General features: G+C 43.9%; 5 protein-coding genes across 15 annotated transcripts; all 5 read right to left on the bottom strand.

The window, feature by feature from the left end:
- Positions 1-3,943: 3,943 nt before the first annotated feature.
- On the bottom strand, positions 3,944-10,182 carry LOC120315495 (thioredoxin interacting protein). The gene is made up of 8 exons (XM_039359902.1): positions 9,745-10,182; positions 8,580-8,652; positions 8,328-8,475; positions 7,835-7,937; positions 6,976-7,232; positions 6,583-6,739; positions 6,174-6,325; positions 3,944-5,491 (listed from the first exon to the last, which is right to left on the bottom strand). Exons 1-8 carry the CDS (start codon positions 9,992-9,994, stop codon positions 5,453-5,455), a joined length of 1,179 nt encoding a protein of 392 aa, XP_039215836.1. The 5' UTR covers positions 9,995-10,182; the 3' UTR covers positions 3,944-5,452.
- An 8,070-nt stretch (positions 10,183-18,252) lies between these two features.
- LOC120315513 (intelectin-like protein) lies at positions 18,253-31,254 on the bottom strand. The gene is made up of 8 exons (XM_039359959.1): positions 31,095-31,254; positions 29,224-29,295; positions 25,541-25,696; positions 22,999-23,246; positions 21,717-21,875; positions 20,761-20,881; positions 19,949-20,052; positions 18,253-18,500 (listed from the first exon to the last, which is right to left on the bottom strand). Exons 2-8 carry the CDS (start codon positions 29,282-29,284, stop codon positions 18,348-18,350), a joined length of 1,002 nt encoding a protein of 333 aa, XP_039215893.1. The 5' UTR covers positions 29,285-29,295; positions 31,095-31,254; the 3' UTR covers positions 18,253-18,347.
- Positions 31,255-33,090: 1,836 nt separating this feature from the next.
- Positions 33,091-38,197, bottom strand: LOC120315515 (interferon-inducible GTPase 5-like). Of its 3 annotated transcripts, XM_039359961.1 has the most exons (3): positions 38,140-38,197; positions 37,242-37,606; positions 33,091-34,515 (listed from the first exon to the last, which is right to left on the bottom strand). In XM_039359961.1, exon 3 carries the CDS (start codon positions 34,469-34,471, stop codon positions 33,233-33,235), a length of 1,239 nt encoding a protein of 412 aa, XP_039215895.1. In that variant the 5' UTR covers positions 34,472-34,515; positions 37,242-37,606; positions 38,140-38,197; the 3' UTR covers positions 33,091-33,232. The 3 variants fall into 3 exon arrangements, with proteins under 3 accessions (XP_039215895.1, XP_039215897.1, XP_039215896.1); XM_039359963.1 differs by lacking the exon at positions 37,242-37,606 and having other exon boundaries at positions 38,140-38,168; XM_039359962.1 differs by lacking the exon at positions 38,140-38,197 and having other exon boundaries at positions 37,304-37,742.
- A 3,842-nt stretch (positions 38,198-42,039) lies between these two features.
- On the bottom strand, positions 42,040-73,247 carry F11R (F11 receptor). Of its 6 annotated transcripts, none has more exons than XR_005558702.1 (10): positions 73,134-73,246; positions 59,561-59,608; positions 54,836-54,949; positions 52,978-53,115; positions 51,705-51,907; positions 50,183-50,285; positions 46,781-46,888; positions 45,714-45,793; positions 44,630-44,678; positions 42,040-42,339 (listed from the first exon to the last, which is right to left on the bottom strand). XR_005558702.1 is itself a non-coding variant. In XM_039359888.1 (10 exons), the coding sequence occupies exons 1-10, from the start codon at positions 73,180-73,182 to the stop codon at positions 42,304-42,306; spliced, it is 855 nt and encodes a 284-aa protein (XP_039215822.1). In that variant the 5' UTR covers positions 73,183-73,247; the 3' UTR covers positions 42,040-42,303. The 6 variants fall into 6 exon arrangements, 5 of the variants coding, with proteins under 5 accessions (XP_039215822.1, XP_039215821.1, XP_039215824.1 ...); XM_039359888.1 differs by having other exon boundaries at positions 44,630-44,675; positions 45,784-45,793; positions 73,134-73,247; XM_039359887.1 differs by having other exon boundaries at positions 45,784-45,793.
- A 5,510-nt stretch (positions 73,248-78,757) lies between these two features.
- Positions 78,758-110,914, bottom strand: LOC120315507 (upstream stimulatory factor 1). Of its 4 annotated transcripts, none has more exons than XM_039359944.1 (11): positions 110,766-110,914; positions 103,038-103,132; positions 98,810-98,859; positions 96,996-97,108; positions 95,840-95,941; positions 95,012-95,204; positions 86,432-86,519; positions 84,711-84,769; positions 83,299-83,393; positions 80,897-81,025; positions 78,758-79,637 (listed from the first exon to the last, which is right to left on the bottom strand). In XM_039359944.1, exons 2-11 carry the CDS (start codon positions 103,043-103,045, stop codon positions 79,551-79,553), a joined length of 924 nt encoding a protein of 307 aa, XP_039215878.1. In that variant the 5' UTR covers positions 103,046-103,132; positions 110,766-110,914; the 3' UTR covers positions 78,758-79,550. The 4 variants fall into 4 exon arrangements, with proteins under 4 accessions (XP_039215878.1, XP_039215876.1, XP_039215877.1 ...); XM_039359942.1 differs by having other exon boundaries at positions 96,996-97,114; XM_039359943.1 differs by having other exon boundaries at positions 98,810-98,862.
- Positions 110,915-111,785: the final 871 nt, after the last annotated feature.

Raw genomic sequence — 111,785 nt, forward strand, 5'->3', positions numbered from 1 at the left:
AGCAATTTGAGATAATTTGGGAAATTGGACGTAATACAACTAATTATCTGACTAATTACATTTAACCCAGTCTAAACCGAGGAGTCAAATAAATTGCGTCCTACTGAGCTGAGACTAAGTCAAGGTGGCGCAGCCGTTAGAGTGCAGTACTGCAGGCCACTTTAGCTGACTGTGTTCAGCAGGTCAGCGTTTCAAATCTCACCGGCTCAAGGTTGACTCAGCCTTCCATCCTTCTGGGGTAGGTAAAATGAGGACCCAGCTTGTTGGGGGCAATGTAATATATATATATATACATTGCTTACTGGTGTACACCGCTTAGAGAGTGCTTGCACTTAAAGCGGTATATAAGTCTCATAAATAAATAAATAAAAACTGGGAAGGTACAGCCCAGAAGGAGGCGTGGCTAAATTTCTGACAACGGTCAATAAGAAAGACAAAAAGAATCTGGATAGTGGAAGAAGTAGTACCTGGAGAGAGCAGAAGAGAAAGAACTGGAGAAAATCACAAAATGCAAAGACCTGGAAATAGAAATAGAATGACTGTGGCAAAAGGTAGTAGCCAAAAGGTAGGCGCCTTGGGTGCAATACCAAAACATCTGGAGCACCACCCAACTCTGTTATTCTATTATTTATCCAGAATGGCATGAAGTTTCATGTTCAAACGGGTCAGACTAGAAGACCTCCAAGGTCCTTTCCAACTCTGTTGTTCTATTATTCTCTCTCTGGACAGCTGTTGGGAGCTGGATATGGCTGGGAAAAAAAAAACCCTGCACAACTATCTCACAGCTTCCTCTGGCCCACTCAAGAGCTGATCTTAACAAAGGAAGTCCCAAAACAGGCAGAGCGAGGGGGAACATTTCCACAAATTCTCTCCTACATCTTTGCCAGAGCATTCAACTCTCCAGGGATCTGTTGATTAATGCTTTATTTCAAGGCCAGGGCACGGGAGAGCAAAGTTTCTCAAGACCAGGGGGTCTTCAAGCCCTTTGATGACTTGTGGACTTCAACTCCCAGCGTACCTGGCTGAGGAATTCTGGGAGTTGAAGTCCACAACTCATCAAAGGGCCAAGTTTGAAGACCCCTGCTCAAGACAGACCAGGATGGAGGCTTCACTGCACGCACCCGGGTTACCAGAATTGTAGTACTCTTGGCTCAAAATCTACTTACAGAATTAGGTTTGTTGAGATCACCACCTGACTGCAGGGATGCTGCAATGGCTATCGGTTTGACCACTAAGCCACTTCGTTCAGTGCACCATAATTTGGGTCGCTGAATGAATGGTCATTAAGTGAGGACTACCTCTGTTGGTTGGCATGTTGAAACCGCGTCAAGGGGAGAAAAGAAACTGGCTGTTCAAGAGTAGAGAACAAGGAAGAAAGCTAGGACTTAGGAAAAGGGTTCACACAACATGCTAGATCCAGGAGGACGAAACAGAAATGCAATGTAGTAGACTAGCGGCGTCCAATCTTGTCAGCTTTTAAGATGTGTGGACTTCCCAAAGCTGCTTCTTAAAAAGGGAACTGGACTTTGTTTTTCCTTGAAGACATTTCCCTTCTCACCCAAGAAGCTTCTTCAGAACTTCAGAACGGAAGAAGGTTCTTGGATCAGGAGCGAAATTTGTTGTGCACCTTTGGGACAACTATGGCCTGGATGACTGAGGATGTCCATAGACACTTGTGGACTTCAACTCCCAGAATTCCCCAGCCAGCCTACTTCAAGGTCTGGAATTCTGGGAATTGAAGTCCGCCACATCTTCAAGCTGCCAGGGTTGAGCAACAATATCCTAGTGTGTCGTGGGAATTTGGTGGTCCCTGCAGCAAACGTTGGAGGTCCTTTGACTTGCTTCCCACCCATCTTAAAGCATGTTGGCTGAGGAATTCTGGGAGATGAAGTCCACAAGTCTTAAAAGTTGCCAAGGTGGACACCCCTGCCGTAGACCCAAAGCAGATTGTGTCTTCCTGTGATGGGATGACCTGCTCCACGCAAGATGCTGAACCACAAACAACTCATCCTGGCTTGTTGTGCAAATGCCACCATTTTGTGCAGGAAACTCTAGACAGCTGAAAGTAGAGTAACTACCTGGTGTAACCCAAAGTTCTTCCTAGGCAGAGTAGCCACATTGAGACTCCCAAAAGGTTACACAACTAACCTCAGCAGTAGTACCAACACCCAGGTTTAAATTTAGACTTAAGATTCCTCCCTCCCAAACTCAAGCCTTTTTGGGACTTAATTGTGGGGAGGTTTTACATTTTTACTTCACCCAAGCCTTGCTGCCAGAGGTTCTCAGTGGAGGTTTTCAAAACTGGACAGCCATTTGTTGAGCAAGGGGTTGGACTAGAAGACCTCTGAAGTCCCTTCCAACTCTTATTATTGTTATTCTGTTTTTCCTGCCTCCTTGCTCAAGGAAAATTTTGGAAGAAAACATTTCTTGAAAGACCGATGCATAGAATCTAATATACGTTGAACAAGTGAGATTTTAACTTTTGGGGGGCAGGTCTATCTTCCACTTACGACGATACTCATTCACCAGTATCAGGGTGTTGACTGCGGTAGAATTGCTCACTTAGTGACCTTTCAAATTATGGCAATCCCCCCCCCAAGGGGTACTTATAACCCAGTTTCAGACCCCCCCCATGAACTTATGAACTGGTTTCAAAGTTTCAGCTGCTGCAGGAACCCCACAGGTCGCACACCATTACAACTGACAGCAGGTAGTGGCCACCCCCATCTTGCTGGGTGGCTGGAGTGGGAAACCCAAGGCGACCCCGTGGGGGTGAGAAGCAGGCCCAAGGCTTGCAGGGACTCAAGGAAGAACCCAACCCTATGCGCCTCTTAAAGAGCCGAGGTGGCGCAGCAGTTAAGAGTGCAGTCCTGCAGGCCACTTTAGCTGACTGTGTTCAGGTCAGCGGTTCAAATCTCACCTGCTCAAGGTTGACTCAGCCTTCCATCCTTCCGGGGTAGGTCAAATGAGGACCCAGATTGTTGGGGGCAATGTAAATATATATATTTACATTGCTTAGAGAGTGCTTGCACTTAAAGCGGTATGCAAGTCTCATAAATAAAATAAAATAAATAAACACTCAACCTGTCTAGGGAGATTCAGTCCTCCAGTCACGATTATCCCAAAGGTGTTTTTTCAAAAGGCAACTGGACTTTCCTGTTTTTCTTTGAAGACATTTTGCTTTTCATCCAAGAAGCTTCTTCAGCTCCGACTGGATGGTGGGGATTTATATTGGAAGGATTTAGGTTCTTGCATAAAGCACAGCTCCAACTTCTCAATGACTCAGGTGACCCTGAGGACATAGACAAACCTCCAAGTGGCCTCAATGATTCTTTCAAAGAAGGCAAATGACCAGCTGCCTGCAAGGAGTATAAATCCTTCCGTTCCCCACCATCCGGTCAGAGCTGAAGAAGCATCTTGGAACGAGAAGCAAAAAATCTTCAAAGCAAAACATCTTCAAAGCAAAATAAGAAAGTCCAGTTGCCTTTTAAAAAAGCACCCTTGGGGCTCACTTAACGTCCTCAGTCTGGAAGAATAGGGGTTCGGGACATTAAGTGAGGCCACCCCATAGGCCAGTGGTTCTCCACCTGTGGGTCGGGACCCCATTTGGGGTCGAACGACCATTTCACGGGGGTTGCCAAACAAGGCTGCCCGCCATTTTCCCCCCTTTTCTTTGGCCACGCCCCTGGCACCCGGTGATGTATAAGTGGTTGGGGGTCACCACAACATGGGGAACTGTATTATGGGGTCGCGGCATTAGAAAGGTTGAGAACCACTGTCATAGGCCCTATTTGGACTGCAACGGGCAGGCCCCATTATGGACAGAACCTGAGGACTGCCTGTAAATGAAATACTTACAGGAACTTGTACTTGCACATGTAAACATTTTTTGAGGATGACACCAATCTTGCTACAACCCCAGTCAGAACCAACCAAACAGGCATTTTCATGTTTCGATAATTTATTAGGAAAAAGGTTTATACCCATAGTCCAACAGTACAAAATATAATTAAAGTTGCAAATAATACAAAACAAGCAGAACAGTGAAACAAAAACAGTTAAGAAAAAAAAAATCAGTACACCCATTTGTGACACACAAAGGTATTTGTGGCAACAAAATCTGGGATGAATTAACACTTCGGCTATGCAGTGCAGAGTCATTTCAAGTGCATTTTTCTGCTGTGGTGGTGGGGGGGGGGCAAAAACACAAGGTGTTGGAGGTAAACAAGTTGGACGGACACAGGATGGCTTAACTAACCACAAACAAATGCTTCTCCATATGGCTTCTTGAAATATTAAAGCTCTTGCTACAGATACAATCATTTTAAATGCAGATCTTTTGGCACCGTTTGGCAAAAAACACGTTTTGATCTTCTGAGGGCCCCTGGGAGGTTCAAGGGGTGTGTGTGTGCTGAACCCCCCCAACTCAAACCCTCCAACCAATCTACCCCACATTTCTGAACGTGAACGCCCCTCAAAGATCCTAGGCAAAACAGCAATTTCTCCTTTACAAAAAACAAAAACAAAACAAAAAACAGGTTGGTTTGCTTGCTTAACAGATTTAGACAAAAGGGGGAAAAATACAGGATTTAAGTGCTATAAAAAAAAACTGTAACCAACTTGAGGACCCCAAGTTGCTATCTTGCATTGTTCAATAAGCTTTACAGGAAAAGAATCTTTTTCCTTATTTAGGCTCTTTGGATGCTGCAAGTTTTATTGCTATGCAATGTTTCCACTTCTCTTCCTTGCTTCTCACCTCTCCTCCTCTTCCCCTGGAGGCTGGTGAGGAACAGCCCCTCCTCACCACCTCTGCTAATCTCAGATCCCTTTTTTCCTATAGCCCCCTTCCCCTCCACGCTCCTCCCAAGGCTGCCCTGGTTAAGATGGTGGGGTTCAAAGAGTGAAAACCAGCTCCATTCAACCACCACCAATACCAGCGGCTACAAAAAACGTCTATCAAAACCTCCAGCCAATTCCCTTCTGCACCCAAATCGCGAAGGGCCAAATCCCTTTTTGTTCTAAACTACAGAATGTCACACCTACAGAAAGAGCAAGAGGTGTGCATTTTTGTGTCTCAGTAGCAGTGAAGTCCTACCCTCCCCTTTCCTTGTCAAGGAGGGAAAGATGGGACACAGGATTTTTCTTCCAAAAAACTTGCCTCTTTCCCTACAATCTCATTAACACCGGGTCAGTTCGCAGGGGACACGCTTTTGCAAAGGGCAAAAGAGGATAGGAACCCCCAAACCCATAGGTGCCTTTGTTTGTGTCATCTGGAACATGTGCAGCACTAGGAAGGCTGTTTCGCTCCTTGCTGACTGTTTCCCAAGAGGTCACTTGACACCTGGTGGTTTCCTGTCCCTTTTCTGCTATGGGCAGAATGGCTACGAAGGCAATTTTGTGAAAGTCCAGAAAAAGCTGGATTAAAAATCACAGCTGGGCTTTTCTGCAGTGCTCACTGGATGCTGTCGCTATTGACAGCACAAGGATCAACCTGAAAGAGACGTAGAAAGGGAGACGTGTAAAACGGAGGTAAAAATGTGCTTTTCTTTGTGCAAATTAAAAAAAAAAAAACACTGGACGGTCTTTAAGAAGAGGCTGGATGGCCACCTGTCTGGAATGTTATAGGCTCTCCCACTTGAAGCTGGACTAGATGACCTCCAAGGTCCCTCCTAGTCCTATTCTGATTGAACTCACTCAGTGGGAAATCACAGCTTGAAATTAAGGTTACCCCCCCCCCAGTTAATCTAAGTCAGTGGTTCTCAACCTGTGGGTCGGGACCCCATTTGGGGTCGAATGACCATTTCACGGGGTCGCCAAACAAGGCTGTCCGTCATTTTTCCCCCTTTTCTTTGGCCACGCCCCTGGCACCCGGTGATGTATAAGTGGTTGGGGGTCACCACAACATGGGGAACTGTATTATGGGGTCGCGGCATTAGAAAGGTTGAGAACCACTGCTCTAAGTCTATTTTCAAACGGGACGGGAAGCATGTTCCATAAGGTGACCGGCAGTGGCACAATCCAATTTCCCAGATCAGCCCGGTTGGGCAGCACTTGTGGGCCTAGACTCCCCCCCCACCCCCCCAGGGCAAGGCAACCTGGAACAGACCCTGCTTATAACAAGACCTAACTTGCTCTACAAAACTGACTTGTGCGGTAGCCTTAAGAAGCCTCACCTCTGTGTAGGTTGGCGGCGGCATAAATTTGAACTCGGGCGCGTACATGAAGATGGGGCTGTCAAAGGAATTGTCCAGCTCATCCAGGAGGGGAGTGGTCGGGCTTTCGATCCGATGGTCTTCATGAATGATGTCCAGGTAGCATGGAGGTGCTAGGAGGAGAGGAAAGAGACCAGGGTCAGTTCTGGGCAGGTCTGGGGGCAGTTGCAAGACATTGCAAAGTGCATCTAGGAAGGCAAAAGACCTTCGACAGGCCATCTTAAAGTACAAAGCCAGCGAGAAGGCTTGTATGGGTAGGTAGAGGTCCTTCAGAAGACCCCCAAGACAACCACCTCCACAGAGGGAGAGGTGTGGAGACTCTTCCTCCTCTGGATCTTGAAGGGTTGACTAGGACATTGAGACCACTCACCTTCTGGAGCATCAGGGATGTTGAGGTCCACCCAACTCATCTCGGAGCTGGTCTGGCTGGCCATGCTGGAATTGCGACTGCCGAAGCTGGACTTGTTGCCGATGACCAGCGGCAACTCAAGAATGATCTTCTTAGAACCGGGGACGCTGACGTAGATCTGTGGAAGGGCAGAGAAACACGGTGAGGCGTTGGGTGGAAGCGACACCTGGTTAAAGAGGTTCCTTTCCCACATGCAGTTCAACCAGGATCGCTCAAGATAAGGGGAACTCCCTTGAAAAGTGGCTTAGGGTGGGACCGACAGGTTCTGGGGCTACCCCTTGGCTAAGCCAGAGCAGTTCAAACTGGGCCCAGAAGCTGTTGTAGGAGTGGGGCCCTGTCTCCAAGGTGGCTCACCTGGAGGAAATACTCTACGCGCAGGATGTTGCAGCCCAGAATGGATGGCTTGATCTTCTTGACCCGGAGTGTCTTTCCACGCCACGACTCGGACATGCCGGAGGTAATGTGGTTGCCTCGGACGCAGGAGAGTTTCTGGGAGAAGACCTTGGTCTGCCCGTTGGCCAGGTAGGTGTGCTTGGCCACGATGGCCGCCTTGGGCACCACGATCCGAGAGCAGGTGTTCTCAAAGTCAGCATTGATGCAGATGTCATCCCCTGGAGGAAGGCAGAGGAGGGAGGTCAGACCCTCAAGAACACTTAACAGCCTGAGAGGAGACCCTGTTTTGGTCACCCACAAATCCCTCAAATTATTTCAATATTCAGGGTTGCCAGTGAGGCTTGCTAAAAAAAAAAATATTCAAATTCTATCCAAAAACCTACATAACTAAAAGCACTATCAGCTTTAAATTACATTTTTATCTATTTCGTCAGGGTTTTGCACTCAATCCAGATTCTGCAAAAAACAAACAACCTCCCCCCAGGTAATAAGAAAAAAAAATGATCCAAAAAAGGTTTAAACTAAATTTTTACTTAGGGTTTCACACTTAACCCAGATTCTATCCAAAAACCTAGATAAAAACTGAGCCTTAAACAAACTTATTTTTACCTATATAACATATGCAATATAATGTCATGCATAGAAAAGCTTAAGATTTTGAAATAAAAAACCCCAGATCAAAAACCCAGATCTGGGCTTAAAAAATCAGTGCTGGCAACCCTGTTTTTATCTGCTCCACCAGCAACGGCTGAGCTAAACTTGTGACTTTACAAACAGATGGAGGTAAATGCAGGAAAATTGCCACGTTCCAGAATCTCACCTTCACAGAAGCCTTTGCGGTCGATCCTTGCACTAAGCGACACATGCCCATCTGGGATGAACATACAGGAAACTTTCTTCTCCTTTGTGGCAGAGACAGGAGACTGTAGAGAAGCAAACAACAAAGGGGGTTGGACTAGATGACCTCCAAGGTCCCTTCCAACTTTACTACTACTACTATTATTATTAAGTCCACTCCCAACTGAGTTTAACTCATTTTTTGGGGAAATTCTCCCTTAGCTAACTAAAAACGTACTTCAGCCATGCAGCTATATAAGCTAAGAAATATTTTCTTTGACTCCCTTGGACACGACTATTAACTCCAACCCTAAAGGTCATTGCAAAAGCCCCAAACCTCACCAAAAGTTTTAGAGAAGCTTTGGAGAAAGACAGAAAAACATCCAGACATTTAAAGTCGTAATCCTAACTAATTTAACCCCGCGTGACTGATGGACAGCAGACAAGACCTAAGTAAATAAAGCAGGGATAATTACCATCAGATCTGGAGTGTTGACGTCAATTTGATCCATGACTTCAAAGCGCTTCTTCACCTCTTGAGTTGGGAAGGACGGGCGATCCAAGAAAGCTTTGACCCAGTAATCCACACAGCCGTACTTGCCCTTAAAGGTGGTGCCAAGGGGTCTGAAAAGAAACCCAAGCAGCTTAGACAAAGGGGAAGAGGGGCAGATCCATGGCAGATGGTCGGATTTTACACAGATTTATTCATGCCTTTGATCTCTACCTACCCTTGGGGCAGTTCAAATTCAAACTTGTATCGGTATGTGTTTCCCGGTCTGAGTAAGACAGAACCATCTTTATCTAGAAAAATACAAGAAAGAAAGAGATTTATGGATTTTTTTTTAAAGCTGAAAATCAACATTCAGAGCAGTGGCAAGGGTTCGCAGAACTTCCCCCCTTTTAAAATAAGAAATGCAACGGTGTTCATTTCAACTTCTTTAAAATAAACTCAAAAATTACAGAGCCTTTACTTCTCTCTCCAGCTTTCATCTCCAGCCAAGTTTTGACAGCTAAAGCCTCCCTCTAAAGGGAACACCTGCCTGGCCTGGGCATTTGCTTCCGATTTAATAGACTTTAATAGACTGTTAAAATTGCCTCCCGCCAGGGACAGTCTGTACTATCCAGGGTGGCTTTCCAGGGACAGTCTGCACTATCCAGGATGGCTTTCCTTGGAAAACAGCCAACTCGGGCAAATTTTAAAATCTCCAGGATGCCCCTCATCATAACAGAGTTGGAAGGGACCTTAAGAGGTCTTCTAGCAGGATTCAAGCAAGAAACCCTGTATCGTTTCAAACAAATCTCTTCTTAAAAAGGCATCAGGGATTGCTCTTTCCTTGGTCACCCCTCTCCTTGATGCTTCCAATTTATCAAACTTATCTAAACCTTCCTTCACATCAAAGAATGCAGAATCCGAGTCCCTTGGCTGAGTTGGGTGGCTACTGTAACTGAACGTACAAATTGAATATATTCAGGGCACTCTGGGGTGCAAGATGGAATTTATTTAGGACTTGGGACGTCTGGATTTTTGGAAGCCTTGATCTTTAAAGATGCAAGTTTTTAAAATTTGATTTAATTCTAAAATTTAAGATACCTTAAAGACATTTCTACCCCATTCCATCCCCTTGTTTCACCCCAGAACAGGGTCGCTCAACCTCAGCTACTCTAAGAGGGTGGACTACAACTCCCATACTTGGCTGGGGAATACTGGGAGTTGTAGTTCACCCCTCTTAAGAGTGGCTGAGGTGGAGACGCCCTGATCCAGAGGATGCCCGCTTCTCCCCAATAATGCCAAGCGTGGAAAGCCATTGCTAGGCCACCCATAGGGGGGCTCCCCCACCCAGACGCATGGGACCTGGAATCCCCCTCCCCAAGCAGCCACGCCCAGCTGCTCACCGGCGGGCTGGTCCTCCATCTGCAGCACCGATTCGTGGCGCAGGTACTCCATCTCCTGCTTGCACTGGTGGGGGCCCCGGATCCACAGCACGCGGGCCACCCCGCAGGCCAGGAAGCGCACGGCCGAGACCCGCGTGACCTCGGCCACCTCCACCTCCACGCGGCCGGCCACCTTCTCGCCGCTGGAATACACCCGCTCGTTCTCCTCGAAGGCCACCCGGAACACTTTGATCCGCTTGAAGACCACCATGGTTAGGATTGGGAGATTGCAAAAACTTTCCAAGCGATTGCAAAAAGTGCAACGCCTCTCCGCACTTCCCAAGGCTCTCTCTTTCAATAGCGGGAACCGGGGCGAGCGCGGCTCCTGTCACTTTTTTTTTTTGGGACGCGCAACGAGCGAACAGCGCCAACCTCCCTCCTGCTCGGCTGCCTCCCAGCTCTGGCCGGCTCCGTGACGCGGCCGGCCCTTTTATACCCGCTCCCGCCCTCCTCCCCCGCCCCTTCACAGTTGTTGATCTCAGCGCGCGCCATGCGGCCGCCTCGTGGACCCGCGTGCGGCGCTCGTGCACAGCGCTCCCATTGGCTCTCTCGCGCCGTGTTTACCATCCCGCCAGCCAATCGGCAGCCAGCCGGCGGCGCGTGGACACCGTGTGTGTGGAAGCCCTGCCGGCTTGTTGCGGAGCGAGGCGCCGGGAAAGACCCGGCGCTGAGTGACGGCCCAAGCGACCAATCCGAATCCGACAAAAGGAAAAGAAGGCTGCGTTCTTCGCCAATCAGGCGCGGCGTCCCGGGTGGGGCTGTTTTAATTGCAGAAACTTCTGCTTTTTTTTTTTTTTTTTCCCTCCTCCTTGCTTGGAAGTTTCAATTTCAAAGGCAGCTTGCTTTTTTTGCAGCTATTTTTTTTTTTATCCTATCAGTATTAATAGGTCAGCATATTTGATAAAGAAACTCTAAGGTTCGCTGGGGAACATCCACGCTGCAATTTCTGGATTAAGGTTAAGGAGGGGGCAGTAATTTTGAGCCAAATAAATGGCATATATTTGCTATTTTCTTAGCATGCTTTGACTTTTTTTTTTTTTTGCAACCTCCCTGGTTCTAAAAAGATCCTAAGGAAGTGCCTGAAGTTTTCCCAACCGCTTTCCAAACATGGGACGTAGGTGACCCATAAAAACAAATCTCTAAACTTAGGACTGAAAATTGCTCCCCAACATTTAGTCAAATAGAATAAAATTGGAGGTTATTTTACGTCATATAAAGTCATATTTACTTGTCATTGTCTACAGCCTTTATAACAGATCCAAATCTGTCCAAGTGTTTGTGGAGCAAGGAATCCTGTGACTTCTTTTTTTAAAAAAATATACATTTTTTGTAAAATAAAAATACCATATAAACCATGAAAGTAAAATAAAAGTAAACCATGAAAGATAAAAGACAAATAAAACAAAACAGTGAAGTCCAGTTAGTAAAATACAAGTAAGTAAACATGAGGTCCTCTTGAAAACTAGCCAATGTTCCTAGATCAGAGCTTGCTGGGGAGAATTTTTATATTAAAAAGGGCAAAATGTGACTTGAAAGGGCAGCATAGCAATGGGAAATGCTATGAAATACATTGAAAACTTGATATATTCTAGACTGTTTCCCTTAGTTCCATTCTCTACTTTTATTGGTGATTGGAAGCCTATTGAGGACTTTTTTTTAACAAAAAATTAAAAGAATGAATTTGTGATTTATGGCTTTCATATCCAAACAGGATAAATTATAGAAATAGAATATAGAAATAAATAAATAAATATAGACATAAATATAGCAAACTGCTTCTTTATACCTTTTTTCTTCAGCCTTTCTTTCTTTCTTTCTTTCTTTCTTTCTTTCTTTCTTTCTCTCTCTCTCTCTCTCTCTCTCTCTCTCTCTTTCTCTCCCTCCCTTCTTTCTGTTTCTCTTTCTGTGAATTTTTGTCTAGTTTTGAAGACCATCAAATCATGAAATTATTATGTATAAAAATTGTTCTCATCAGCGCACCAACCTATGAAACCAAAAGGAAACACAACCTCAGCTGAGAGTAATACTGTTTGTATTTTTGAAACGGGCTGTACAAATAACAGGAAGCTTCTAAGACACAGAAAAATTTTATTTTTCCTGCCTGCTTCTCCTCCTTCGTTTATGTCTTTGTTTCACTTCCCTGAAAATTTAAGGTTTTTCCACTGCATTGAAATGTCATTTAGGGCAGAGGTCTGCACGGCTGGCTGGGGAATTCTGGGAGTTGAAGTCCATAAGTCTTAAAGCAGCCAAGTTTGGACATCCCTGCTTTGGGGGGGGGGAGAGTTTATGTTCCCCCCATTTCATCTATATCATATCAGTCAAATGGTTGCCCAATCTCTTAAAAACTTCCAGTGTTGGAACGTGCACAACTTCTGAAGACAAGCTGTTCCATTAGTTCAGCGGTTCTCAATGTTTGTGTGACGGCGACCCCCGTCACACAAACGTTATGCGCATGCGCGGCGCGGTGCACATGGGGGTGGGCCCCCCCGTGCACGGCACGCATGCGCGGTGCCGCCCCCATGCAGCGCGCATGCGCGGCGCCACTCCCCGGAGGTGCGGCGCCACCCCCATGCGCGGCGCGCATGTGCAGCGCCGCCCCGGGAGGCGCGCTGCCGCCCCCACGCACGGCGCGCATGCATGGCGCCGCCCCCCAGAGGCGCGCCGCCGCCCCCACGCACGGCGCGCGTGCGCGGCACCGCCTCCCCGGAGGCGCGGCGCGCCCCCGGAGGGGACAAAATGGCAGATCGCCACCTTTGGCGACCCCCAAAAAGAGGTCGATCGACCCCAAATGGGGTCGCGACCCATAGGTTGAGAACTGCTGCATTAGTTGATTGTTCTCAGTGTCAGAAATATTATCCTTATTTCAGGTTGAATCTCTCCTTGATCACCCTCCGTCCGTTATTTCTTGTCTGGCCTTCAGTGCTTTGGGGTATAGGTTGACCCCTCCTCTCTGTGCAGCCCCTCAGATATTGGAAGGCTGCTATCATATCTCCCCTGGTCCTTCTCCTCACTAGACCTGGAGGACTTCTGAACAGGGATGCTTAGATACCTAGAGTGGAGAGTAAGATGGCATCTTCTAGAGCAGTGGTTCTCCACCTGTGGGTTGGGACCCCATTTGGGGTCGAACGACCATTTCACGGGGGTCACCAAACAACGCAGTCCGCCATTTTTCCCCCCTTTTCCTTAGCTGTGCTCCTCCCTTTTCTATTGGCTTTTGAAAGCCAATAGAATAGGCTCTCTTGAATAGAATCTAATTCTATTGGCTTTCCAAAGCCAATAGGAATTGTCCAGGCTGTCTCTGCCCTGCTGAGCCTGCCAAAAGTCCCATTCTGCAAACGGTGCTGCACCCGTTGAGTAGTCCTCGACTTACGACCGGTTGAGTAGTCCTCGACTTACGACCGGTTGGGGGTCGCGGCATTAAAAAGGTTGAGAATCACTGCTCTACGCTTTTGACATTGGATGAAAATGGGTGTAATAATAGACTAGGAAGAAAAATTGGGCTGGGGGTGAGTGAGGGGTAGAAGAAAACAGATAGGGTGGATGGATGCTTTTAAAGAAATGACAGGGACGACCATCCTCAGAAGAGCTGCAAGCTGAACTGGCATTTGTCCCTGCAGTTAGAAAGTCATTCTCTGAATGAGATGAGTGGTCTCTAAATTTAATGTATAAATTATTGGCCCAAAGACAGCTTTCAGGCCTAAGGCGGGACTAGAACTCACCGTCTCCTGGTGATTGGCCCAAAGTCACCCAGCCAGCTTTTGTGCCTAACGCAGTGTTTCTCAACCTTGACCATTTTAAGGCATGTGGACTTCAACTCCCAGAATTCCACAGCCAGCAATGCTGGCTGTGGAATTCTGGGAGTTGAAGTCCACATGCCTTAAAATGGTCAAGGTTGAGAAACACTGGCCCAACGCAAGACACCACGATAGCAATCTGGCTCTCTTAAGAAGTAAATCAAGCCTTTTCTTCCTTCATTCACACATCATACTAAATATGGTTTTCTTAATCATAGTTTCCTGGGAAAAAATCATAATTTGTTGTATTTACATGTTGCAAAACCTGAAACTAAGGAGGAATTTCCTGACAGTGAGCACAATGAATCAGAGGAATGGCCTGCCTTCAGAAGTTGCGGGTGCTCCATCCCTGGAGGTTTTCAAGAAGAGATTGGACAACCATTTATCTGGGATAGTATAAGGACTCCTGCCTTGGGTAGGGGGTTGGACTAGAAGACCTCCAGGGTCCCTTCCAACTAAGGATTCTATGAAACAGAATAATTGAGTTGACTGATCATCCCTTAGACCAGGAGTAGGCAACCTTGGCTCTTTTATGACTCGTGGACTTCAACTCCCAGAATTCCTGAGCCAGAATGGGGGAACTATGCCCCCCCCTCATGACCTGTGGACTTCAACTCCCAGAATTCCTGAGCCAGCCTGGCTCAGCTTGGAAACCTCTCCCTTTCCCCTCAGCGTGGCTGGCTCAGGAATTCTGGGAGTTGAAGTCCACGAGTCATAAAACAGCCAAGGTTGCCTAGCCCTACCTTAGACATTCATGGGGGTGGCGAAGCTAAATGAGAAAATACACGTCACTCCATCATGACACAGAAGCTGGGACTTCACACTTATACCACACCAATTGGATGAGGGTATTGACAGTGATATTGTCAATGTGATAACATTATCTTGATGTGACACAGCACCTTCAAATGCCTGTGGAGCTTCTGAGCCAGAACCAAACAAACTTATCACATTAAGGCTTCACCAAACATATTATTCCCAACTAATATGTTGGCTAGTTAGATTTAAAGCCTCTTTTTCAAGCTTACTCAAAGAATGTCACAGAAGACCTTCTTTTTTATCTCATGCATGGGTAACAAGTCTTCAGTCTGGACTAGCACCTCTTGTTAATACAATTACAGAGTCCTCAAGTTATGACCACAATTGAGTCCAAAAGAGTTGTTAAGTGCGTTTTGTTCCATTTCACAACTTTTCTTGCCACAATTGTTAAGTGAATTACTGCAGTTGTTAAGTGAGTAACAACGTTGTTAAGTGAAATCTGACTTCCCCAGTGACTTTGCTTGCCAGAAGGTCACAAAAGGGGATTGTGTGAGCCCCAGGACGCTGCGACCGTCATAAACATGAGCCAGTTGCCAAGTGTCTGAATTTTGATCACGTGACCCTGGGGGACGCTGCAAAGGTCGTAAGTGTGAAAAACGATCATGAGTCCCTTTTTTCACTGCCATTGTAATTTTGAATGGTCACTAAATGAACTGTTGTAAATTGAGGACTACTTCTACTCCAGTTCTGGCTGTGGCAACTTGGTTCTAATTTCATTTTCAAGGCATAGTAGGATGTAAAACCAGGGTTGTCCAATCTTAGCAACTTTAAGACCTGTGGACTTCAACTCCCAGAATCCCCAGCCACTATAGCTGGGATTGAAGTCCACAAGTCTTCAAGTTGCCAAGATTGGACACATCTGAAGTAAGGCAAAAAAAAAAAAAAAAAAGCTCTTTCCCCTGTATTAACAAACAATCTTCTGACCTGGGTCAGAGGAATCAGCTAAGAAGGAGGCCTCCATTACTGTTTGCAAACCCTCAACTTTGAGTAGACTTCAACTCCCAGAATTCCCTTTGTTGGCTGAGGAATTCTGGGAGTTCAAACTCCAACCATTTGGAAGTTGACAAGGTCGAAAAACAATAATGTAGGCATTTAAATCGTTGATATGGCCACTTATCTCATAAAAATGACTCTGAAAGTCTACAAAGTTGTACATCTAAAGCAGTGGTTCTCCACCTGTGGGTCGGGACCCCATTTGGGGTCGAACGACCATTTCACGGGGGTCACCAAACAACACAGTCTGCCATTTTTTCCCCTTTTCCTTAGCTGTGCTACTCCCTTTTATTCTATTGGCTTTTGAAAGCCAATAGAATAGACTCTCTTGAACAGAGTCTAATTCTATTGGCTTTCCAAAGCCAATAGGAATGGTCCAGGCTGTCTCGGCCCTGCTGAGCCCGCCAAAAGTCCCATTCTGCAAACGGTGCTGCACCAGTTGAGTCGTCCTCGACTTACGACCGGTTGAGTAGTCCTCGACTTACGACCGGTTGGGGGTCGCGGCATTAAAAAGGTTGAGAACCACTGATCTAAAGTCCTTCTTACTTGTGACATTTTTGGTTTCAGTTTTACTTTTGCATTTTAGCAAACCCTCTTAGTCCTCTTTGCGTGACCTGTCTTTCATTTGAGCACAGGTCTTCTCATCAAAGTTCAGCTTTTCTGTTTCTCAGCCTTGGCCCCTTTACGGGAGCCATTCAACTCCCAGAATTCCCCCTGCTCCCACAATTCTTGGCAAACTTAGGGAATTCTGGGGATTGAAGACCACAATCAGTGCCGCAATAAAGCAGAGCAAATCCACGTTCTGCCCGCAAACTCAAAATGTTCTCTATGCCCACAGACACACACACACACACACAACCCATCACACAGAATAATGGATGTTTTCTCCCTAAATCCTATAGCTGCTGAGACACAGGATGACACACTAAGCAAATATCTTTATTTTCTGAAGGACAAATATTTTCTGTGAGATAGGACCATAGTTTTATGGATAAATATTGTCTCCTAGTGGTGATAGTTAGTATTTCTGACGAGAGAATTCCAACCTTGGCTCTTTACAGATTTAGACTTGATGCTTATGAACTGGAATGCCCAATTTATTTATCTTTTTATTTATATTTATTTATATTTATATCCTGCCTTTATTATTTTTAAAATAAGGGAGCAATGTTGCTCTGCATCTACCCCAGCCCACCAGGAAGGCAGTTTTCACTGTTTTTTTTTTCCCCTGCTGGACATCAGAAATAGATTTTTCTGACTGTCTTATTTTTAAATAGTAATAATTTTTTTTATTGAACTTTAAAAATACAAAGATAGCAAAATAATACAAACTAAGAAAAAAGTAAAAAAGTAAAAAGGAAGAAAGAGGAAAAAAGGGGAAGGGAGAAAAATTTGTAAAAGAAAATATGTATTTCTTGATTTTTCTGACTTTCTGATGCAGCTCATTTAATAAAAAATTCTAATCAAAAAATGGCTGGCTGACTTCATAGATGGTACAAAGGATAAAATACATTTTTTCTGCTTCTTTCTTTTACTGTTTTGATATTAGTTTTTTATTGTATTGAAGGGATTTTATTGTGCTTATGATTTTAGTATGTTTAAGTTTGACATTAGCATTTATTTTATATATAGTAACCATTTTATATTGATACTTACAGTGTTATCATGTAATCATTGTTTTGTTATTTTGTAATGATTATTTTGTGGTTAATTGCTTGATCAGATGCTTTATATATATATTGGAAAAGTAAGGACTTCATGCTTTAGGTCAGGGGTAGTCAACTTTGGCTCTTTTATGACTCGTGGACTTCAACTCCCAGAATTCCTGAGTCAGCTGCTGGCTCAGGAATTCTGGGAGTTGAAGTCCACGAGTCATAAAAGAACCAAGGTTGACTACCCCTGCTTTAGGTATAGATGATTGCTTATATGAAAAGAGCAAGGTAAGGGGAGGAGGGAAGGAGTTACGGATGGAGCCTGGGTTGCTGTGTATGAGTCAACATCTAGGAATTGTTTTTTGGTGCCATCTTATGCCTGGTACCAAGACCTGATCTTTTTGTTCTGAAAAGGTATAAAAGGTGGAAGACATTTTTCCTGGTTGTTGACTTCATCTCTCTACCAGCCACAAAGAGGAATAGGGCGGCCCCTCTCTGTTTTGATCAAAATAAAGTTGTAATCTTTGTTGAAACAAGAGTTTCTTTGGCTCTTTTAAATTCCCGAGTAACGCTGGGGCAACTGTGAGGCTAAGTGGAAAACCTTACAGTATTATTATAGAAGTTTTTAAGATAGCGGTACTATCACTTTGGTGATTTTGATGCTATTATTTCTTTATAGAGCTCTTTTCTATTTTTCCTTACTTTTCTTTTTCTTTGCTTTTTTTTTCTTTTTATATTTTTCTTACTTTATTATTGTTTTCTTATCTCCACATTTGTAAACTCTAATGCAGTGATGGCGAACCTTTTAGAGACCGAGTGCCCAAACTGCAGCCCAAAACCCACTTATGCATTGTCGGGTGCCAGGTGGGTGAGGCCCATTGGGTGGGCGTGGCTGCAGTGGTAACGGCAGACTGGGTGGGACTAAAAAGTTCAATCAATCAATTCCAACTTTGCAAGAACTTTTTTTTCCTGCGAGAAGTCGAAATTGACTGATTGATTGAACCTTTTTTTTTTTTTTGCACACGACGGCGGAGGCCTAAAGCGAAAAGGTTTTATAAAACCCAGCGGAAGGCCTAGGACTGGGGCGACAGCGCACATGCCCACAGAGAGGGCTCTAAGTGCCACCTCTGGCACCCGTGCCATAGGTTCGCCACCACTGCTCTAATGCAAAAGATTATTGTGAAAAAAGAAAGACAAAAGAGAGGCCAAGCTTTAATCTGCTGCTTTTATTTTTGTTGCACAGCACTGTCATACGGTGTGCTGTACTCATACATTTCTCTTGCTCTCGGGCTTCCGATTCAGCTGCTCAGCGGTAGAAGATCAGCACGGCGGCATCCACCATGGTTTTGGAAGTGCTCCATCCACGGTGAACCCCGTAGCCGTCCCAGTCAAAGCCTGTAAAGTCACCACATTGACGGGGGTTTGCTTCTGGGAAAAAGCCCCCTCCTCCGATGCAGTGCTAAGGACAGAAAAAGGGAGTTAAACGTCTTATACATGGGGAGAGAGAACCCACTTAAACTAACGAGGAATTTCCTGACAGTGAAAACAACTAGGCAGTGGAAGGGGTTCCCTCCAGAAGTTGTGGGTGCCCCATCACTGGAAGCTTTTAAGAAGAAATTGGACAGCTATTTGTCTGGAATTTGTGTAGGGTCTCCTGCTTGAGCAGGGGGCTGGACTAGAAGACCTCTAGGGTCCCTCAGCCTGAGGATTCAATGTTCTGTGTTCTAAAATGCCACAGTAGGCTGTGTGCATGGATGACAGCGTGCGAAACTATAACACACACACATGCACAAATCTAGCAAAGGCGAACCTGAATTCTAGGAATGAAACGAACAGCCCAAAAGGACGTACAGATAGTCCTCAATTTATGACTGATCGCTTAGCAACTGTTCCAAGTTACCACAGGCTCTCCAAAAGATACTTAAGACGTGGATTTTAAGTTTGGAAAAGTGTCCATTCCTCACCCATGTGGCCACCTTACAGGCAGTCCTTGATCCCAACTGAACCCCCCATTTCTGTTGCTGAACGAGAAATTTGTTAAGTGAGCTTTGCCCCCGTTTTATGACCTTTCTTGAAACAGTTGATAAATGAATCCCAGCAGCTGTGAAGTTAGTAACATGGTTGTTAGATGAATCTGGATTCCCCATAGACTTTGCATGTCAGAAGGTCGCCAAAGGGGGCCACGTGACCCCGGGACACTGCAACCGTCATAAATACGAGTCAGTGGCCAAGCCTCTGAATTTTGATCATGTGACCCTGGGGGATGCGGCAATGGTCGTAAGTGTGAAAAATGATCATAACTCACTATTTTCAGTGCCGTTGTAACTTGGGATGGTCAGTAAATGAATGGTATATAAGTCGAGGACTACCTTTATAAGGTAGTTTGCTTGTGCAGGGGGTTGGACTAGAAGACCTCAAAAGTCCCTTCCAGCCCTAGGATTCTGCCCTGTGTTCTAAAATGCCAATAGAATTCCGTAGTGTGCTGTGTACATGGATGGTGGGATACAAAACTATAGCACACAAATGCGCGCGCGCACACACACACACACACACACACACACACACACACACACCAAAAACCCTCTAGCAAAGGCAAAACTGAATCCGAGGAATGAAAAGCACAGTTCAAGGGGATGTATAGGTAGGCCTCTACTTATAACCGGCTGCTTAGCAACTCCTGAAAGTTACCATGGACACCCCCCCCCCAAAAAAAAAGATATTTAGGACCTGGATTCAAAGTTCTGACGGCTGTCTACCCCCTCTCACCCCTGGGATCATATGATTTCATTTGGCTGGTTCAACGACTGGTATGCATATATTTATTTAATTTTATTATTCAGCTTCTATGCTGAGGTGGTGTTTATGACTGTTTGCGGCAATGTCTGAAGGGAAGGCCTGGATACTCACATGTTCTGAATTGCACTGAGTGACTTTAATGCCAGAGCAGAGAGCCATTGCTGCCTTTTCGTTATTAAACACCCGGAACTGGACAAAACCAGAGACAAATTCACCTGAGGAACAGACAAGAAATACTAAATGCGGTTGGGAGGATTTATTTTCACAATCTTGGTTGAGGACAATCGACAATCTAGGATTTCAACTCTCAGCTTCCCCACAGCATGTTATTGAGCTGAAAGCATGCTGGCTTGGGAATTCTGGGAGCTGAAGTCCACTCATCTTGAAGCAAGCAGGCTGGGGAATTCTGGGAGCTGAAGTCCACTCATCTTGAAGCAAGCAGGCTGGGGAATTCTGGGAGCTGAAGTGCACCCACCTAAAAATGGCCACATTTGCACTGTGCCGGACTCTTCTCATTTCTATTACTATATCCTAGCAGCTGGAGTCTGGATTTTGGGGCATACAAAATGCCCCCCAAGACACATCGTTAGCCTAACTTTTGCAATCTGCTTTCTAGACCATCTTAACTACGGCACCAATTTTGGGCAGCAGCCTTTCCTTTGCCTTCGTCCTTGATCTTAGCTTCAACAGATGAAGTCCCAGCTGAGGAACTACATCGTGGGGCAGCCCTCTAACCATCAGAACAATCAACCAATGGAACAGAAGTTGCCTCCAGAGGTTGTGGGAACTTCATCACTGGAAAATTTCAAGAAGAGATTGGACTGCCATCTATCAGAAATATGGTTTTAAGGTCTTCTGCTGGAGTGGGGGGGGGGTTGGACTAGACTAGATGACCTACAAGATGCCTTCCAACTCATGCTTACCCCGTCCATTGGGAGAGTACAATTCTGAAGTCTTCTGGGCATCACCAGCATCATAAACAATAGGAATAGCCGGGCCGTTATTGTTTGGACAACTGCCAGCACCATATCTCACTGGGTATTTCTGGAAAGCAAACCACAGCTGGATTATTTTCATGCATGACTGGTCCATCAGCAAAGCACACGCAGAAGATGAAGATGTTTTACGGTGTCCTCTTCAACCCAGTTGTAGCACTCTGAGGTGAACCGAGGCCCAGTCATCAAAACTGACCTTGACTCATGGTGACTTCTTGGACTAAGACGACCCAGTGAGGGTCCAACTAGAAGTTTTCTGGGCACCAATATGGAGATAGTTGCTTTGATCCTCTTTTGAGATGTCTTTTTCCCCTTCCAAATTCTAAGACCAGTTCTGGGATTCTGGTGGACTCTCAAACAACCACCAAAGAGATAGATAGAAGATAGATAGATAGATAGATAGATAGATAGATAGAAAGATAGATAGATGATAAATAGATAGATAGATGGATAGATAGATAGATGGTAGATAGATAAATAGATAGATAGTAAGATATATATATAGATAGATGATAGATGATACATAGATACATAGATAGTTTAGATAGATGATAGATAGATAGATAGATAGATAGATAAATATATATTTTAGATATAGAGAGATGATAGATGGATAGATAGATAGATGATATATAGATTTGGATAGGTTTAGATAAAATATAGATTTAGATGATAGATAGGTAGATAGATAGGTAGATAAATAGGTAGATAGATAGGTAGATAGATAGATAGATAGATAGATAGATAGATAGATAGATAGATAGATAGATAGATGCATATTTCATGTTTTAGGATCAGCCCCAAGAGATGGGCGCTTCTAGGTATCCCATATCTGGTGAGTCGTCAAGCAGAAAGGCAGAGAAGTCATGTTGGGTGGGGCTCACCTCATAGAGCCGGAGGAGGTTGCCCCCTTCACCAGCCAAGAAACCTGTCTCGGTGTGATATCTCAAGAAGGAAACGTCCCGCCATCTCTTGATCGGGGAGTTGTTGGGAACGTGCCATATGGAGACATCTCGGGCTGAAAGATCGTAGTAGCCTGGGTTCTGGAAAAGAAGGGAGACCATGGAGGACACCGGAGGGCAGTTCAACAGTCCCTTTCTAAGATCCTTTGAGAAGCTCTGAAACTTGAGGTTCTGCAGAATGCTACGTTGATAGATGCCTGGAGAAGAACTGTCATAAAAGATTACGAGTGAGAGGGTTGACCCTAGCAGCACTCCACAAGGGAGTGGCCACAGGGGTGACCCCTTCTCCCATTGTCTGGAAGTACCTCTTGAAGAAGGAGCAAAAATACTTGCTGCCACAAGGAAGGGGGGGGGGGAAATCAACCTATTCTCCCAAGCACCTGAAGGCAGGACAAGAACCAACAGATGGAAACTAGTCAAGGAGAGAAGCAACCTGGAATTAAGGAGAAACTTCCTGACAGTGAGAACAATTAACCAGTGGAACAACTTGCCTCCAGAAGTTGTGGGTGCTCCCTCACTGGAGATTTTCAAGAAGACTGGACAGTCACTTGTCTGAAATGGTCTAGGGTCTCCTGCTTGAGCAGGGCGTTGGACTAGAACAGTGGTTCTCAACCTTTCTAATGCCGTGACCCCATAATACAGTTCCCCATGTTGTGGTGACCCCCAACCACTTATACATCACCGGGTGCCAGGGGCATGGCCAAAGAACAGGGGAAAAAAATGGCAGACAGCCTTGTTTGGCGACCCCTGTGAAATGGTCGTTCGACCCCAAATGGGGTCCCGACCCACGGGTTGAGAACCACTGGTCTAGAAGATCTCCAAGGTCCCTTCCAACTATGTTATTCTTTTAAACTTACGAAGTAAGGGATACTCCAGTAATACAACATAATTGTTGTTGCGCAAGTCTGCAGCCATGTGTGCTCAACCCAGCATGAGTCAGGACATTCTATGCCCAAACTGGCCTGTCTGGTCATCTTTGGACATACCACATTTAGGTTCAAGGTGGCCACTGACGTTGAGGTCAATGACAGTGGACAAACAACATTGCTATTTTTTTTTTGCACCAAATATTAAACATCACCCAGCACTGCCTGTTACTACCAACTCTTTTAGACTGATTTTGACTTGTGGCTAAAAAAGGCCCTTTTTTTTAAAAAAAAAAAAGTTTGCTTTTTTCCCTTCCCCTCAAATTAGTTATTCCTACCTTGTAGTCATCACTCGTGGCTCCTACGGCTGATCCAAAGATGTTATTGTTGGACCAATTTCTGTCTCCATCGGGGTAGTTGGCATTGCTACCTTGCTGGCTGGACCAACGATCGCCAACGGTGCATTTCCCAAAGATGTTGTTCTCGTGGACGCTGGCCACCAGAGTCCAGCCGCCTCTGTTGGTGGACATGTCGCAGAAGGTCTGGTAGGTCTCACCATTTTCGGTGGTCAGCATATACAGTCCATCTGCCAAACAGATATATTTATGCTCAATTATTGATACTTCAAAATGACCTCATCCTCCTCTCTTCCCCTCTAGCACTGATGATGTTACCTTGTTGGATAATGAAACGTCTGCAAGAAAACAAGCTCAGAGAGCACCAAGGACCCCACAGTCTTCCTCTTCCACCTCTCCTTCTACCCTCCTCCTCTTCTTCCTCCTTCTCTACTCTTTCTTCTCCTCCTCCCCCTCCCCTCCTACTACTTTTCTCCTCCATTTGCCCTCCTCTTTCTTTCTTCCTCCTCCATTTGTCCTCCTTGTTCCTCCTCCTGCTCCTCCATTTGTGCACCTCCTTCTTTCTTCCTCCTCTCCTCTTCCTCCTTCTTTCCTCCCCCTCCTCCCCCTCCTTTCCCTCCTCCATTTGTCCTCCCCTTCCTCCTTTCCTTCTCCTCCCCCTCTCCTTCCACCCTCCTCCTCCATTTGTCCTGCTGTTCCTTCTCCTCATTCTCTCCTTCCTCCTCCATTTATCCTCCTACTTCTTCTTCCTCCTCTCCTCTTCCTCCTTCTTTCCTCCCCCTCCTCCTCCCCCTCCTCCTCCATTTGTCCTCCTCTTCCTCCTTTCCTCCTCCTACCTCTCTCCTTCCACCCTCCTACTCCATTTGTCCTCCTGTTCCTTCTCCTCCTCCTTTCCTCTCCTCCTCATTCTCTCCTTCCTCCTCCATTTATCCGCCTACTTCTTCTTCCTCCTCCTCACATCCTCCTCTCCTTTTTCCTCCATGTCCTCCTTTCTTCTTCCTCCTCCTCACATCCTCCTCCTTTCCTTTCTCCTCCATGTCCTCCACCTCCTTTCTTCCTCCTCCTCCTCCTCCTCCTCCTCCTCCTCCTCCTCCTCCTCCTCCTCCTCACAACCTCCTTCTCCTCTCCTTTCTCCTGCATGTCCTCCACCTTTCTCTTCTTCTTCTTCTTTCTTCTTCTTCTTCTTCTTCTTCTTCTTCTTCTTCTTCTTCTTCTTCTTCTTCTTCTTCTTCTTCTTCTTCTTCTTCTTCTTCTTCTTCTTCTTCTTCTTCTTCTTCTTCTTCTTCTTCTTCTTCTTCTTCTTCTTCTTCTTCTTCTTCTTCTTCTTCTTCTTCTTCTTCTTCTTCTTCTTCTTCTTCTTCTTCTTCTTCTTCTTCCTCCTCCTCTTCCTCCTCCTCACATCTTCCTTTCTCCTCCATGTCCTCCACCTTCTTTCTTCTTCTTCTTCCTCCTCCTCCTCCTCCTCCACATCCTCCTTCTCCTCTCCTTTCTCCTCCATGTCCTCCACTTCCTTTCTTCCTCCTCCTCCTCCTCACCTCCTCCTCCTCCTCCTCCTTTCTTCTTCTCTTCTTCCTCCTCTGTCTGCTTTTCATGACCACAAACCCCATTTCAAAATAGCCAATTTACACAAATGGTAGAAGAGAATGTCCGTGTTGAATTATAATGATAAAAAGAGTTGTAATGATTCCAAGCTATACAATCAAGAACTATGCATATTAGGTTAACAGAAATTAGCTATGGCTGGCCAGGGAATTCTGGGAGTTGAAATCTGCCTATTTTCAAGCTGCCCAGGTTGAGAGAGGCTGCTTAGATGCTCATTGTTGGCATGATAAACGGGGCTGAGAAAGGGCCGGCCTCTGGTATTTAGAAAAAATGACCCATGGATCTGAGCAGAACTTTTCCTTGAATAAAGCAGGTCTCTCCAAACTTGGAAACTTGAAGACTTGTGGACTTCAACCCCCAGAATGGATGGCTGGCTGGGGAATTCTGGGAGTCGAAGTCCACAATTCTTCAAGTTTCCAAGTTTGGAGAGACCCCTGTAATAAAAGATCAGATTGACCGTAGCAGGGATGCCCAATGGTGGGAGGGGGAAGGTGTCATAAAATCAAAGTGCAGGCACAACTCTGAAGTCAAAGCCCCTTCCTCTTTTCCAGGCCTCCCAATGCACAGGGATGGCCTTCCATCCTATACATGTGGCCGCCATTTTGACTCTTTTGCCCCTCTCTTGCTGACACCCTGGACCATGGGGCACGGGGATGGAAACTGGAGGGAGAGACCGATTTGTTGCAAAGGAACTTATGATGAAGAAGGGAAGCGGTGAATGCTCCATCACTGGAAGCTTTTAAGAACAGACTGGACAGCCCTTTGTCTGAAATGGTATAGGGTCTCCTGCCTGAGCAGGGGGCTGGACTAGATGACCTCCAAGGTCCCTTCCAACTTTACTATTATTATTGTTATTGTTATTATTCAGAAGCGGAGAGATTGGAGCAGGCTGAGGAGAACTTTCAGCAGCCCGTTTGCCCACCAGCAGCATCTGGTATTGCCGCCTTGATTTCCTGGCAGCTCCGGTGCGGCTTTTGGGGCTGGCCTGGCTGGGAAGGCTGGCAGGATGACGCCATTTCCCATTTCTTCAAGAGGTCCAGGAGGTCTTGCTTGGGCGTGCTGACGCAGCTGACGCCGCCTGTCGACACAAAAGACAACAAAACGTAACTGAACCACAAAGCCCCAAGAATGTTCTGTGCCTTCGCTACCCATTGGCCCCTTGGCTTTATTGTTTTATTGTATGGGTTGGTTTTTAAAATGGATTGGCCGCCCATCATACCACAGGGTAATTTATTTATTTATTTATTTATTTATTTATTTATGAGACTTATATACCGCTTTAAGTGCAAGCACTCTCTAAGCGGTGTACACCAGTAAGCAATGTATATATATATATATATTTACATTGCCCCCAACAATCTGGGTCCTCATTTTACCTACCCCAGAAGGATGGAAGGCTGAGTCAACCTTGAGCGGGTGAGATTTGAACCGCTGACCTGCTGAACACAGTCAGCTAAAGTGGCCTGCAGGACTGCACTCTAACTGCTGCGCCACCTCGGCTCATGTTAATGAGTAATCAGGGTAATGTTGAGTGGCTTACAATATTAAAAAAAGGTATAAAACTACAGGTAGTCCTCGATTTACGACCACAATGGAACCTAGCATTTCTATTGCTAAGTGAGAAAGTGGTTGTGAATTTTGACACCCCTCCCCTCCTTGTTTTGCGGCCTTTTTTTGCCACTGTTGTTAAGTGAATCACTGCAATTCTTAAGTTAGTCACATGGTTGTTAAATGAATCCGCCTTCCCCCCCCTTGACTTTGCTTGTCAGAAGGTCGCAAAAGGGGGTCACATGACCTGGGACGCTGCAACCGTCGTAAGTACATGCCAGTTGCCAAGCGTCTGAATTTTGATCATGTGACCCTGGGGGGGGAATGCTGCAATGGTCATAAGTGTGAAAAACGGTCACAAGTGCCAATGTAACTTCGAACAGTCACTAAATGAACTGTTGGGTAAGTCGAGGACTCGTAAGACCTTCAGGGCACTATCCCATGGTTTTATTTATATTTCTCTTTTAACGGCTTAATGCAGTGTTTCTCAACCTTGACAATTTTAAGGCATGTGGACTTCAACTCCCAGAATTCCACAGCCAGCAATGCTGGCTGTGGAATTCTGGGAGTTGAAGTCCACATGCCTTAAAATTGTCAAGGTTGAGAAACACTGGCTTAATGGTTTTTAAGATTTTATTTTAAACTTTCCACTGTCTCACTGTGCACCAGCCAAAGTCCCCACTGGTGAGATAGGCAGTAATCCATGAAGGAGGGACAGCCATACATAGATAAATAAATTTGTGTTTTTCTGTTGCATTTCTCCTCATCCCTCTTTGCTTCCCCTTTTGCTGAAGGGAGTGTCTGCCGGCTGTTTGGCCCAGGGTGAGGTTTCCTCCAATGGCAGCTTCTCACTTTGCTGCATTTCCTGCAAAACCTTTCGTCGATGCCAACAAACCCCCCCCTTGGGCGTTTTGTAGGCAAATCACGTCCCTCAGCTGAATCCGTAATCCGCTGCCATTCAAGACGTTGCTACAGGGAATCCTCAACTTACAAGCATTCATTTAGTGACCATTCAAAGTTACAACAGCCCTGAAAAAAGTGACTTATGACCGGTTTTTATCCTTACGACCGTTGCAGCATCCCCCACAGTCACGTTGTAAGGACCCACCCCACTTTGCATCTTAAGAAGGCAGAACTCTTGGAATATTTCTTCCAACAGGCATCTTTATTAAGAGAAGATGGTTGCAGGCATTCTAGACAGGATCTGAAGGGCCAACCCCTACCATTCAAGGTTTTAAGTGTTCCCAAGCAGCCCCCACCCCACTGTCCTTCCAGCGACAATCCCAGGCGTTACATTCCCCCCCCCTTTTCCTCACTGCCGGCAGAAGGGAGACTTCAGAGAGGAGTAGATGAAAGGCGATGGCCATATTGTTATGGTCAGTCCTCTTGGTGAGATCCACGTTCAGTCCCTTTGAAGTTTTAATGAAGGAAATGAGGGCCATAAAGCCCCTTTGTTCACCCCCCTTCCCCTTCATTATATGACAGAATCCAGAGAGGGCAGAAATGGAGTTTTCCATAGTCGATAACTAGAGATGAAATATAATTGGATTCTGATATACGTGATGAAAATTCAGATGCTTGGCAACTGACTCCTATTTATGACGGTCGCAGTGTCCCAGGGTCACGTGATCCCTTCTGACAAGGAAAGCCAGATTTGCTTAATGACCATGTGATTCACTGAACGACTGCAGTGATTCGCTTAACAACTGTGGCCAAAGAAAGATCATAAAATTGGTGCGACTCTCTTGACCATCTTTTTGTTTAGCAAGGGAAATTCTGGGACCAGCATTGTGGTCGTAAGTTAAGGACTACCACTTTTGCAGATCAGGAGACCAGTTTGTGCATTTTTAAAATTATGCATTTTGTATATCAAGATAATATTCTGATCAATTCTCTCCTTATCCTGGCCAGGGACTCTCCGCCTGCCTAGTACAAAATTCATGCTTCCCGTGCTGAATTTGCCCTATGATATAACCCAATGCTGTATTAATGAAAGAAGCATTTCTTTTCATTATTTATTATTTTCATATTGATGAAAGAGTTTCTAAAAAGTGTGCAGAGAATAGCCACAAAGATGATTAGGGAACTGGAGGCTAAAATGTAGGATGAACGGTTGCAGGAATTGGATATGTCTCGTTTAATGAAAACAAGGATCAGGAGTCACATGATAACAGTATTCCAGGATTTGAGAGGCTGCCACAAAGAAGGGCTGGGGTAAACCTATTCTCCAAAGCACCTGAAGGCACAACAAGAAGCAACAGATAGAAACTAATCAGGTTGTTCACCAGAGCAGCAGAGGAAAGGACGAGAAACAGTGGTTGGAAAATGATCCAGGAGAGAAGCAACCTAGAAATAAGGAGAAACTTCCTAACAGTGAGGACAATCAACCAATGGAACAGCTGGCCTCCAGAAATCGTGGGGGCTCCATCACTGGAAGTTTTTAAAAAGAGACTGGACATTCACCTGTCTGAGACAGTATAGGTTCTCCTGCTTGAGCAGGGGGGGGGGTGGACTAGAAGACCTCCAAGGTCCTTATTCTATTCTATTCTATTCTATTCTATTCTATTCTATTCTATTCTATTCTATTCTATTCCATTCCATATTCCTATTCCGTTCCATATTCCTATTCTATTCTATTCTATTCCATTCCATTCCACATTTTCTATTCTATTCTATTCTATTCTATTCTATTCTATTCTATTCTATTCTATTCTATTCTATTCTATTCTATTCTATTCTATTCTATTCTAGTCCATTCCATTCCACATTTTCTATTCTATTCTATTCTATTCTATTCTATTCTATTCTATTCTATTCTAATCAAGGAGAGAAGCCACCTAGAACTAAGGAGAAACTTCCTAACAATTAACCAGTGGAACAGCTTGCCACCAGGAGTTGTGGGTGCTCCATCACTGGAGGTTTTTAAGCCACTCATCTGAAATGGTAGGCTTCAGCAAGCGGGTTGGACTAGAAGACCTCCAAAGTACCTTCCGGTCCCAGAATTCAGTGATCCTTTGAGAGCCCACTTTCCCACAAATCCACCGGTTACTCACTCACATGCAGTTTGTGCTTTTGTGAAGGCAGCCCAGACCAGCAACAGAAGAGCCAACAACTTCATTGTGGATCAGCCTCTAGAGAAAAATGTGAATTAATCTATCTGTGAATTAATAGCAGAGGTATTTAAGAATCTGTGCAGAGGTAAAACTGAAAATGAAGATGCTACTGGCACTGTTTGATTGTCGTGGCGAAACAAGCTTTGTGACTAATCCCTCTTCTTGCCAACTTCCGCGAACAGAGCCCTGTGGTTTTCAAATTCTGCCCAGCAGCAATTGTTTTTAAATGGTTTTAAGTTGGGAAATACATCCTTCAGATTTGATGGAGGGATTGGGCTTGAATGATTTTGCCGCAGGAGTTCTGAGAAAAATATTAAGATCATTTCTGGCAAATTATCAAAACTCTGATTTGATGGGCAATTTAGGGCTGGTTGAAACATGGAATCAGAACGATGGCAGCTCTTACCTACTTTTCTGAAGAACAGAGCCTTTTTTAAAGAATAAATAGGATTTAGATCTCAAAGTACTTGGCCACTCAGCTTTTTAAGGTAGATTTATTCTCCAAGATCTTTTGGGATCATAATCTTGTGAATTTCATTTATAAAAGGAAATTGTATTCTTTTAGATCGGGAGTCTCCAAACGTGGCAACTTAAATACTTGTGCATTTTGGCTGGGGAATTCTGGGAGTTGAAGTCCACAAGTCCTAAAGACTCCTGTCTATGGAGATTCTCAGTCATCCAGGTCATGGTTGTCCAAAGGTGCTTTTTTTTCCCATGCTGGACCTCTGCCTGACCACTACCTATTTTAAATAGAGTGAAGATTTCTAACAGACAAAAACACGGCTGCCCTGTGTCCCCCATTGTGGCCAATCTCTACATCAGCGGTTCTCAACCTATGGGTCGCGACCCTATTTGGGGTCGATCGACCACTTTTCGGGGGTCGCCAAAGGCGGCGATCTGCCATTTTGTCCCCTCCGGGGGCGGCGCTGCGCATGCGCGCCGCGCATGGGGGCGGCGCTGCACCTCTGGGGTGCCGCTGCGCATGCACGCCACGCATGGGGGTGGCGGGCGCCTCCGGGGCGTCGCTGCGCATGCGCGTCGTGCGCTGGGGCCCCGCCCCCATGCACACCGTGCCACGCATGTGCATAACGTTTGTGTGACGGGGGTCGCCATCACACAAACGTTGAGAACCGCTGCTCTACATGGAAGAGGTAGTCCTCGACTTATGACCGGTTGGGGGTTGCGGCATTAAAAAGGTTGAGAACCACTGCTGTAGGGTCTTCTGCTTGTGGACTAGAAGACTTCCAAGGTCTCTTCCAACCCTGTTATGCTATGTTCTTTATTAGAAGTTAATTTTATACGACATACTAGAGAACTTGAAAGAGAAGAAACAAAAGCAAGAGTTTCCTAAACATTTTGACAGAGTGACACAGGGTCCCCTTCACTGGATGGGAATCAGAGGCAAAAGGGTTGGTCTAAGTGGCCTCAAGGATCTTTCCAACTCTGGGGCTGCATTCTTACCACTTGCTTAATCTGATGACTGAAATCAGTTCAGTTCTGGGATTGTACAATGCAACGAGCAACACACTAACCAAACCTCACCGTGTGTTAAATCAGAAAAAAAAAACCTTAATGATGGTTAATATTAAGAAAATTATGAATGCTGGGTGTAAACTGGTCTTTGCCTGTTGGGTTGAGCCTGCTGTGGGAACACAGGCTATAACCCCCATTTAACAAATGTCTCAATTTTTCCACTAAATAAAAAAGCCACTCCAGTCTAGTACTTCGTGTTGCAGAATCCATGCTCGGTTCCTTTTCCATCTGCACCCCAACATTGGACCCCCATTTTGCTTCCTGGCTAAATTTCTGACTTACCTGACGGATCTCCAGCGTTTCTTTGACGTCTGATAATGCACTGAGCACAGGTTTGTGTTAGCTGGATGAGGAAGATTGCTTTGCCTGAAGACAGCAGGAAACTGAAGTCAGCCTGGCCTTCTTGCTCAACTTTATTAAGTGGTTCAATTTCGAAAGTCACCCCCCCCCACCACACAAGGAAGTGAAAAGCGGGAAATCCTGGAATGAGGAGGGGCTGCTATTTGCACAAAGCAGGTGAAACGGTTTCAGGAATAGGGCTGGCCGATAGAGAAGTCAATAAATATGATAATAATCTTAGCACACTCTGAGCTTGGTGGTTTCCTTGCAGATGTTGCATTACCTGATTAGACAACATCTTCAGTGCGAGAAGGGAGGGGGCTGCTGAGAGGAGGAGGAGGAGGAGGAGGAGGAGGAGGAGGAAGACAACAACCGTGGGGTCTTTGGTCCTTGGTGCTCTCTGAGCTTGGTTTTCTTGCAGACATTTCATGACTCAATTAGATAATATCATCAATGCTAGAAGTGAGGAGGGGGGTTGCAGAGAGGCAGAGCAGGAGGACTGTGAAATCCTTGATATTCTCCGAGCTTTTATGATTTTCTTGCAGACATTTCATGACCCAGCTAGGTAACATCATCAGTGCTAAAAGGGAGTGAGTGTGAAGACTGAAGTGGGGGAGAATGAGGAGGGGGAGGCGTATGACATCAACAATTACGACCATAGAGTCCTTGGTGCTCTCTGAGCTTGGTTATTTTCTTACAGACGTTTCTTTACTCAACTAGGTAACATAATCATAATAATAATATTAAAGTTGGAAGGGACCTTGAAGGTCATCTAGTCCAACCCCCTGCTCAGGCAGGAAACCCTATACCAGTGGTGGTGAACCTATGGCACAGGTGCCAGAGGCGGCACTCGGAGCTCTCTTTGTGGGCACACGTGCCGTTGCCCCAGCCTCGCTTCCCCCCATGACCCCCTCCTTTCCAGCAGTCCCGCTGGTCTCTAAAAGCTTCGCCATCAATGCTGTATACCATTTCTGACAAATGGCTGTCCAGTCTCTTCTTAAAAACTTCCAGTATTGGAGCATTCACCGCTTCTGGAGGCAGGTTGTTCTGTCAGGAAGTTTCTCCTTAGTTTTAGATCAGTGGTTCTCAACCTGTGGGTCGGGACCCCATTTGGGGTCGAACGACCATTTCACGGGGGTCGCCAAACAAGGCTGTCCGCCATTTTTCCCCCCTTTTCTTTGGCCACTCCCCTGGCACCCAGTGATGTATAAGTGGTTGGGGGTCACCACAACATGGGGAACTGTATTATGGGGTCGCGGCATTAGAAAGGTTGAGAACCACTGTTCTAGATTGTTTCTCTCCTTGATCAGTTTCCACCCATTGCTTCTTGTCCTGCCTTCAGGTGCTTTGGAAAATAGCTTGATTCCCTCTTCTTTATGGCAGCCCCTGAGATATTGGAACACTGCTATCATGTCCCCCCTCGTCCTTCTCTTCATTAAACTAGACATACCCAATTCCAACACCGTTCCTTATATGTTTTAGCTTCCATTCCTCTGATCATCTTTGTTGCTCTTCTCTGTACTCTTTCTAGAGTCTCAACATCTTTTTTACATCATGGTGACCAAAACTGGATGCAGTATTCCAAGTGTGGCCTTACCAAGGCATTTTAAAGTGGTATCAACACTTCATGTGATCTTGATTCTATCCCTCTGTTAATGCAGCCTAGAACTGTGTTGGCCTTTTTGGCAGCTTCAGCACACTGCTGGCTCATATTTAGGTGATTGTCCACTAGGACTCCGAGGTCCCTCTCACAGTTACTACTATTGAGCAAGGTACCCCCTATACTATACCTTTGTATGAGTAAGTCACATATTGCACAAAGACATTTCATAAGCATGGCTGGCTGGCGAATTCTAGGAGTCAAAGTCCACCTGTCTTACAGTTGACAAGGTTGAGAAACAGACAACAATGGACAACAGAGTAAGGCACCAGGAATGAATCAGTTTGTGAGAGGGTTACTCCTGATTTACTCTCTTAAGCAACAACCCTGGTTTGAAAGAACATTGGAGAAGATAAAAGTGTAGCTACTTTTCTAGAACTTCATAGTGTCCACCTTGGATGTGAAGCTCTCTGGAAACCCCTTAAGAATGGCCCTGGTTCTCCAAGACGTTTGACACAGATGTCCCAGGCTCACTGGTGCCCTTATGGCTCATAAACACTTTGACCAGAAGCCTGTGGGCATCAGTTGCCACATCCTCCACAAAAGTTTTCAGCATGCTGTAGACCACCGCAAATGACAAGCCTACCGAGGCCATGGGCACAAGCTGCTTTGGTAGGTTGAGTGCTCTGCTGGCCGCTTGGACAAGCAATTCCACCACAACTGCTTTAGTGACTGCAGGAGCCAGTGGAGACCTGATTAGGGCCTTCAGCTGTTCAATGGGTTGGTCTACATGTTCAGCGGTCCTCCTTAGGGAGTCCTCTTCCAAGCCAAAGCTAATGCAATAACCTTGCATGGTTCTGACCAGCAGGTCCACATTGCACGCCACCGAAATATCTGAGATAGTTTCAGTCTGGATCCCACAGGCCACCACAGCCACCAACCACAAGTGTTCCAGCATCATGTCCTTCTTCTTCTCCAAGATGCGATGGGAGATGTTGGGGGTGGCAAGGAGGAACGAGTGGCTCTTCGGTAGATCCAGGTTCTTCTCCAGAGTCTCTTCCAGAAGATAGAAGTCGTACTTGTTGAGTAAAAGGCTGGAAATAAGGAAGATCTTGGGAGATTTCACTTTCTCAGCTTGAAGGTCTTGTAGGCAGTCTTCCCGGATCTTCTGCAGGGTGACCAGCTCATTGAAGCTAGATGGGTTGCTCTGACGGATGGATTCCAGATCTGCCTCCACTTTGGACCGGACAAAATAGTATCCTTTGCCAGTTTTTTTGACATAATAAGCCAGCTTAGCATGGAAGGACCTGAAGTGCTGAGAAGCAATAATTAAAAAGAAGTCATAGGAGGCCAGATCCATGTTCTCCACATAACGCTTGGCACTGAAACCTGGATTCCCAATATCTGGCAGATCCCACAGGATTACTTTGGGGTACTTTGGATGCGGATAAGCCACAGGAGTTTTATTGGCCTCCATCTTTCCAGGAGAAGCCGCTCCTTCATCTTCCGCACAGAGGCCCCGAAAAGTGTTGATGAAGATTGCCCGGTCTTCTCCTGATTCTCCAACGACAGCCACATTTAAACTGATGTTCTCCAGTGAGGAAAAAGCGTCCTGGAGGCGTTTGGTCAGCTGATCAAAACTCCCCGTCTTAAAAGCAGCCTTCAGGTCCTCAATTTGCTTTTCAGTTAGAGCAATTTTATCATCCACTTTTTGGGCCATGGGGTCAACAGCTTAACTTTTCTGGTCAGCCTGGGGAGGAAGATCTACAGAACCAAGCGAAGAACATTGCGTTAGTGGAAGTTATGTGCTTGCATACATATATTTTTACTTATAAGGGATGTAAATTTAGGAAATTTAGGAAAGGACACAGAGGCTTTGAAAGAGGTCAGGTGTCTTCCAGGTGCTACTGCCAGTAGGGACAAGAAGCGTATTTCTAAAATAATCAAGAATGGCAGCAAGGACTTGGATGTGGAGGCTATTGTACATCTTGGCACTAATGATCTGTCCCAAAAAGATGTACTCTCTGTGCAGAATGATTTCCAGAGCTTGGGGAAGGAACTTAGCAGAATAGGCTGTAGGCTTACTTTCTCAGAGGTTTTACCAGTGTATAAGGAGCAAAACGGAAAAGGCCAGCGCATAGCACAATTCAATATGTGGCTAAAGGAGTGGTGTAAAGGGGAAGGCTTTGGATATATTAGTCACGATGTCAGTAGCTGGTCCAATCAAAAGATGTACAAAAGAGATGGTTTGCATCCATCAAAAAAAGGGACTGAGTTACTCAGCTATAAATTCACAGATTTTCTGGAGGGAAATTTAAACTAAACAGTGGGGACAGGGAGTTAATTGATACGGAACAACCCTGTCCCCGGCAATTTAAAAACTATAGGACTATCAGTGCATGTAGCACAGATGTGTGTGTGGACAAGAATACCAACCTTGCTACCAATCAAAATGAAGCCTCTAATAGCGAGTGCCATATAAAGTGCACTAACCAAATAGGTGGTAAGACAATAGGGGAACTCAGGCACCACACAGGTTATGTAGAAAGGAAACACAGGGCCACCCACAAAGGACTCAAATGTTTATACACCAATGCACAAAGTATGAACAGCAAACAGGGTGAACTAGAAATTCAGGTTAATGAGGGCAGATACGATATTGTTGCCATTACGGAAACATGGTGGGATGAAACTCACACATGGAACACACAGCTAGAGGGATTTAAATTATTTAAAAGAAACAGACCAAATAAAAGAGGAGGTAGAGTTGCTCTCTATATAAGAAATAACTACATCTCCACAGAAATAGAGCACAACAATGATGAAAACTGTCTTGAATGCATTTGGGTCAATATAAAAGGGGCGGGGGGGGGGGAATGACATTGCCATAGGTGTATACTATAGGCCACCCAACCAAACAGAGGAAATAGATGAACTTTTTGTTAGTTAGCTAACTAAGGTATGTAGGAAGCACATCACAATAGTAATGGGGGAGTTTAACTACCCTGACATCAACTGGGAGACAAACTCTGCACCAAGTGGAAGATCAAACAGATTCCTGACAAACCTAGCAGACAACTTTGTCTCCCAAAATGTAGAGAAGGGAACTAGGGGATTAGCCATATTGGATCTAATTCTCACTAACAGAGATGAAATGATAGAAGGTGTTGAAGCCACAGGAACCTTGGGAGGAAGTGATCATGCAATATTGGAATTCAACATTATGGAAGCACAAGCAATAGAACACAGTCAAACTAGAGTCTTGGATTTCAAGAGAGCTAATTTCAATAAACTTAGAGAGGGTTTGGGAAGGATTCCATGGATGAGAATCCTCCAGGGCAAAACAACTCAAGAAGCTTGGGAAATTTTGAAAAGTGAGATAATAAAAGCCCAGTCTTGCACAATACCAACAAAGAAGAAAAATAACAGCTCTCAAAAGAAACCAGCATGGCTGCATAAAGATAACTCTCTGACAAATTGAAAGATAAAAAGGACAAGTATAGAAAGTGGAAAGAGGGATACATAACTAAGTCAGAATATCAGCAAATAGCCCGAGCCTGCAAAAATGAAGTGAGGAAAACTAAGGCTCAAAATGAACTAAGGCTTGCAAAGTCAAAAATAACAACAAAAAAAATCTTCTTTCAGCATGTAAAAAAAAAAAAAAGTGAAAAAAGTGATTGGTACATTAGTAGGGGAAAGTGTCAAGAAGGTGACAAGCAACAGGGACAAAGCAGAAATATTTAACTCATTTTTTGCATCTGTCTTTACACAAAAGGAATAAACAGACCAACCTATGAAAAATAGTGCCATAAAAAACAAAATAGAAATACAAGTTAAGATAGGCAAGAAAATGGTAAGTGAGCACCTGTCCAGCCTAGACGAGTTCAAATCGCCAGGACCAGATGGATTACACCCCAAGGTTCTAAAGGAACTGGCAGATGTGATCTCAGAACCACTGAACTATATTTTTCAAAGACCCTGGAGCACTGGGGAACTACCAGAGGACTGGAAAAGCGCTGATGTAGTTCCCATCTCCAAAAAAGGGGGAAAAATGGATCCAGGAAATTACAGACCTATCAGCCTGATCTCAATACCCGGGAAGATCTTGGAAAAGATAATCAAGCAATGAATCAGCGAACACCTACAGGCAAACCAAGTCATTACCAAAAGCCAACATGGGTTTGTTAAAAATGCATCATGCCAAACAAATCTTATTGCATTCTTTGACCAAGTGATAAAATTATTGGACCAGAGGAATACTGTGGATATAATTTACTTGGACCACAACCTACTATTTGATAAGATAGGATGGTCATGTGGTTCCCCCTTTTGTGACCTTTTGACAATGGAGAAGCCAGATTCTCTTAACAACCTTGTGACTAATTTAACAACTGCAGTGATTTCACTTAACCACAGTGGCAAGGAAGGTCGTAAAATGGGGCAAAACTCCCTTAACAACTGTCTCGCTTACCAAAAAAAAAAAAACCAACCTTTTGGGCTCAGTTGTGGTTGTAAATTGAGGATTCCCTGTATTTCCTTTCCTTTTCCCCACCTTTCGCTACAATCTTTTATCACCGTCTTTCCGGATGGCACCTGGCCCGGGACCCCAAGAATCGGTGAGTGGGGTGCCACGTGGCCCCCATGCTTGTGAAGTCCTACGAAGTTCAGCTGATGTCCCAGCAATTTCCCTTGACCGAAGTGAGTGTTAGCTTGCTCCTAAGCAGCTGCCATATTCACCGAGTGCCAGCTGACCCAGTGTGAGGTCAGCAATGGAACCACCAGCAGGAAAAAAAGAAGTCAGCTGAAGTCATGGGAAAGATTTGCATATTTTATAAGCAAGAAGCACAGCAGGCATCTGGAAGGAAAACAAAACCATCTCTTTACAGGTGTGCTCCGAGTGTCAGAATCCAATTATATTTCATCTCTAGTTATCAACTATAGAAAACCCCATTTCTGCCTTCCCTGGATTCTGCCATATGGTGAAGGGAAGGGGGTGAACAAAGGGGCTTTATGGCCCTCACTTCCTTCAGTACACTTCAAAGGGACTGGATGTGGGTATCACCAAAAGGACTAACCATAACAATATGGCCATCGCCTTTCATCTACTACTCTCTGAAGTCTCCATCCAGTCGGCAGTAAGGAAAAGGGGGTGGGAGTGTAATGCCTGAGACTGTCGCTGGAAGAAGGGGGGTGATTGGGTGGGGCTACTGGGGAACCCCTTAAAACCTTGAATGGGAGAGCTTGGACCCCAAGTCCTGTCTAGAACGCCTGCAACCATTTTCTCTTAATAAAGGATGCCTGTTGGAAGAACTATTCCAAGAGTTCTGTCTTCTTAAGATGCAAAGTGGGGTGGGTCCTTACACCGAGTTCATATTATGTATTACTTACCTCCCAAAGGTGGGGTTTTTTTCCATGAGGCAACTGCACTTTCTTGATTTTCTTTGAAGACATTTTGTTTCTTATCCAAGAAGCGTCTTCAGTTGATGAGAAGCGAAACGTGAACTAGAATAGAATAGAGCTGGAAGGGACCTTGGAGGTCTTCTAGTCCAGCCCCCTGCTCAAGCAGGAGACCTATACCATCTCAGATAAATTGCTGTCCAGTCTCTTCTTAAAAATCTCCAGTGATGGAGTGCCCACGATTTCTGGTGGCAAGCTGTTCCACTGGTTAATTGTCTTCACTGTCAGGAAGTTTCTCCTTAATTCCAGGCTGCTTCTCTCTTTGGTCAGTTTCCAACCATTGTTTCTTGTCCTTCTTCTTGATGCTTTGGAGAATAAGTTGACCCCCCCCCCTCTTCTTTGTGGCAGCCCCTCAGATACTGGAAGACTGCTATCATGTCGCCCCTGTTTCTTCTTTTCTTTAGACTAGCCAAGCCCAAGTCCTGCAGCCGTTCTTCGTATGTTTTAGTCTCAAAGAAACGTCTTCAAAGAAAAACAAGAAAGTCCAGTTGCGTTGTGGAAAAAAAAGCACCGTTGGGACAACCAGGACCTGGATGGCTGAGAACCTCCAGAGACTCGTATTGCTTACATGTTGTAACATTATAAAACCATATTTTGAAAAACAAAACAAAAAAAGAACAGAGGGGCACGGAATGTTTCTCACCAAAGACTGCCCAGTATGCCCAAAGTTAAAAACAAACAAACAAACAAGTGGGATCCAAAATGACAGTCGTTTCTCTGAAAACGTGCAAGCCGTCCTCAACTTACAACAGTTTATTAAGGGACCATCCAAAGTTACAACGGCAATGAAAAAAAAGAACTTACAGCTGTTTTTCACACTTAAGACCATTTCAACCTCCCTAAGGTCACGTGATCAAAAGTCAGACGCCTGGCAAGTGGTTCATAGTTACGACGGCTGCAGCATCCCGAGGTCACGTGATCTGCTTTTGCGACCTTCTGACCAGCAAAGACAATTCACTTAACAACTGTGTGACTAACTGAACAATGGCCATGATTCACTTAACGACTGTGGCAAGAAAAGTCGTGAAATGGGACAAAACTCACTTAACAAATGTTTCCCTTAGCAACAGAAATGTTGGGCTCAATTGCCGTCCTCGTAACTTGAGGACAACCTGCATAGGGTCTTCTCCTGCTCGTGCAGGGGGTTGGGCTAGATGACCTCTGAGGTCTCTTCCATCTCTGTTATTCTATGTTAAAGCCTGTTCAGGAGAAAACCAGCAAAGAAATTCTTACGGTCTGCACTGATCTTATTCAGAGCAATGAAAAAATAATGACTTTCTCCTTTTGTGCAAAGGAGAAGTGTGTGTGTGTGTGTGTGTGTTTGTGTGTTCCTTTGCACAATCACTTTCCAGTCTGTGCAACCTCTGTGGCTCCCCACCCTCTGCTTGAGAAGCTGCCAAACCACCGATCAATCTGGTGCTGCTCAGGACTGCAACAAGGAACACAACACGCAAAATGTTAATCAGCAGTCACAACCCTGGGGAGCCTCTCCCGGTGCACCTTGTGGCACTGTCTGCAGCGACAACAAATCCCCAGTGTCTGAATATGTGGAAGGGCAAGGCATGTTCCCAGCATTGCACTTCATTTGATTGCAGTTTCCAAACTGGCTCTTGGAAAATAACTATGAAACAGTATAAGGATAAAACATAGAGTCCTAGGGCTGGAAGGGACCTCAGAGGTGTTCTAGTCCAACCCCCTGCTCAAGCAGGAGATACTATTTCATATTATACTGTAGGTGGTTGTCCAGTCTCTTCTTGAAAACCTCCAGTGATGGAGCACCTACAACTTCTGGAGGGAAACTGTTCCTCGGGTTGATTGTTCTGTTAGGAAACTTCTCCTTAATTCTAGGTTGCTTCTCTCCTTGATTAGTTTCCATCCATTTTTTCTTCTCCTGCGTTGACCCTCCCTTTCTTTGTGGCAGCCCCTCAAATACTGGAATACTTTATCATGTCACCCCTGGTCCTTCTCTTTGTTAGACCAGACATTACGCAGTTTCTGCAACTGTTCTTCGTGTTTCAGCTTCCAGCCCCCTGATCATCTTAACGGTTCTTCTCTGCCCTCTTTCCAGAGTCTCAGCATCTTTTTCACATCGTGGTGACCAAAACTAGATGCAGAATTCCAAGTGTGGCCTTACCAAGGCCTTATAAAGTGGTATTAACTCTTCATGTGATCTTGATTCTATCCCTGTTGATGCAGTCTAGGATTGCACTGGCTTTTTTGGTGGCTGCTGCACACTGCTGGCTCACACTTCAGGGGCTGTCCACTAGCTGGATCCTTCTTATAGTTACTCCTGCTGAGCACCAGGTGCCGCCTATTCTGTACTTGCGCATTTGGTTTTTCCTGCCTAAGTGCAGCACCTCATGTTCGCCTCTGAATTGCATCTTGCTGGATAGAGCTCAGTGTTCAAGTCTGTCAAGATCCTTCTGGATCTTACATCTATCTTCTAAAATGTTGGCTGTTCCCTCTAGTTTGATGTCATCTGCAAATTTGATAATCCTCTTGTGCATTTCTAGGTGCTTATTTATCTTTTCCAGGATTTTCACAGGTCTTGAGGTCAAGCTGCTTGATGTATAGTATCCTGGATCCATTTTCCCCTCCTTTTTGTAGATCAGAACCACATCAGCTGTGGTTTCCCCACTGACTTTGCTTGCCAGAAGGTTGCAAAAGCTGATCACATGACCCCTGGAAACGGCAACCGTCATAAATGTGAGTCAGCTGTCAAGCATCTGAATGTAAATCATGTGACCATGGGGAGGCTGCAATGGTCATAAGTGTGAAAAATGGTCATAAGTCACCTTTTTTCAGCAACAGTCACTAAAGGAACTGTTGTTAAGTTGAGAATTACCTGTCCTTTGCCCATGGCTAAGATTAAGATAAATTCTGACACGGCAAATTCATTGAATCAAAAGTTTATTTCCAGTTCAGTGTCCAACATTAAAAAAAACCTTTAAGAATATCATAATATTAATAAAGGCAAACGTTAGTAAGATAGAGGCCTCGCTGGAGTAATTTTAGCACATCTAACTCTCTCCTTCAGCACACTTCCTTGATGGAGTGCATTGTGGCTATTTTATTTGCTACCCAATTAAATGCAAAATGCAGGACTTGATTTCTTTTTCAAATTCGGCCTCATGTGAAGGGTTCTAGATCCGTATTTTACAAACTTGGCAACTTTTAAGATGTGTGGACTTCAACTCCCAGAATTCCCCAGCCAGCACACATCTTAAAGTTGCCAAGGTATCAGAATCCAATTATATTTCATCTTTAGTTATCGACTATGGAAAACCCCATTTCTGCCCTCTCTGGATTCTGTCATACAATGAAGGGGAGGGTTTATGGCCCTCACTTCCTTCGGTACAAGTTCAAAGGGACTGAATGTGGATCTTACCAAGAGGACTGACCATAACAATGGGGCCATCAGCTTTCATCTACTCCCCTCTGAAGTCTCCCTTCCACCGGCAGTGAGGAAAAGGGGGGTGGAAATGTAACGCCTGGGATTGTCGCTGGAAAGGTGGTGGGGTGGGGCTGCTGGGAACCCCTTAAAACCTTGAACCGTAGGGCTTGGCCCCCAGGTCCTGTCTAGAATGCCTGCAACCATTTTCTCTTAACAAAGGATGCCTGTTGGAAGAAATATTCCAAGAGTTCTGTCTTCTTAAGATGTAAAGTGGGGTGGGTCCTTACACAAGGTTGCAAATGACTGTTTTTGCAGGACAGAAATTCAACTGGATCAACTTCCTAACCCCTGGCCTTAAATCCATAACTATCTCAAACTGAATTTGAGTGACATATTAGCTAAAAAAAAAATTAGGCACACTATGGAATTCAGTTGGGTTTTTTTTTTTTTTACAAGAACACAATGGTCAAGTTCCTAAACAATGAATAACCTGAAAGAAGGCTGGAAGCACAGCATTTTTAAATAGCTCCTGTTTAAAAAAATAAGTAAAGGCAAACTATTTTTTTGTACATATATATATTTATATATTAAAAAAAACAACCATTGAAAAAAAATCACACTTAATTACAAAGATCCATCGGGAACATTTACAGGAATCCTGAGCGGGGAACAGTTTAAAACACGAATCCTGTAAGCCACGATCAGACCAAGAAGGAAGATGTCTGTTTAAAGTCACCCTGAAAAAAATCAAGAGGAGAAAACAAATGCTTTGATATACCAGAAAATAATAAAGATAGAAAATGAATGTTGTAAATGTAATAGCAAAGAAGGGAGTTTTAAAATCATTTATAGTGGACGTGTGATAAAGCAAAGAAATATTAGAGTAGGATTCATATCTTAATACAGAAAATTCTTAAAGTGAATATAGAAAGAAAACCAGAGACTTTTCTCTTGCAGTTAATGGACAAAGACCTGGAAAAAAAATTGGAAATTTGATGTTATATATGTTTTTCGGCAGCAAGTGCTTTACGCACAAAAATGGAAGAATGTTTCAATTCCCACTATGGCTGAATGGCTACAGAAGCTGAGATGAGTTGTCAGAAATGGCTAAATTGACCATTTTGATTAAAGAAAAAAACAAAAATATTTTTATTTCTATGTGGAAACTGCTTCTGGACTGTGCTCGAGGTGGAAAAAAATGAAACTTTGATTTTGGGCTTTACCAATTAGAGAGATCTGTTGTTATTGAAATGACTAGTTTATATTGTTTTGTAAAAGTAAAAAGTTGAGGTTTGATGTTAATAATAATAATAATAATAATAATAAAGTTGGAAGGGACCTTGGAGGTCATCGAGTCCAACCCCCTGCTCAGGCAGGAACCCTACACCATTTCGGACAAATGGCTGTCCAATTTCTTCTTAAAAACTTCTAGTGTTGGAGCATTCACCGCTTCTGGAGGCAGGTTGTTCCACTGGTTAATTGTTCTAACTGTCAGGAAATTTCTCCTTAGTTCTAGGTTGCTTCTTTCCTTGATCAGTTTCCACCCGTTGCTTCTTGTCCTGCCTTCAGGTGCTTTGGAAAATAGCTTGACTCCCTCTTCTTTGGGGCAGTCCCTGAGATATTGGAAGACTGCTATCATGTCCCCCCCTCGTGTTCTCTTCGTTAAACTAGACATACCCAATTCCAGCAACCGTTCCTTATGTGTTTTAGCCTCCAGTCCCCTAATCATCTTTGTTGCTCTTCTCTGCACTCTTTCTAGAGTCTCAGCATCTTTTTTACATCGTGGTGACCAAAACTGGATGCAGTATTCCAAGTGTGGCCTTACCAAGGCATTGTAAAGTGGTATTAATACTTCGCGTGATCTTGATTCTATCCCTCTGTTAATGCAGCCTAGAACTGTGGTGGCTTTTTGAGTTGGAAGTCAATGCCTTCTTTTTCCTTTTTCCCCTTGATTTCCTCCACTTTTCTCTTCCCTAATTTCCCTATTTGTTTTTGTATTTTCTTTGTATGCTACATTATAAACTAATAAAAATTTATGCTAAGAAAACAAATATATCTTAGATGTTTGTCTATGCTCCAAATGGCATCTGACAAAGATGACCAAATTACCACAATCCCAACTGCACAGCTCAGTAATATTTAATTCTAAAAATAAATAGCTTGGTTCTCCCCAAATGTTCAAAGCATGCCTTTTATATGATTTGTTCAAGGCCTAAAGCGTTACAGGCAGTCCTCGACTTATGACTATTCATTTAGCGGCAGTTCAAAATTATGACGGTGTCAAAAATATAACACCTGGCCTGTTCTCGAAGTTACGACTGTCACACTACGTTATACAATCATGATCTGGGCACTTGGCAAGCAGCTGGCAGTGCCATGTGATCACGACTTGTCATCTTCCCAGCTGGCTTCTGACAAACAAAGTTAAATTCAAGAAGCTGGATTCACTTAATGACCACATGATTCAATTAACAACTGTGTGATTTGCCTAATGAGCACAGTACAAAATGATTGTAAATGGTCATGAGATGGCTGGCTTCAGGATCACGTTTATTTATTCATTAAATTTATACGCCGCCCATCGTGCATCACTTGGTGACTGAAATCCTGATCCCAATTTGTGGTTGTTAAATCGAGGACCATCTGCATTTCCATTGTCCAGAATAGTTTTTCTCTAAAAGTCTGCCTTAGTAGAAAGTATTTCTGGATAGTCACTTGGTTCCAATTCAGATATCTTCAGACACTTTAAAAACACAAAATTTCTAAGTTCTAAAACATATAATAATAATGGTAATGGTAATTGTAATGGTAATAATAATAATAGTAATAGTAATAATAATAATGGACCTTAGAGATCATCTAGTCCAACCCCCTGAAAACTGGGAATGCGAAGCCAAATATTATTATAAGCCCTCTGAGGCTGCAAAAAGCTTTGTCCACCACCCATTAAAACCAGAAGTCCAAAATCAGCCTTTGGTGACCCAAATTCCTGGGGAGAGAACCTGGTGAGTTTCTGCTTCTACTTACATCGCTTCGATTGGAAGGCTGGCTGTAAATGACCTTCTTACTGCCACTGCTGGAAAAGATCAGAGAAGGAGAAGATGAGTGGACTTCAACTCCCAGAATTCCCCAGCCATCCTTTACAATAGGTGGACTTCAGCTCCCAGAATTCCCCAGCCAGCATGCTTTAAAATAGGTGTTCTGCCACTCCCAGAATTCCCTGGCCAGCATGCTTTAAGAGGGGTGGGCATCAACTCCCAAATGTCTTCTCCAACTTGGGAGTTCAATGACATGCTGGAAATGGTCCATTGGAGGATTCTGGGAATTTACACCCATAATTCCCAGGGGCTCAAAGCTGGGGAACACTGGTTTATTGTTTGAATGTTGATTTTATTTATTTATTTATTTATGAGACTTATATACCGCTTTAAGTGCAAGCACTCTCTAAGCGGTGTACACCAGTAAGCAACGTATATACATATATTTACATTGCCCCCAACAATCTGGGTCCTCATTTTACCTACCCCGGAAGGATGGAAGGCTGAGTCAACCTTGAGCCGGTGAGATTTGAACCGCTGACCTGCTGAACACAGTCAGCTAAAGTGGCCTGCAGTACTACACTCTAATGGCTGCATCACCTCGGCTCATTATTTTGATTATTTTTGTTTCCTGACTTTTCATTTACTGTACAGGTAGTCCTAGAGTTACAACTATAATAAGGCCTGGAAAATTGGTCACTAAGCAGGAGACTCGTTAAGCGAGACATCATATATCCCAATGCGTGACCTTCCGTGCCCGCTTCTCCATTGACTTCACTGGTCACAAGCTGGCTGGGAAGGTCGCAAATGGTGATCACAGGACCCCTGGATGCTGCAACTGTCATAAATATAATTCCCCAAATGTTGATCAAGTGTCCATGGGGATGCTTCTAAGTGTGAGAACCAGTCACAGCTTCAAACAGTCACTAAGCAAACAGTCGTGACTTGAGGACTACCTGTACTTTGCTTTTTTAAATGAATTTGTGTCTCCCACTTTTCATCCGTGGACTAAATCCCATGAATCAGAGAGAAAGGGGCTGTGCCAGGATCAACTGTGCTCCTCCCGCACCCACCCCGAAAGGGGAATCTCACGGCAGGACAGCCGGTGGTTACGTGGCAAAGAAGGAAGAAATGGCTACTCACGTTGTTCTTTCTGAAAAAGAAGAAAAAAGACAAATAATCTGTTAGCCCAGAGGTTCCCAACCTTTGGGGCACCAGGGACCGATTCCGTGGAGAGAGGTTTTGCCACGGATCGGAGGGTGCGTGGTTTTGAATGCTGCCTGCATCCCGCGGGTGGGGCTTTGCTTATTTGTGCGGACCGGTTGCTGGCATGCTGCATGGCCCGGGGGTTGGGGACCCCTGCATTAGCTAAGAGAGGAGGTGATCATGTCTCTCTTACAGGGTTAGAAAGGATCAAAGTCCATCAATCCAACCACCAAAATTCAGTTCTGTTTGCTTTCTCTCCAACTGGATCAGCCCCCCAGGGACCCCGCATTTTCCAGCAAATTTGATACATTTAGGAAGAGTAGACTTCAGCTCCCAGAACTCCCCAGCCTGAATAGCTTCAAAGGAGTACAGGTAGTCCTCAACTTACGACCATGAAGTGGGCCCCAAATTTCCTTTGTTAAGTGAGACAGTTGAATTTTGCCCCATTTTATGACCTTTCCGGCCACAGTTGCTAAGCAACCTTCTCTGCTGATAAGCAAAGTGAATGAGGGAAGCCAGATACGCTTAATGACGATACACTCAACAACTGTGACAAAAGAGGTCCTAAAATTGGGTGCCACTTACTTAACAACCGCCTTGCTTGGCAGTGGAAATTCTGCTCCCAGCTGTGGTCGTACGCCGAGGACAACCGGCACGCCTCAATATTGGTTTTTGTGAGCTATCTGCAGGCTTGCTAAGACGATCTTGATGGCTACTAAACTCCATCAAGTTCCCAAATCTTAGCAAATTTGCTTTCTGGTCTTCATTCTCCTCTGATACCCCCTCAGCCTCAGAGGGCGGGAGTTAAATTAACAGTACTAGAAAACCCAAATAATAATAATAATAATAATAATAATAATAATAATAATAATAATAATAATTACATTTTTCCTGCTTGTTTGTGAAAACAAGAAAGATGCCACTGGCCACTTACTGTTGAAATAGCCCCGACTGTAAGCAAACCAAATCCCAAAAATGACCAGTCCCAGAATGATGAGGAGAACCACCACGCCCGCCACGATCCCACCCACGTTGAGTTCACCTGCAGAGCAATAAAAATGGATCAACCACAAGAAAGACTGAAGGTGTAACTCTCAAGACTGCCAGGATTTAGATGCTTCTACAAAGCAGAAAACCACCAGCAGGCTGTTGATCAGCGTTCATCCAATCTTGGCCCAACGATGGCCAATCAAATGGAATAAAATTAGCCCTCAGGAGCATCCTTTTTATGTCCTGCTCCCTTTTATGCGTTTATCTTTGAGCATTCCAGATAGAATCCCACTTAAAGCAGAAGTCGATTCGAAGAAAAGAAATATAGGTGGTCCTTGACTTACCACCACAACTGAGCTCACAGTTTCTGTCCCTAAGCAAGACGGTTGTTCAGTGAGGTTTGCCCCATTGTATCACTTTTCTTCCCACAGTGGTTAAGTGAAACACTACAGTTGTTTACTGTAGCAAAGATGGTTATGTGAATCTGGCTTCCCCTTTGACTTTTCTTGCCAGAAGGTCAGAAAAGGGGATCACGTGATCCTGGGACACTGCAACCGTCCTAAATATGAGTCCAGTTGCTACGCATCTAAATTTTATTGAAATTTTATTTTATTCGAAGAAGGTAAAAGCACTAAATGCCACAATATTTACCAAAGGGCAAAAGAATAAAAAAACGCAACAAAGATATGAAAATGAAAAAGTGTCTAAAGAAAAAGAAAAAAGACTAACAGATATACAGCGAACATCCTCCATAGTTTAATGCTGATTAATATAGTACAGCAACGTTAGTTTCCCACTCCTTGAGAAATAGGTCCAAAGAATTTTAAACTATTAAACTACTAAACCTATTTACAACTTATTAGCCTGTCATCTATAAACTATATTAATAACAAAATAGTTAATAGGAAAAACAATCATAATAAACATATTATATAAAAGTATAAAATTAATAAAATTGTGAACAATAATAAGAGAAAGACAAGATTCCAAAACCCTGTTAAGAAAATGTGCCATGGTTTCAATCCCAAATCACCCTAAATATTAACCCTAATTGGTCCCAGATCAAATATACAAGTTTATTTCTTTATACCATTTCTTATCAATTGCTGATTAATTAAATACAATGTCCAATCTCCCAATCCAATTTATCTTCCCTCCCAAAAAACCAGATAAGATCATCTATCAATTAGATGTATTAAGTTCATTTCCCACTCTCCTTCAAACCCCTTAAAAAATCCTATTTGCCACATACATCCAGAGAGTCCTCTGCTATTATATAAAAAGCAGTTTTAAGCTTCCAGAAGTTGTTATTGAGTCGATGCTAATATTTCTGAGTCTATATTTCTTTCCGGCCAATTTACAGCTGGGAAATCGCATTTCTTCTCAATATTTTTCACAGTGTTGCTTTATGCCTATGTTTCTTCCCAACGAATCTGCTACTTTGAGAACAAGTTCTTTTTGTGGGTTTAATACTTTAGTGTCTGATTTTTCAAAATGTTTTCCACGGCCTTTATTAGTTCATCAAATCTTTTAGAAAAAAATTCAGCTAAAGCTTGCATGTTGCTAGCCAGACTCTGCTTTCCCCCTTGAAGTCAGACTTCTACTTCTTTCCATGTAATCCAATATTTTGTTGCTCAAATCAGGGAGCAAGCAAAGAAAACAAAGAAGATATTTTCTTACTATTTTGATCCAAAAAGTTTTTGTAATCAAATACAAATCCAGAAGCATGTGCTTTGCTTCCATACAAAGCAGATGTTGATAAGAGCAGTCAAATAAATCAAAGAAGAAGAAAAAAAGGAAAAAACAAAAACAAAACAGAAAGAATCCAGCAGGGGTTGAAATAAATCAGCTTTCAGCCAGCCAATTAACCTTTAAAGATAAGAACAAAAAGAGAAGTTCAAAAAGTGAACTTAAAAAAACACAGGCATGCTTACAAAAATGTTCTGCTGATAGGAAAAGATGTAAACACCCTTTGATTTTCCAGCTGCTCCCATCGGGAGCTGCAATCTTCAAAATTCCCCCTCCCAGGTAGGTCTGCAACTATCCCAAAGTTGTTTTGGGTCACTCCTAAGTGCCCCCGTTCATTCAAATCCAGGGGGCAAAACTGCAAAACTACCAAATCTGGCAGCGAGCACAGAAGATCGTAAGAGAAAGAAAGTCACTCACTCTTCGGCAGCCACTTTGGAGAAGAGTCTCGCTAAGCATCTGAATTTTGATCAGGTGACTCTAGGGATGCTGCAACAGTCATTAAGTGTGAAAAATGGTCACAGGCCACTTTTTTCAGTGCTGCTGTAACTTCGAGCAGTCATTACATGAACTGTTGTGGAGGACTACCAGTATATATCAATAAAAATATATCAACTATAAGGATCCTGTTTATTCAGAGATACTTTAAAGCAGGGTTCCCCAACCCCGGTCTGTGGACCAATACTGGACCGCGGCATGCCTGCAACCAGTCCACACAAAGTCCCATCTGTGGATGCAGGCAGCACACAAAACCACGCAATCTCCGGTCCGCTTAATAATCTTTTTCCACAGAACCGGTCCCTGGTGCCCAACATGTTGGGGACCTCTGTTTTAAAGCAATGTGTTAAGACTGCTAACATCGGATGTTCTTGCTTGCCATGTATGAAGAAGCAAATCTGTCTTATTTAGCCTGTGTAGCACTTCTAGAGTTAAAGCAGATAATACTAGCCTAGTGGATGGGAAAATCTGCTAGTTAATCATAACAATGTTTGAGCACAGTGTTGCCAAGGTCAGTTGTAACTGGGAGGGGCACTTCACACTTCACATTAATTGGAGAATGTGATTGATGACTGTAAAATGAAGGAGTGAGTTATGCTTTGTTATGGGTGTTTGAGGAAGGGAAGATTCAGTTTTTGGCTTAACTTTGTTAGTGCCGAAGCTATGCAGAAAATAAAGGATTCTTTAAGGTGAATAAGCCTCAAAGTTCTTTGAAAAGCTGCTTCTTTTCGGAACCATGACACAATGTTTCTCACCCTTAGCAAGTTTAAGATGTCTGGACTCCCAACTCCTAGAATTCCCTAGCCAGCTCTGCTGATTGGGGAATTTTGGGAGTTGGAGTTCTGACATTTAAAAGCTGCTAAAGTTCACAAACACAACGTTGTTCTGTTGGAATATCACATCTGTTGCACGACGACAATGGAATTCAAATTCAACTGGTTCACTTTGGACCATATCACTACTCTGTAAAATTAGGAATGTCCACCAACCCCTTTGCATTGCATTGCAAAACACAATTGGATATCAAGGGTCAAAGAGATGGCAGAGCATGCCACCCCAAAGAGCTGGTGCCCGCAGGAGAGATGCCAAGCTGCTTACTTACTGGTTTCCATGTGAATCACCTCCGATCTCTGGGGGGGGCCCACCTTGTTCTCGGCTTCACAGGAATAGTCGCCCGTGTCCAGGGCCATGGCGGGCTCAAATGCCTTGAGGAAAGAGAAAAGGACCTCAATTCTCGATCAAGAACACACCTGTCTCCTCAACAGGTTAAGCCAGTAGTCATCCAAAATCTCTCTGGGATTCCTATTCTGCAAACATTCCTATTCTGCAATGGGTGTGTGGAAGAAAAACCACAATGGCACTGCTCAAATACGAGCAGTCCTTGCGTTAAGAATAGAATAGAATAGAATAGAATAGAATAGAATAGAATAGAATAGAATAGAACTCGCACGGTATTATAACGCCAGGGGGCTTCCACCGACTCTCCTGTTCCCCAAAACCAGGAATAGAAAAGGGGGAAGCATGAGGTATCTTAGTGGGTTGAGGAGGCCTTGGGGGCCTGTTCCATCACTAGCCCCCCGCACGTGGCCTTCCCCACCCGAAATACCTCACGGTGCGCTTAGCAAACGGCCTGTGTTTTAATGAACGAGGGAGTCATCTCATTCAAGGTACAAGATTCACTCCCACGAGTTTTCAAGTTAGGAGTGGAATGGGCAGGCTTCATTAAACTCAAGGACTGTTTTGACCCTCTGTCACTATAGGTTGGGTAGTTTAGTTTGTTTTTTGACTTTAGGATAACCCCTAAATCTGAACGAGCTGTCTATTAGAAGTTCTCAATCTTGCAATTTCTTCGGAACCGAAGATGCTCCTTGGATGAGAAGTGAAACATTTTCAAGAAAAAAACTAAGAAAGTCCAGTTGCCTTTGGGAAAAAGCACCTTTGGGACAGCCAAAGGACCCCCCCCCCCAAATCCTCCTCCATCTCTCTGCAACCCCCCCCCTTCTCCCCTTGTAGCACTGATGAGGGTATCTACTTGTGCTTCTCAATCTTGCAACTTTAAGGGGGTGGACTTCAACTCCCAGAATTCCCCAGCCAGCATGCTTCCAGATGGGTGGACTTCAACATGGCCGGCTGGGGAATTCTGGGAGTTGAAGTCCACCCACTTTAAAGTTGCAAGATTGAGAAGCACAAGTAGATACCTTCATCAGTAGGAGTCTGGACATATTAATGTTGCTAAGGTTGAGTGACCCCGGTTTATTGTCAAAGTATGGGAATCTGTTCTTCAAGTATGTTGAAGTTGCTACAGTTGTGAAAATATTTGATATTTAATAATCTTGACCACCACAGTCAACCACCACATCTGACTCTTGAGAATCTCCCAGATCTTAAAAGATATTTCAACAGTTATGGACATTCCTCTATATGAGGTTGTCAGGATCTGATAGTGAGACTGTGAATCTGTAAACATTCCTGCCCTTCCCGATATTCAGCTAGGAATGTAAGCCCATGAATGTAAGCCCCCCCACCTAACCCATACCAATTACCGGGTGGAAGCGAGGCATGCAACTTGCAGCCCCCCCCCCCCCCGATCAACACAGCTCAAAATCAGAAATGCAGGAACATACCAACACGCCTGTGTCCGAGTCGATTGTGTAGGACGAATTCTTGAAGATGGTGCTGGTTTTGGGATCCGGGGGCATCTGGACGTCATTCTTGAACCACTTGAAAGTCGGCCTGGGGTTGGCCTCGGTCTCCTCACATCTAAGGACCACCTTGTTTCCAATGGTCACCACTGAAGGAACGTGGGCGGTGGGCTTGGCGGCGGGCACTGCCGAAGAAGAGAAGGGCTCACAGTTTAGAATGCCAATTTGGGGAGTATGAGGTGCCACAAGTGCAAAATGGCTGCCGTGGGAAAGTTGTACAGGCAGTCCTCAACTTATGACAAAAAAGGTACTTACTCGTAGTTTCAAAGTTCCAATGTCCAGCCCTGTCCCCACCCACCCTCAGTCACATGACCTCAAATCAGCCAATTTGCAGTGCAGAGCCGAGGTGGCGCAGCAGTTAGGGTGCAGTACTGCAGGGCCACTTTAGCTGACTGTGTTCAGCAGGTCAGCGGTTCAAATCTCACCGGCTCAAGGTTGACTCAGCCTTCCATCCTTCCGGGGTAGGTAAAATGAGGACCCAGATTGTTGGGGGCAATGTAAATATATATATATGTAGGTCTTTGGTTGTTTGGGTTTTCTCCCGCGTAAAATTGGAAGTTTTACGTGGGAGAAAACCCGAACAACCAAAGACCTACATATAAATACCCGCGAAAACCTCAGAATATATATATATACATTGCTTACTGGTGTACGCCGCTTAGAGAGTGCTTGCACTTAAAGCGGTATATAAGTCTCACAAATAAATAAATAAATAAACAAACAAACAAACAAACAGTTTGTGGCAAAACCCGCCACATGGAAACACAATGATTTCAGTTAATTACCACGGCATTCACTCTACAATTGTCACGTTTGCTTAATGACTGCCACAAAAAAAAAAAGAATTGGGCCGTGTGATTGGCTTTAGAATAGAATGGAATGGAATAGAATAGAAGCTTGAAGGGGAGGACTTCAGCCCCCTGCTCAATGAATGTTAGGTGGACCCCCCTCTTCTTTGGGGCAGCCCCTCAAATACTGCAATATCATGTCCCCCCCCCCAGTCCTTCTTTCCACAAGACTACATTGACACAAGTCTTTAGTTTTCTTGCTAAAATGTTTGCCAGCCCCGTTTACGTTTTGCAGAGCTCAAACGATCCCTTCCTCCAACTCAAGAGGGCCTGGGCACCCCCCCCCCCCCGACTGAGAGTGGAGTCCCGACTTCTAGGCCCGGGGCGTCCTTAAGTGGAGCGGGTACCTTGCACAACCAGCTGCACCTGCGACTGTGAAAAAGAGTCTCCGAGGACTTCGCAAGTGTACAAGCCTGAGTCTTTGCGGGTCACCGACGTGAGGTGGATCTCATACGGGGTGAACGTGGCGCGATCCTTGTAGTTATCTGAAGAAAGGCACACAAGAGAAAGAAAAGAGTCAGAAAGAATCCCGCTATATCTGTATAAAGTGATTCTTATTCTCTTTAAGTTGCTCCCTCTTTGGGCGAGATGCCTCTGCTTGCTTGTGTACATAAATACAGGTAGTCCATTTAGTGGCCGTTTGAAGTTAAACATTTAATGAAAAACGTGATCTAGGACCATTTTTCACACTTATGATCATTGCAGCATCCCCCCAGTCACGTGATCAAAATCCAGACCCTCGGCAACTGACTCATACTTATGACGGCCGCAGTGTCTCCTGGGGTCACGTGATCCCCTTTTGCGACATTCTGACAAGCAAAGTCAATGGGGAAGCTAGATGCACTTAATGACCGTGTGACTAATTTAACAACTGCAGTGATTCACTGAGTAACCGTGCACAGTTGTAAAATGGGGCAAAACTCACTTAACAAATGTCTCACTAAGCGATGGAAATTTTGGGGTCCAACTGTGATCAGAAGTTGTGGATTACTGTATAGAGATATTAATCTACCTTTCCAGATTTGGGCCAGGCACATCATATCTGCCAGCGCTTGGCTGCTTAAAGATGAGTGGACCTCAACTCCCCGGCTGCAGAATTCTGGGAGTTGAAGCTCACACAACTTCAAGCTTCCCTGGTCGAGAAACACTATGACAACTTCTTCCCCAGACTGGCACCATCCGAATTTCTTGGATTAGGTCCCATAACCCACAGCCAGCACAGATTTTGGCCATTCTAACTCATTGGGAAGCACCCTGTTGCAAGGGGTTGTTCCAGACCAAAATCCCAACAAACATAGAGTCACACGGAGTTTGGAAAATAACAACAACAACAATAATAGAGTTGGAAGGGACCTTGGATGTCATCTAGTCCAACCTCCTGCTCAGGCAGGAAACCCTATACCATTTCAGACAAATGGCTGTCCAGTCTCTTCTTAAAAACTTCCAATGTTGGAGCAATCACAACTTCTGGAGGCAGGTTGTTCCACTGATTAATTGTTCGGACTATCAGGAAATTTCTCCTTAGTTCTAGATTGCTTCTCTCTTTGGTTAGTTTTACATCCATTGCTTCTTGTCCTGCTTTCAGGCGCTTTGGAGAATAGCTTGACTCCCTCTTCTTTGGGGCAGCCCCTGAGATATTGGAACACTGCTATCATGTCCTCCCTCGTCCTTCTCTTCATTAAACTAGACATACCCAATTCCAGCAACCGTTCCTTATATGTTTTGGCCTCCAGTCCCCTGATCCTCTTTGTTGCTCTTCTCTGTACTCTTTCTAGAGTCTCAACATCTTTTTTACATCATGGTGACCAAAACTGGATGCAGTATTCCAAGTGTGGCCTTACCAAGGCATTGTAAAGTGGTATTAATACTTCATGTGATCTTGATTCTATCCCTCTGTTAATGTAGCCTAGCACTGTGTTGGCTTTTTTGGCAGCTGCAGCACATGGCTGGCTCATATTTAAGGGATTGTCTACTAGGACTCCAAGATCCCTCTCACAGTTACTACTATTGAGCAAGGTACCCCTAGACTATACCTGTACATTTGGTTTTTCTTGCCTAAATGTAGAACCTTACTTTTTTCACCCTTGAATTTCATTTTGTTACATAGAGCCCCATGTTCAAGTCTGTCCAGATCCTCCTGTATCTTAAGCCTCTCTTCTGGAGTGTGGACCACTCAGTAATCACCCAGTCGGTCGGACTACCCACCTGTGAACTTGTTGCCATGGTAAAAGAGCAGGGTGATGCCATCTCTCTGGAACTTCCACTCCTGACGTGTCGGATTGGGTTGTGACTGTATGGCTTTGCAGGGCAGGCTCACCCCTGGGAAGAGAAAGAAGGCAGAAAAGTAAGATCTTGCACCAGGGCTGCCAAGCTAAATTAATATGGGCTGGGAGAAAGAACGCATAATATAGAATACAGACTTACAACAGTTTGTTTAGTCACCATTCAAAGTTACAAGAGCACTTAAAAAAGTGACTTATTATGATTTTCCCCATGGTCCCCACAGATCAAAATTCAGATGTTTGGCCACTGGCATGTACTTATGATGGTCAGTGTCCTGGGGTCACGTGATCCCCTTCTGCAACCTTCTGACAAGCAAAATCAATGGGGAAGGCAGATTCACTTAACAACCGGGTTACTAACTTAACAGCTGCAGCGATTCACTTAACAACTGTGGCAAGAAAGGTCGTGAAATGGGGCAAGACTGCCTTAACAACTGACCCCAGGACACTGCAACCATCATCAATACCTGCCAGTTGCCAAGTGTCTAAATTTTGATCCTGTGACCATGGGGATGCTGCAATGGTATGAAAAATGGTTATGAGTCGCTTTTTCAGTGATGCTGTAACTTGGAACGGTCACTAAATGAATAATAAATAAATAATTGACTCGTGAGTCAAGGACTGCTTGCATGTGTAAATGTGTTGTTAATTGGGCTGCAACAAGCAACTCTGGCTCTACCAATACAAACTTGTTCAGAACAATTTAGCCTGGCAAGGCTTATACAGGTAATGTCTTGGTTCTGATAGATCAGTGGCGACCCCCAACCGGTCGTAAGTCGAGGACTACTCAACTGGTCGTAAGTCGAGGACTACTCCACTAGTGCAGCACCGTTTGCAGAATGGGACTTTTGGTGGGCTCAGCAGGGCAGAGACAGCCTGGACAATTCCTATTGGCTTTGGAAAGCCAATAGAATTAGACTCTATTCAAGAGAGTCTATTCTATTGGCTTTCAAAAGCCAATAGAATAAAGGGAGTAGCACAGCTAAGGAAAAGGGGGGGAAAAAATGGTGGACTGCGTTGTTTGGCGACCCCCGTGAAATGGTCGTTGGACCCCAAATGGGGTCCCGACCCACAGGTTGAGAACCACTGTGATAGATGAAACCCATCAAAAGAACTTCAAGGCAAGAATTCTTTCTTAAAGAACATTTTATTCAGGAAACAAAGTATCGGCACTACGTAGCTGAACCCCAAAACTAAATTCCCTTGCCCTAGATACAAAGTAACAAATTGCAACTCCCACCCCAACAAGCAGTCATAAATCACATTCTCCAATTAGCCTGAAACACGGGCTCCTTCTCCAGCCCCCCAAAATGTTATCAATTCGTCCTTGGGTTCCCACAAAGCAGCGTTTATGATTATGGCTAGCTGAGTTCAAGCATTCACCCCCTTCTGCACCTGATCTCTAAATAGAAGGAAAAGCATGTTAAAAGCAAAAAGAGAAAATGGCTAAGCTTTTCATCAGTTGTCAGAGCGGGAACATCCAATGTTTACAGCGTTGACTTAGGAATATAACGGAGCCTGGAATTTGCACTTTAAGTCATGACAGTCGTAAGTAGAAGCAAACTCAAAAGTTATAGCTTTTTTTTGCAGCAGTTGTTAAAGTGAATGGGATGGTCGTTAAGCGAATCAATGTATTCTTACGGGCATTTTTTTGCTGGAAACCAGGAAAAACCATCAAAAATCTCAATCATATGACAACAGAATACTGTAACTGGCTGCAAAGGTGATCTCAGCACTCCGAATGCAGTCATGTGACCACAAAGGTCCATATGCAGCCGTCAGAACTACAGAACCGGGTCATAAGTATAGTTTTGTGGGGTCCACCGTAACTTCAAATGGCCGTTAAGCAACTGGTTGTTAAACGAGGATTGCTTGCAATTTAGCGTGTCGTACAAAACCAGGAACCACTGTTAAGTTAGCCAGGGTTGAGTGAAGCAAGGAAAACTGCTAAATCTTTCAACCCACCCCATGGTTGGAGCAGGAAAACTAGGGAACACCATCAGTGCTAGAAGGGAGGAGGAGGAGGGGGGGGGAGGAGAATGACTGTGGGGTCCTTGCTGCTCTCTGAGCTGGGCTGTTTACTTGCGATGTTTCATGCTCCAGCTAGGTGACATCATTACATAACTTGTTCCCTAGTTGGGTAATGAAATGTCGGCAAGAAAACAACGAAGTTCAGAGAGCACCCAGGACCCCTCCTTACTTATGACCATTGCAGCATCCCTGCACTCCTGTGACTGTGATTCAGGCCTTTGGCAACCGTTTGTGATGGTTGCAGCGCCCTGAGATCATGTGGTCACCATTTGTGACCTGGGCAGCTGGTTTCTGACAACCAAAGTCAAAGGGAGAAGCTGGCAGGAAGGTTGCCAATTGCAACCATGGGATGTCTTACTTAACGCTCTCTGTCCTTAATGATCAATTTTCTGGTCCTAACTGTGATTGTAAGCTGAGGACTACAGGTAGCCCTCGATTTACAACAGTTTATTTAGTGACCGTTCAAACTTAACAACAGCACTGAAAAAAGTGACTTATGGATGTCTTTTCACACTGACGACCTTTGAAGCATCCCCATGATTACGTGCTCAAAATTCAAATCCTTAGCAACTGACTCATACTTACGACGGTCGCAGTGTCCCAAAGTCACACGATCCCCTTTTGCGACCTTCTGACAAGCAAAGCTTAACAGCCATATTCCTAACAACAAGTGCAGTGACTCATTGCATAACCGTGCACGGTTGTAAACTGGGGCAAAACTCGCTTAACAAATGTCTCTCTTAGCAAGAGAAATTTTGGGCTCAATTGCAGTCGTAAGTCGAGGACTGCCTGCATCTGAATGACTGGATGTAGAGGAGGCTGAATTCTTTTTGAACAAATGTTCTGAAACACTCACTGATGGTTATTTGTTAAACAACAACAACAACCATTTGTTCTAAAAGTAAGTTGTCTATCCCTCTTTAAGTGTGCCTGTGCATTTCTAAAAAAGGAATCACAAAATAATTTGGCAAATTTGAGGCCAAGGAAGTCACAAATGTTACCCATGGAGAGCCTCACTTGTGTCTGTTTTTCCATTTTGCAGTGAAAAAATTCACTGGTTGGACTTTGTTCTGTGTGATGAGTTTTCAAGTTTTTGAAAAAAGCCACTGATTTCCTTTGCTTATGCCTATTAAATATGAGTGTTACTGTAGTCCAGTGGTTCTCAACCTGTGGGTCGGGACCCCATTTGGGGTCAAACGACCATTTCACGGGGGTCGCCAAACAAGGCTGTCCGCCATTTTTTCCCCTTTTCTTTGGCCACGCCCCTGGCACCCGGTGATGTATAAGTGGTTGGGGGTCACCACAACATGGGGAACTGTATTATGGGGTCGCGGCATTAGAAAGGTTGAGAACCACTGCTGTAGTCCAACTCCAAGGAGAAAGAGTAGACTGAAGGTCTATGCCAGACTGAACAAAAAGTTAGAATTAAGTTTTTTATTAACTTTCAAACTTTAGTGACTGTTCAAAGTTACATCATTGAAGAAAGTGACTTACAACAACCAGCATATATTTATGATGGTTGCAAGGTCCCAGGATCACCTGATCACCATTTCTAATCTTGCCAACTGGTTTCCAACAAGCAAAGTCAATGGGGAAAGCCAAATTTGCTTAACAATTGTGTGATTCACTTAACAACTGCAGTGATTCACCAACAACTGTTGCAAAAAGCTCATAAAAGCCGAGGTGGCGCAGCAGTTAGAGTGCAGTACTGCAGGCCACTTTAGCTGACTGTGTTCAGCAGGTCAGCGGTTCAAATCTCACCGGCTCAAGGTTGACTCAGCCTTCCATCCTTCCGGGGTAGGTCAAATGAGGACCCAGATTGTTGGGGGCAATGTAAATATATATATACGTTGCTTACTGGTGTACACCGCTTAGAGAGTGCTTGCACTTAAAGCGGTATATAAGTCTCATAAATAAATAAAATAAATAAATAAATAAAATCAGGCCCCTTAATAACCATCTTGCTTAGCCACAGAAATTCTGGTCCCAATAGATAGAGGCACATTTTTATTCCGTCCCCTTATATACCTCTAAACAAAAGTGCAGGGATCACATTTTAGAATTAAAAGTTCGGGGGGGGGGGGGAAATCACACCTTATACTCCAGAATAAAATACTAGAAAAGAATATGGAATAGAATATTCTTTATTGGCCAAGTGTGATTGAACACACAAGGAATTTGTCTCCGTAATATAATCCTCCTAATTATATAAATTTATTTTATATAAGTTATAAACTAAATTATACAAATGATTTAATTATTCCAATTAATTTATAATTAATATTTCAATTAATTTATTTGATAATCAATACCGTACTTTTCGGCGTGTAAGGCGACCCGGTGTATAAGACTACCCCCGACTTCGGCGCAATTTCCATGCCTAGAAAGTCGTCTTATCCGCCGGAAACTACTGTAATTTCCAGCATATAAGACGACTCAGCGTATAAGACGAACCCGTGCTTTAGAAAGTCATCTTATACGCCGGAAAATACGGTATATAAATTATTATGTAAATTCAATTAAATAATATATAAATTATTACATATTTTTATCACAACATTTTATTTCATTTTATTTAATAATAGAAAGGGAATGCGGGCACAGGTTCGAAACTTACCTTTATTCTCCAGGACTTCGATTTTCTCTTGACCCAGAACCAGAAACCCTAAAGGGAGAAGGCAAAAAATCAAGAAATTTCTCTTTAAGATTTGGAGCAGGGCTTGGCAAGCCGCCATGGTGTATCCTTGAATATCCCACAAGCCTTTTCCTACGGCTGCTGAAGCTTCTTGCGGCTCAAAATAGGGGTACAGCTTCTTACACAACCTCCAAAAACACAGTTGTTTTTCCAGACTCTGCTCTGGAAAGACCCCCTCCGCAGAAGTTACAAGCCGAAATGCTGCCACTCAATTTTGCCCATTGTCCACTTCTGATCCAATGAGGCTGGGCTTGCCCTGGAGGCAAAGAGAGGTCAGCACCGGCAAGACCTTTCCGCAAAAACTGTGATTCAGCGTTTAAAACCACATGCAGCATAAACAGGAAACTAGGGTTTGTGCAAAGTCATGGAGTTTCAACCGAAGCAGTGAAGCTCATTAACAAGAGTCATGAATATCTGACTTGCAACTCAAAGGACATTCCAGAGACATCCAGGAAACCACCCTGGGTATATTGAGCCAAACTATAAATCATGGTTTACAAGCTACCATGGCTGGCTTCACGAAAGATAAGTGTCAACCATGTGAACCATGTTATGGCCTGATGTTGGTGCTTGTTTGCTAGCTTTAGATTGCCCTGAATTCAAAACTCACTATCTGGAACACACACACACAACCAAAGAGCAGTTTGGTAAGAGCGGGAAATGGAAACAATAAATCGCGATTAATTTATATATATTTAAAATAACGAAGCTGCACTAAAATTCACTTTGATGAGTATTTCCCGAAATATCTACTGTACAGGTAGTCCTTGACTTACAAAAATTCATTTAATGACCATACAAACTTACAGTGGCGCTGAAAAAAGTAACCATTTTTCACAGTTACGACCATTGCAGCATCCCCGTGGTCACATGATCAGAATTCAGACGTTTGGCAACTGGCATGTACTTAGGACAGTTGCAGCGTCCCTGGGTCACGTGATCCCTTTTTGTGAGTTTCTGACAAGCAAAGTCAACGGAGAAGCCAGATTCACTTTGCCACTGTGTTTCTAACAATGGCAGTGATTCCCTTAACAAGGTCATAAAATGGGGCAAAATTCACTTAACAACCGTCTCGCTTAGCAATGGAAATTTTGGGCTCATTTGTGGTCATAAGTTGAAGACTACTTGATGCGTATTCACATATGTACGGCGTTCTGTACTGAAGCTAGCTGGAGGAACATTTGAAAATACAATTCAGTCCACTAATAGCGAGCGATCTGATGTTTTGTACGACAGATATGCAGCGATTCACTGTATGAAAAAGTCTCAAAAGTGTCCCCAAAACTTCTCGCTCCATCGCCCCCATATCGCCCCTTTTGTTCCTTTGCCCCCGCATCACCCCTTTTTGTTCCACCACCCCCCTGAAAACAAAATCGCCCCCTGGGGGGCAATATCGCCCAGGTTAAGAACCACTGATCTAAGCAAAACTGTAAGAATTGCACGGCAAAAATTCTGAAAATCCTCTCTCGAGTTTGCAAGTGGAGAAATGAGTCCAGGTTGGGTGGCCTGACCTGCAAATGCACCTGTGTTGTTATTCCTGAACTAATTAAACTCCTCCTCCAGGTAGCAGAGGGTGGAAGGTGTGGTAATCCACCTGACTTGTCGAGTTTCTTGTCCTCCTAGTTTCAGCTCTGCTTATTTTCCGCTCCCACGAACAAATGACTCAGTTCAGCTGTCTTGGGAGAAAGTCAGCTGAGTAGCCCAAGAGGCAGCAAAGCAGGCGGGTGGGCGGGCGGGCTGGCTGCCTGTGATTCCTCTGCATTTGATCTGCAAATGAAACTGGATTTTGAAACTTCTTTTCATCTCAAAGACATGACACCACCGGCAGAGGTGCAGCCTGGTGAGCCTCCTCCGCAGCTGATTTGGTCCTTGGTGGCTACCGATCAATTGGCAATTAAGGCACCTTTTGCCTGATTTGGCACTGCATCAAACTGATAGCATTCCCAACCAACAGATAGATAGATAGATAGATAGATAGATAGATAGATAGATAGATAGATAGATAGATAGATAGATAGATGGATGGATGGATGAATGGACAGATGGATGGATGGGAGAAATAGGTAGATAGATGATAGATAGATAGATAGATAGATAGATAGATAGATAGATAGATAGATAGACAGATAAATAGATGGATGAATGGACAGATGGATGGATGGGAGAGATAGGTAGATGATAGATAGATAGATAGATAGATAGATAGATAGATAGATAGATAGATAGATAGATAGATAGATAGATAAATGGATGGATAGATGGATGAATGGACGGATGGATGGATGGGAGAAATAGGTAGATAGATGATAGATAGATAGATAGATAGATAGATAGATAGATAGATAGATAGATAGATAGATGGATGGACAGATGGATGGATGGGAGAAATAGGTAGATAGATAGATAGATAGATAGATAGATAGATAGATAGATAGATAGATAGATAGATAGATAGATAGATAGATAGATGATAGATAGATGAATGGACAGATGGATGGATGAAATAGGTAGATAGATGATAGATAGATAGAAAGAGAGATAGATGATAGATAGATAGATAGATAGATAGATAGATGAATGAACAGATGGATGTATGAGATAGATAGATAGATAGATAGATAGATAGATAGATAGATAGATAGATAGATAGATAGATAGATAATCTTTATTGTTATTTTTTACTGTGGGCACAATGGCACACATTAAAAATGAAATTTAGTTGCTTGCTCTCAAAGTGTACACATACATAACACACATTTAAACATACCATATACAACATATATATAGATCCACACCCTTACATATAAGTAACATACAAATATTAATTACTGTCCATCTTGCATACATAATGGAAGGAGGAAGCTTTAGAGTGCACAAGGTTAATACTATAAGGTTTAAGATGGGTGGACTTCCACACCCAGAATTCCCCAGCCAGAATGCTTCAAAATGGGTGGACTTCAACTCCCAGAATTCCCCAGTAACATGTTTTAAGGTAAATGGACTTTGACTCCCAGAATTCCCCAGCCAGAATGCTTCAAGACGGGTGGATTTCAACTCCCAGAATTTCCCAGTTAGCATGTTTTAAGAGGGATGGACTTCAACTCCCAGAATTCCCCAGCCAGAATCCTTGAAGGCAGGTAGACTACAACTCCCAGAATTCCACAGCAGCCATGCTGGCTGGAATATTCTGGGAGTGGAAGTCGACATGTCTTAAACTTGTCAACTTTGAGAACCACTTTTGCAGGGCTGAAACCCCAAACCTTGTCTATTGGTGAAATATTACATTTAAAAGAAGTGTATAAGAAGGTCCTTCTGCGTTCTGCTTTGCCTGTTCAATCCTGACATCATAGAGGAAATACAATCTCATAAACTGAAGACCTTCTCTGCTCCAAAGCACAGCCCTCCGGATGGGACACAACCCCATTCATGGGTTAAATGTCAAATGTTTCATAAGGCTCAGAGGTTTGGTGAGATTTCCAGTCAAGTAGGGTGTGAGCATCGAAATCTCACACGTTCAGGCAGTTTCGCAATACTTCAGGGAATCTGGTCCATCCTAAGAGATCATGCCATGGAAAGGATGACAGAAACCAAGTTTGTTTTACGGAGGCATCCTGGTTTTCCAAGGACCAACCAGCGTCTTCTGGAAGTCTACAAGCGGAACACAACCACTTGCCGCCCAGCCAGTAATCAGAGATAACTACATTCCTGAAGGATAGAAATTATTCATGACCTTAAACCAGGAAAGGGAGTTGCCGCTCTGTAAATTTACATTATATAAACTTCCTTATAATCCGGCACTACGGAAGGGACTTTGGAGGTCTTCTAGTCCAGCCCCCCGCTCAAGCAGGAGAACCTATACCATCTCAGACAAATGACTGTCCAGTCTCTTCTTAAAAACCTCCAGCGATGGAGCGCCCACGATTTCTGGAGGCAACTTCTGTTCCACTGGTTAATTGTTAATTGTTCTGTCAGGAAGTTTCTCCTTAATTCTAGGTTGCTTCTCTCCTTGATTAGTTTCCATCTGTTGCTTCTCGTCCTGCCTTCGGGTGCTTTGGTGAATAATGTGACCCCCTCTTCTTTGTCGCGGCCCCTCAAATACTGGAATAAATTTTATTCGGTTAAATAATAAATCTCGGTTCAGACTCTAATGTTGCTTTAATTTAAAACGGACAAATTCCATTTTAAAGCCTGTGCTATAAAGAGACAAATGATGAAATATTGCAGTTTAACCTAGATGTTATTACTATTTTGTTGTACTTATTTCATTTTATAACTTGCCTGGGAGAACTGTTGATGGTTATCGTCAGACTGTATAATTGTCAGAGGAAAAAAGGAAGGAAAGAAAAAAGGGAGGGAGGGAAGGAGAGAGAGGGAGAGAGAGAGAGAGAAAGAGAGAGAGAACTTTTCTACCTTTGAATCCAGGGGCCATGGAGGCAGAGGTGGGAAAGGCTATTTATTAACCAGAGGGGCCTTCCGCAACCAGAGTTTGCACAAAGTTTGCCCTTCAGATTCCACAGGGCACAGACATCACCCACGGTTTGTGCAGATAAATTTTTCTGAGTCCATGAAAAAATTATAAATTGAATTGCAACAGACCTTTTAAGCAGAGTGCCAAACTGAAAATGCAACAGATATTTCTTTAAAAAAATATTCCGTTCATAAATCATACTAAGCCACATTTTGGAAGATCGTTGAACAAAGCATAGCTAGCTAAGCTTGCACATAAAACCATGTTTTATAAAGCTTGGTTTATTCTCCACGCTGCCTATATTAATAAAGATACTAAATCAGAAATGTATAAAACTATTGGAAAATTTCAGCTGTAGCCACTTCTGGGGAATTCTCTGCCAGCAGATAGGATGCTGGGACCCTCTAAAGCAGGATAAGTTTAGGATCACGTAGCTGATCATGCTAAAAGAAATGGAAAAAACTTACCAAGTATGACCTGGTAAATATAATATTTGATTCAGAAACAACTTTTAGCTGCTGGGTTATTACTAACCCTCATATTAAGTCCTCTATGGTAGATTGTAGCCCCTAGCTGATTTTGGCTGATCTAAAGAAAAGCAGGTAAAATTGGTGGTTCTAGGAAAGGAGACCACTAGGAAATCCCAGGGTTGGTTTAATGGTTGATTCTCAAACTGAAAAGGATTCAGGAAATGGTTTTATAAACAACCCTTCACCAGCTCATTATCAGGGAAAGATCCACTAATTCAAAGAAAAGATATAAAAAAGGGGAAATGATACACATTGGTTACTTTGGCCATAGATGAGAAATTGTTCAGTTGCTATCATTTTTCATTCTCACCTCTTCCTTCTCAATAAATTTTGCTAAAAAAAAAAACACGCCCTGTTTGGGGGAAAAAAACACCTTTGGTTTTGGGCAGATAGCACAAAACCTGAAAGCTGCAGGTTAAACAGGGAAGTTGAAGAAATATTAAGTGTTACTTCCTGCACAGCAAGTGCAAAAATGTCTCATGTTTTGGGAATGGACAAAGAAACACAAAGTGGGGAAAAAAAAAAAACCTCCAAACTTTCCGGAGTCATTTGGTGCAAAGGGACCTGACAGGAAATCTTTGGAAATGGCCCAAGTGGCCTTGAATGCAAACAGAAAGAGGATTTCTTCAAAGGAAAACAGAATGGAGCAAACAAAGAGATAATTCACATAGACGAAGGGTCATTTGGCCTCTAATCTCCAGACTAGGATGGGGGCAAAGGATTGGGTTGCCAAGGGTTGTCGCTAAATGAAAGGGACAACTGACATTGGGTTGTCACTAAATGAAAGTAAGTGGAGGAACAATCTGTGCTGCCAAATTCACCAAGGTTTCATGTTTATTTCCATTCATCAGGACGATTTTGGTCCCGTTTTGCCAAGGTAACAAAAGGGTTTTTCACATTTCTTCCAAAGACACAAAACGAGGAGCAGAGAGGTCATGGCAGCTTGCCTTTAATGCCACTCACACACACTCGCAAAACAAAAGATCTCAGGAACCACACTTCCTCACATTGGCACCTGGATGACACCTGGAGGGAAGGCCTGGTTATGCTTGCCTGCTGTGAGCAGGGTCCTCGGTGCTTGGCAGTTTTCTTGCAGACATTTCGTGACCCAACTAGGAAACATCATCAGTACTAGAAAGGATAGGGGTTTGGAGGGAGAGGAGGAGGAGGAGAATGTGCTAGAAGGGAGGAGGATTGGTAGAGAGGAGGAAGAGAAGGAGGAGGGAGAGGAGGAGGATGACAGCTCTGGGGTCCTTGTTGCTCTCTGAGCTTGGTGGTTTTCTTGCAGACTTTCACTAACTAGGTAATATCCTCAATGTAAAAGGGAAAGGGGTTTTTTGGGGGGGGGGAGGAAGAGGATGATGACAACTCTGGGGTACTTGATGTTCTCTGAGTTTGGTGGGGTTTTTTTGCAAAGGTTTCACAACCCAGCTAGGGAATATCATCAGTGCCAGAGGCAGTGGGGTTTGCTCTCATTTTGTATACTAGCGGCTTGCCCTGTAGTACTAAACCAGTGGTTCTCAACCTTTTTAATGCCATGATTCCCAACCGGTCGTAAGTCGAGGACTACTCAACTGGTGCAGCACCGTTTGCAGAATGGGACTTTTGGCGGGCTCAGCAGGGCAGAGACAGCCTGGACAATTTCTATTGGCTTTTGAAAGCCAATAGAACTAGACTCTATTCAAGAGAGTCTATTCTATTGGCTTTCAAAAGCCAATAGAATAAAAGGGAGTAGCACAGCTAAGGAAAAGGGGGGAAAAAATGGCGGACTGCGTTGTTTGGCGACCCCCGTGAAATGGTCGTTCGACCCCAAATGGGGTCCCAACCCACAGGTTGAGAACCAGTGTACAAAACCAACAATCAAGTAATAAATAATACTCCAATCAAGGAGCTATCAATTCTGAGAAGCATTCAAACACTGAACAACAGCCTAATCTAGGAATCACCAAGAACACTCCCACCAACATCTGTATATAAACAAAGAGCAAACCTCACTCCCTTCTAGCACTGATGATGTTCTCTAGCTGGGTCATAAAACATCTGCAAGAAAACAGCTGAGCTCAGACAGCACCAAAAGACCCCACGGCTCAATCTTGAGCTACAAATATTCTCGCCATTGGAATTATAAGTAGATTAGTCGCTCCAATCGTTTTTTTTAAAAGACTTTTATTAAAATTATTAAAATGTAAAACAGAAATCAAAATAAGATCACAGGAAAAGGGGAAATAAAGGTGTAAGTTAAATACAGTTTGTTGTTATAGAAATGACTAGGATTGGCTGAGCTGAGGCTGTAATTTTATTCTGCACGGCGCTGAAAAATGTTGGAAGTCAAATTGGGAAATGGACTGCATACAAATTAATAAAGATAAACTTAACGAATCAATAGATATAGAATTTATGTGAGCAAGCCTTGTGAAATATGAGAAGTAGAAAATCTAATAGTTTAAAAAAGTACAAATTGTATAAGGGTGTATACACACACTTGCATAATGTTTGCATTAGTTATATACAGAATAGTAACTGTTTACTTTCACAATGACATATTATACTTTATTTTTTCTATTGTATTCGTCTCCCTTATTTTTTTTAAGCCCTCGTTCTTGCATTTTTCAACAACATGCAGTAGGCGCCTTCGCATTTTGTTCCTTTCTGCTTCTCTCTTTTCTGTCATTGTTTAAAAGCAATATTACACACACCGAGGCATACAATATATTAAAAAAAAAAGAAAGGTAATAACCCAGCAGGCTGGGATGCTCAGAGTACAACAAGGAAAAGGGAAATGGAGGAACCGCTGGCGGAAAGTCCTCCAGATGTGCAGATTTCATTTCCCACAATGCCCCAACTGGCACCAGCGTTGCTGAGAATTTGGGGAACGAAAATCCACGGGTTCATTGCTCTATTGCAAAGGAAATGGTGGTTTTCTCCTGGAGGTAAGAAGCCAAGGAAAGGTCCCGACTGGAGGGCAGTCTAGACCAGCTGAAAACAAGCCCGAAGGGGGGGCTGCCTCATTTTTCCATGGAGGGACTCTGGGCTACAAGCTGTCACTTTGGATGGGTTTAACTGCAGTTTGGGAAACACAGGTAGTCCTCAAATTACTACTATCACCACCACCACCACCACCACTACTACTACTACTACTACTACTACTACTACTACTACTACTACTAAAGTTGGAAGGGACCTTGGAGGGCTTCTAGTCCAACCTCCTGCTCAGGCAGGAAACCCTACACCATTTTGGACAAATGGCTATCCAGTCTCTTCTTAAAAAACTCCAGTGTTGGAGCATTCACCGCTTCTGGAGGCAGGTTGTTCCACTGGTTAATTGTTCTAACTGTCAGGAAATTCCTCCTTAGTTCTAGCTTGTTTCTCTCTTTGATTAGTTTCCATTCGTTGCTTCTTGTCCTGCCTTCAGGTCCTCAACGTACGACACTGTTTTGAGCCCAAAATTTCCACTGCGGAGTGAGACCGTTGTTAAGTGAATTTTGCCCCCTTTTACGACCTTTCTTGCCATAGTTGTGAAGTGAATCACTGATGTTATTCAGTTACTCACACGGTTGCTAGGTGAATCCAGCTTCCTCCGTTGACTTTTCTGATTAGAAGGTCGCAAAAGGGGAGCACGTGAGTCCGGGACGCTGCAACTGTCATAAGTACATGTCAGTTGCCAAGCGTCTGAATTCTGATCACGTGACCGTGGGGATGCTGCAACGGTTGTAGCTTTGAACAGTCACTAAATGAACTGTTGTAAAACAAGGACCACCTGTAGACAGTAGAACTTCTGAATGTCATTGAGTTTCTGGTTTTCTAGATTGAGGATCAGTTGTCAGCAGTGACATTATAATTTATTTATTTTTCTTATTCTGCTGGTTTTAGGTACTTTATCAATGCCAGGAATATGACTAGGTGCATGGGAAACATAGAATCCCAGGGCTTGAAATAACCCTGGAGGTCTTCTAGTTCAACCCCCTGATCAAGACAGGAGATCGTATAAAGTAAATTCCCTTTATTTTCTTGCTAAACCAAACCTTCCCTAAGCTGAGAATCGCGTCCTATAAAGCTAGATTTAAATCTAAATCTAGATTTAACATTTAACATTTGAGGCAGCCCCTCAAATACTGGAATAAATTTTATATCTCGGTTCAGACTCTAATGTTGCTTTAATTTAAAACGGACAAATTCCATTTTAAAGCCTGTGCTATAAAGAGACAAATGATGAAATATTGCAGTTTAACCTAGATGTTATTACTATTTTGTTGTACTTATTTCATTTTGTAACTTGCCTGGGAGAGCTGTTGATGGTTATCGTCAGACTGTATAATTGTCAGAGGATAAAAGGAAGGAAGGAAAAAAGGGAGGGAGGGAGGGAAGGAGAGAGAGAGAGAAAGAGGTGCTGCTTTCTGCTGAGATGCAGCAAAAGCAGGAGCCCCGCCCAATAAGCTTGTCAGCTTGTCCGAGAACAGCATGAGGCCACTCTCTTTTTTACGCACACAAACACACACACACACGAACACGCACACACAGAGGGGGGAAAGTGCAAGTGCCTCTGTCTGTCTTTGTCTCTCTCTCTGCAAATGGCGGAGGAGGCTGGGAGCTGCAGGAGAAGGCTCAAAGAGCCACATGTGGCTCCGGAGCCGCAGGCTGCCGACCTGTGGTCTAGGGTATCCTGCTTGAGCAGAGGGTTGGACTAGAACAGGGGTCCCCAACCCCTGGTCCGTGGACCAGTACCGGGTTACGGCATGCCAGCAACCAGGGCGCACAAACAACCAAAGCCCCATCCATGGGATGTGTGCAGCACACAAAATCATGCATCCTCCAGGCTGCGGAAAAACCTCTCCGCAGAACCGGTCCCTGGTGCCCAAAAGGTCTGCCCTAGAAGATCTCCAAGGTCCCTTCCAATTCCGTTCTGATTGATTGATTCACATAGGCAGTTCCCAAAGAGGCTTCTCTTCCAATTCATTCTGTCTCTCTACAAACCTGCTCTGATCTGGCACCTTTGATCTTTCTGTGATTCAGCACGAACTAAATCAATACATTAAAGCAAAAAAGAAAAGTTAAGACAGCTAATATTGTTAGTGGGGGAGAAACCAATCTCTGCTCTCGTTCTCATGAAATGGATGCAAAAGCCAGTCTCCTCCCAACAGAAAAGCCAGACTCCTGTTTCCACCGAAACTCAAAAAAACCAACAGCTACACCATCAGGCAAACAAACAGCAAATATAGTAGGAATAGCTCCTGTGCTAAGATGAATGTAAACTGTCACAGAAGTTAATTAAAATTATTTTTGTCTCTTCTATTTCTTTCTTTCCTTTGCCTTCCTTTTTCCTTCTCTTTCTCCTTCCTTCTTTTCCTTCTTCCTTCCCTCTCTCTTTTTCCTTCTTCTCTCTCAACTTCCTTCCTTCTCTCTCCTCCCTCTCAACTTCCTTCCTTCCTTCCTTCCTTCCTTCCTTCCTTCCTTCCTTCCTTCCTTCCTTCCTTCCTTCCTTCCTTCCTTCCTTCCTTCCTTTCCTCCCTCCCTCCTTAAGTGAAAATAAATGAATCATAAAAGAAACTAAATAAAATTCCAAATCTTCTATTTGGATTCTCCCTGAAGTGAGTCATCCCCCTTTGTTTGTCTCACACTTTCTCAGTAATGCAAACATCCCCCCAGGGGTTTCCATTGACCAAAACTCCAGGCTTGATTGGCCAAAAGCCAGAAACAGGATTGAGCCAATCAAGAAGAGTTTCTTGCCAAAATTAGCTTCTTTTGATGACTTTTTCCTTTTGCCCTCACAAATCTTTGCAAATCATTTAGGATGAGAGAACTGGATCAAAGATGCTACATCGCTTAAATCTTTCATGCAACCCCACAAAAATTGGGAAATTTAGATTAACCAGAATAGCTACACAAGTTACTGAATATTCTGGGAAGAAGGGTATATATAGAGAAGATGCTGACCCGTCTTCTTCTGCCTTTCGAAATGGGGGGATCCTACCTCACGTCTTTGGAGTCTTGTTGGACACACAGTCCTCGAATTACATTTAGTGACCGTTCAAAGTCACAACAGCACTGATGACCGTTTTTCACACTTATGACCATTGCAGCATCCCCGTGGTCCTGTGATCAAAATTCAGACGCTTGGCAACTGACTCACATTTATGACGGTTGCAGAGTCCCGGGGTCACGTGATCCCCTTTTGTGACCTTCTGACAAAGCAAAGTCAATGGGGAAGCCGGATTCACTTAACAACCCTGTTACTAACTGAACAGATGCAATGATTCACTTAACAACTGTGGCAAGAAAAATCATAAAATGGGGCAAAATGAACTTAACAAACATTTCACTTAGCAACATAAATGTTGAGGTCAATTGCGGTCGCAACCCTTGGGCTACCTGTATTTTCCCTAGCCTTTCTCTACCTATTAAAAGATCAGACATTTCCACTCACTTTCTGGCTCCAGGTAAGCGGCCTCTAATTGCCCCAATCTTTTCTAGGTTGCAGCTCTCTTGCCTTATGGCGACAGACACCCGTTTGGGAAGCTTTTCATTGGTATTTTGTTCTTGCTTTTTAAAATTGTCATTACAGTAATGGAGCTGCTGTGCAAAGATTACTGTAAGCTTCCACGGAAGATATCCAAAATTATTTCTCTGTCATCCGTTTTGAGATCTCTCTTTCTTTTTTTCTCTGTCTTCCTTCTCTTCCTCTTTGTCTCTTTTTGCTCTCTTTGTGTTTCTTTTTCTTTCTCTCTCCTTCTCTCTTTCTTTTTCTTTCTCCATCTTTCTTTTCTATTTCTCTTTGCCTCTTTCTTTCTCTTTGCCTTTTCTCTTTTTCTTTCTCCCTGTCTTTTTTCTTTCTCTTAGTCTCTTTCTCCTTCTCTCTTTCTCTTAGTCTCTTTCTCTTTCTCCGTCTTTCTTTTTCTTTTCTTTGCCTCTTTCTTTCTTTCTTTCTCTTTCTTTCTGCCTTTTTCCTGTTTTTCTCCATCTCTTTTTCTTTCTCTCTTACTCTCTCTCTCTTTTTCTCTCCTCCTCTTTGTCAGTCTCTTTCCATTTCTGATGAGCATCAAGACCACCCTCAGCTTCCTTTCTTTGTAACTTCCCATGGATATTCTTGAGATACTAAGCCAGACAAGTTTCAAGGGAACCCAACCACTCTCTGCTGCGGTTTTGCGGGTCAGAAACCGTCCTAATCCCCTTTGAAAAAGCCTTTGGGAACCCCCAGACCCTAAACTTCCAAGACATCCCATCCCCAACAACAGCAGGAGCGATAAGTAGATCTGGGCCAGGCAGGGCGGCAGGGGGGGGGGTGTCCGTGTGCCCGCTCACCTTTCCAGAAAAACCTGGGTGTGGCTTGAAAGAGCAACAGAAACATGACCCGGCTTGTTGTCGCCCTCCCTTTCAACAATTATTTTCCAAGAGAGAAAGGTGACTCAAAAGTGCCCAGCAACTTTTTGTGTTTTAATTCCCAGCTCGTTGGTGGATTTATCAGGAACGAAACCCTGTTTTGTCCACCCACAACATCCCGCAGGAGTCAGCCCTGAAACTCCCCCTCCCTCCTCCACATGTCTACTGGGCACTCTTCTTTCAAAATCTTTATTCTCCACCCCCCCACCCCCCCTGCAAACAAGAACCAGCAAAAGAGATCCAAAGCCAGAGAGCCGGGCCGGTGAGCAGGATTTTAACGCAATCAAATAGTCTGCCATTAAAGTTTGCCAACTAAGTTGGCCCCTCTAGGCAGAGGCCAGCTTAGTAGCAGGAACCCTGGATTGGTTTAGACTGGGAATTGGGATCTATGATTTGGACACAGTCTATTTTCTGTGTACTTTTAAAGAAAAACAAAGGCCAGTGGACACAATATGATAAATCCAGGCGGAATTGATTTCAGTCTTGAAAGTTTAAGGAGCGTTTCTCAGTCTTGGCCACTCGAAGATTGAGTAGACTTCACCTTCTAGAATTCAGTTCTGGGAATTGAAGTCTACCCATCTTAGAGGGACAAGGTTGAGAAACACGGGTTTGCAGCATTGTGTGAACGCAACTGCCTTCGCTGCTTCATCTTTGGTTAAACAAGCCGTGGCTTAGCTCCAAGCCTCTCCTTTCAGAAAACAACATTAAAAACGGTAGCCAAGCAGGAAGGGGGGGGGGGAGGAAGAGGGAGAAATCTTGATCCTTTGAAAAATAGTCCCCCCCAGTCAAACAATAGCTGGTGTCGCCCCCCACCCCAAAAGAGTTCAAATCAAGGGGTGGAGGGTCTTTTGCCTGAGCAGGGAGTTGGACTAGATTTGCAACGTCCCTTCCAGCTCTACTCTGATGGATAACTGGAGGTTTTTAAGAAGAGCAGGGGGGGGAGTGTTACAGGGCGCTTAGTCACCCCAATTCTCCACCGTGGCCCCAATTTTTAGTGGGATTGTTTCCCTCCCCCCCCTCGGGGAGATCCCGAAGTGGGGGGGGGATTCCCGCAGCCCCAGGGCTTGAACTCGCGCCTTTGTTGGCTGTGCTCCCCCCCCCTGCCCAGATCGCCCCAACTCACCCCAACCTGCGAACAGGAGGCACCCCCAGAGCCAGCCGTGCGCCGCCATCGCCGCTTCTCTCGCGTTGCCCGTAGCCAGCTCGCTCCGCTGCCCAGGTGCGCAGGTGAGCGCAGGCGGGGCGCTCATTGGCTGAGCCGCCCGCCCGTCACCGCCCCCTGCCCAGGTGAGGCCCCCGCGGGAGGGAGGCAGACGAGGGGGGGGGGTGTCTCGTGCTGGAGGGGCTCTCCCTGGCTGGAGGCAGCTGCAAAGGAGCCGGGCTCAGCTGAGCGTCGCTACCCTAGTTGGATTTTGGTCCAAAGTTCCCCGGGAACGATTGGTGGATGGCGGCTTCTTTTTCTCCTTCGAAAACCTAGACTCGTAGGGCCGGGAAGGGCTCCCGGAGGTCTTCTAGTCCAACCCCCCCTGCTCAAGCAGGAGTCCTAGGAGACCGTCCCGCTCAAATTCCCGTTCAATCCTTTTCTTGAAAACCTCTAGGTTTCAATTGTTGACTCGTCGACTATCAGGGTTGGAAGGGACCTTGGAGGTCTTCTAGTCTGACCCCCTCGTTCAAGGTAGGAGACCTTATGGGATCCAGGAAAAATGACTGTCCAATCTTTTCTTAAAAACCTCCAGTGATTGGAGCACCCAGAACTCCAGGAGGAAGGCTTGTCTGTCTGTCTATTTGTCTATTTATCTCAGAGACTCATAGGGCTGAAAGGGATCTTGGAGGTTCAGGGTGGATATTAGAGGTCCTTAGACCAGGGGTTCTCAAACTTGGCCACTTTAAGACTTGTAGACTTCAACTAGCACAGTGGTTCTCAACCTTTTTAATACCATGACCCCCAACCGGTCGTAAGTCGAGTACTCAACCGGTCGTAAGTCGAGGACTACTCAACTGGTGCAGCACCGTTTGCAGAATGGGACTTTTGGAGGGCTCAGCAGGGCAGAGACAGCCTGGACAATTCCTATTGGCTTTGGAAAGCCAATAGAATTAGACTCTATTCAAGACAGTCTATTCTATTGGCTTTCAAAAGCCAATAGAATAAAAGGGAGTAGCACAGCTAAGGAAAAAGGGGGAAAAAATGGCGGACAGCCTTGTTTGGCGACCCCCGTGAAATGGTCGTTCGACCCCAAATGGGGTCCCGACCCACAGGTTGAGAACCACTGTCATAGACTCATAGGGCTGAAAGGGATCTTGGAGGTTCAGGGTGGATATTAGAGGTCCTAGACCAGGGATTCTCAAACTTGACCACTTTAAGACTTGTAGACTTCAACTAGCAGGAGACTCTATACCAGGGGTGTCAAACTGTCGGCCCGCGAGCTGGATATGTCATGCTGAAACTGTGCCCACCCCATTGCCGGCAATGGAAAAAAAGCCACGATACATCACGACACGTCACGTGACATTGTGAGTTTGACACCCCTGCTCTACACCATCCTGGTCAAATGGCTGTCCAATCTCTTCTTAAAAACATCCAGTGAGGGAGCACTTACATTTCTGGAGGCCAGTTGTTCCACTGGCTAATTGTTCTGTCAGGAAATTTCTCCTTAATTACTGGTTGCTTCTCTCTTGATTGGCTTCCATACGTTGCTTCTTGCCCTGCCTTCAGGGGCTTTGGAGAATAGGATGACCCCCTCCTCTCAAATATTGGAAAACTGCTATCATGGCACCATCAGTCCTTCTTTTCATTAAACTAGATATACCCAATTCCTGAAACTAATCTTAGTGTCTTTTAGCCTCCAGCCCCCTAATCGTCCTTGTTGCTCTTTTCTGCACATTTTTGGAGAGATTCTTTCCTCAATATTAAATTAATAATTACAAGAAATCCTTCTTTCATTGACTCACCATTGACTTGCATCACAAGGCAAATTCAGTACGGGAAGCATGAATTCTAGGTTGACCCCCTCCTCTTTGGGGCAGCCCCTCAAATATTGGAAGATACTATCACGTCGCCCCTGGTCCTTCTTGTCACTAGACTAGACCAGGGGTAGGCCACCTTGGCTCTTTTATGACTCGTGGACTTCAACTCCCAGAATTCCTGAGCCAGCCATGCTGAGGGGAAAGGGAGAGTTTTCAACCTGAGCCAGGCTGGCTCAGGAATTCTGGGAGCTGAAGTCCACCAGTCATAAAGGGGCCTAGGCCTAGGTCAGAGATAGGCAACCTTGGCTCTTTTATGACTGTTGGACTTCAACTCCCAGAATTCCTGAGCCAGCCATGCTGAGGGGAAAGGGATAGTTTCCAAGCTGAGCCATACCGACTCGGGAATTCTGGGAGTTGAAGTCCACAAGTCATGGGGGGGGGGCAAAGTTTCCCTCATGCTGGCTCAGGAATTCTGGAAGTTGAAGTCCACGAGTCATAAAAGAGCCCAGGTTACCTACTTCATGGATTAGACGTACACAATTCCTGTAAATGTTCTTCATAGGTTTTAGCCTCCAGCCCTCTAATCATCGTTGTTGCTCTTCTCTACACTCTTTTTTTAGAGTCTCAACACCTTTTTTATTCTGTGGCAACACAATACACAAGGTATGAGGAAGAGACTCAGCATAACCCAGCCTCTGGTTTGTCGAAACAGGGATGAGAGGCATCTGGCAAGCTTTCAAGGTCTTGTTATTCAACAGTCAAGAGCTCTCCGACACCCTTTCGGTGCCTGTGGCTGCACCAGCTGAGCGGAGACCGTCCAGCAGCGGGGACACACAAGGAGGGGGGACGCAATGACTGCGGTCACCCAGCACATTCTCAAGTGATCAGAGCATGAAACTGGGTCTGGAGGTGCTGTTGGTAAGGTTGGGGTTTGGAGACACATTAGGGCTCTCTCTGATGAGCAGCTTCACCCCTGAGCTGCTTAGCCTCTCGCAGGGACTTTAAAAACTTCTGTTGGTAACAATTTTATTAAAGTTTACAAAGATAAAAGACCAATACGGGTAATCCTCAATTTCACAACCATTCGTTCAGTGACCATTCAAAGTGACAATGGCACTGAAAAAAGGGTCTAGTGACCGTTTTTCACACTTACGACCGTTGCCGCGTCCCCAGAGTCACATGATCAAAATTCAGGTGCTTGGCAATTGACTCATATTTACAGTGCTAGGCTGCATTAACAGAGGGATAGAAACAAGATCATGTGAAGTATTAATACCACTCTTCAATGCCTTGGTAAGGCCACACTTGGAATACGGCATCCAGTTTTGGTCACCACGATGTAAAAAAGATGTTGAGACTCTAGAAAGAGTACAGAGAAGAGCAACAAAGATGATTACGGGACTGGAGGTTAAAACGTATAAGGAACAGTTGCTAGAATTGGGTATGTCTAGTTTAACGAAGAGAAGGACAAGGGGGGACATGATAGCAGTATTCCAATATCTCAGGGGCTGCCATAAAGAAGAGGGAATCAAGCTATTTTCCAAAGCACCTGAAGGCAGGGCAAGAAGCAACGGGTGGAAACTGATCAAGGAGAGAAGCAATCTAGAACTAAGGAGAAACTTCCTGACAGTTAGAACAATTAATCAGGGGAACAACCTGCCTCCAGAAGCGGTGAATGTGCCAACATTGGAAGTTTTTAAGAAGAAACTGGACAGTCCATTTGTCTGAAATGGTGTAGGGTTTCCTGCCTGAGCAGGGGGTTGGACTAGATGACCTCCAAGATCCCTTCCAATTTTTTTATTATTATTATTAATATTATTATTATTATTAACAATGGGGAATATTTCCGTCCCGGTTCCCGGGGAGTGACCCAGATCTCGGCAGGGAAAAGGACATATTAAATTCAAGAGTTTACAAGAGCCAGAAGATTTAGTTGGATTGACAGCTCCAAGACTTTACAATGTACTACCATGCCAGTTCCTTAATATGGATTATGGGTTCTCTCTCTTTACAGTCAGCTGGGCAAGGAACAGTATCTCTGCTTAATAAAATAAGGAACATTTTACTGCCTAATAACCTTTGCAGCAATAAGTAATGTATTGACTGTCTGGGATGAGTATAGAGAGAAAGGATTAAGTCCAGATTTTTTTGTTTTCCTTTTCTTTCCTTGTTATTAAAATTTGCTTTTATGAAGAACAAAACACGGAGAAGGGTGCTTAGTGGAGACAGGACAATACATTCAAATGGCAAGATTGGACGGTAAACAAGACAAAGATAAAAATCTTTCGGGACTCTTAATGACACAAGAGCCGGATTGGTTCACTTGAGAGCTTTCAGAATATTGAAATGAGTAGCCCAAAACTTGCATCGCTTAAGAGATTTGACTGAATTTTAAAAACTCTCATTTAAAGGGAAATGGAAATGGGATCTGGCCATCTTTGTTGAATTCAGGTAACATGACCATCAGACATACATTCAGGCAGAAAACAATACCCCCAATAAAGGAACCACCCAGAAGAAAACCACACTCACATACCCCAACATGGCAAGCCATATATATATATATATATATATATATATATATATATATATATATATATATGTGTGTGTGTGTGTGTGTGTGTGTGTGTGTGTGTGTGTATGTATACACACACACACACACACATATATACACATATACACACACACACATATATGTACACACACACACACATACAAATATATATATATAAATAAATAAATATATATATATAAAAAATGCGACTCCCGGGCATAATTATAAATAGAATAAATGATGCGCAATCACCGGGAGAGTTAAAATAATATAGTGAAATACTTTTAATAAAGTGTTTTTACTTTTAACTCTCCCGGTGATCGCGCATCATTTATTCTATCTATCTATCTATCTATCTATCTATCTATCTATCTATCTATCTATCTATCTATCTATCTATCTATACATATATATCTATATCTATATCTATATGTAGGTCTTTGGTTGTCCGGGTTTTCTCCCACGTAAAATTGGAAGTGTCTTGGCGACGTTTCAACAAAGTCCCATTCGTCATCTTCAGGCTGGTGTTTTCAGCTTCGTGCTTCGAGGAGCACGAAGCTGAAAACACCAGCCTGAAGATGACAAATGGGACTTCGTCGAAACGTCGCCAAGACACTTCCAATTTTACGTGGGAGAAAACCCGAATAACCAAAGACCTACGTACAAACACCCACGAAAACCTCAGAAAACATTATAAAATACATACATACATACACACACATACACACACACATACAGCAAATACCCCCCCCCTTCCAGTACTGATATTACCTAGTTGGGTAATGAAACGTCTGCAAGAAAATAAGCTCAGAGAGCACCAAGGATCCCACAGACCTCCACTTCCTTCCTCACTTCTTCCCTCCTCCTTTCCACAAAGCCACCCCCCCCAGCACTGATGATGTTCCCTAGTTGGATCATGAAACATCTGCAAGAAAACCACCATGCCCCGGTCCACCCCTGAGCTATAAGCCTTCCCTTCTACCGGCATCACTGCTGCTTGCCAGAGGCAGGACAGCTGAGCTTTGGGGCACCTTACAAGAGTCACCCGTTGCTGGAAGAGAGATTTGGGGTCACCAGGCACCCTTTCTCTTTGCCTATGGGCCACCCCCCCCCAGCCCTGCCCACAGTGGGCAGAGAGCCAACACGAACCTTCCCAAACGGGCTCCAGCTGCCGACCTTCCCCCACCCCGGACAGACCCCAGCTGCACCTGAAGAAGAGCAAACAAAAATGAACCCAGCAAGGCAGCTATTTAATTACGTTCCTTTTTTTTTTTTTGTCCCAAATGCAGGTTGTTCTTTTTTTAAAAAAAGAGAAAAACGAAAAAAAAAAAAAAAAAGAGAACTGCTATCCTGATCGTTAGATGCATCATCTTCGAGAGAGCGATGAACTCGGGACCCGCTCCAGTCCTGGGCACTCTGCACGTGAGCCACGTTGCGTCTTTTTGGGCAACGAGGGATTCCCCACAGGGAGCGTCGAGCGTCGGCCTTCCGGAATCCATCCCGGGAGAGAAGGAAGGTGGGGGCGAAAGAGGGCAAGCGGAAGGGGCTGCACAGAGCGCCACTCCCTCGCTTGGCAGGACCAGGGCCTTGGAGGGGAAGGTTCCCCGGAGGTCTCTGCCCACAGGTGGGAGTAGGGAACCGTGGAAGGGAACTACGTGAGGTTGCATGCAAGGGGCGTCGGAGGAAGCGTGCGAGCGGGCGGCAATGCTGAGCAAAACGGCAGGGCTGGGAGAGGATCAACACAACTCGGGGGCGGGGGGTGTATTCGTTTTAGGGGGCCTACGAACCAAGAGTACGTTTGTCAACGTCAAGCCCGGAGGGCCAAGCCAAGGGGCGCCACTGGGCAAAGTCGAGTGTCCTGAGCTGAGCCCTGGCCTTGAGGGGGGGGGGACACAGCCTTCCGATGCAGCACAGAGAGAGGGAGGAAGGCTGGCTGGGAAGCCCAGGTACTGCCGGGCAGCAGAGCCTCCTGCTGTGGGCGGCGTGTCTTGAGCAATGCCCTCCCTCCCGGTGAGGGGCTGGTCAGTGGGACTCCTTGATGATCACCTCCACGCCGTGCTGTCGGAGCTGTGCTCGTAGAATCAGGTTCTTGTTCTTCAGATCTTCGACCTGCAAGCAGAAGAGAAGGACAGAGACGGAGGTTCCTAGACCAGGGCTTTATCAATTTTGAGATGGGTGGACGTCTGAATGGGATGCCCATCCGTCAGAGGGATGGAATGAAGATCCCCTGAGGTACTAGGACGGCTCTATAAAGCCTTAGTAAGGCCATACTTGGAATTCTGCATCCAGTTTTGGTCTCCACACTATAAAAAAAGCTGTTCAGAATCCAGAAAGAGTGCAGAGAAGAGCAACCAAGACGATTAGACAACTGGAGGCTAAAACATACAAAGAATGGTTGCAAGAACTGGGCATGGCTAGTGAAGAGAAGGACCAGGGGTGACATGACAGCACTGTTTCAATATCTGAGAGGCTGTCACAGAGAGAAGTCAACCTATTTTCCAAAGCATCTGAAGGCCAGACAAGGAATAATGGATGGAAGGTAATCAAGCTGAAATTCAACCTAAAAATAAGGAGCGATTTTCTGACAGTGAGAACAATCAATCAGTGGAACAGAAGTTTCCTTCAGAAGTCACTGGAGGTTTTTAAGAAGAGAGTGGACAGCCATTTATCTGGAATGGTATGGGGTCTCCTGCTTGAGCAGGGGGTTGGACTAGATGACCAACAAGGTCCCTTCCAGCTCTGCTATTCTGTTGTTTTGATCTCTATATGGACGACAGGCTACTAATTTGCAAACAGCTTAGTAGTTTAAAATAGTTTCTAGGTGTGTTTCACAAGAGGCGAGATACCAATATAGCAGTAATGCATTATAATCAATATTCAACTGGGGGGATAATATATATCTCTCTCTGTGTGTGTATGTGTGTGGTTTTTCTTTTTTGCACCCTTTTTTCAATGTCACGTTTGTTTTTCGTTTTCTTTTAAAATTTGCACTTTAACTTTTTTTGAATAAAATAAAAAGGTGAGTGGACATCAGTTCCCAAAATTGCCCAGCTAGCAGGCTGAGAAACACTGGTCTAAACATCCAAGGGCTTCGCGAATGAGATGGCAAGCATGTTCTGTGAATCAGGTCAGCTGGATTCATCCTAGACCAGGGGTAGGCAACCTTGGCTCTTTTATGACTCGTGGACTTCAACTCCCAAAATTCCTGAGCCAGCTGTGCTGGCTCAGGAATTCTGGGAGTTGAAGTCCACGAGTCATAAAAGAGCCAAGGTTGCCTACCCGTCCTAGACCCTTGAGGAGCCCATGATGGGAAAGCCAGAGCATTGAGGGTCCCCTCCAGAAATAGGGGAGGGGGTATCTCCCCTTACCTGTTGTCGCAAGACTTCATTATCCACCTGGAGTTGTTCCAGGCCTTGCAGCTCCTCAGAAAGACGGATATTGTTCTGTCTTAATTCTTGAATGTAGTCACAAGCTTTGGAGAGGATCCCTCCTTTACTCTGCAGGAGGAAGAAGAGAAAGGGACTCAAGAGAGTAACCTTAGCTACTTTGGGGGAGCCATCATTACGGATTTGGTCACCGCTTTTAATGACGAGAAGGCGGAACCTTCTGGATTATCACTCCCCAAGCATCCTGGACTGGAGACAAATAACTCTTTTACCACCAATGAGCTAACGGTTACCGGCCCAGCAGATCACTAACTAGATCACCAGCAGTGCAAAATCTGCTCAGGGGAAGAATCGGTGGCCTCCAGGTGTCTACTAGATGTCACTTCAGCCGCAGAAGCCAATGAGGGAGAATGCTGGAGGTCTCCTGCACGGATATCCTGCAGCATCCATTCAGAAACCCCCTCACCTTCCATTCAACAGAGGCAGCCCTCGACAGCAACTGGGACAAAATTTGGGTCGCTAAATGATGTGATTGTAAAAACAGGACATCATGTGATTGCATTGCTTGGGGACAGAATTCCAGTCATAACCCCAGAACCTTTGGGTCGTTCGGCGGGAAGAGGTTAAGAGTCCCAAGCAGTGCACACGTGCCATCGGGGGGGGGGGGGGCGCCACGGAGGGTGCTACAGAATATCCCTTCACTGACTTTGGAGGGTAATTGGGGCCTTCCCTGGCAGCTTCCCCGTTGACTTTGCTGGTTGGAGTTGGAGACCCAAGTGCCCCGATCATGATCCCTGGGAACACTTGGGACTGTAAGGAGCCACCCCACTTTGCATCTTAAGAAGACAGAACTCTTGCAATAATTCTTCCAACAGGGATCCTTTATTAAGAGAACATGGTTGCAGGCGTTCTAGACAGGACTTGGGGTTCAAGCTCTCCCATTCGAGGTTTTAAGGGGTTCCCTAGTAGTCCCACCCAATCACCCCCCTCTTCCAGTGACAGTTTCAGGCATCACAATCCCACCCCTTTTTTCCTTTCTGCCGGCTGGAGGGAGACTTCAGATAAACTACATGAAAGATAAATAGCCTCCTTTGTTATGATAAGGCCTTTTGGTGCTAACCACATTCAAACCCTTTGAAGTTGTACCAAAGGAAGTGAGGGCCATAAAGCCCCTTTGTTCACCTCCCTCTCTTTCTTTATGGCAGAATCCAGAGAGGGCAGAAATGGGGTTTTCTATAATTGATAACTGGAGATGAAGTATAATTGGATTCTGACAGGGACATCAGCAAGGTGCCTTGCAATTTGGAAGGGTGGCTGAACAAGGGGCCGTAATTCGAGGACTTCCCGTGTGATCAATTTCAAGCAAAAGCTCCCCATTAGCCTTCTTGGCAGTCAAGATGTGCCAGAATAATTCGCCAACATGCTGGAAATGTCAAAAAAAGTACATGGAACATATTATCATCTATGGTGGACATGCCCAGTTGCAAAAAAAATACTGGTCTACAATAAGAAAATGGATCCAAGAAATAATAGACCAACCCATAGACTGGAAACCAGAGATCTTTTTGTTGGGTATTTTAAATAGAAAATATAGTAAAGAAATATGGTACTTAATTTTACATATAATAACGGCGGCAAGAATAGTATATGCTCAGTGCTGGAAAAATGAGAATATACCATCAGAGGAAGAAGTAATAAGAAAAATCCTGGACTGTGCGGAGATGGACAAATTAACAAAAGAGATAAAAGAAAAGGAAGACACAGAGTATTATATAGTATGGAACAAGTGGTATGTCTGGTTGGAGACTAGAAATAATAGAGAATAAATATGAAAAGGTCAAAAGTGAAAATAGGTGTATAATAATGTATAATAATAATAATATGAATTATTCTTAGTAAGAAGTAGAGTATGAAGGAAGAAAAAATGTAAATAAGAAATAACGGGGCTATAAGGACAAATATTCTAAAGAAGAATAAGGGGGAAATGTAAATAATAGATTACCGTTACGCAATTGCTGTAAAAAAAAGGAGCATATATTGTGTGTGTATGTGTGTTATGTTTTGCTTTGTTTTGTCTTGTTGGTTAAAAATAAAAATTTAAAATAAAAAAAAGCCTTGCTGGCAGTGAAGGGAAGCACTATTTTTCTTTAATTATTTGTATCCTGCCTGTATTGTTTGATAGATAACTCAAGGCAGCAAACATATCCGCACCCCTTCCTCCTCCTATTTTCCTCACAACAACCCTGTGAGGTGGGTTGGGTTGCGAGAAAGACTGGCCCAAAGTCCCCCCAGCCGGCTTTCAGCCCTAGGGCGAAACTAATATTGCCTCTATCGCTAACCCTAAACCTTACCTCCCCATAGCAGAGCTGCTCAGCCTTTCTTACCTGTGCAGACTTGGTGTTCTCCATAGAACAGTCTGGAATGATCTTGGACAGCTGGACAATCCAGTTGTTGATCTTGTCCCTGCGTCGGCGTTCCACTACAGGACACAAAAAGAGCCGAGGTGGCGCAGCCGTTAGAGTGCAGTCCTGCAGGCCACTTTAGCTGACTGTGTTCAGCAGGTCAGCGGTTCAAATCTCACCGGCTCAAGGTTGACTCAGCCTTCCATCCTTCCGGGGTAGGTCAAATGAGGACCCAGATGGTTGGAGGCAATGTAAATATATATATACATTCGAGCAGCAGCTCGAAGCACGAAGCTGAAAACACCAGCCTGAAGATGACGAATGGGACTTCGTCGAAACGTCGCTAAGACACTTCCAATTTTACGCGGGAGAAAACCCGAACAACCAAAGACCTACATATATACATACATACATACATACATACATACACGTTGCTTACTGGTGTGCACCGCTTAGAGAGTGCTTGCACTTAAAGCGGTATATAAGTCTCATAAATAAATAAATAAAAGGATTATTACAACAGAATCTACTGGAATGAGAGGGTCTACTTCACTGTTTTGCAAGCTTGGCAATGTTAAAACGCATGGACTTCAAACCCCCAGCATTCCCCAGCCAGCATGAAAAATTGCATATGAACAGAACTAATTCTGCGGAGGAGGGAGCTGGATCTGCCACACAATTCACTTAACAACGGTGGCAAAAAGATTGTAAAATTAGGCAGGACTCACATAACCACCGCCTTGCCTAGCAATCAAAAATTCTACTTTGATCCTGATCAGCTCTAGGTTGACTCTGCTTTCCGTCCTTCCGAGGTCGGTAACAGGAGGACCCAGATTGCTGGGGCAAATATGCGGATTCTGTAAACCACTTGGAGCAGGCTGTAAAGCACTGTGAAGTGGGACATAAGTCTAATGGCTTATGAAAGTCTTTCTTTCTTTCTTTTTCCTTCCTTCCTTCCTTCCTTCCTTTCTTTCTTTCTTTCTTTCTTTCTTTCTTTCTTTCTTTCTTTCTTTCTTTCTTTCTTTCTTTCTTTCTTTCTTTCTTTCTTTCTTTCTTTCTTAGGACACAGACAAACCTTCAGGTGGCCTCAAGAACTCTCTAAAAAGAAGGCAAATGACCAGCTGTCTGCAAGGAATGTAAACCCTCCCAGTTCCCCCCCATCCAGTCAGAGCTGAAGAAGCTTCTTGGATGAGAGGCGAAACGTCTTCAGAGGGGAAAAAAAAAAGGAAGTCCAGTTGTCTTGTGAAAAAAGAAAAGAAAAGCACCTTTGGGACAATCACGACCTAGATGGCGGAGAACCTCCCTCCACAGACCTCCCCAGTTCTACTCCACCAACCTAACTACTATACACCACTGCCTCTCCCCCAATCCCCCAGGGCAGCTATCTTCCTCACCTTCGTTGTGTTGAGCCCGACGCTTCTCATCCCGCGTTGTCCGTGGAGCTTCTGATTTCCTGGGACGAGAAAAAGGCGGGTGTCAGAATCCAATTATATTTCATCTCTAGTTATCGACTATGGAAAACCCCATTTCTGCCCTCTCTGGATTCTGTCATACTACGAAGGGGAAGGGGGGTGAGCAAAGGGGTTTTATGGCCCTCACTTCCTTCATTAAAACTTCAAAGGGACTGAATATGGATCCCACCAAGAGGACTGACCATAACAATATGGCCATCACCTTTCATCTACTACTCTCTGAAGTCTCCCTTCCGCCGGCCATGAAGAAAAAGGGGGTGGAAATGTAATGCCTGGGATTGTCGCTGGAAAGATGGTGGGGTGGGGTGGGGCTGCTGGAGGCCCCTTAAAACCTTGACCCATAGGGCTTGGCCCCCAAGTCCTGTCTAGAACACCTGCAACCATTTTCTCTTAATAAAAGATGCCTGTTGGAAGAACTATTCCAAGAGTTCTGTCTTCTTAAGATGAAAAGTGGGGTGGGTCTAATTAACACTGGCGTCGTTAGATTTACGTTGTGTCATCATTTAAGTCAGAATTCTGATAAATGAGGCATTGTCGGTCTGTGACACTGGCTAGGATGTTAAAAACGGAAAAAGGACTATCAAACCAGGCTTGGAAATGTGAAGAGGGGGCTTCTTATCGTGCACGATGAACTTAAGAAGAAAAACAAAAAAAATTGGGGAGCAAAATTTATACACTGATGAGAAGATATTGCAGATTAGTATTAAATGAAAGTGGAATTGCTTCGATTGAGCTTTATGGACTGAACTGGAAAAGAAATATGGGAAACTAAGATTGTAGAAGGTAACTGTGACAAGATTATTGTATGTACAAAGAGGGATGAATAATAAAATCTCCCCAGTGGAAGACTGGATTATAAAACTGCAAAGCTAAGCAGTTGGATCAGGGTAAAAATGATACAAGACTTTTTTTAAAAAAAAAAAAAAAGACTGGAAACCTTTTTTGGACTTTTTATGGAAAGAAGAAAAGGCTGTTTTTAATGTGTTTTTCTTGGTTTCACGTTGTGTTTTTAAGTTTTTTTAAAAAAATATTATTTGTATCTCATTATCCTAATGCTGGTCTCTGAACCATAATAAAGATTTGATTTTAAAGGGTAAAAGGGTAAAATTAAGATGGCAATTACTCAACTGAAAGAAAGATGGAAGTCATAACTGGATGTTTACCTTCTTTTTTTCATTTTTTTTCTATTTTACATTTTTTAAAAAAATGTTTGACCTTTTTATGCTTTGATTGTATTAGAACAGTATTTCTCAACCTTGACCATTTTAAGGCATGTGGACTTCAACTCCCAGAATTCCACAGCCAGCATTGCTGGCTGTGGAATTCTGGGAGTTGAAGTCCACATGCCTTAAAATGGTCAAGGTTGAGAAACACTGTATTAGAAGATAGAAAATAGAATCCCAGGGCTGGGAAGGACCTTGGAGGACATCTAGTCCAATGTCCTACTCAAGGCAAGAGACCTATTGAAAAATCTAATAAAAATAATAATAAAAATAATTCTACACTCAAAGTTATATTCCCAAATCCCAAGCGAGAGAGAGAGAGACTAGCAAACCAACTCTGAAAACTTGGAAAACTAAGCAAAACCCCTCCCAATTTGGACTTCGGCAAGAATGGCATTAAACACGGGGCCTGTCACTCACGGGGAATAAGGGTGAGTCCGGGGCGCGATCGACCGCTGGGTCCCACTCTGCAGCACTTCCTGGGGTGACATCATGACGAAAAACTGCCCTGTTCGAAGCAGGAGAGAGAAAGGCTTTGGGTTGACAAAACACTCCAAAACGAGTTAATTGCAACTGTGGACGCAGAACGTGCTATGTTCAAACTGCAGGCAGTCCTCGACTTACAAGAGTTAATTTAGTGACCGTTCAAAGTTACAACAGCACTGACAAAAGTGGCTTGTGACTGTTTTTCACGCTTACGACCGTTGTTAGCGTCCCCACGGTCAAGTGATCAAAATTCAGATGCTGGGCAACTGGCATGTACTTATGACGGCTGCAGTGTCCTGGGGTCACGCCATCCCCAGGACACTGCATGGAAAACCCATACCATTTCAGACCACAATTCGGGCAGTCCTCAACTTACAGCAGTTTGCTTAGTGACGTTTCGAAATTACCATGGCACTGAATAAAGTGACTCACGGCGACTTTTCACACTTGTGACCGTTGCAGCATCCCCATGATTTACATTTGGATGCCTGACCACTGACTCACATTTACGACGGTCCCGGGCTCATGTGATCCCCTTTTGCAACTTTCTGATAAGCAAAGACACTGCAGGAAGCCACATTCACTTAACAGCTGTGTAACTAATTTAACAACTGCAGCGATCCGCTAAACACCTTTGGCATGAAAGATCATGATGTTATGGTTCCGGCTAATGAAAACACTTCAAAGAACTTCCAGGCGCTGATTTTCTTAAAAGTCGTTTATTGTTACAAAATGTCGACATTTTTTTTTTTTTTTTATTAAAAGTTTTATAAATTTTACAAAAAAAAAACAAGAACAATACAGAACAAAAAACAACATATACAAAAGAAAAAAAAATTAAACAATACATATAAAAAAAACCCCCCACCCCACACCCCTCCCAAAAACCCTCCCTTCCCCCCCCCTGAGCTTCCCAGAGCAGAATATAGGCTTAAGAAATAATAATAATAAAAAAAAAAAAAAAAATAAAAATAAAAATTAAATTAAAAACTTTATATTTATATATATAAAAAAGATATCTATAATATATATAAAAATAAAACTTATGAAAAAGCTATATAATATTTTTGTATACCCAATCTAAATTGTATAAATTTTATCCATTTGTCCCAGATAGCAAAAAACTTCTCTTGCGTTTGTTGCTTTAAGAAAGCCGAAATCTTTGCCATTTCTGCCAGATAAGCTACTTTAAAAAACCATTCCTGCAATGTAGGCAAAGATTCCTTCTTCCAATATTGTCCAATTAACAGCCTCGCGGCTGTGATCAAGTTTAACATCAATACAACCTCCTTTGTATCACAATCTGTAACAATACCTAACAAAAATAATTGCGGAGTAAATTTTACCCTCCTTCTAAAAATTCTCTGGATATTCCACCATATTTTGATCCAAAATGCTTTTATCTCTCTACATGACCACCAAATATGATAATAAGAAGCCTCCTTATAACCACATCTCCAACATTTAGGTTGCACGTCAGGGTACATATAAGACATTTTTTGTGGATCAAGGTGCCATCTATAAAACATTTTATAAAAATTCTCCCTTAGATTCTGTGCTTGAGTAAATTTGACATTTCTCACCCAAATAGTTTCCCAGGTGTCCAATGAAACTGGCTCACCAAAGTTCTGCGCCCATCTAATCATACAATCTTTAATTAGTTCCGTTTCTGAGTCCAATTCAACTAAAACCCCATAAATTCTCTTAATGTGGGTTTGTCTTTGATCCTTCAGTTGCTTAATAAGATTTTCATCTTCTCTAAGAAAACCCACCTTACAATCCATCTTCCATCTATCTAGTAGTTGCCTATATTGGAACCAAGAATAAGTAAAATTTTCTTGTGCTAATTCTTCCCGTGATTTTAATTGCCAGTTTTGTCCATCCCATTTAAGTAACTGTCTGTAAGACACCATATCCATTTTAACCCCTCTTTTTATTCCTTCTATCGCATGCCAAGGTATAGCCCATAATGGTACTTTAAAATCACTTTTATAATATTTTCTCCAAATCCTAAGTAAAGAAATTCTTAAAATATGAGATTTAAAAGCCCAATCTATTTTTTTATTAAATATTAAATAGGCATGCCACCCATAAAGTAAATCCCATCCCTCTAGATAAAGTATCTCAGAATTTGTCAAATTTACCCAGTCACTAATTAATGTTAAAACCACCGCATCATAATATAATTTCAAATTTGGTACCTTGAGTCCGCCCCTCTCACGGAAGTCTTGCATAATTTTGAACTTAACCCTTGGTTTTTTCCCTGCCCAAATAAATTTATTGAGACCCTTCTGCCACTCATTTAAATTAATCTCATTTTTCAAAATTGGTAACATTTGAAACAAAAAAAGAAACTTGGGTAGAATATTCATTTTTATCACTGCAATTCTTCCCATGAGGGATAATTGCAGCTTTTCCCAATTCTTCAAGTCTTTCTGTACCCCGACCCACAACCTTTCATAATTATTTTTAAATAGTTTTGCATTAGAAACAGACAGCATCACCCCCAAATATTTTACCTTATTAACAATCTCAAAACCCGTCGAGTTAACCAAAATCTGCTTCTCCTGACTCGACAAATTTTTAGGTAAAATTTTAGTCTTATTTACATTAATCTTAAAACCTGAGACCAAACCATAATGGTGAATCAACTGTAATAAGTTTACTACAGAATAATCAGGTTGCAACAAAGTAACAACCAAGTCATCCGCAAAAGCTCTCAACTTATATTCTTTTTTATTAACATATATTCCTTTAATTTCCTGAGACTCTCGAATTTTAATCAATAATATTTCCAATGTTAAAACAAACAACAATGGCGATAAAGGACACCCCTGTCTAGTACCTTTCTCTATTGTGAAAACCTCCGACAAACCTCCATTAACAATAAGTTGTGCTGTTTGTTTTTGATATATTACCTTAAGGGCTTGTAATATGTTTTCACCAAAATTCATTTCTTCCATTACTCTTAGCATAAAATGCCAATTCAGTTGGTCAAATGCTTTTTCAGCATCTAAAAATATGAGCCCTGCAGGAACTTGGTTGTTCTTATCTAAGTATTCTAATAAGTTAATAATTTGTCTAACATTGTTTTTCATATACCTTCCTGTTATAAACCCTGATTGATCTTTATGCACAAGATGATGCACCACCCTCATAAGCCTATTTACCAAAATTTTTACAAATATCTTATAATCCACGTTTAAAAGAGATATAGGCCTATAGTTTTTTGGTAAAGTAAGATCTTGATCCTCCTTTGGAATCAATGATATAAAAGCACTACGCCATGAAGGAGGAATCTCTAAACCCTGTAAGATACCATTAAAAAGATCATTTAATGGTTGAATCATCTCCTCCATTAAAGCTTTATAATAAACAGCTGTTAACCCATCCGTACCCGGTGCTTTCCCTAATTTCAATTGTTGAATTGCTGAGGCGATTTCCTCCTTAGTAATTAAACCATTAATTTCATATTTCTGATCCTCAGTCAGTTTAGGAAAACTTGCCTCAGCTAAATATTTATTTATATCTAACAGTTGTACATTAGTAGATTTGTATAGGTTTTGATAATAATCCAAAAAAGATTTTTTAATTAATTCCTTCTGAGAAACTAGTTTACCCTTATAATTTATTTTCTCTATTATTCTCAGTCTCTGTTTCTTTCTTAATTGATAAGCCAACCATCTCCCCGGCTTATTAGCATTACAAAATGTATTTTGTTTCATAAATAATAAATTGGTTGCAGCTTGATCTGCTATCAACATATTAAATTGTGACCTTAATAACTTTACAGATTCTTTAGTACTTTCATCAGAAGGATTTAGAATCAAAGCCCTTTCTTTTAGTTTAATTTCATCTTCAAGTTCTCTACGTTTCTGAATCTGATTTCGCTTATAAAAATTATTCATTTTTATCAAAACACCGCGCATAAATGCTTTACCTGCATCCCATACCATTGACATTGAAGTCCCCTTGTACATATTCAAAGCAAAATAGTCCTTTAAACACTCCTTTAGTTTTTGAACATTCTTCTCTTGTCTAAACAAATTTTCATTAACTCTCCAGGATCTTCTTTCCTCTTTCTCTTGAATCAACTCCATCCAAACTGGACTATGATCCGTCAGTGATCTAGGAAAAATCTTTACATTCTTTACTTTATTATACAAATCCGTGGTAATCAAGAAAAAGTCAATTCTTGAAAAAGATTGGTGTCTGTCAGAAAAAAAAGTAAAGTCTCTCTCCTCTTGATTACGTTCCCGCCAATAGTCCCTTAATTCCCAGTCTTCTTTCATATCAAAAAAGGCTTTAGGTAGCCTTGCTTGTTTAAGAAAAGGAGAGGAACCTTTCTTATCCCTTTGTGTATCTAAGACACCATTCCAATCACCCATTAATACCACCGATCTATAATCAAGCAAAGTTATTTTTTGGTGTAACTGTTTATAAAATTGTTCCTGTTGTTGATTTGGAGCATAAAGTCCAACTATAAGTACTTTCTTACCATAAATACCAAGTTCAATCATCACATATCTCCCCTGGGGATCTGATTCTACCAGACAAGCTGGCAGGTTTTGTTTGACATATATAACAACTCCCCCTTTCTTCCCAGGTGCAGGAGATATAAAATGAGATCCCAAACGAGCATTAACTAAATATTTCTGATCTTTAAGTAGAATATGAGTTTCCTGTAAACAAATAACATCATTGGTATGTTGTTTCAAATAATAAAAGATTTTTTTCCGTTTCTGAGGAGAATTCAATCCATTAACATTCCAGGTCAAAAACTTTGCCATCTCCCTTGGCACGCAGCCTGGAGAAGACACCATCAAACTCTGACAGAGCTGCGTGTGTTGCATAACTCTTGGGTCTTGCTCCTCCCACCGGCGGTGATGCACTTCCAGGAGAATTCTCTTTGGGCTCTTTTTTACGTTGCTCTTTCTCTTTACGCTTATAAGCTGCACGAGTCATCCTCTGCTCTTTAGCCTCCGTTTGGCGTTGCTTTGCCACTTCTATCATCCCTGCGGAAACCAAATCTAGTGCCTCAGATTGCTGCTCAGGTTCCTTAGCACTCAAAGATTTCCGACCAGATGAAGTTGAGCCTGCACTCAGGACCGAAGTATAGAAATCTCTAGCTTTGTCAACTGTGTTCAATCTGTAACGTGTCCCAGCATGGCTCAAAACGATACCCATCGGAATTTCCCATCTGAATGGCATCGATCTAGCTTTAAGCTCATTGGTTAAAAAAGCAAAGTCTTTCCTACTTCTTAAAATTTTAGATGGGATTTCCTTTAGAATGATGACATCTTGGGCGGCAATCTGAAATCTTTTGTTGTAAAAAGCTTGTATAATCTCATTCCGCAGGGACTTCTTTGTAAAGTAAATCACCACATCTCTGGGCAAATTCTTCTGCTTAGCAATCCAGGAGTTGAGTCTATAAATTTTTTCTACTTCTCTCTGTAATTCTCCTTTATCCATATCCAAAGCCAGCGCCAGATCACTAAGAACCACCTCCATCAAATCTTGATTCATATCTTCCTTGAGGCCTCTAATCCTCAGAGCATACTCCATTTGTCTGTATTGAAACATCAAAATATCTTCTTGTGAGGAGTCCACCTTCCTTTCCACGTCTTGAATTTTGTCATCTAAAGAGTCAACTTTGTCTTCCACTTCCTCAAGCCTTGCATCGAGCTTAACCACCACAGTAGCCAAACCTGAAACAGCTGCCAGTATATCTTGTCGTAATTCATTATTATTTTCTTGCAATTTAGACTTTATCCCCGTTATCTCTTCTTTGAGATCAGATTTAATTTCTGATTTAATCTGTGAAACAAATTGAGTCATTTCCTCTCTCATTTGAACTACAATCTCTCCCATTATGCCTCTAACCTCTTGCACTGAAAGTCCAGGTAGAGGAGGGGAGGGTGGTGGCTGAGCCGGTGGTGCATGTTTAGATTGTTGTTGTAGCTGTGCAGTGGAAGTTATAGGAGAAGAAATAACCTTGGGTACTGAGGAAGGCTGCTGCCTCTTTGAAGCCATTTTAAAAAGCACAATTGTCACTTCCCTTTCCCCTCCAGCCAAAAAGGGAGGAGGAAAAAAAGAAAAAAAGAATTTTTAAAAAGAGACAAACTATAATCATTAAAAGTCCAGAATAAATCCCAAGAATAAGTAATAAAAGAGCAAACAATTCAAAAAAAAAATTCTAAGCCAAAAGCAAAAGCAAAAGCAAAAAACAATCCTTAAAAAGGGAAAGTAAAACAAAAGAGAAAGGAAAAAAAAACTCCGACACTTTCAAAACGCCATCTTAAGTCCTTTCACTAGTATAACAAAGAAAAGGAGGAAAAATAGTAAAAATCAAAAGATAAAAAAATAAACACCTAAAATATAAGAAAAAGTCCTTTAAACTGCTCCGTCCGTTTAAAAATTACTCACCAAAATGCTGTAAACACGGAGATAGAAGCGGCGGTTTCTTTTGCTTCCAAGGAAGCAAAAACAGCTGGGAGGCGGAGATCAGCAAGAGCTCCGAGGGAACACTCCTTTCACCCCCTCTAGAAATAAATCCAGAGGGGGTTCAGGGGTTCTACCTCTACTCTTGCGTTCTCTATCCCTTCCCTTTGCCCGGGAAGGGATTTCCGAGCCGCGGGCCAGCTGATGCGCGCTGCGCTCCGCGGCTCTGACACTTCCCCAGCTGGACGGCTAAAAGCTAGCCGCCATCGCCGTCGCCTCCCACCGGAAGCTTCCAAAATGTCGACATTTTGTAACAATAAATGACTTTTAGGAAAATCAATGCCTGGAAGTTCTTTGAAGTGTTTTCATTAGCCGGAACCATAACATCATGCCAAGATCTATCAGTGTTTCTCAACCTTGACCATTTTAAGGCATGTGGACTTCAACTCCCAGAATTCCACAGCCAGCAATGCTGGCTGTGGAATTCTGGGAGTTGAAGTCCACATGCCTTAAAATGGTCAAGGTTGAGAAACACTGCTCTAAATTCTCTTCCCCTGAGCAATTAAATTATCAGCATGTTCCCTCCCTAAATTAGCTGTCATATATCACGGTGATCCAATTAGTATGAAGGTCAAAGGTTTCCTTCCTCTCTCTTTCCCTTTCCCCTCTTCTGCTCTGCATTAACTCTAAAAATACCAGACAGTTCTGCATATTGTCACAGCAAGAATACACAGTATTTGCAGCGTTGACGCATAACGAAGTGCAAAACTCACTTAATAAATGTCTCACTTAACAACAGAAATTTTGGGCTCAGTTGTGGTGATAAGTCGAGGACTACCTATAAAACAAATTATTGTGATTTTTACAAGATGCTAAAAGAATGGTTAGATTTCCCCTGCATGAGTGCCGTGCATGCCTTTTTTATAGTGATTAAGACTTAAGACCTTTTTGTATATAAACTTTAAAATACTTATGTATTTTAGTGTCTTATGATCTTTTTCACACTTAAGACCATTACAGCATCCCTCACGATCACATGATCAATATCTGGATGCTTGGTAATTGGTTTGTATTTATGATAGTCACAGTGTCCCGGGGCCACGTGATCCCCTTCTGCAGCCTTCTGACGACGTCAATGGGGAAGCCAGATTCACTTAACAACTGTGTTAGTAATTTAACAACTGCAGTGATTCGCTTTACAACTTTGGCATGAAAGCTCATAAAAAAGTGCAAAACTCACTTAGCAACTGTCTCGCTTGACAACAAAAATGATGGGCTCAACTGTGGTCATAAGGTAAGGATGACTTGTACTACTTTATAAGTAACTGAAGGCAGCGAACATACTTAATGAAAGATTTGTTACAAATATAACCTGGAAACATAACTTGGTTACTGGGGTGTTCATGAATGCTCCAGGCCACAGGTGGAGAACGACGGCTTTTATGACTTGTGGACTTCAATTCCCAGAATTCCCCAGTCAATTCAATTCTGGAAATTGAAGTGCACGGGTCTGAAGGTTGCCAAGGTTGGGAAACTCTGTCTAGGCCTACTGAATTATCGCTTCCTTTAGCTTTCAAAAGGGGTTTACAAGTCAAAAGGCAGCATTTATCAGTGGAATACAAATTAATCAAATCAATAGACTGGAGGAGTGGGGAGAGTGACAGAATGATAGCAGAGTGAAAGGATAAATCTGGGCCCGGCCTCCATCTGGGTGTTATGGTTCCGGCTAATGAAACATTCCAAAGAACTTCCAGGCATTTATTTTCCTAAAAGTCTTTTATTGTTACAAAATGTCGGCACAGGCACAACGGAGGGATGCTAGGATCTAAGTTCTCTTCCTCTGAGCAGTTAAATTATCAGCATGTTCCCTCCCTAAATTAGCCGTCATATATCACATTATCCAATTGGTGTGAAGGTCAAAGGTTTTCTTCCTCTTTCTTTCCCGGGCTTTACCCCCAATCCCCCTTCTGCTCTGTATTAACCCCATAAATACCAGACAGTTCTGCATATTGTCAAAAGCAAGAATATACAATATTTGCAGCGTTGACGCTGGGATGGTCCTGCCCAACTGACCTGTGCCGGTGGGCGTGGCTTGTCCCAGAAGGGCGTCTGAGTTCTGGGTGGTGACCACCGCAGTCGTCCCTGCTCCGGCAGAAGTGCTGGTGTCGGCCACTGCGGTGGCAGGGTAATAAGTGTAGTGGGTCTCGGTGGCCGTGGCTTCGGAGTCCACTGCATCTTCGCTTGTGAATGCGCCTTGGATGACAGCCTAGGGGAGAAGCTCCAGAGAGTGACTTCAAGATTTATGGACTTCAATTCCCAGAGTTCCCCAGCTAGTCTTAAAGTTGCCAATTTGGAGACTCCTGTCTAGAGTCAAGCAGGGAACATGCTCTAGGACAGTGGTTCTCAACCTTTTTAATGCCGCAACTCCCAACCAGTCGTAAGTCGAGGACTACTCAACCAGTCGTAAGTCGAGGATTACTCAAGTGGTGCAGCACCGTTTGCAGAATGGGACTTTTGGCGGGCTCATCAGGGCAGAGACAGCCTGGACAATTCCTATTGGCTTTGGAAAGCCAATAGAATTAGACTCTATTCAAGAGAGTCTATTCTATTGGCTTTCAAAAGCCAGTAGAGTAAAAGGGAGTAGCACAGCTAAGGAAAAGGGGGAAAAAATGGCGGACTGCGTTGTTTGGCGACCCCCGTGAAATGGTCGTTCGACCCCAAATGGGGTCCCGACCCACAGGTTGAGAACCACTGCTCCAGGACCTTGGCCACCTGAAGAGGTGAGGACTTCAATTCTCAGAATTCTCCTCTCTTTCCTGGCAGCCAGGCGATTCAGCCCAACAACAGGGCTGCTTTCTCTTTCCCAGGAGCACCCACCTTCCTCTCCTCCAAATGGCCTACCTGGGTCATGGACTGTGTCGCAGGGTAGCCACTGATGGCCCCACTGCCCTCCGTCTGGCCATCCAGTTGGCCCTCGGCCACCTGTATGACTCTGTACATCAGCTGGAGGAAAGAGCAAAAAGAAGATTCAATTCGGGGTGGTGAACGTGGTAAACTAAGCATGGGGAGCTTGGATATTATTTATTTGAATCCCGCCTTTATTATTTTTATAAAAGCCTCAAAGCTGCAAACATATCCAACACACTTTCCTCCTATTTTCTCCGCAACAACCCTGTGAGGTGGGTTGGACTGAGAGAGAGAGGCAGACTGGCACAAGGTCACCCAGCTGGCTTTTGTACCTAAGGCGGGACTAGAACTCACCATCTCCTGGTGATTGGCCCAAAGTCACCCAATCAGGTTTCATGCCCAAGGTGTGACTAAAACTCACCGTCTCCTGGTGATTGGTCCAGAGTCACCCAACTGGATTTCAAATGAGGAAGCTAGAGTCACTTAATAATCATGTTGTTAACATAACAGCTGCAGTGATTCACTTAACAACTGTGGCAAGAAAGGTCGTAACATGGGGCAAAAGCCACTTAACAACTGTCCTGCTTAGGAACAGAAATTTTGGGCTCAATTGTGGTCATAAGGACTATAATTTGTTTTTCCCCTTTAAAAAGATACAAAATCAGAACAATCAGATCCATGTCATCTTGAACAGATAGAAAAATTACAAGCAGGTTTGCAATTAATACAATCAATTGACCTGCAATCCCTTTTGGAAATAAATACCAAATAGCAAGCAGGGACCCTGGAAATGACTTTTTTTCTGATTTTTTTTTTTAAGAGAGCAATGTAGGGAAAATGCGCCCCAAAGCCAGCTGATGCCTACAAATGTTAAATCCATATTTGCAGGCAGCAACGATGCAAATAAGCGAGAAAGTCCCTTTGTGCAAACCAAATTCTGTTTTAGAAGAATATGTTAGCACAGGGAGCCAGCAGCACAGAGATGCTATTTAGACCAGTGTTTCTCGACCTCCGCAAGTTTAAGATGGGTGGACTTCAATTCCCAGAATTCTACCCATCTTAAAGCTGTTCAGCTTGAGAAAACTCTGGTCTGGATCCTTGCTGAGTGGCAAAGAAGGAGGCCTTCTGGCAGTTGCTCACAGCACCTTACCTGAGCACCTCCATTCTCTGCTCGGAAGACATATTTGATGTTGGGATCCGGAAAGGTGGCTGCCGACTGGATGCTCGCAATGGCCACGCTGGTGGGATCTTCACCTGTCGCTACTGCTCCTTCAGGAAAGAAGAGAAAAGGGGCCGTAAAATAGGGCTGAAGCTCCCATTTTAATCCCCACCCTTCCCCAGGACTGTGCAGGGCAGATAGTCCTCAACTTACAGTCATTCGTTTAGTGACTGTGTGTTCTGTCCCAGCCCACTTGAGCTCCTTGGTTAAGTTAACAAGGAGAAAACCCCTCTTCAAATCAAGCAGGCAGAAACTGCAGGACAAACCCAAATCCCTTTTATTTACTCACAGATCTGAGGAAAACAAACACAGTTCATCACAACTTGATTCTTACCCGAACAGTTGCCTTTGGCAACCAGCACCTCCCACACCTCCCTTTTATTATGCAGCCAAGGCATGGCTTCCCTAATGCCTTCTCCTTTGCCTCTGGAGCCACCCCATTGCATGCCTCTGTCCTGCTCTCATTGCTTGCCGCCGTTTAGGAGCATCCTGGATATCACCCAGCTGTGAGTAGTCACTATCCCCCTGAGATTCCCAGCCCAGCTGTGTCTCAGCCTGAGCGCGAGTAGAGGGGCCAGGCTCCTGTCAGACTGTAAGTCTTGGAGCTCCGGATGCACGGGCTGGCGAGGAATCACAACACTGTGTGAAATTACATTGGCCCTGAAAATGTGACAGGACCGTTTTTCACACTTATGACCGTTGCAGCATTGCCATGGTCACGTGATCAAAATTTAGACATGTGGCAACTGACTTATATTTAGGACGGTTGCAGTGCCCTGGGGTCATGTGATCCCCTCTTGCGAACTTCTCACAAGCATAGTCAGTGGGGAAGCCAGATTTGCCCAATAACCATGTTACTACCGTATTTTCCGGCGCATAAGACGACTTTCTAAACCCTGAAAATCTTCTCAAAATTTGGGGGTTGTCTTATACACAGGAATATACGGGTAGCTGTTCTCTGAATTTAAAACCAATCTGCCCCTTAGTGGCCAGCCCTATTTTTTTTACAGAAATAAGCACTAACAGGACAAAGCTTTCTAGCAGCAAAGGAATGGAGCTCCTATTGTGCTCATCTATAAACAGAAATTCAATATTGTACTGTATTTTCTGGCGTATAAGACGACTTTCTAAACCAGTGGTTCTCAACCTCTCTAATGTCGCGACCCCATAATACAGTTCCCCATGTTGTGGTGACCCCCAACCACTTATACATCACCGGGTGCCAGGGGCGTGGCCAAAGAAAAGGGGAAAAAATGGTGGACAGCCTTGTTTGGCGACCCCTGTGAAATGGTCGTTCGACCCCAAATGGGGTCCCGACCCACAGGTTGAGAACCATTGTTCCAAACCCTGAAAATCTTCTCAAAAGTTGGGGGTCGTCTTATACGCCCAGTCGCCTTATACGCCGGAATATACGGTAACTTAACAACTGAAGTGATTACTTAACAACTGTGGCCAGATAGGTCGTAAAAGGGAGCAAAATTCACTTAACAACTGTCTTGCTTAGCAGCAGAAAGTTTGGCCTCAACTGTGGTTGTAAATCGAGGACTACTTGTGTCCCCACAATCAAAAATAAAATCTAAAGTAGGCTCAGACCTTATTTGGGTGGGAGACCACCAGGAAACCTCAGACTTTCCCAATCGAGGCGAGGAAACACATCCCAAAACTATGTCTGTAACATCGCCAAAAAAACTGTATAGACAAATCCTGGAGGAAGAGAAAATAAAACAGGGCTGGAGGATGCTCACCTTCCTGGATCTGAACCGTCCCCTCTTCTGTCTCTGATGCTTTCTGCTGCCTGCTGAGACAAGGAGGACCACGTGAGATGGGGACATTCTTTCCATCAGATATCTTATTTTTGAAGGAGAATATTTGGCGCTCTGGGTTGAAATAAGGGGTCCTTGATGCTCTCAGAGCTTGCACGGATGAGGTTACCCGATTAGGATAATGAAATGTCTGCAAGACAACAAGCAGGCTCAAAGGACATCAAGGACCCCTTATTTTTTTTATGGATCACATTTAGAGACCATTCGTCTCTCTCACAGAGCGATTGTGGGTCCTCTTGGGATACGCAGTGTTTCCCAAACTTGACAATTTTAAGGCATGTGGACTTCAACTCCCAGAATTCCACAGCCAGCATTGCTGGCTGTGGAATTCTGGGAGTTGAAGTCCACATGCCTTAAAATTGTCAAGTTTGGGAAACACTGGGATAGGGTGAGGCAGACCTTGCTTAGCTGGATGCTGGTTAGACAAGGGATTAAAGATGATAAAGGACCTGGAGGTTAAATTGTGTGAACGATTGAGGGAGCTAGGTATGTCTAGCCTACTGAAGGCAAGGATTAGGGGGGACATGATAGCAGTCTTCCAGTACGTGAGGGGCTGCCACAAAGAAGAGGGCGTCAACTTATTTTCCAAACCACCAGAAGACAAGAAGCAACAGATGGAACTAATCAAGGAGAGAAGCAACCTGGAACTAAGAAGACATTGACTGACAGCGAGAATAATTAATTACTGGAACAACTTGTCTCTAGAAGTTGTGGGTGTTCCAACACTGGAGGTCTTCAAGAAGAGACTGGACAGCCAGTTCATCAGGGTAGTATAAGGACTCCTACCTTGAGCAGGGGGCTGGACTAGAAGACCTTCAAGGTGCCTTCCAGCCTTAGGATTCTAAGACACACACATCTGGAGAACCTTTGTTCCTAAAAAAGAGGTTCCATCCGCCAAAGGCTCAGATATATTTTTATACTGAGGGAGGGGCTTGGAGATTTTGTATCGCATTATTAAAGTTTCCACTAGTTTTCAGAGTTTATTTCATGTATTTTAAGTTCTCAGTTTCCTAAATGCAATCGGGGTGAGTACATACTTTGTTTCCAAGTCAGCCTTCTTCATCCTCGGCTTGGTGGATAAGCCAGACATGCACAGAAGACAAAAGTCTACATGGGTTTTTAAGACAGTTGAAGATCTAATGTCATTCGCAACCTTGGCCACTTTTAAGATGTCTGAACTTCAACCCCCAGAGCTGGCTGGGGAATTCTGGGAGTTGAAGTCCAGGCATCTTAAAAGTGCCCAAGGTTGAGAAACGGTGCTCTAAGTGTCTGCCCTCACACTTCATTAGCCTGGTATTAGCCTTGATTATCATTTTTGTGACTTAGTCCATGGTGCAAATCCAGCTTGTGGGCTTAGTGTATCACTGAATATTTATACAATTTTTTTGCTGCAACCTGAGCAAGCAGATATGTACAGCAAACCTGGGCTACTTTGATTCGAAGAAATCACCCCAGTAACTTGGCTCTCAAGGTCAAAGTAGGGATACCGTACCAAGAGCCACTAATTTTTCTCCCATTTCTCTCCTCAGGCCAATATTGTGCAAATACAGCATTGGCAAACTCAGAAAATGGATTATTCAATGATCACATTGAAGCAGGATATAACAACTGCAGTGATTCGCTTAACAACTTTAGAATAGAATAGAATAATAGAATAGAATAGAATAGAACAGAACAGAATAATAGAATAGAATAATAGAATAGAATAGAATGGAATAATATAATAGAATAATAGAATAGAATAGAATGGAATAATAGAATAGAATAGAAGAATAGAATAGAACAGAATAATGGAATGAAGAATAGAATAGAATAGAATAGAATAGAATAGAATAGAATAGAATAGAATAATAGAATAGAATAATGGAATGAAGAATAGAATAGAATAGAATAGAATAGAATGGAATAATAGAATAGAATTGAATAATAGAATAGAATAATAGAATAGAATAGAATAATAGAATAGAATAGAATAATAGAATAGAATAGAATAGAATGGAATAGAATGGAATAGAATAGAATAGTAGAATGGAATAATAGAATAGAATAGAATAATAGAATAGAATAGAATAGAATAGAATAGAATAGAACAGAGTAGAACAGAATAGCTTTATTGTCACTTTGAATGTACACTAATTGGTATACATTAAAATGAAATTTCATTGCATTCAGCTCTCAAAGGGTCACCCTATACACTACATAAATATGACAAAAATAAATAAATACAGAATTATGCATATATCCACATATATTCTATGACACAAAGAAACAAAACAGTCTAGTTCGGGTTATGTATACATACACATGGTGAGAAAAATGAATCTTGCGAGTTTCCCAGACGGAGGGCACAGGGAACAAAGCTATTACAGAATCGGGTAGTCCAGCTAGAAATACTTCAAAACCTCCTCGCAGAGGGGAGCAACAGGAACAGACCGTGAAGTGAGGTCTTTTAACAATACTCTGAGCTCTAAGCACATATAAGCGCTTATAAGCAGCGTCCTGAATACCAGGGAGTGAGCTTCCTATGAACTTTGGCAAGAAAGGAAGCCAAATGTGGCAAAACTGAACAAACGACTGCCTCACTTAGCAAGAGAAAAGTGCCAACTATAACTGAAGCCCAACTTTCAGCAGTTGTAGCATTCAGTAGCACTTGGAGCAGGGGTTCTCAACCTTGGCAACTTTAAGACTTGTGGACTTCAACTCCCAGAATTCCTCAGCCAGCTTTGAAGTCCACAAGTCTTAAAGTTGCCAAGGTTGAGAACCCCCGAGTCTTGGAGGAACTTGGGTTATTCCCTCTGAAATAAATCCAAAGCTTGCTATCATGTTTTACAGAAGGAGCAGTTGCCTAGGCTCACCCCTATCCTACATGGCTGGCTGGGAAATTCTGGGAGTTGAAGTCCAGAAGAATGGCCAAAGGTGGAAACTCGGCCCTAGCAAGATCATGTTGGCCAGGAGGGGAAGTAGGGGAAGGGAAATTCAGTTCAAAATTGGCCTGTTTATTCTCCTGTTAAGTCTTCTCCTACACTGGGTCTTCAAACCCTGATACTGATGGGTCTCTCTTTGAGTAACTGGTTTTAGCAGCAAGGAGCATTTTTTGATAAACGTTCCTAGTTCTTTGAAGTAACCAGCAAGAATGCGGATTCCGATAAAGGACCAGCCAGAGAGTAGAATTGCCCGAAGAGATAGCAAAGCAACAGCATTTAGACTTATATACCACTTCATAGTGCTTTATAGCCCTCTCTAAATGGTTTAGAGCAGTGGTTCTCAATCTTTTTAATGCCGCGACCCCCCCCCCAACCGGTCGTAAGTCGAGGACTACTCAACTGGTCGTAAGTCGAGGACTACTCAACTGGTGCAGCACCGTTTGCAGAATGGGACTTTTGGCGGGCTCAGCAGGGCAGAGACAGCCTGGACAATTCCTATTGGCTTTTGAAAGCCAATAGAATTAGACTCTATTCAAGAGAGTCTCTTCTATTGGCTTTCAAAAGTCAATAGAATAAAAGGGAGGAGCACAGCTAAGGAAAAGGGGGAAAAAATGGCGGACTGCGTTGTTTGGCGACCCCCATGAAATGGTCGTTCGACCCCAAATGGGGTCCCAACCCACAGGTTGAGAACCACTGTTTAGAGTCAGCATGTTGCCCCCAACAATCTGGGTCCTCATTTTACCGACCTCAGAAGGATGGAAGACTGAGTCAACCTTGAGCCATGAGGATCGAACTCCTGGCAGTGGGCAGAGTCAGCCTGCAATACTGCATCCTAACCACTGAGCCACCACAACTGAAATCTCACTCTAATGTAGGAAACACACCTCGATCATCAACATGATTGTGCTAAGAATATCATGGGATGCTTTTAATTGTTGCATGGTACACATAGAACTACTACTCTGGATGCCTGATGACACTAATGATGCTGGCCAATTGATAAAGACGTTCCAAAGCCAAAAAGTCTGAACTGCACATAAAGTGATTTCTTATCTTTGTAAGGGCCTCTCACCTTGCATCCATGGGAGACCTCTCTTTTACTTATGCATAAATAAAGCGATATGAATTTATCTTTCCAGCTCGGATCCTACTTTACCAAGAGCCCCCTGCGCCAAGAACCTTGCTATTGTTTATGGCTAATAATATATTCAAAATATGGTTCTCACCCCTTCATTTCTTTAGTCGGTTATGCATCAGAAGTTCTCACCCTGGACTTCTTTTCTTTTCACTGTCCCTTCTTCAGAGTTACTTCATCCAAAACCTAAAAGAAAGTTAAAAAAAAAAAAACATTCAGGAAGACCACGTTCCTGTATTTTACAGAGAGTCCTCAACTTATGACCACAACTGAGCTCAACATTTCCATTACTAAGCAAGACAGTTGTTAAGTGAGCTTTCCCCTATTTTATGACCTTCCTTGACAGTTTGTCATGGCTGTCATTCTGCTAGCTTTGCCTCCTCATCTGCCAGCAAGACACTGGCAACAGGGGGAGGGAGGGGATTGGAATGTGGGATGGAGAAGGGGGGGAGGTTGGGAACCAAACTGTGCCAGCCGGAAAGTGAAACCCACCAGTCCAACCGAAAGAATGTGGCCATGCAGAAGGCGTGAACTGAGGGCCAAGTTACCTAAACAGCATGAAGACCGCTACCGTACTTTCCGGCGTATAAGACGACTTTCTAAAGCGTTGAAATTGGCGCCAAAGTCGGGGGTCGTCTTATACGCCGGAAATAACAGTAGTTTCCGGCGTATAAGGCGACTTTCTAGGCATGCGACTCGGCGCCGAAGTCAGGGGTCGTCTTATACGCCGGGTCGCCTTATACGCCGGAAAATACGGTAATTGGACCCTGACTGATAACAGGTGGATGGCCAGGGTGAAGGGGAAAGTTAATTGCAGGTTTTACAGATTCCACTTTGTTCCTTCTGCAGCCACTTCTGCTCTCAGTAAAGGCAAACAATGGGCTAGGAGTCTTTCCTTGCTAACAAGTGGGAGGGTTGATACAGCTGTTCAGTGAGTAACTGAGGTTGTTAAGTTAGTTACACGGTTGTTAAGTGAATCTGGCTTCCCCGCTGACTTTGCCTGTCAGATGATTTCACAAAAGGGGATCACGTAACCTCACGCACTGCAACCGTCATAAATGTGAACCAGTTGCCAGGCATCCGAATTTTATAATAATAATAATAATAATAATAATAATAATAATAATAGGAGTAGTAGTAGTAATAGTAGTAGTAGTAATAATAATAATAATAAGTAAAGTTGGAAGGGACCTTGGAGGTCATCTAGTCCAACCCCCTGCTCAGGCAGGAAACCCTACACCATTTCGGACAAATGGCTGTCCAGTCTCTTCTTAAAAACTTCCAGTGTTGGAGCATTACTGCTTCTGGAGGCAGGTTGTTCCACTGATTAATTGTTCTCACTGTCAGGAAGTTTCTCCTTAGTTCTAGGTTGCTTCTCTCCTTGATTAGTTTCCACCCGTTGCTTCTTGTCCTGCCTTCAGGTGCTTTGGAAAATAGCTTGATTCCCTCTTCTTTATGGCAGCCCCTGAGATATTGGAATACTGCTATCATGTCCCCCCTTGTCCTTCTCTTCGTTAAACTAGACATACCCAATTCTAGCAACCGTTCCTTATAAGTTTTAGCCTCCAGTCCCCTAATCATCTTTGTTGCTCTTCTCTGTACTCTTTCTAGAGTCTCAACATCTTTTTTACATCGTGGTGACCAAAACTGGATGCAGTATTCCAAGTGTGGCCTTACCAAGGCATTGTAGAGTGGCATTAATATTTCACGTGATCTTGATTCTATCCCTCTGTTAATGCAGCCTAGCACTGTGTTGGCCGTTCTCTTGCTTTCTAGGTCAGCACCTTCACCCCGACTCCTAACTGGTTTCCCGATTCTGCAACTCTAGATAATTGCCATGTCTACAAGTGGCCCTTAATGAGCTCTTGAATGGCATTGTGCAATCTCCATACCTGAGACCTTGCCTGGGCAGGCAGAAGGGAAAAAAAATCAACTTCCACTGAAGAAGCAAGAGCAGTCAAAACCTGATGGGCACATTTATTAATTTGCTGCCCCCCCCCACTAAATCACCAGAGGGGGCCATTCCCATATTAAATCTCTGCTGGGCCAGGAATCAATCTCTTTCTCTTCCTCCCTCCCCCCCTTTCCTCCCTTCGTCTTCCCCATCTTTATTATTTTTATAAATAACTCAAGGCAACAAACATACATAAATACTCCTCCCTCTTCCTATTTTCCCCACAACAACCCTGTGAGATGAGTTGGGATGAGAGTGAGGGACTGGTCCAAGGTCACCCAGCCAGTTTTCATGCCCAGAACTCCCAAGTTTCCTGGTGACTGGCCCAAAGTTACCCAGCTGGCTCTGGTGCTTAAGGCAGGATTAGAATTCACCATCTCATGATTTCTAACCTGGCGACCACAACCAAAGTGGCTCTGTACAATATTCTTCTGTAAACCCATAAACAAAGCATGGTGGTTGTGGAGAAAATGGATGGAATGTAGAGGTATGTTTGCTTGAGGTATATATTTACTTATTAAATTTATGGCTCTGAAAGTTGGACCATCAGAAAGGCTGAGCGCCAAAGAATGGAGGCCTTTGAACTCTGGTGCTGGAGAAGACTCCTGCGAGTCCCTTGGACTGCAAGGCGTTCAAACCGGTCAGTCCTAGAAGAGATCAACCCCGACTGCTCTTTAGAAGGCCAGATCCTGAAGTGGAAACTCAAATACTTTGGCCACCTAATGAGAAGGAAGGACTCCCTGGAGAAGGGCCTAATGCTGGGAAAGCTTGAGGGCAATAGAAGAAGGGGACGACAGAGAATGAGGTGGCTGGATGGAGTCACTGAAGCAGCAGGTGTGAACTTAAATGGACTCTAGAAGATGGTAGAGGACAGGAAGACCTGGAGAAACGTGGTCCATGGGGTCGCGATGGGTCGGACACGACTTCGCAATTAACAACATTAAATTTATATGCCACCCATCTCACATTGAAAGTGACTATATAAAAAAAGTGGGACATAAATAATAATAATTGACAAAATCCCCAGCAGGAAATTGCAAAAGAACTTGGAAGTGTTTCCATCTTTTAGCGCCACCAAGGAACAACATCCGCCTATGCCAGGTCCTTAGAAAGGACTCGAGTGGTAGATAAAAATGCCAAATGCCAATTTGAACATCTGGCTGACTGTGTTAGCAACCATAATAATAATCTGGGTACATCAGAACAGAAGAGAAAAATCTCGAAAAGATAACAAAATACAAAGTCCTGCAAGCAAAGGTAGTCCCAATAGCCCAATTGTAATAGGTGCCCTGGGTACCATCCCAAAACATCTGGAACATCATTTGAATCCACTGGCATTGACAAAATTCTCATCAATGAATTGCAAAAGGAAGTTTGACTCGGCAGGGCTTACATCTTGCAAACAAATCTTTAATATAATTCTTTATTGGCCAAGTGTGATTGGACACATAAGGAATTTGTCTCTGGTGCATAACCTCTCAGTGTATATGCAAGCAACAAGTGATAAATCATGACCATAATCATAAAATACAATCATAAATCATAAGATTAGGCAAAACCTGGCTCAGAAACAATAACTGTGAGAGGGACCTTGGAGTCCTAGTGTACGATCACTTAAACATGAGCCAGCCATGTGCAACAGCAGACCAAAAAAGCTAATACAATCCTAAAGAGAGGCATAGAATCAAAATCACGTGAAATATTAGTACCGCTTTGTATATTTAGTAAGGCCACACCTGGAATACTGCATCCAGTTTTGATCACCATACTATTAAAAAGATGTTGAGACTTTGGAAAAAGTGCAAAGAAGAGCAACTAAGATGATTAAAGGTCTGGAGACTAAAACATATGAAGAATGGTTACAGGATTTGGGTAAGGCCAGTCTAGAGAAAAGAAGGACTAGGGGTGACATGACAGCAGAATTCCAATATTTGAGGGGCTGCCACAAAGAAGAGGGGGGTCATCCTATTCCCCAAAGCACCTGAAGGCCAGACAAGAAACAATGGATGGAAACTAATCAAAGAGACAAGCAACCTGAAATTAAGGAGAAACTTCCTAACAGCAAGGACAATTAACCAGTGGAACAGCTTCCCTCCAGACCTTGTGGGTACTTCATCACTCAAGGTTTTTAAGAAGAGAGATGGAAATGTAGCCACTTTTTCTCTTTCACTTTTAGGGTTAGTTCAGTGGTTCTCAACCTGTGGGTCGGGACCCCATTTGGGGTCGAACGACCATTTCACGGGGGTCGCCAAACAACGCAGTCCGCCATTTTTCCCCCTTTTCCTTAGCTGTGCTCCTCCCTTTTATTCTATTGGCTTTTGAAAGCCAATAGAAGAGACTCTCTTGAATAGAGTCTAATTCTATTGGCTTTCCAAAGCCAATAGGAATTGTCCAGGCTGTCTCTGGCCTGCTGAGCCCGCCAAAAGTCCCATTCTGCAAATGGTGCTGCACCAGTTGAGTAGTCCTCGACTTACGACTGATTGGGGGTTGCGGCATTAAAAAGGTTGAGAACCACTGAGTTAGTTGATGTTGGGAGGGGAGATGTGGATGAGAGTTCAGTTAGTTATAACAATAACAACTCAGCCATGAGGTCCAGAGTTGATAAGGATTTGGTGGGCTGGAGAGCTGGGGAAAAAGCCATCCTTCAAGCTAATTGGGGAATGTGATTTATGACTGTTAATTGGAGGAGGGAATTGTGCTTTGCTACTTTGTGCTCAGGGGAGGGGAATTCAGTTTTTGGCTTTAACTATATAGTACTGATACTTTGTTTCTCGAATAAAAGATTCTTTAAGGTAAACAATGCCTTGAAGTTCTTTCGAAGAGTTTCATCTGTTGGAACCATGACATAGGGCCGTGGTGGCGAACCTACAGCAGGCGTGCCACAGGTGGCACACAGAGCCCTCTCTGTGGGCACGCACACCATTGCTCCAGTCCTAGGCCTTCAGCTGGGTTTTATAAAACCTTTTCACTTTAGACCTCCACCACCATGTGCAAAAAAAAAAAAAAAAAAAGGTTCAATCAACTTCAACTCCCAGGGGGAAAAAAAGATCTTGCAAAGTTGAAATTGATTGGTTGAACTTTTTAGTCCCACCCAGTCTGGCGTTACCACTGCAGCCACGCCCACTCAATGGGCCACGCTTATCCAATTGGCCACACCCAGCCAATGAGCCACGCCCACCCGGCACCCAACGATACATGTGGGTTTTGGGTTGCAGTTTGGACACTCGGGTCTCTAAAAGGTTCGCCATCACTGACATACGGTCTCCTGCTTGAGCAGAGAATTGGACTAGAAGACTTCCAAGGTCCCTTCCAGTTCTATTTTGATTGATTGATAAGATAAAAACTCAGTGATAATCATAGGATATTAATTAAGCAAACAACATCAATCATAATAGGATACTAAATAAAGGCAATCAACAAAAGTCAGTGATTGTAGATTAAAAATGCCAAGCCCAGTCTAAATATCTGACTGATGGTGCAAGTAACCATAATTCTGGTAATACACAGTAATACTATCAGCATTGACAAAATCCTCCTTGGTCAATTGCAAAAGGCAGTTGTGCTTGGAACAGTTTACATCCTGCGGATGAGACCTTTAATATTATTAAATAATAACATCTGTCTATCTCAGGTCTTTGGGAAGAACTCCAGAGCTGGAAAAAATGCCCAAACCAGTCTAAACATCTGGCTGACCGTGCGATGATCCATAATAAGCTTACATCCTGGGATGAGACCACTAATACCATCAAAAATCTGCTTCTCCCAGGTCCTTGGGAAAGACTAAGTGGATTAAAAATGCCAAATCCAGTCTAAACATCTGGCTGACCAATCACAATATTATAATACTATTGGTACTGACAAATTCACCATCAGTTCATTGCAAAAGACAGCTGTACTTGGAGCAACTTATGTTCTGCTTACGGTACTTTTAATATTACTATAACATCTGCCTCTCCCAGGTGCTGAGGAAGCACTCCAGAGGTGGATAAAAATGCCAAATCCAGTCTAAACATCTGACTGACAGTGCAACCCACCAAAATATTATAACACTATCGGTATTGGCAAATTCACCAACTGTTAATTGCAAAAGGCAGCTGTATTCGGAACATCTTACATTCTGTAACCAAATATTTATATTTATTTATTATAACATCTGCCTCTCCCAGGTCCTGGGGAAGCACTCCAGAGGTGGACAAAAAATGCCAAATCCAGCCTGAACATCTGGCTATGTGACCATCCACGATAACAATAGTAAGTTCACATCCTGGCATGAGACTTTTAACCCCATCAAAAATCCACATCTATCCCCAGATTCCTTGGGAAGGACTCCAGAAGTAGATAAAAATGTCAATGTAAACTTCTGGCCAACCATAATAATAATAATAACAACAACAACAACAACAACAAGAAGCAGCGGCATGACAAAGTAGCAACAATGGTGCATTGGAAGATCTGCCAAAAATATCATTTGCCTGTAAGCAAAAACTGGTGGGATCATAAAATAGAGAAAGTCATAGAAAATGATAAAACTAAAATGCTCTGGGACTTCAGAATTCAGACAGACAAGCACCTGCAACATAACACCCCAGACTTAACAATTGTCGATAAGAAAGACAAAAAAGTCTGGATAGTGGACGTGGCAGTGGCTGGAGACAGCAGAATAGACGAGAAAGAACTGGAGAAGATAACAAAATACAAAGACCTACAAATAGAAATAGAAAGACTGTGGCAAAAGCAAGCAAGGGTAGTACCAATAGTCATAGGTGCCTTGGGTGCAACCCCAAAACAACTGGAGCACCACTTGAACACCATCATCGGCATTGACAAATTCGCCATTAGTCAATTGCAAAAGGCGGCCTTACTAGGAACTGCTTCCATCCTGCGACGATATCTGTAATACCATCAAACATCCACATCTGCCTATCCCAGGTCCTGGGTAAGGACTCGATAGGTAGACAAAATGCCAAATCCAGTCTGAACATCTGGCTGACTGTGCGATGATCCACAATAATAATAACAACAACAACAACCGGAGCACCACTTGAACACAATTGGCATTGACAAATTCGCTATTAGTCAATTGCAAAAGGCGGCCTTATTAGGAACTGCTTCCATCCTGCGACGATACCTGTAATACCATCAAACTTCCACATCTGCCTATCCCAGGTCTTGGGTAAGGACTCGATAGGTAGACAAAATGCCAAATCCAGTCTGAACATCTGGCTGACTGTGAGATGATCCATAATAAAAAAAAAACCAGAATCGCCCTCAATCCATTATCAAAGGCAACTCAACTTGTGACCGGTTGCAACCTGATGATGATGAGACCCTGGACCCCCCCCCACCAAGCACCCACACCTGCCCCTCCCCAGCTGCTCCAGAGGTGGATAAAAAAAGGCCCAACCCAGCCTCAACATCTGGCTGGCTGGCCCACCAACCACCCTCACAACTCGAGGCCCTGAGGACTGGGGGCCAGAACGTTGCTGCGGGGTCCAGGAGCAACCAGGGTCTCCCTCGCTGGAGGTTTCGGGCTGGGCTATGTGGCCCTTGGCCGGAGAGCCCGACTAGATGACCTCCAGGGTACCCTGGGGCTCGGTGTTCTATGGAGAACTGGGTAGGGGGCGGCTTCCCCATCGCCCCGCCGGGGCCCATGGGGACCCCCCACACACCCCCCCCCCATGTCTCCTTGGGAGGCGCGGCCTTCGCTTCCTCCTGCTTGGGAAACGCCCCCAAGAGCCAGGCGGGGAAAGGCCGCGGGGCCTCCGGACAAAGAGGCGGGCTGCTGAGGGAGGCGGAAGCCCACCGGGGGCGCCCATGGGCCTCTCCCCGCCCCGCCCCGCCTTAACCGGGAGGCGCCGTCCTCACCTGGGCTGCCCTCCGTCCCTCGGAGCCCCTCGGCGCTCCATGAAGATCGGCGCATGCGCACCGCGACGCTCGCCCGCCTTCCTCACTCCCACAACTTCCGCCTTCTTCCCTCACCGCCAGCGGGGCCCGATGGGGGAGCGGAAGCCACACACCCACAAGCCCCGCCTCCAGCCTCCTCTCCCCGCCGGTCGCCGGAAGCTGGGCGCCCGGATGGCCTATTCTTCTGGTAGCGGCCATTTTGAGGAGAGAGAGAGAGGGGGGGGGAGGGACAACCTCGGCCCTCCATCTTGAGATTGAAAGGGCGACCGGCGAGAGGGCGCTTGGAGTCCGAGCGCCCGGAGTCCGAGCGCCCGGGCTCGTCTCTGGCGTCGGGTCCTACGAGTGATGTTTTTAAAGATACGGCATGTCGTACAACGGCAGAAACAGCGCTTTAGAAACAAAGCCGGAAGAGCACTTACGCAATTTCCGGTTGCCGCCCTCCTGGCGAGCCGCCAATATAGAAGCACGGCGTGGGCGCCATCTTGAAAAGGGGCGCTGGTTTCTGCCTTTGTCAACTTCCGGTCTATGCGCTTCCTCCAGTGGGCAGTTTTGGGGTCGTCTTTCTTTGGGGGGCGCCCAAGTAAAAATTCCAACGTCGAAAATAGCTTCCCTTCGTACGCTGCTAGTCTGTACGTTGCTCATTGTGGAGAATATTCTGCAAGTGTCACTGGAAATTAGAAGTATTCCTTCTGCTTGTGGGTGGATGCAACTCCAGACTACAACCCCCATAATTCCTTCATTCCACCCAGCACGCCTACTATCTCAGTAGGAATTAGAATAACGGGTTCTCCACCTTGGCAACTTTAAGACTTGTGGACTTCAACTCCCAGAATTCCTCAGCCAGCAAAGCTGGCTGAGGAATTCTGGGAGTTGAAGTCCACAAGTCTTAAAGTTGCCAAGGTTGAGAACCCCTGGATAGAATAACAGAGTTGGAAGGGACCTTGTAGGTCATCTAGTCCAATCCCTTGCTCAAGCAGGAGA

This window comes from Crotalus tigris, unplaced genomic scaffold (assembly GCF_016545835.1).
Source record: "Crotalus tigris isolate CLP2741 ecotype Arizona unplaced genomic scaffold, ASM1654583v1 scf7180000019143.106728444:792265, whole genome shotgun sequence".
Classification (NCBI taxonomy): domain Eukaryota; kingdom Metazoa; phylum Chordata; class Lepidosauria; order Squamata; family Viperidae; genus Crotalus; species Crotalus tigris.

Bases quoted from the DNA above. Each gene is read 5' to 3' on its own strand.
- LOC120315495 (XM_039359902.1), bottom strand. From the start codon at position 9,994: ATGGTGGTCTTCAAGCGGATCAAAGTGTTCCGGGTGGCCTTCGAGGAG. The intron at 7,233-7,834 runs GTGAGATTCTGG...GCCTTCCTCCAG, and splicing joins CCGCAAAGGCTTCTGTGAAG to GGGATGACATCTGCATCAAT. The intron at 6,740-6,975 runs GTGAGCCACCTT...GCCCTTCCACAG, and splicing joins GCGTAGAGTATTTCCTCCAG to ATCTACGTCAGCGTCCCCGG.
- LOC120315507 (XM_039359941.1), bottom strand. The intron at 97,115-98,809 runs GTGAGCATCCTC...TCTTTCCTGAAG, and splicing joins GACGGTTCAGATCCAGGAAG to GAGCAGTAGCGACAGGTGAA. The intron at 86,520-95,011 runs GTCAGTTGGGCA...TGCTTCGAACAG, and splicing joins AGCCACGCCCACCGGCACAG to GGCAGTTTTTCGTCATGATG.
- LOC120315515 (XM_039359961.1), bottom strand. From the start codon at position 34,471: ATGGCCCAAAAAGTGGATGATAAAATTGCTCTAACTGAAAAGCAAATT.
- F11R (XM_039359887.1), bottom strand. From the start codon at position 73,182: ATGGCGGCGCACGGCTGGCTCTGGGGGTGCCTCCTGTTCGCAGGTTGG. The intron at 51,908-52,977 runs GTACCCGCTCCA...CTTCTTCGGCAG, and splicing joins GGTGCAGCTGGTTGTGCAAG to TGCCCGCCGCCAAGCCCACC. The intron at 46,889-50,182 runs GTAAGTAAGCAG...ATTGCTCTGCAG, and splicing joins GGTGATTCACATGGAAACCA to GTGAACTCAACGTGGGTGGG.
- LOC120315513 (XM_039359959.1), bottom strand. From the start codon at position 29,284: ATGAAGTTGTTGGCTCTTCTGTTGCTGGTCTGGGCTGCCTTCACAAAA. The intron at 21,876-22,998 runs GTAGGAATAACT...CTTCTTTTCCAG, and splicing joins CCACGAGTGATGACTACAAG to AACCCAGGCTACTACGATCT. The intron at 18,501-19,948 runs GTGAGTATCCAG...TTCTGTCCTTAG, and splicing joins CTCAGTGCAATTCAGAACAT to CACTGCATCGGAGGAGGGGG.